Source organism: Electrophorus electricus, chromosome 19 (genome assembly GCF_041902795.1).
Source record: "Electrophorus electricus isolate QZ-2024a chromosome 19, ASM4190279v1, whole genome shotgun sequence".
NCBI lineage: Eukaryota > Metazoa > Chordata > Actinopteri > Gymnotiformes > Gymnotidae > Electrophorus > Electrophorus electricus.
Window position 1 is genome coordinate 7861631 of NC_137515.1, and position 139832 is coordinate 8001462.

Below are 139832 nucleotides of genomic sequence, written 5' to 3' on the forward strand. Positions count from 1 at the left end.
TTTAAAAGACAGAGACATGGGGATGTGGGATTTTCCACAGTGGGTCTATTTTAGAGAGGAAGGAGGGATGGACAGACAGAAGCAGCTGGAGGTAAAGGAGTGCAGTGATGGACAGAGCGGGGTGGCTCTGTGTGCTAGCAGGGAGAATGCCCCAGGCTTATGCAGTAACACACAGCCCAAACCCAAATCCCTCTGCTGGCTGACTAGAGATTTACATTCCCATTGTCAAATCTCCCTTAGATATTTGTACATTTTATTTTTCATTAATTCAACAGTTGATCCAAATATGGTATAGGGGCCCACTGGAGTGTAAGAAAGTACACAAAGACAGATAGCATAATCTTGTTAGAAGTCTGAAAAAGATCTTAAAAACCAAACAGTTCCTGATCTCTGCCCATTACAGCGTGTGAATCTCCAAGGAAAGATTTAAAATGCATGAACACTCCAGTGTGCTGTATGTAATCAGTTAGATCACCCACAAAAGGGCTCAGAGAGAGGAAAAAAGTATCGTAAATACAATAAATGTATCTTAGATACAGATTATAAACAGATTAATTTTTTTGTGAATTCAGAGCCAGATGATAAAGCAAAATGACTTAGCTCTGTATCTTGAAAGCATTCACCCAAAAAGAAAAAAATCTTGCCCAAACAAAACTGAACTTCATGTGGAATAGGGTTATTAAGTGTTTTTCAGAAAAAGATAAATGTGGAGTATTCATTTACTCTCAGAATTTTAATGGTCCTGCTTCAAACTTTATGGATACTTGGCACTAACCTTTATTTGTTAACATTTTTGTACTTCCATCCAATAAAGAATTTACTCGCATTAACTGGATTGCAACCCGCTGAGGCATGGTTGCTCAAATACCTGCTTTTAGCATGAACGTCGTGTAATATATAGGCTACACCACTGACCAACTGAATTTTCTATTTGGATAATTAAGCTTTATCAACCTATCTATCTATACACCACCCATGTTATTAGGAACACCTGCTGTGCACCTGTATTCACTTGCTACATTACTACTTTCGTTTACAGCTATTTGACTGTGTCAGACAGTAGTGCTTCTGAGTTTTTGAACATGTCACTGCTGTGTTTAGAGTGGCTTTCTGGCCAGAAATATCAATTTGACAGCTGTTCTGTAGTCAGCAACTGACCACAGACAGAGATGGAGGATGGCTAATACAATGTACATATGGCCAGAAACAGACCACTACCCACTACCCAATAATAAATTACTAATAAATTACCTAATAAATTACTGTTTTTGATAATGATGAGTGGTAAGTGTAAAAAAGGTACATGAAATAAGATTTGCTTGCACAATCTTTTGTAAGACTTTAGATATGTTGAAGGTTGCAATATACAGAGACCTTCATAATAACTAAATAAAAGGATTTAGATGTCTTAAATGCCATTGGCCTTAATCTTTTGTACTTAACTGTGGTTGTATTTTAGGCTGGTGATTTATCTCTTCCTCCCCTTGAGGACAAACAGGCTAAATGCATTTCCTAATAAGCACATGCCCACTGAAATCATTTGTTTATATGTATGCGAGCCTGGTCACCCTCCATGGAGAGGACAGAGCGTGCTTTGGCTCGGCAGTTCAAGTGATTAAAATGCCACTTTAACTACCAATTTTTCAGGGTCTTCTGGGTTTATGAGCTCTATTTTATAATTTTAGAATATAATTTATTTGGTCTAAAGAGTAAATACAACCAAAAGATTAGTTATGTTTTTCAACTTCAGTGTTTCGCTTTGATGAAGTTTGCTACTAGTGCTAATAACATAGCAAACGTTAAATTTAAATTAAGAAATGAGCACCACCTAGTGGATAATTTTCCTCACATTTGCCTGAAGTCTCTACTAAGGCTTTTCAGATTTTTTTGTTTGCAGTTTTCCAGCCTGAGGTAAGACTGAATTGAGAAGAATGACAAGATATGTAAAGTGTGACCAGAATCAACATAAAGCACTAAATAATTGACCATTTATTTTAAAACCTGAAATTTTACTATTGTCCATTCACACCACTTTGGCAAGGAATTCTTCAATACAAATATCTTTAGAATTTTATTTAGCAATGATTAGTCTTTGATTCCTGTTATGGAATATTCCATAAATATGTAATATACTGGTAAAAGATTTAAAAATGCAAATAACTGCTATATAATAACACTGTGGTGATAATGTAATGAAGTATGTTTACATTTATGACAGCAAATTTGTACTATCTGGCTATTATTTACATTGGAATCCTACGTTAAGGTTTTTAATGGCCCTGTGAGAAGAAAAGATACTATTTTTGATAAAGGTAGTAGATCTTTGGCTTTGATAGAGCTGTTTTATGATCATGCAGTTTTTTTTCTAAAAATAATATACGTAACATTTGGGTTTATAAACAATTTATTACAAATTAAATGACCACATTCAATAACCATACTGATTATTGGGCACAATAAAATAATAAATTCAATATAATATTAGGATTAAATGAAAGGGCTTATAAATGCTGTATAAGAAATGAATAAGAAATGTAACTGCTACATAGTAATGAGAATTTATTATGGTGTTTTTCTTAATGTTTGTGAGCCCAGGGCATGTATGAAAGATCATAAAGGATCTCGGAGCAGCATCTCCCAGCTGTGGTCTTTGTTGTGATTCTTAGAACTGATACTGCTAAGTTCATGTATTTTTGACTCACTCAGATCTTTTGTCAAAAAAGAAATCTGAATGGCTTTGTGTCTGATTGATCCTGTTCGGAACCATGAAGCTCAGGATAATCTCACTCTGCCCTGATTCTGAAACTACTTCCCTTTCCCTCTATCCGGCCTTTATGTCCTCGAGCAGAAGGAAGTGAGTCAGTTGTTTTTTTTAAAGCCTGTAAAACAGACTTTAACAATCATGACTGTACTTTATGTCCAAAAATAAAGTCAAAAGGAATGGATAATTACCATTGTTCATAATGAGAGCCTAAAGAAATGTTGCCGTGTTGCAGTATCTCTGCTTTACTGGCTCCAGCCGATCAGTAACAGCTGAAGCTGAGGAGAGTCACAGCTGCCCCGCGCCCTTGGCATGCTTTCTTAAAGGGGAATGTGGAAAGAGTCCTTAATCCACTGGTCACGGGAGTTCTGGGTTGGTTGTGGGCACACCAATGCGGTCCCCCCATTTACTTCTTCAGTAGGGTCATCTTCCTCCTCCTCCTCCTCCTCCTCATCTTCAGAGTAGCCGTTTTCAGTGGAGGAGATGTCCTGGAAGCCTCCTTTATACTCCTGTATAGACTCGTACAGAGACCACAACTGACACAGCAAGGACATGTCCAACTGTCTCAGCCCCACCTAGGAAAAACATTTTATGCAATAGTTATTGCCTAAACATTGACCCATTACACATGCGCGGGTTTAAAAACGTTTGTTCAGGCAGTGGCCTGCCCAAGTTACTAGAAACGTAATTACTCAAACTTTTTATGTCGCTGGCACTCAAGCAGTTATCGCATTAAATAAATGCCGCGGTAGATGCTGCAGTTAGACAAATGGCAACAACGACATGCATGTTTTCCTTCCATTCAGAGCGCTTCTCCGCCTTCCGGCGTGCTCACCATCTCTTTGCGCAGCATGGCTAGAGCCGCGTCCAGACTTGCAGGCTTGCTGCGGCCGAGAGAATCGCTCACTCTGGACTTGCTGATATCTGCCTGAATCCGCGTTCTTTTACTGTACACTTTTTCAATGTCTCTCCAAGATCCCCCACTGGAGTTGAGAATGCCACTAAGACCTTTCGGTAAAGGCGGCAGACCCTCAATGGAACAGACACTTCCAGCGGCACATTCAGCTGGACTCGACCGGAATCCGTTCATTCTTCTTTTCAGAATGGCTTCACGTGCAAATCCAACTTATTTTTCGATGTTGATAAGTTCTGATTTTTTAAATAATAGTGTTAGTTGACAAACCCCGATGGCTTTAAAAAAAAAATAAAAGAGTTAAGCCAGTACATAACAGCTTTCTCAGACTGTAGCAACTGACGTAAAATTAGTTAATTAGTTTCCGAAATTGACAAAATTAGTTGAATAGCCTACAACTGAATGAACGTACAATTTTTGGACAAAAACTGGATCAGCTACAGCTATCCGTAAAGCTCACTTGAATAACTAAAAATGCCGATCACCTTCGTTGGTCAGTTTTTGAATTTGTACCAATTTGATTTCTACACGTCGCCGCACGTTAAACCTCGCTTGTCTTCGAGCACAATTAGTTTGGGTTAGAACAGCTTTACAGATGCTGCCCCAGATTTGTTTTCGCTTAGCATTGTCCTTTTGTCTTGTAAACATAACCACGCCCACTGTACCTCCTCGTCAATTCCAGTACTGCGTTGGGAAGCTAGGAGGCACTGTCACTTCCAGCAGATTAAAAGGATTTTAACTCGTTATCTTTTTGTTATTGACTGACCATTTAAAATTGTCTGCAATTCCGAGCAGCTAATTATTTTTTTTCTATCTGAAAGATCAGTTGGTATTTGGCAAAACCACCCACTTTAAATTATTAGTGAGGCCTCTATAACCCTTATACAGCCACCTCCCCCAAAGAAAAGAAATGCAAACCATGCACACTGGCAGCAATATATTTCAGTAAAAACGTTAGACACACAGCATAGATGTACAAACATAACTGGTCACATTCAGTTTTGAGACTGCTACAGGACAATCTATAGGAGTATGGTCATACAGATTACTGAATGCTGTGCCAGGTGTGTGTGTGTGTGTGTGTGTGTACTGATGCAGCTGTGCCAGGTCTGTGTGTGTATACTGATGCAGCTGTGCCAGGTCTGTGTGTGTATGTACTGACGTAGCTGTATCAGGTGTGTGTGTGTGTGTACTGACGTAGCTGTATCAGGTGTGTGTGTGTGTACTGACGTAGCTGTATCAGGTGTGTGTGTGTGTGTGTGTGTGTACTGACGTAGCTGTATCAGGTGTGTGTGTGTGTACTGATGTAGCTGTATCAGGTGTGTGATGTAGCTGTGCCAGGTGTGTGTGTGTGTAGTGGTGCATCTGTGCCAGGTCTGTGTGTGTGTGTGTGTACTGCTGCATCTGTGTCAGGTCTGTGTGTGTGTGTGTGTGTGTGTATACTGATGCAGCTGTATCAGGTGTTTGTGTGCGTATACTGATGCAGCTGTATCAGGTGTTTGTGTGCGTACTGATGCAGCTGTATCAGGTGTTTGTGTGCGTACTGATGCAGCTGTATCAGGTGTTTGTGTGCGTACTGATGCAGCTGTATCGGGTGTGTGTGTGTGTACTGATGCAGCTGTGCCAGGTCTGTGTGTGTGTGTACTGATGCATCTGTGCCAGGTCTGTGTGTGTGTGTGTGTACTGATGCATCTGTGCCAGGTCTGTGTGTGTGTGTGTGTACTGATGCATCTGTGCCAGGTCTGTGTGTGTGTGTGTGTGTACTGATGCATCTGTGCCAGGTCTATGTGTGTGTGTGTACTGACGTAGCTGTATCAGGTGTGTGCGCGTATGTACTGATGTAGCTATATCAGGTGTGTGATGTAGCTGTGCCAGGTGTGTGTACTGATGTAGCTGTGCCAGGTCTGTGTGTGTACTGATGCATCTGTGCCAGGTCTGTGTGTGTGTGTGTGTGTGTGTGTACTGATGCAGCTGTATTAGGTGTTTGTATGTGTACTGATGCAGCTGTATCAGGTGTGTGTATGTACTGATGCAGCTGTGCCAGGTCTGTTTGTGTGTGTACTGATGCATCTGTGCCAGGTCTATGTGTGTGTGTGTACTGACGTAGCTGTATCAGGTGTGTGTGTGTGTGTACTGACGTAGCTGTATCAGGTGTGTGTGTGTGTGTGTGTGTACTGACGTAGCTGTATCAGGTGTGTGTGTGTGTGTACTGACGTAGCTGTATCAGGTGTGTGTGTGTGTGTACTGACGTAGCTGTATCAGGTGTGTGTGTGTGTGTACTGACGTAGCTGTATCAGGTGTGTGTGTGTGTGTACTGACGTAGCTGTATCAGGTGTGTGTGTGTGTGTACTGACGTAGCTGTATCAGGTGTGTGTGTGTGTGTACTGACGTAGCTGTATCAGATGTGTGTGTACTGACGTAGCTGTATCAGATGTGTGTGTGTGTACTGACGTAGCTGTATCAGGTGTGTGATGTAGCTGTGCCAGGCGTGTGTTTGTGTGTACTGATGTAGCTGTGCCAGGCGTGTGTGTGTGTGTACTGATGTAGCTGTGCCAGGCGTGTGTGTACTGATGTAGCTGTGCCAGGCGTGTGTGTACTGATGTAGCTGTGCCAGGCGTGTGTGTACTGATGTAGCTGTGCCAGGCGTGTGTGTACTGATGTAGCTGTGCCAGGCGTGTGTGTACTGATGTAGCTGTGCCAGGCGTGTGTGTACTGATGTAGCTGTGCCAGGCGTGTGTGTACTGATGTAGCTGTGCCAGGCGTGTGTGTACTGATGTAGCTGTGCCAGGCGTGTGTGTACTGATGTAGCTGTGCCAGGCGTGTGTGTACTGATGTAGCTGTGCCAGGCGTGTGTGTACTGATGTAGCTGTGCCAGGTGTGTGTGTACTGATGTAGCTGTGCCAGGTGTGTGTGTACTGATGTAGCTGTGCCAGGTGTGTGTGTACTGATGTAGCTGTGCCAGGTGTGTGTGTACTGATGTAGCTGTGCCAGGTGTGTGTGTGTACTGATGTAGCTGTGCCAGGTGTGTGTGTGTACTGATGTAGCTGTGCCAGGTGTGTGTGTGTACTGATGTAGCTGTGCCAGGTGTGTGTGTACTGATGTAGTTGTGAATTGGGTTCACGATAGCCGTAGCTCCTTTAGGCTGCGTAGAGAGTCAGCACAGCCGCGGATCAGACTGCACAGCTGAACACAGGCCTCCACAGAGGCAGCGTGCTGCAGCTCTTGTGTCGCCCATCTGAGTTTGTGCAGCACAGCCTCCTCCGCATGTGTCAGCGCCGGGTGCTGCTGGACACTGCCAGTAAGAGCGCTTGCTGGCTGGGCGGGCTGCAGGGTGCTGTTGGCTGGAGGGAGAAAGCAGGGGCTCCCAGACGGGACAGGGATGGGGGTAGGCTGTGATGAGGGCAGAGGGCCTCTCAGTCCTGATGCAGCCCCCTCACAGTGCTCAGGCCGGGGTAGGCCTGTGATGGAGAGAGGGCCGTCACTGGATGAGCCTCCGTTGGCCTCAGGAAGAGGCTGGATGGCGAGCTGCCGCTCACGGACTTGCGACAGGGCAGCCTGGGCATTTAGAGCTGGGAGATAAGATACACAAAAACACTGTTTGAAATAAATGAAAAACATACAATTCGCAGGTTACAATTTGAGGGCCCTGAAATTTATATTGGGTTTGTATTATTAGCCTGTTAGATTTCTATATTGATTATGCTTACTGTTCTATATTCCTGCTGTTGTAATGCTGCAGTTTCCAGTTTATAAGGAGGCAATTATTGAACTGAACTTCACAAATCATAATATTCAAAATTTTATCCTGCATCCATTCATAAGATGATATTATGATTCAACTTGAACTGTATCATGGGAGAGATGCAGGTGAACCCTTTGACATTTACTAAGATACCTGGGTTATCTTTGTCGATGTCTGAGTCCAGCTCCTGACATGCAACACAGTAATTCTTCTTCTGCTTATCCTGGAGCAGAATTGTCTGTACATTATAAAGAAAAGTGTTATGTTTTTTGAAAGTGTCAAACTTTTTTGACATTTCCAGGGTCAGTAAAAAGCCCTTAAGACACCACAGCATTAAGAAAGTTTCTTCACAAAAGCGACGTTACAGTGCAGTAGACCGTTTTGAAGATTACCTAATAAGTAAGGTTACAAATGTGTCCTGAATTACGTTAGTTTGAGAGTTAACAGCTCACCCCGCATAACTCGCAGCATTCTCCGAGCATTTTATAGCCTTTTAGCAGGTAGTCACCCATCAGCTTGCTAATCTTGTCCTGGCGCTCGCGGCGGGCCTGGATCACCTTCATCTCCGCCTCTGTAGGAGGCTCCCATTCGAAGTCTTCCTCTTCTAAAAATTTAGTTATAAGAGCGATCATCTGACTAGCGAAAGGAAGCATTTTCAGTTCAGGAGAAACATGCAGGGTTTAGACATGTGGTTTGTGTCACACAGAGTTTAGGCTATGACACACAAGCTGGCAACCTTTCATATAAATATATACAGCTATATACAACATATACAGCTACGTACAATTATGATCATGTTCACGTCAGCAAACCAGCTTACGTTAGATTATAAACAGATAAGATAGCTAGCTAGCTAAGTTCTGTCATCCCTAGCTGCGGACTTTTATTAGAGCCCATTAGCCGGCTATCCTAGCTAGCTAGCTCGCCAGTTATTCTCGTGGAGGACATCAACAGCAGAAAGCCCAGGCACGCAGCATCACGAAGTGAATTAATAAATGTGAACAAACTGGAACGCCATATAAAATGTCAAAGAGATGAAAATCATGCTAAGATGTACAGCCACCTGCGTTAAGGGCCATGGTTTCCCCGCCACCTGCCAAACTGTAGCACCAGACAGCAGATAGAACCGTTTCCTTGTTAAACCGGTAACTATTACCAAACCGAAGAACTGTGAAAAGACAACTGCCACCTGTAGGACTGGAGGAATCGGTACTTTCTTGCATAAAATAGAATAAGCTTCTGCCAACTGAGGGTACATTGCTCTCAGAAAAAAAACTTTACCTAGAGAGAAGAAAATACAAGAGGAGTTCCTAACAAATTATTACAAAACACCCTAGAACACCAAAATTTATTATGAAAACAATTTTACAATTACAACATTTTGTAATGAATACATTTTATAGCTTCCTAACAAATAAAAAAAAAACACTCATACCTTAATCACACACACACACACACACACACACACACACACACACACACACACACACACACACACACACACACATTTATGACATTTAGCAGACGCTCTTATCCTGATCGACTTACAATTGTGCTTTGTCATTTACTCATAGAATATATCCTAGTACAGTATAGTAGGTTAGAATTAAACATACCAATAACTAGAATACTGTAGAATACAGGGATGAATGCTGATACCTAGAAGTGCAAAATACATAAGGTCTATCTTAAACAATGATAAATGCTATAAACTATAAGTGCTAGAGTTTGTTAAAAAACATCATAATAAACAATACCCTACAATAAGTACTAATTTAGTCAGACCTGTCAGCATTTGTATTCTTAATGTATTGTTTAAAAAGTGACAAGAGTTGCGCTAATACAGCACTGTGTCCTTGCTATGTGAATCACGGCAGCGCTGCCACGACGGTTGGTTTAGGTTGGTCAGCCTCGATCTCCTCCCCCATCAGGCTCTCCTCATGTCCATGCCACAGCACTCGGAACCAGCCAGCTGTCCTCTCGTCCCAGTCTTCTGGTAGCAGCAGCATGAGATATCCAGCTGCAATGATGGCGCGTGCAACCATTCGCACTTGGCTCGTGTGTGGCGCTGAGCTCATAAATGAATCAACAGCTGCACAGGGAGAAGAGGAAACACTGACACAGCAGCACAGAGGAAAATGACCTGCTGTGTAGTTGGTTTTCTTTTTAACATGGGCTTAAATGTCATATATGAAACTCCACATAAATTCATCTTAAATGAATTGCTTACCTACACTGGCTGGGATAGTAAAGAGGATACCCAGTGAAATCAAGGTGGGGTATGTAAGCACTTCTCTCATATTCACCAGCACATTGAAAGCTTAAAATCAAAAAATCAAAATGAGAATCACCTCTAAACATGCAGAACAAAGTAATATTATGTGATATCTAGCATAGTTGTAATGTGATATCAGTCATGTTATGTGATATCTATCTTAGTTGTAATGTGATATCAGTCATGTTATGTGATATCTATCATAGTTGTAATGTGGTATCAGTCATGTTATGTGATATCTATCGTAGTTGTAATGTGATATCAGTCATGTTATGTGATATCTATCATAGTTGTAATGTGGTATCAGTCATGTTATGTGATATCTAGCATAGTTGTAATGTGATATCTATCGTAGTTGTAATGTGATATCAGTCATGTTATGTGATATCTATCATAGTTGTAATGTGGTATCAGTCATGTTATGTGATATCTATCATAGTTGTAATGTGATATCTATCATAGTTGTAATGTGATATCAGTCATGTTATGTGATATCTAGCATAGTTGTAATGTGATATCTATCGTAGTTGTAATGTGATATCAGTCATGTTATGTGATATCTATCATAGTTGTAATGTGGTATCAGTCATGTTATGTGATATCTAGCATAGTTGTAATGTGATATCTATCATAGTTGTAATGTGATATCAGTCATGTTATGTGATATCTAGCATAGTTGTAATGTGATATCAGTCATGTTATGTGATATCTATCAGTTGTAATGTGATATCAGTCATGTTATGTGATATCTATCATAGTTGTAATGTGATATCTATCATAGTTGTAATGTGATATCAGTCATGTTATGTGATATCTAGCATAGTTGTAATGTGATATCAGTCATGTTATGTGATATCTATCAGTTGTAATGTGATATCAGTCATGTTATGTGATATCTATCATAGTTGTAATGTGATATCAGTCATGTTATGTGATATCTGTCATAGTTGTAATGTGATATCAGTCATGTTATGTGATATCTGTCATAGTTGTAATGTGATATCAGTCATGTTATGTGATATCTGTCATAGCTGTTATGTGATATTAGTCATGTTAAGTTATATCTGACATAGCTGTAATTTGATATCAGTCATGTTGTGCGATATCTACTACGTTAATTGGATTAGTCTTAACATTTTGATTAGTTACATTGACCCAATGTCCCATAACAGCCCGTTTAAAATGGAAACTTTACCAAGCAGAAGTGATGCTGTGAGGCAGAGAGTGTCCCAGGGAATGTGCTGAGGGGTGGGCCAGGACTCCACATGTGAGAGGTAGAGCAGTGCACAGAACCAGGAGTGCAGCCCAACACTACACAAGCCCTCACAGGACATCAGCACACTGGCTGCACCTGGCTGCACCTGGCCCACACGCTTCCGAAACAGCACCTTAGATAGGAGACAAACCCACATGCACACATAAACCAACACACAACACCAAACTCTGGACGGGAGTTTTAATCTAGTGATGTACTGGGCTGTATCTGTGTGAATATGATCACATACACAGAAGAAGCATGTTAAACATGTGTATGTGGTTTTAATATGAAGATACATGACAGGGGCATTCTATAAACACGCATGTCGTTTTGCTATGCAGACACCTGGCAGAAAGCCATTAAACGTGTGTGTTATTTGAACCTTGTAGAACGCAGAAGTGGAAGCTGAGCCAACTCCCAACGCCACCCCTGTGATTGAGTCACTATGGAAACCATCAGCATAACTCATCATAACAATTCCAGTGATGGAGAGGATGGCAGCCACAATCTGTTTGAATATACAGCACTACACTAATAAAAAACACATTAAATATACAGTATTGCTTTGCTACTGATGATCTGCATTTACCAAACAATCAGGATGTGTGCTAGACAGTCAACAAATAATATATATAATATACATTTTATGAAAGTTTGACAGTGCCCATTAAATACAAACCATCTTAATTCCCTAGTGTCACTGCACATATGTCACAGGCTCTAGATCTAGTATCACTGCACATGTTTTCTCACACTTATTCTCTGGCTGTATATTTTGCCACTGAGCACATTTTAAGGACTGCCATTATTTTCCCAAGAAATTATAATTTTTTTTTTTTGCATTTCACAGTAAAACTAAAGAGAATTTAGAGATGATTTATCTGGGATTGCAGTCTGAGCGATCCTGACCCTCACACCCATGAAACGGTCCTTAAGCCCAATCCAGGACAGGAGGAAGATGAAGGCCTGGCTGCAGCAGAGCACTGTGCTGCTGTCGCTGATCGAGATGTGGTGGAGAGCCAGCAGGTGCAGGTACTCTGAGGCACTGTGCAGCAGGGAGAATGGAGCCGCTACCTTCAGCAGGACCTTGCTGCTCAATTCACCTCGGCCCACAAACCTGCTGCATACGCTGAGAAACAGGACGCTTTCTAAAGCATGGCTTACTATCCACTAGTCACGGAAGCACAGTCTATATACAGTACTTTATCATGCTACACTTATTTTAAACATATGTATGAATGTGCTTTTAATAATCTCTTCAGGGCAAAGCCTTAGCATGGGCTTTATTAGTGAAGACCCATGGGTTAGACTTCGCAGCACTCCATGAATGGCCTGGTGCTCTTTCAGTAATGAGGTATGCACGTTTGTTTAGCTTCACATTAAGCTGAGACTATTAGGAGTTGAAAGCAGCTTTATCCTAAAGTAGCTCTTGTGCTTTTCAGCAGTAAGCCTGGGTGCAAGATGTGCAAGACAATCGAAATCATGTTAACAAATCATGTCTGCAACTCGATGTTTATGTTTACTAAACAGATTCAATTATTAAAAGGCTAGACGACAGACTGCACCCTAAAACCAAAACAGCCATACAACCCTCCGTCCTCGTCTTCCTCTAACCGGAACTGTGTGCAGGGCTGCTGCCTCGGCTGTGAGCCCACGACATGGCCCAGGTAGTAGAGAGGGAAGGAGAACAGATTCCAGACGCTGCAGAACCACATAATAAAGAAAGGAGACTGCAGTTTAGTCAGAGTGTCTTTGGCGTAGTGAGCTGCCCACGCATAGGACCACGCCACACACGCAGCCAGCAGCAGACCGGTGGCACCCCGGCGGGCAGCTGTCAGTGGGCACTGGGAACAGCAACCCCTGAATCTCAGCCCAGACTGCCCCGCCTCCTGAAGCCCACTCTGTACTGAACCACACCTTGTGCCACATTCTGGGGGACGGAAAACAGAAACAAAATGTCATAGAAGTACAAAGATAATAGGCTGCTACCATTTGTTTAGCAGTGCGTCACAATTTGTCTGACTCTATGAAAATCAGCAGAACCATGGACGTGCTCATAATGCATTTGCTTTGCATTGTCATAACATGAAATTTCTAATCAGAATGGCAGTGAAGGAAGTTTCTATGAGCTATTATACATTCTTTCCATCATTCGTCACAGAAACAGACCATCTCACACCACCTGAACCCATTCTGTCCTGCACGATTATCTCAGCAAACATGCTGCCCTGATCTTATCTGTTCTGACCCTACAAAACGGACACAGATGGTGAGAGTCTTACCGAGCAGTGAGAGCTGACCAGTGGCTGGTGTGGGTGCGGAGCAGGGAGAAACTTTCGCTGACAGTTTGTTCATGTTCATGTTCAGGCAGGACTTTGGGCTGTGAGAGAATGAGCTGAATAAGCCTGGGCTCACAGGGTTTTAAGCTGAAAGTAGACAGCTGCTTGGTCATGTTAAACTGCATGAAGTCCATTAAATAAGCCCAGTGTTCTTTCATAATTTAGCTATCTAATTCTAATTTAGCTTGTTCATTATATTCTTATATACATTCTCATATACATTCTTATATATATTCTTATATACATTCATTCTTATAGAGAACACAAACACACACACACACACACACACACACACCCACAAACACGCCCACACACACACATATATATACATCTTATCCTGTGTATTAAAATATTATTATAAATGACATTTTTACATTTTAAAATGCATAGTTTCTAAAATATTAAGCAATATATTAAGAAATATATTCTAATCACAAGTTAAATCATGTTAATCCTGCAATCCTGCATTTGAAGATTCTCCACAGTGGGGAGCTATTGGCCCCAGGCATGTGTAATGGTTTTTGGGTTTTTTTATCCACCCAATAGAATTTGACAAAGGTGACAAGATATTAGGAAAACATTCTTATAGAAGACAATAATAAAATTCAGAATTACAGGGGTATATAGAAGGCTAAATAATTAGAGGAAAGGATGCATAAATATTGCAAAAATAAATGTTGCAGGTTTTATGGTGTTTACAGAATTTAGTTTCAAGATAATGGTTTAGATAAATAATGAAACAAATAAAATGTGGTTTTACTTCAGCAAATTTGCTGGTATGGATATAATATTTAGTGATGAATAAGAGAAGGTTGATTACAAACTTTTTTTTAATTATTTTTTTAAATAAAGAGGTCATTAGACTTTATTCCGAAAATGTTCAAAATATATTAAGGTCAGTGTTGAGTTTTTTCCATATTAGCTAATTCACTTTTTTTCCAAAAGGTATGGGACATTCCCAGAAGAAATGAATTAAGGTCTCATAGCTTGACTTACAGAAGCTACAGAGGTAGTTCATATTAATGAAAAAAAAATCAAAGTCTTTACTGGATAGCATCTGTGTAACAATCTGAATGAGACTTCTTTTACTTTGTTAGTTAGAAGGATTTTTGGAGTAACTGTGTAGCTTTCCACTGAACATTGTAAAATGTGTTATTCCAAATAGCAATAGCAGGGGGAGGCATATGTACTGTGCTATATAAAGCATTCTGATCATGTCATTAAAAGGAGACATGATGTCACTTTGTATGTCACTAAAAGCTTTTTTATAGCTACTTTAGAATTGATCCCATAGCAGACAGTTTGTTTTCTGAAGTGGCTGTATTTTTGTTTTATTCATACATTTGATATGAACTAACTACAATTTCTATAATGTTGAGGTGGTTACTACATTGTGTGTAGTCTCTGGTTGAGCAATACCACTTTGACTCAGGCCCAGGTTACACACCACACAAACATTTGTGCAAAAGAGTCAGCCGGGTTAAGAGCTGTGTTTACCTCATGTCATATAGTGTAATTGGGTTGACTCAGTTGGAACTAATAACCGGATGTTGCTTGGCTAGCATTGTTGGCTAATAGTCAACAAAGCAGGTCAATCAAAGGTTACAGACTATGTACTTACACAGACCTTTTTATAGTTGGTTTGCAAAATTGCAATTCTAAAAAGCGTGCTATTATAGCCACTGTCATTTAAAATCTAATTTGTATAAACATAAGATACATGAAGTCACAAGTTTTCAAAAAGGGGATAAATTTTTTTTTCTTAGGTGTAAACATTTCTCATATGGAATATGTTTAAACCCAGCACCAAAGCTTAGAAATGTATATCAAATGCAAAAATGTCATGAGCATTCCTTATTTTCACTGATACATGATAAAATATATAGATCATTGTTAAAGGTTATTTGTGACTAGAGAGTAGATAATGTAAGTATAGTATAGTATTTTATGTAATCTTTGAACAAGCACTAATATTATGTAGCTATTGTTTCTTGACACTCAAACTGTAATGACTGATATAAATATCCATCAACAAAAGTGGTTTAGAGTTTTATTTGTTTATTTGTGAAGTTTAAGTCAGGCAGTCCATGAGTGGTAAACAGTAAAATCAGGTGTCTATGACATCAGGGGGTAGGGGGCACTACGCAAGCCGAAATAAGAAAGCTAAGCACAAACATATTACATATTCCTAATTTTAGCAGAAATGAAAACACACGTTCTGTTAGGGTGGGATAAAAGAATAACTAGCCAGACATACGTGAGAAAACTGCCCTTTTCAGGCAGACAGATTGTTTTGGGTGACGTAAAATGATGACGTTTAGGAACCACTCTTACTTGAGTAGACAAACTAAACATATTATTGGTCTGTTATTAGTCTATTATAGGTCTGCTATACTTAATCTGGTTAATTGTGAGCCTAAATCCTGTAGAACTCTGGTTGTAAACTGGAAACTTGACTGTTGGGAAATCTACAGTACATTACATGGCTTGTGAGGTATTTCTGTAATCGGTTTGTCTGCTGGTCTTCAGAGATCCACGCTTGCGTTCTTTTATATGTCTTTTTATGGCTTTGCCAGTATGCGTTGTCTGCTGAGGGAGATGACACAAAAGATCTGCTCCATCTTGTGGCTGTCCATAGGGCTTCACTCTGTTGTGGGTGGAGGAGAGAGAAGATGTGGGCAGCAGTGAATGACAGTCACACTGTATTAAGACACATGTGGCAGAGCTAGTTATGTACAACTACAGCAACAACAACAACAATAATAATAATATGGAGTTGTCTGTTCATCTGCTGTACCTATTGGTCTGGGGTGCATCAGTGTCAGAGGCAACTCTACAGTCATATCACTGCAGGGAGAGTGAGACACAGACACACAGAGAGTGAGACACAGGGAGGGTGAGACAAAGAGATACAGAAAGCGTGAGACACAGTGAGAGTGAGACACAGAGACAAAGGGAGAGTGAGACACAGGGAGGGTGAGACAAAGAGATACAGAAAGCGTGAGACACAGTGAGAGTGAGACACAGAGACACAGGGAGAGTGAGACACAGGGAGGGTGAGATAAAGAGATACAGAAAGCGTGAGACACAGTGAGAGTGAGACACAGAGACACAGGGAGAGTGAGACACAGAGACAGGGAGAGAGAGAGACAAAGGTAGACAGAGAGAGTGGGAGACAAATTAAAAATGTCTGATGTAGTTTGAATTATTTCTGATTAAAGGAAGAATACATTTTATATTTATCCTTATATGCATCAGATTGCATTTTAAAGTCTGTTTGTGAGAAGAGCGTATTTTAAAGAGGGTAAATTTTCTGTAACTTTACCTGGGTACCAGACCTCCCAATAAGCTGAAAGATAAAAACATACATTTTTTTACAATATTTAAAATTTTATTATGTTTTAACCATGCTTTGATTGTCTATAAAAGTCAAAGAGATACACACATTTATATAGCAAAATATAGATGCACACGTAATAAGATGGATATGACTGAAATTGCTTTAAAATTTAGAATAGTTTAGAATAGTTTAAATAATAGTTTAATATGTTTATAATGTGACTTTAATGACATATTAGTTATAATGATGGAAATTCAAAAGATTCTCACCCTCCTCCAGACATCAGCAGGTTCACCTTGATTTTATAAGACACCAGAATTCCAAGCACCTCCTTGTCCATTCCTGGCTGCAAGCTGGAGTGGGAAGCCGAAGAATGCACAAGTAAAATAGCACACAATGAAAGAACATACAAACAAAGAACACACACAGATCATACAAATGAAAGAAAACACTAATAAAGGTTGTGTGTGTGTGTGAGTGTGTGAGTGTGTGTGTGTGTGTGAGTGTGTGCGTGTGTGTGTGTGTGAGTGTGTGTGTGTGTGTGTGTGTGAGTGTGTGTGTGTGTGTGTGTGTGTGTGTGAGTGTGTGTGTGTGTGTGTGTGTGTGTGTGTGTGTGTGTGAGTGTGTGTGTGTGTGTGTGTGTGTGTGTGTGCGTACATGGTGCTGGAGGCCAGGTTGGTGTCCCCCTCCTTCAGCTTCCCGTCCAGTGCTAACCCTCTCTTCTCTTTGTTGTTGGCCAGCAGTGGAGTGATGGCAAGTGTTTTTTCAAATGTTGCATTACCTTCTACTGTCTCCCTGCAAAGAACCGCTATCGTGAATATGAAGAGCCTGCGCCAGATTACTGTAGGCACTCTGCTCATAACCAGGGAGCTGCTTCAGGAATGATGGCAAACAGAAAACATTCTGGTGTGGTTGCAAGTCAAGATGAGCCAGTACTCAAGACATGGAGACTGAGGACACACTCACGAGAATTCTTCAGACAGCACAGTCTTGGTGTATTTGTCTGCAGAGTACAGAATGACATCTGTGGTCTGGTCAACTGTTAGAGAAACATGAAACAAACAACAAAAAAATGGCATTCGGTACCAAAGCTTTTTGGAAGCTTGTTTTAATGATGTCAACTTTAAAATGTACAATACAATGACTTGTGTTCTTATCATGATATCCGTAGTTTTGTAGATTTTCAGTGGTTCATAGCACTGTCTTTGACTCACTAGAAATTCTGATTTTTTTCACCACTTTGCTGGTCTCATTCTTCACCTTAACTTTAACAGGAATGGGTTCTCCATGGTAATAGATCTGTTGTAAGCAAAACAAAGGAATTCAGGTTCTGAGCCTGATATTCTAAATATGTGTGGTTAAAAATGACTTGGCATTCCTTACATCCTTATCAAGAAAGGCCTCCAGAAGAACGGGCTTGTCAGACATCATGAAGGTTTTACATATTTCTGCCTTCTGTCCAGATCCTGTGTTGTCAGGGGCAAACTGAACCTTCCGGATAATCAGGCGGCAGGTGTCTCTGTGAGTGTACAGGACAGAGGAAGTACAGGTACTCACCTGGTATCTGGATATAACGGCAAGATCTATTATTGTTAATCAACTGAAACCTCAAACTGACTTTGTAAATTCAGACATCAGGAAGTTCTTACTTTGCATTTTATTCAAAGCAATATGCATAAAAGATGAGATACTCACTTCTTGTCAATTTTCTCATCTGGGTCTTCAGCAGCTCTTGCTAAGTAGGCCTTGACTTCAAAGTCTACACCGCATGGCTGCCAGGGTAACAGGTGAGAGGTTAGAGGTGAGAGCTCAGGGCTGCTGCAGTCTGAAAGCTGTTTGTGCGTAACCTCACCTTCCCCTTGTCCTCTAGACCAGGCTGGAGGGTGACAGAGCAGGGCATGTTGGTTGGGATCTGGAAGGGAAACAAAGACAAGTAGTGATGGTGGAACATCTCGGCCAGCACCCAAGATGAGCTCACGGGACAACCTCACAGGACAACCTCACAGGACAACCTCACAGGACTCCTCAGCTTAAGTACAAATCAGAAATGCACCAGGCAACAGCTGGTGGCTAAACATCTTTAACAATAAATATCCCAAACCTTGAGCCATTAGAGCAACAGAATGCATGCTCATTGGCTAGAACATGCTGTGATGCCTCAGGTCAATACCAGCATGATAAGATCAAGTGACATGAGTGCTGTTTTTAAGTGTGGATCCTAAGCACAAAGAGTATCCCACATTCCCACAGCTTGCTCTGTAAGCACTGAAGAGCAGAGGCATACGTTGAAGGTGAAGACATAGCTCTGGTCCCCTGACTTCTTCAGCAGAGTTTCATGCATCTCAGTGAGGGCTGGCTTGTAGCCACAATCAGGATGCAGCTGGATGTGATGTGTCCAGATGTCCTTTCTGAATGTAAGGCCGATCACATCTAGGTCTTCACTGCCATAGCGGAATGCACAGCAGAGCTGGATCCAAACTATATTAAAAGAAAATCCCTGTACTCATTCCATTCTTTTATCATCTGGTTTCATTTTAGCATTCTAGAGTCAGAGCATTATTTTCATTTTATGCAGATAAAAATACACAAAGATTACAGTTTAGTACTGACAGCTGCAAATGTACATTGTTCGTTTTACAGTAAAAATGTAATTTCTGTAATATTTTACAGGATTATACTGTAAGTGACTGCACAATTAAAATGGTACATTTATTTACAGTAAGAAGTCCAATGTTTGAAGCAGGAGTGAGAAGGATAGCTACACTTTTTTTTGTTAGTCAATATGTGAAACTTTTCCATATTGTTTTCTGCCTTTATCTTTTAGATAGACACTCACTTTAAGGACTTAAATGTGCTAGCATAAACCTCAACAATACAAAACTCGAATGTGCCTTGACGGTGGCTGAGTGAGTACAATTATGTTCATACAGTGGATGCATTCATGCATCATGCATATATGACAAATTATTTCCTCTTTAGGAGTAAAGCCCATCTTTTATCGAATGTGGAGTTCATTCGTGGTGTTTATGTCATCTGTACATCTGTGATGTGTAGCTGTGTAACTAAGCGATATGCAGAGTTACATAAACTATCTCTATTTGACGTTAGCAAGAATGTTCAACATTCTAAGAACACCAAAAAAAATTATTTCAGTTTTCTACTGCTTGTGTTTTAATATAGTTGATTAACAGATACTTGCATCTGTAGGTTACTTTCACCATCCAAACACTAGTTATATCTCTAGTAACCATAAATCTACTGCTGTAAAGTACTATACAATTATATGTAAACTTTACAACTGTCACAGTTAGTCCCTCCTAGCATCCATGTTCCATGGTTTCCCTGTCATATGTATTATTTTGGTTCCATTCCTTAGTTTTCTTTTTCTCCACCCCTCGTTTGGTTTTCCACGCCCATCATTACTTTCACCTGTTTCTTGTTTCTAGCTTAAGTTCATGTATTTAAACCCTCTCTGAGTGCCTGTGTGTTTGCCTTCATGTTTTTTTGTTTATCATGTGTCCCCGTACTCTACGTATTGGCTCTATGACTCTGGACTCCTCTGACGACTCTGAATTCGGATTTGCCCCTAATAAATCTTGCTGTTCTTTCTTCCGCCCTCTTACCGCTCACTGTTACAACAGTATATTACTAGAAACACATTGATATACAGTAAAATCTACAGCAATGATCTATACATATGTCAATAATATGTTAGGTTACTGTATATATGCTTTATAGTTATTTACCATAGATTTTACTTTAGGTATGGTAATGCATTGTGGTAATATGTTAATATATTATGATAAGTATGGTAATGCAGTATTGGAAGAATAGTAATGCATTGTGCTTAGAAAGTGGTGAGAGAAAATACGATAAAGGAGGTAAATGCCTTTTCTGTCTCCAAGGTCTGTGGGCTCAATCTTCAGCACACCCTCTGTATCAAACACAACAGATACACAGGTCAGTTCAGGCTACAAACTGAATAAAGAAACATATTGTATGGGACAAGAACACTGTTTAGAAACCTCACCAACAGGATCCACATAGTCCACATGGTCCACATAGTCTCTCTTTCCCAGGAAAAGGGAGAGCTGAGGAGGAAGGAGCAGTTTCCACACATCAGACATGCATCTTATGCAAGAGCCCTGGGATTCCATCAGTCATCTTCATAGAAATAATGTAAGCTAAATCCCTAAATGTATTTGACATGATTAATCTTCTGGAAGTTTGACAGTGGAAGCACTGGTGTGCCTGATTCATTTTCTCCAAATTAAGTCTAAATGTCAGATTTTCTTAGATTTCTGCAAGGCAGTGATCATATTATGTTTCATAGCAAGCCCGTTTTCCTGATATACATAGATACAGTGACAAATGAATAAAATATCAGTGTTTCCATCTCTTTAGCAATAAAAAACACCTTACCTGCCCATTTCCACTGGTCTTTTTGAAAACCCTGGATACAAAATAAATAAATAATAGATTTTATCTAGTGAAAATAAATAAGCAAAATAGCTAATCTCTAAGATATGATCTACAGCAGTGCTGGCCAATCCTGAGTGCATGCCAGCTCATTTATAGCACCAGGCACTTAATGCTCTCCTCCAAACACAGTCAGTGATGTTATAAAATTTAAAAAATGAAGTTTAAAAAGAAGCAATTACTAGTGTTAGGAGCAGGTATGTGCTCACCCTCCCCCACCCAGACACATCAATGTATTATGATCCTGAGCATACAGACTGGGGGAAGTGGAGATGACTACCAGTGAAGAGATCATTGGAAAAAAAGTGATGATTGCCATGTCCAGAGCATACAAAACCTTGTGGTTTCTGCCTGCTAGAACGCTGTTCCCACTGCCAAGGCCTAAGAGGCCAGGGTCCCACCTGGCAGTCGTTTTCCTCACAGACCTCTCAACCTCAAATGGTAATACCACCATTCTATTCTAAATGGTGTGCTTGTCCTGCTCCCAGTTCTCCCCACAGCCACTGAGACAGCGCTCTAGCTCTTCCAGCATGAAGGACAGATGAAGGACATCATTTCAGACAGTGGGGTACAGTTTATATTGTGATTGTGGCAGGAGTTCCTTGATGTACATAATGATGAGCCTGAGGTCCAGGAATCCCCCTCAGGCCAACGGACAGGTCGAAAGGGAGAATCGGGAACTAGGAGCTTTGCTTCTCCTGCCAGGAACACCCAGACACCTAAATCCCAATTTGCCCGGTTTAAAATTACTAATTCAAATAGGGAATAAAGATGGAGACTAAAGAGTTAGTTAAAGAGAATAGAAGTTAAAGATAACATGCATTTGTGGCACCCTCCAAAGAAAGTCTGAGTTACACAAAGGTACAATGAGGTCATTTCACCTCCCTTTTTTACATTCCAGTCTTTGAAGTTACCACCATTACATAGAAAATATTCATTTTGTCAATTGAAATTTGATATCATTATATCCCAATGAAATGTCTTCCCTTTTTTGAAAAAAAAATCTTATTTTGCCCACCTACTATTGATAAGATCAATTCCTGTACCACCTGGCACATGATGCAAGAATAAACCAGAATAATCTGCTTTGCTCCTGCTTGGTGGCCTTAGAGCTCTCCGCACTGTGTCCTCAGATGCCCGCAGAGACATTATTAAAGATTTTAAATGGACAAATCTTTAGACCTTCAAACACTCTTTTGCATCACTCTCTACCTGGCACATCCACAGAGACTTTGAAAGGCCACTTCACTGAGGTCATTTTTTGAGAATACAGGATAATATGTAATTCAGTACTTTAACTCTCTTTTGCCTAAAAACATTTTATTATCTCAGGTACCTGCCCTGGGCATAGTATGCTGCCTCAAGCTTCCGCAAGTATTTTATTATTTTTCCATACTCATGTCTCATTCCTATTTCACTGCAAACTGGACGTCAAGCTTTACAACTGTTCATATTTCTCCAGTAACTTCAAATACAAAATTAAAAAGATAAAAATTCAAAGCAGTTTTCTGTGAGCATTGCAAGTTTGCATTTCTACAGTATCTAAAAGCATTGCTACACTATATAAAAGAGTTTCTACAGTAAAAGCATTTTTACAGTATAGAAGAAGAGTGACACTTACTTTGCCATGTTTCAGGTTCGCTTCTGAAGGAGAAAGCAATATATAAATGTCTAATAAGCTAAAATGGGAGGATGACCTTTTACTGTTAAGGGAAAGGTAATGGTGGGTGTGTGTGAGGTGGGGTGGGGGTAAATCTCATTTAATGAGATCACAGCATGATTCCTGTTTTACTTGATGAGAGAATCAGCCTGTATAGTACTGCTAATCCATCGGGGTAACCCTCTGTAATCACAAAGCCCCTGGCTAAACAGCCATGGACAAAGATATGGTGAGCCAAACTGTTTCATGTTTTGTTCTTACACCACCTGATAAACTTACACCTGAGGTACATCTGTGCTTGGAAAGACAAATACGTACTATAATTATACATAGTCATTTGTTTACTTTTATTATGTAACCAAACATGTCAAGCTAATGTTTCTTGTAAGTAGTTATCACCTAAAAGAAGGTCAAACACATACATTATATGGCAATGATTTCTGAAAATTCTAGAATCAGTATTTTAGAGTCTGTGAGTTCTTATCTGACACAGTAAGTTCTTTGTTGGTGAGGTTTGATACTTTCCACTTCCTGTGGCTTTAGACACAACCTACTGCAGAGTGAAATGCAATGAGTTACATATATTAATTCAAGCATTCTGCTTTCAGAAAGGGCTAATTCTGATAAAGCTCAAGGGAAGCTGAAAGAATAGTGGTTCCTTTTGTTCTACTCTTTGCTATGTGTAATATCTTTACAGACAGTGCTGTGTTTGCTTGCCAAAACAAGAATTATCTTGGATTCCTTTGCTTTAGAATTCTTTCTGAACTGGCATCTTAACACTAGATAGTGTATGCAATGTATGCAGTGTGTGCACAGTGTGTGCGCAGTGATCAGTATCTCTGACTTTGGTATAGTCAGGTGTCATGTCATAAACCCCTAATATCCCCAAGGTCTAAATGGTACTAAATTAAAATCTTTTACACTGATGTAAAAGTTAGAGCTTTAAAGTTCTCCCTTAAATGTGTCTTTAGGCATGACTATTGTACTCTTCAGGACATTACAGCCTCTGGACACTACACCATCAGCACAGTACACCATCAGGACACTCCAGCATCAGGACACTCCAGCACCAGGACTTCAGGACATTTCAGCACCAGGACACTACACCATCAGCACAGTACACCATCAAGACACTACAGGTTCAGGATACAACATCATCAGGAAACAACAGCACTTGGGCATTACAGCACCTTCTGTTCTGCTTGTCTTACCTGGTTTTAGAAGTAAAACAAACTTGTTCCTTGTAATCCGTAGGTCACTTCTTCAGAGAGCAGGTGCTCATGAGTAGCTCTTAAATTTATACTGGTATAGTGCTCCTGACAAAGCTTTATCTGCTTCACTTTATCTGCCTCACATCTGCTCACTAATCCACTCAGTCAATTAGTAGTCTACTACTGGTGTCCACAACCTGTTCAAAAATATAAATCGGATATTAGTCCAAGTACTTTGCAACATCAACTGTATCTGAAGATTTGAACACCCCACATTCTGGTTACACTTTTTACAGTCAGTGCTGAAAATGTTGGAGCATCTCGTCAGATCATTTACAGCACATAGTTGCCACACACTTCTGGATAAACACTTTTTAAAGTGTGATTGGTGGTGAGTGTTTTTGTTATATCTACGTATTACAGTTAATTATTAGATGTTTCACACTTTAACCATGTAGATGTGATTTAGCATTAGACCATTAGGCTATGTTAAACCATTCTGGAATAAATTCTTTGAAAACAGGCAATTCTGAAGATTGAGCTGGTCTAGAGACAGGCTAGGTTCAGGATTTCCCACAGATGTGTACACAAAATTCTAATCTTGTACACAAAAATCTAAGTACAATACTCCAAAAAGGGTCAGTATTGATGCCACTGAAGCTCTGGCAAGGCTGTGAGTGAGTAGGTATATCTGCAAAGGCTGAAAGTTAGCAGGTATGTTTGCACTTCTCAGAGCAGATGGTCCAAACGCCTGCAACCCTTTAGGTAGTGGTAGGTGTTTGTTTAAAACATTGTTTTTAGCAATGTTTATGTATTCATATATCTTTGGTCATCCTCAACCTCAGTGTGTGTATGTCAGTGTTGTATATCTATATGTAGTGTATTTCAGAAGCATGGAAAAACGAAAACATGAAAAACCTGCCCAGGTAAACACAAGCCATGCCACGTAAACAAGGAAAATCAACTGCTATAACTTCACGTACGATGTCCTTTTCTAGGATGTGAACTTCTTGGTTCAAAAAAGGATTAAAAAACAAGTGCTCTTAGTTAGCATTCTATGAGATGGCTTTGCCAGAAATCTATCCATTCCTTCTTTGCAAATAAATCTCCACGCAATTATGTAACAGACTCTTCCAGTCACTCCAGGCAACTAGCAAAGTATCCTTACAGACTTATACAATCTCAGCAAAGTATCCTTACAGACTTATACAATCTCAGCAAAGTATCCTTACAGACTTATACAACCTCAGCAAAGTATCCTTACAGACTTATGCAATCTCAGCAAAGTATCCTTACAGACTTATGCAACCACATGGTGCATCATACCAAAATACCATAGACTCTAATGACAGGAACCAGTGGTCAAAACACCAGAGAGATGCATGAGAATGGTCAGCTGGAGGAAGATTGCTGGAATTCTTTCATGAACACTTTGTTCTCTAAAAAGACCTTAGGTCTATTTGTAAGGAGCACATATGGCAGTGCAGTTCCATTTGGGTTGTTTTACTGATGTATGGAGTGTGACTCTAAGAGTATTTGGCTGCTAAGCGTAATCCCCTTATTATTAAGCATTGTCTGAAATAGTCATGCTAGAGCAAAACATTCAGTTCAGAAGACGTGTTGCTCATGGAAGACAGCACAGTACTGTCATGCGAGTAAATCAAGCACTGACCATGCAGTTCCATAAATCTCTTTAGCCTAAAACTGCTGTGAAGGGGTGCCATCTAGATATAGCTGGTTTAATCTGGATATAGTTGATTTAATCTGAATATAAATAGTTTAATCTGGATAATAGTTGTGTGCAAATAAAGATGACCATTAACATCTATGAGATTAAAATTTTCATAATTTCATAAAAATACATAAGATATTTTTGCATGGGATAAAATCTTTGTTAACCAGTGAAACTGGCATGTTCATGCTAAAATGGTTTCCTTAATAAATCTACTGCTCACATTATAAACAAAATTTTGTAGTTGACTGACACTGTACCAGTGATTAACTGCAGGTGTGCAAGATGTTTGTCTCTTCTCAGACCATCACTCCCAGCTACTGTGTCAGGTTGCTAATTAAACATAAAGCTACCACTCTTTTTTAAGAATTAGACTGACATTTTATCATTTTTACTAGCATTTTTACATCCTATAATTTAATTCAGTGATAAAAATGTTTTAATTTTACATGCTATCTTAATAACTTCTAAGACAATGGAACAGATTAAAATCTTCACTGGCACTAAGTGTAGAGGAGGTTAATGGCTCTAATTGAAAGTGGCTGGAGCAACAGAAGGAGACATGAGACTCTTCTGACTCCCTGACACAGTGCCAGATTAACAAATTGGCTGAGCAGACACTGGTCTATGGGTTCCACATCTTTTAGGGGCCCTGCAAAAACTGAAAAACAACTATTTGATCCTTTGCGTGGGGGGCCTCGAGATTTTAACTGAGCAACAACAACAACAATAACAGTCAGGTTAGCTGCTGTTTAGTCAGCTGTAATATGATAGCTGGTGTTCAGTCAGATGTAATATGCTAGCTGCTGTTGAGTCAGCTGTAATTGGCTAGCTGCTGATCAGTCAGTTGTGGATGACTGTTTTGTAGCTATGTACCTTCCTCAGTTTAAGTTTTAAGCTTGTTTTAATTTTACAATAGAAATGATTAACATCTATTAAATGTTTCATTCATGATAAAATGACCAAATGATCCATAAATTATAATGGACAAGTAGATATAAGTATTGATAGATGATACATATTTTTGTAGAATGAACAGGCCCATGTTCAAGAAGAAAAATCCTATTTCACAATATAATGTCTCATTGTTCAGAGGCTGTGCTGGCTGTGTAAACACAGCACATCTTGTACCATACCTCATCTTGTACCATACCTCATGCCTCAGATATTATTAAATGAATTAAATCAGATTTACAGACTCTGAAGAGATAGCATAAGGTAATATGACATTATTTTATGCCCTAAGTTCATGGTAGTGTGAACTGATAATGATTCAATGACAAAACAGTGCAAGGACATATTATAACGCCATTCGATTATTTATTTGATGCACAGTTAAAGCAGCTGAACCTATGGACAGGTATAGCTATATAAATAGTACTGTTCCAAGGACGACTCGTCTCAAACCACAGAACTCTGTCCAGAACTCTGGTTTTAATACCGAAGACTTTCGTCATCAAACAGATTTAAATAAAGGACCGTGTTACGTGCACGAGGAATGTTGCTATTGCACTGAAGGATATCAGATCGCGACAAATGGAGTCCTATAGTGTTTAATTAATACGAGATCTGATGAGTCTCAGCTGCCCACTCTTACTTATTACATGTCTACATTTTAAATGATTTTCTTTGTACACTTTTACTTACACGTTTGATTTCCCATTTGGTATCTAGACCTCCCCAAGGACAACAGCAGGGGTCATACATCAGCAGAGGTACAATAAATCATTGTCGACCTCTGTCCGTGGTCCTGATACTACCCTGCGTATTCTTCAACAAGGGCGCCCTCCTGTATTTTACAGATACTTTGACTTATAAGCATTGTCTATAAAACGTTACATTAATTTGCTTGAAAAACAAGTAAAGGATGGTGTAGATGCGAAGTGCGCCGCATGACAGTGCTGCAAGCACAAGTATCAAGGTGTTGCGGGCAGCGAGCTTTGCTTCTTGTGTCGTGGGCACTGCAGTAGCGCGCTCTGCGGCTGCTCACTGTCTCGTAGAGTCCCGCAGACAAAGTGATGGAGGGTGGTAAGTTGTGAGGCAGAGGACGGGGGTTTTGTCCCCTCACAAAGGCCACATCTGAAACAATGGCGGAGGACAATCCACTGAGGGGGCTTCCCCGGATCCGAAGGGCTACGGTAAGACACGTTTTTGGTCTGTTTAATACGATGGGACTAGAATCGCTTATATTAAGCTCATGCGGAGTGCTAATAGCATGCTCGTCCAGCATGTGCGCCCATCTAACGTTTCCGATGGGGCCGGGTGGGTGTCAGAAATAGCCCAGAAATAGTACACACACAGGTCCTCTCTCTCTTCAGATTTTAGACAACCAGCTATTACCTATGTTTTAAAATAGCTATTGTTGTCACCGATGGCATATAGAGTGCCTGGTGTCACTCGTAGGCTGCTCTAGCGGTTTAATGCGAGTTACCAGTCCAGCAGCGCAGGCAGGATTTTGTAACCAGTTAAATGCTGGGGGAGGGGGGAGGGGGGGCACACCTTTAAACCTTAGTGGACGTCTCCACCAACGAATCATACTTTATACATGCTTTAGATTTTAATCTGAACCCTCTGTAAAATAGCCATTTCTGATTAGAAAATCAGCCGAGCTTTCATAATCCTCTCAAACACCTGCAGTCTACGAAATCTAATCCATTTATCTGCACGTAGCCTGTCACGGGGAAGGGTGATTAGTGAGAAATAGGGCAGCAGGGAAACTGGATGGGTTTGAGGCTCTGCCGTGTTTCATTGATTAGCCATCTGTAAAGTTGAACATGATTTACCACTGCCGGATCACTTGTCCACCGACTTTGGAAGTAAACAAATCAAATGGCACCCTTACAGTCAGTAACTACTCCCACAGATTGTTTATATCCACAGCTTGATTCTACTCAGTTTGGCAAAATCTCCCAATCACGTGTGTAAGTGGGATTTAGAGTGATCCAGATTTCTCTATATGTGTAAACACAGCTGTGGGTGGCTGAGGTGCATCCAGAACTTCTTCTTAGCCATATGCAGTCCAATTATATAATCAATTAACTTGGCACCTATGCACATGGAAGAGCAGAGCTGAAACCTAGACCTAGCTTTTATGCAAGGAAGCTGTCGCATCAGAGAGGAGTTTTTAATCAATGTGTGTATAAGGGGAGACACTGAAATAAGGAGAATAACACAAACACAAACCACCCTCTGTAACTGCTGCTCTTTGTGCATGTTTTAGACCTCCTTTCCTGGAAATCTCCACCTGGTTTTTGTGCTGCGGCCCAGGAGTCAACCTCAGAGCACCGGCTCAGACCTGGGCTTCCGTTTCACACAAGATGACTTTATGCTCAAGATGCCGGTGAGGAGGACCGGACAGCTACACGAAACCACTAAAGGATATGGAAATCAGGAGCTTATCACTGAATTACAGACTGCATGCAAAAAAAAGCTTCACACTATATAGCCTCATCTCTGTATACAGGCATCACCTGATTACTTTTCCAGCACTTACCTGATCTAAAAAGACTTGGACAGAGCATCATATCAATTACTTCAGTCTTCAAATTGCATACGATGAAATCCATGTTCTCTGTCCATTTGTCTCTCTTGCAGGTGGTCATGCTGAGCTCAGTGACTGATCTGCTCCACTATATCAATGAGAATCAGTTAAGTTCTGAGTTTGGTGGAACTATGGAATGCTGCCCTAGTGACTGGATAGTTCTGAGAACGGTAAACATTCTACTGTAAACGGTAAACGGTAAACATTCTACTGTGAATGGTAAACGGTAAACATTCTACTGTAAATGGTAAATGGTAAACATTCTTAAGCAGCACCATGTCACTGATAGACACCTGCACTGTGCACACACGCGCTCCCTCTGTCTGCCAGCACTGGGCCTCGAGCTCCAGGCAGTCTCCTGTCATTTCCTGGACTGATTACAGTACACTTCAATACAATATTTACAGAACCCTTATATTTATGGTCCTTTGCCGTCAGAGATGAAAGGATCAATAGTCAGCCTATTCGTATTTGAAAAAAAAAGTAGGTGCTTTATTACTCTAAATACACATTACTTTTCCTTGTTCCATATCTTACAGATGACCAGGAGTAATTACAATAAAATAAAATAAAAAACATTCTTAGAATTACCGGTGACCTAATTTAATTTATTAACTAGTTTGAGCATTTTTTGAACCATGACAATATGCTTAGTAATATATGTTTTTGTCTCACATGCCCCCTGTAGGCCATAGAGAGCTTTGCAGTGACCGTAAAGGAGATAGCCCAGTTACTGCAGGCCTTCGGTACAGAACTGGCTGAGACAGAGTTGCCAGATGAAGCAAACACAATCGATTATCTCCTCAGATCTCACACGGACAAGTACAGACAGATGAAGGTACCATGTGGATTTATGTATCTGTCAAATCATCTGATTAATTGGGAGGTGTGCCATATAGGCAATATATGCAATATACAAACTACAGAACTGGGGGTATAAATGCATTTGTGCTGTAAGGGCTGGAACCAAAGCATCTAAAATGTTACTCTAGTTCTTTTGAAATGAGTAAGAAAAGTAACTGTAAGTCCAGTGTCCTTTGAAGATGGAATGCATGGCAGGAGATGAAAGTGCGCTGTTATAAGAGTGAGTGACTGACATTGCATGAACTGAGGCAGGATGACATTCGGGCAGTCATACGAGAGGGGAGGCAGATCCTGTCCAACCTGGAGGGCGTCAGGGCAGCAGAAGACGCTGCAGCAGAGGAAAGAAACATCAACCAGGACAGGGACACAGTACAGAGGTTCATACCACTGCCAGCAGGCATCCACACTAGTACTTCAAGCATTTGATTCGATTCATATTCATGTGGCATTCAAAAGTTGCCAGATTATCTTAATTCAAGTGTAGGTATTTATTTTACTGGGCAAATTAAATATAATCCGGTGGACCACTGAACTTGTTCTGTGTGTGTGTGTGTGTGCCTGCAGGCTCTTGGCCCAGCTGAGGGATATGGAAACGGCTTTTGATGGTTTTTTTGAGAAGCACCACCTTAAGCTACAACAGTATCTACAGCTGTTGAGATATGAACTGAGTTTCCATGAGGTAACACTAGGTGGCGATATTTTCAAAAAATTATGTTTGATGATCAACAGCTATTTTTTAAGCTCAGCCAAGGGCAAACATGCTCCAGAGGATGTGTAAGCAGAAACACGCTGCTGTCCCACACAGAAGGTTAATCAGGCATCAGCATGCCTCTCTGAGTTATTTACCATCAAAAACACTGCTAATTAACTTCAAATTGTGCAGTCACAGGCAGGGGTGTGGTCATCACGGTTACAGTTCACTGCACATTGGTTCTAAACTGCAATATAATAGGAAAACTTTAATCTTAAAAAAAATTGTGCAAAACATACTTAATTAAATGCCTAATATAAATTAGTGAGCATCACATCTGTCCTGAAAGTGCTGTGAACTGAATCTCTGTCTCTTTGTGTCTCTGTGTGTCTGCGCTGTGCTGCACAGATGGAGAGCACCCTGGAGAAGCTGAGTGTAAGGGAGAAGGCCATCCCTACTGTAGGGGCGACTGTGGCTCAGACTGATCAGCTCCTCCAAGATCTGGAGGCCTTGGACTCTACGGCTGAGGTCCCCTTCTGCTGCCCACCTATTTTTAAAAAAGAATCTGCTTAGCAAATCAATTTATTAAGTTCTTCGAGTATTGGTTTTCTGTTATTACTATACCTTATTCTTTTTACATTAAATCATAAACTAATGTAATGTGTGTGTGTGTATATGTGTGTGTGTGTGTGTGTGTGTGTGTGTGTGTGTGTGTGTGTGTATGTGTGTGTGTGTGTGTGTGTGTGTGTGTGTGTATGTATGTATCTGTGTGTGTGCTGGGCTGTCAGGAGGAGATGGGGCATGCTCAGATCATCATCCTGCATGGGCATCAGCTGGCCGCGAGTCACCACTATGCTCTGGCTCTAATAGTGCAGCGCTGTAATGAATTACGACATCACTGTGACACGCTGACCACTGCACTGCGCAACAAACACAACACACTCACACGCACACGGGAACTACTGCTGCGCCTTGAGGAGGTACACACACACACACACACACACACACACACACACACACACACACACTCACACACATACATTCACACAACCAATAGCACAAACCTAGCACCTGTGTTCACTAGTGTTTCTGTGTTTGCGTATGTGTGTGCGCACGTGTGTGTGCGCACGCGTGTGTGCGCACGCGCAAGTGCGTGTGTGGGTGCACCCCCGTGTGTGTGCATGCATACATGCATGTTTGTGTATATGTGCAGACAATGCGCTGGTGTGATGAGGGGGCCTATCTCTTGGCTAATCAGCTGATGGATAAGTTCCAGTCTAAGGAGGGGGCTCAGGCTGCTCTGCAGGACATAGAGAAGCTAATAGAGGCAGCTCCACTTCACCTACAGAGGCTGATGGAAGCAGCTCTGTCAGGCCTCCACCCTGATCTGCTTACATTGGACTTCCAGGCAGTTCTCACCCCACAGTTACAGGTACACAAACACTTAAGCAAACTGCCATTGCGGACAGCAGGCAGACAGAATCATCACCCCTTGGAAGACTCACTCTCCCACTTTGTTCCCCAGTCCCAGATAGAAGCAGTTGTACAGAAGCTGACTACCATGCAGGCAATGATCCACAGCAGGCAGGCCTGCCTGCGCAAGCTCGCTGACATCCAGGTCAGACCCATCCAGCATGTGTCTCCCAGGCCAGAGAGTCCCCCACGCTGCAAATCTCCCCTCTTCTCCCCAAAACACAGTATGCTCAGTACACACTGCACATACTAAACATGTTATACTCACACAACCCACTGTTTACATATACATTTACAGCATTTGACACCCTTGTCCAGAGCAACTTACAGAAGCGTTTTGTAGATTCTATCAAAAACATATCCTCTTAAGTTGGTGTTAAAAATACTACCCGGCTAAGGCTAAATCACTAAAATGAAAGACAGTAAAAGTAAAATGCATATTTAAGTTATTAGGGACTGAAGAGGTAAGTCTTCAAACTTCATGTGAAGACAGCCAGTGACTCAGCTGTATGGACATCCAAGGAAAATTCATTCCATCACCTTGGTGACAGGACAGAGAAGAGTGTTGAAGCATGTCTTCCATGTGTCTTGAGGGATGATGGTTCAAGTCAAGGAGTGATCAGTTCCCAGCTTGTGTCCAAGTAGCATGAATCACAGCTCACTCCTTTTGATCCACAGATATCTAGAGGCTTTTTCTGCTGCCTCCATTCCTGGCACTCGGTGGCCTTCCTCTTGTGTGATGATCTCGTGTGATGCCCAGGAGACTGTAGACCTTACACGGAGAATGAGCTGCAACTCTTCTGTAGCCAACCTCTGTTGGCACAAATTGAACGCTCCACACCTTTATACAACTCTCTGCCACCAAGTATTGGCTCGTGTCCTTTCAATTTCCTCTTCCATCCTCTCCTCTCAGGTCACAATGAGCTACAGCAGGACCACCTGCTCTGATTTTTCTTAAACTAGCACACTTTCTGGGCTCAGGTTGGTCTCTGGTGTTCTCTGGAAATCTGAGTTGCTTGCAAATGGCACTGCAGATAGTGTCACTGTAGATAGTGGCACTGCAGATAGTGTCAACCTTTGGCACTGCAGATAGTGTCATCATTAGTCTTCAGCACCTGGTCATGCAACCAGCTGTAGCAACCTTTACCTAGTGCTTTGGAGCAGGTGCTAAGAATGTTCCAGTGTTCCTTTCCTGAGGCACAATGTGGGACATGTGGGTGAGTTGACCTTTCCCCAGGTGAAGAGGTTGGATGGACTTGGATGGATGTCATAGACAGACTGCACTACAAACTCTATGTACAATGGCTCAGCCTGCCACAACTTGGACTAGGAGATCTCTCGATCCAGCACCTGTTCCCGTCCTGCCCATGTTCACTGCTAGCTCATACTTACCATCTAGCTTTCAGGCAGCTCCTCAACCCTGGTTCCTACCTCTGTCCTTGCCCTCAGCTTGGCCATGACAGATTGATGGAAAGATGCCAAGCCCTGCTCTTCCTGCTCTTCTACGGGAATTCACAGATCTGTAGTGGCCACAAAATCCTGGGAAGGATGCTGTACTGATCCAGGCCTTGAATTCCACTGGCCAGGCCACAGGTCCACTGCTGCCAACCATGCCTCCAACTCCTGGTTTGTGGTCTTGAAAGTGGCAGCATCCTTAAGAGTGCTCTCAGTGGCCTTCCCAGGGTTTTTGCCTGGCTTCTTCATGACTGATGGTATCTTAGTACCTCCCAGATAAAAACACTAGCAGTCAGTCACTTTCCCCTTCTTCATGGGAAGGTGTCAGATTGTCCATAAAGGCTCTGGTAATGAGCTGTTAGACTTTGTCAGGGGCCTTCTACCTCCATTGACTTTACCAGCAAGTTCATGGCCAAGGCAAACAGGATCACTGAAATAATGTAATAATCATTGTCCACTGATGACCCCTTTTTCCATCTGGTGCCATGCCGAAGTGATTGCCCCCAAGGTGACTCTCCGATTGAAGCTATAATAATAGTCTGACATGAGGTCCCTGACCTTACCTGAGACATGGTGCGATTCCAATGCTGTCTCCACCAGCTGGTGTGGTATTGATCCATATGCATTTGTGAGATCCACCCACTGCAGTGTCAAGTCACCTCTTCCTTCTCATGGTTCTCTAATCAGCTGTGTCATGCCTCCTGTATGTTGGAATATTATGGCACATTCATTATAGACTGTCTGAGATCCCACCCTTCTGGACAGAGTTGTCAGTGTTTGCTTCATTCAGTAGGTACTGAGTTAGGTGTTGGCCTTTACACTGAAAAATATTTTCTCTTCCACACTGAGCAATGAGATTGTCCTGACCAATGAGATTGAGCAGTGAGATAGACCTCATTTGGAATCCATACACCTTCTGAACATCTCCATTGTTGGGGCATCCAGATAACCCTCAGGATCTTGCACAGATGGAACAGTAGCCTGGGACACCTTTTACATACTTTGTAGGTCATGCCACTGGTCCTGGGGCTAAACTGGCCCTCCCACTAGCTTCACTCCACCAGGGATCATTGTTCAAATCAAATATGAGCTGAGAAATTGCTCAAGGGACCCCCCAGAGTACCTCCTCCCTTGCTCCATCACTGTTAATAATGGGTTTGAAATGAAAGATGCACATCTCCTGACTCACTCTCTTGCCCTTCAGCCCTGCAAAGAGATATGAGCTTCTACGTAAGAATACCATGGAGTTCTCCCAGAGCTTGCTTCGCTTTCTCACCAGATTCTTCAGTGCATGGAACTTGACTTATTTCACTGATTCTTTCTTTAGTGGGTCTTGTGCCCTTCCTTACACAGTGCCAAACCCTTCAGCTGCAAGCTTGTCAGCAGTCCCCTTCAAGGTCGCTTCCAGAGTAATGACTACAGCATCATCAAACTTGAGCCAGACAATATCTGAGCTTGCTGGTGGCCACTTAACTGTCTGATGTTCCACTATTCAGCTTGGGACTGGAGAACCTGACACTTAGAGGTTGCAGGTGCTGCGAGGTGGCAAGCACTACTCCATCACCATCAGTTTGAGTTGTCCACTGTCTCTCCAGCTGTTACCACTTAACACATGGCCATTCAAGCTGGTTACACTCACACAACATGATCCCCATACCAAACACAACAGGTAAAACCTGCAAACATGGCGTTAGTGTATGGTGTTAGTAACACCAAGGTCATGGGTTCAGTTTCCAGGGAGCACACGTGCTGTCATACTGAAGAATATGCAAATATATAAGTGTCTCTGGTTAAGAGTGTCTTGCAAATGCTGTAAGGGCAGGCTAGTTCACTGTGGTCTTTGATTTCAGGCTTTGATGTGAATTCCAGTTTGAAGTTCAACTTTGACCTCTCTCTACCTTGCAAACGAGTCTCACGGAAAAACAACAACACTAAGAAGGTCAGAGATGGTTGATTTTAAAAACCCAGAAAAAGCTCTGGGTGTGTGCAAATGTTTTAATTTATGTGAATTCTAAGGTCAAAAATGCCCTGTGTAGGTATAGGAAAACTAGAGAAAAAGTGTAGTAACTTTCCTTGTCTGAACGTCCAAAGTAGTCCTGACAAAGTAAACTGCTTTTTCTAAAATCTACATGTTGATTTTTTTTTTTTACTGAAGGAAAAATATATTGTTTAGTTTACCGATGACAATGATGATGAGATATATACTTTATCGTCCCGCAGGAAAATTTTTCATGGACTCGACACACAGAAAAAGTAACATACAGGAACAGAATGAGACATTTGCAAATAATTGACCAATGTTCGAGTTTTTTTAATTAAATAAGGGATAATCCAGAGTGGGAGTCATTAGCCAAGCAGAGGTCCAAATCCAGAGAGAGAGCAACCAGAACACAGGGGCCAGGAAAGGTGAAACCGAAGAGACAATCCGGGGTTTACATAGCCGAAGATCAGTTCTACAAAACAGACATGCCAAATAGGGATCAAACAGAGACGGAAGCCAGGCAGCAAAACAGATCGGTAACCGGAAAGACAAACTGTAATAACGCTCGGTATGCATGCAATGCTCGTGGCAATACCTTGCAAGGTGTACATGGGAACTGACAGGTTTAAATAGAGGGAAGCTAAATGGGAGACGGATAGAATGAGTCAGTAATCAGGAGCTGTAGGTCAAGCAAGCATGTGACTATCAGAGGATCTGGGTTGAGCGACGGGAGAGCTGTCATCGGGAGGATGCTGGGAAATGGAGTCCAGGCTAGGAGACATGACAGAACAACAATCACACGTTCACATACACACATCCTGTAGTGTCAACATTTGAGTTATCAAGGAAAATACTTCACAGCCTACTAGCCTCAAAAAAACAGCTCTTCAGTTATTTACAATTTGCAGTCAGCTCAACAACCACTGCACAGTCCCACAACCATCAACTACTACTGCACAATTCCACAACCATTGCAGTCCCAGTTATTGCTGTTGCTGCACAGTCCCACAACTCCTGCACAGCGCTGCCCTTTCTAAACCTCACAATTGTCGCAGTCTGCACAGTCTCCCAAACCAGCCTGCAGTTATTGCACAGTCCTTCTGATATTGCACAACCTCAGATGTGCTGTATTATTTGTTCAGATGTGTGTGGGTGTGTATATGGTGTTCAGGTGTTTGGATGTGTATATGGTGTTAAGACATTTGAGTGTGTTGGTGTGTTCAGATGTTTTGATGTGTATATGGTGTTCAGGTATTTGGGTGTGCTTTTGTATTCAGACATTTGGGTTTATGTATTGTGTACAGATTTATGGGTGTGTACGTGGTGGTCAGGCATTTGCATGTGTTTACGGTATTCAGATGTTTGGATGTATATATTGTGTTCACTGTTTAATGTGTTTTGAGCGGTGCAGATTGAGGTTCAGCATGACTATGAGGGAAAACGCAACAGCCTGGTGTATGAACCAGAGGGACTAGAGACCCAAGATCAGCATAGACGGTGTGAATCCCACCAGTCCCTACAGTTACAACTACACATCTCACCCTGCAATTCCTCACCTAGCTCTGCCTCTCTCTCCACATTCTCTGTGTTTCTCACTCGGTATCTGTCATTTTTTCAAATGTATGTCTTGCAGCCATGTTATGAAGGAGTTGATTGAGACAGAGAAGATCTATGTAGAGGAGCTGCTGTCAGTGTTATTGGTAAGGAACATAAGTCATCTTTTCTAAACCTGTTTACCCTCCTGGGTCTTTATCATGCTAAGGATGTGTATGTGTGTGTGTGTGTGTGTGTGTGTGTGTGTGTGTGTTCTCCCCTTGCTAATGTGGGTCAGGGTTACAGGGCTGAGATGGATAACTCTGCCCTCTCTCACATTCTGCCCTCCCAACTGCATAATAAGAAGGACGTTTTATTTGGAAACCTGCCAGAAATCTACAAATTCCACAGCAGGTATCAAAAACACACACACACACACACACACACACACACACACACACACACACACATACACACAAACACGCATGCACACACAGTTAGTGTAAACTTATATTTATATTGTATTTGCTCTGTAGGATATTTGTTCAGGACCTGGAGAGCTGCGTGGAGAGCCCAGAGAGAGTGGGAGCATGCTTCCTGGAAAGGGTGAGCATCCTGGAACTGCTGAGCACCAGTGCAGTAGTAAACAATCTGATCACTAATGCAGCAGTGAACAGTCTGGTCACCAGTGCAGTAGTAAACAGTCTGATCACTAATGCGGCAGTGAACAGTCTGGTCACCAGTGCAGTAGTAAACAGTCTGATCACTAATGCAGCAGTGAACAGTCTGCTCACCAGTGCAGTAGTAAACAGTCTGATCACTAATGCAGCAGTGAACAGTCTGGTCACCAGTGCAGTAGTAAACAGTCTGATCACTAATGCAGCAGTGAACAGTCTGGTCACCAGTGCAGTAGTAAACAGTCTGATCACTAATGCAGCAGTGAACAGTCTGGTCACCAGTGCATTAGTGGCAAACCAGTTGTGACAATGGAAAGGAAAAACTCCCTGAACAGATTAAGGAAGAAACCTTGAGGACCAAGTCCAGCCTCCTAATCAGTAGTGCAGTAGTCTAGGGGGCCTAATCACCAGTGCAGTAGTGAATAGTCTGATCACCAGTGCAGTAGTGAACAATTAAATTAGTACACTGATCTATTTCAACGGTAGAATTCATGTGTGCATTAAGGGGCTCATCTAAATCTGTTCCTTTACTGGTTCTGCAGAAAGAGAATTTCCAAGTATATGAACGTTACTGCCAGAACAAGCCTCGCTCTGAAGCCCTGTGGAGGCAGTGCTCGGAATCACGCTTTTTCCAGGTACAACAGGCACACTGCCTCTGCCTCTCCTGGCACTGCAGAACAGGCATAACGGTAAGTGTAGAGTGAATCTTTAGGTCTCTGATAGTGCTGCTCTCCTTGTCTCTCTGTGTAGGAGTGTAAACAAAAACTGGACCACAAACTGGGGCTGGATTCCTATTTGCTCAAACCCGTTCAGCGTCTAACCAAGTACCAGCTGCTACTGAAGGTACACTTGAATTCTCCACCAGCAATGTTCAGAACAGAAAAATCATTTTCATTGTGTGATTTCTTTATATACATAAAGTACTGACTATTTAGAATGTGTGTGTGTGTGTGTGTGTGTGTGTGTGTGTATGTATATATCCTGTCTGTACCTGTGTATGTGTCTGTATCTGTATGTCTGTTTATGTATTTGTGTGTTTGTGTGTTAATATTAATGTGTCTGTGTGTATGTGTGTCTATGTGCTGGTGAGTGTGAGTATGTCTATGTTATAACAATATATGTGTGTTTGTGCATGTTTTCAGGAGTTGCTGAAGCACAGTACAGAGTCGCAGTATGTTTCTGAAATGCAGGGGGCGCTCAATGCCATGCTGGACCTCCTTAAGTCTGTCAATGACTCTATGCACCAGATAGCCATCACAGGTTATGAGGTGAGGAAGGGTTGTGTGTGTGTCCCTCTATGTGTCTGTGTGGTGTGTGTGGGGGTATGGGTGTTGGTATATGTGTGTGAGTCTGCGCTGGGGTGTATGTGTTTGTGTGCTGGTGTGTGTGTGTTTGTAAAGGGAGCTGCGTGACCTAGGCAGGTTGCTGTGTGTGTGGTGTGGTTATGTGTGTCTATGTGTGTCTATGTGTGTGGTGTGTGTGGGTTTGTTCCCCTGTGTATGATGTTGTGTTTGTGTGTTTCTGTGAATCTGTGACCATATTCACATCTGGAATTAACATGTATCCTGGATGGTCCAATCACAAGGGACCATCTAAATACAGAGCTGTGTAAACCTGACATTTTGTCACTCTTCCACCGCAACTGCAACAGTGCTCTTATTGTCAAGCTTGCTTAACTACACGCAGAGCAATTTCCAAACAGTCATTGTGTTTTATGATGACTCCAAAACATCATAATTCCAAAACAACCATTATGTATTTCCAGCTAGGGTAATGTCATGGTTGATATGGGCAGTACTTGTTGCATCAGGATGCATTCACACTACAAATGTAATGTGGCCTGATGTGTCCCAGACCACTTCCAATGTGGTTTCAGTGATTGGATTAAACTTCATTTTACCCCATTCACACTTCGTGCTAGTCAATTATGATCTGATTGCCCATAATGAATGTTAATGCCATTTGTGAATAGGGGCTGTTTGTGTATGTGTGTGTGTGTGTGTGTGTGTGTGTGTGTGTGTGTGTGTGTGTGTGCAGAGGCAGCAAAGTGACTTGGGCCAGGTGCTGTGTGTGTGTCTGTGTGTGTCTCTCTGTCTGTGTGTGTCTGTGTGTGTGTATGCATGTGCTTGCATGTGCACTCGCACAGGTGGAGCAGAGTGACCTGGGCCAGATGCTATGTGTGTTTGTGTGTGTGTGTGTGTGTCTCTCTCTGTCTGTTTGTGTGTATGCATGTGCTTGCGTGTGCAGGGGGAGCAGAGTGACCTGGGCCAGATGCTGTGTGTGTTTGTGTGTGTGTGCGTGTGTGTGTGTCTCTGTCTGTTTGTGTGTATGCATGTGCTTGCGTGCGCAGGGGGAGCAGAGTGACCTGGGCCAGATGCTGTGTGTGTTTGTGTGTGTGTGTGTGTGTTCAGGGGGAGCTGAAAGACCTGGGAGGGTTGCTGATGCAGGGCTCCTTCAGTGTGTGGGTGAGCCACAGAAAAGGGGCCACGCGGGTGAAGGACATGGCTCGCTTTAAACCCATGCAGAGACATCTGTTCCTCCATGAGAGGGCACTGCTCTTCTGCAAGAAGAGAGAGGAAAACGGGGATGGGCCAGAGCGCACAGCCTCCTACAGCTTCAAGCACTGCCTCAGGGTCAGAGAGCACACACACTCACACACACACACACACACACACTCTCTCACACACACAAACACACAAACACACTCACACACACACAGACACACACAAACACACACACTCACTCTCTCACACACACACACACACTCACACACACACACACACTCTCTCACACACACACACACACACACACTCTCTCACACACACAAACACACAAACACACTCACACACACACAGACACACACAAACACACACACTCACTCTCTCACACACACACACACACACTCACACACACACACACAAACACACACACTCACTCTCTCACACACACAAACACACACACTCACTCTCTCACACACACACACACACACAAACAAACACACACACACACTCTCTCACACACAAACACACAAACAAACACACTCACACACACACACAGACACACACACAAACACACACACACACTCACACACACACACACACACACACACACACACATGCATATACGCAGAAAACGTGTGTATATGACTTGAAAGGCTGTTTATATTCATAGGAAATAATTTATTTATACATTTCTTGCAATAAACATTAGTTACTCTGAAAATATACTAGCTTTCAAAGACATGTTAATATACACAAATACACACACATACCCACACACACTCACACATACATATACATTGTATTGCTAGCTGTTGCTATGGCAGCAGTGAAAAATAACTCATCTACACTTATGGAACTTTGCAACTCCATGGAATGAATGTTATGATTTTAACATCATAAACATCATAACATAAACAACACTGCCTAAAACGTTGAGACCTCGAGACAAACACATCTAATCTCCATGTGACCTACAGCCAAACAGCCCAAGAAGCTTGTAAACATTGGAGCCGTGTTATGTCACTGGGTTTGGATCGAGCTTTGTTGGGTCAGACTGCCAGATTGAGTAAAGGCTGTATCCCATTGTTAACCTCTAAAGCAACAGTCAGTGGGGATTAGCAATAGATATCAGTTACTATAAAAATATACTAGCTTTCAAAGAATCAACAAACATGCATGAACCAAATTACATCAAACTATGATAGACATCCAGTAGTAACAGAGGGCAAGTGCTTTCCCTGCAACAAGTGTGGTTCTGAATGTGGTTCTGAGTGGTTTAGAGTTTGGTTCTGAATGTGGTTCTGATTGTGGTTCTGAGTGCGGTTTAGAGTTTGGTTCAGAATGTGGTTCTGAGTGGTTTAGAGTTTGGTTCAGATTGTGGTTCTGAATGTGGTTCTGAGTGCGGTTTAGAGTTTGGTTCAGAATGTGGTTCAGAGTGCGGTTCTGAGGATGGTTAAGAGTACGATTCAGAATGCGGTTCAAACTGTTTTTCCAAGCATGGTTCAGAATGTGGTTCAGAGTGTGGTTCAGTGTGGTTCAGAGTGTGATTTTGAATGTGGTACAGAGTGTGGTTTTGAATGTGGTTCAGAATGTGGTTCAGAGTGTGGTTTTGAATGTGGTTCAGAGTGTGGTTTAGAGTGTGGTTCAGAGTGTGGTTCAGAGTGTGGTTTAGAGTGTGGTTCAGAGTGTGGTTTAGAGTGTGGTTCAGAGTGTGGTTTAGAGTGTGGTTTAGAGTGTGGTTCAGAGTGTGGTTTTGAATGTGGTTCAGAGTGTGGTTCAGAGTGTGGTTCAGAGTGTGGTTCAGAGTATGGTTCAGTGTGTGGTTTTAAGTGTGGTTCAACGTCTGGTTTTGAGTGTGGTTTTGAGTGCAGTTTCCCCTGCAGATGAGCTCTGTGGGAATCACTGAGAACATTAAGGGGGATGTGAAGAAGTTTGAGATCTGCTACAGTGGCAGAGAAGAAGTGTACATAGTGCAGGTAAGCTGGTTAAGATTTAAAAATGCAAAAGCTAAAATGCATGAAACCCAGCAAAAGTCCCAGCACTCTACTGGTGCCAGAAGACATAAACATAACTAAAACACAAACATTAGCTCCTCAGAGCACATTAGTGACAATATCCTTTGCTGAAGTGCAGTTAAAGGCCCAATTCAAGAATCACTGAAACTGGCAGAACAGTTCTGTATACTTTAACAACAGAGGGTTCCACTGTCTGACTAATAAACTCATTTAAAACAACACCAAGGTCACTTAAGCCAGCTCTGGAAATGATCTGCAATTCATAGACAAATTTCTAAAATAAATCTTGAAGCATTAATCTAGGATGGAGTAGTTATATGTACAGCCACATGGAGGCGCTCTGCTATTTTCTCTACAGGCTCCCACAGTGGATGTAAAGATGGCATGGCTCGGTGAAATCAGAAAAATTCTCACAAGCCAGCAGAGGACTCCTCAAGGTTCCTGCTTTGATGATAGTTTGTGTGTTAATATATTTGTTGGGTGTGTTTTGGTACTTCTTAAGTTGCATTATGTTTGTTATATTCATCTGTCATATTTTTGGGTTTGCATGAAAGGCTGGATATGGTATGTTGTGTTTTGCACCTTTTTTACTGTCTCAATCACACTTTTCTTTTATCCACCTCTCTCCCCCCTTTCTTCTCGCCCTCTCTACTTTTCTCTTCTTCTCTTCCTCTCACTCCCTCTCTCCCCCTTTCCTCTCTTTCCTCTCTCCCTCTCTCTCACTCTGTGCTTTTTGTCCTCCCTCTTCTGGCCTTTCACTGCTTCCATCTCTCAGATGACGGTCAGGCCGCAGGGGAACAGCCACTGTCTCCTCCATTAGCTCACAGGTGAAGCTCAGTACAGCAGAACGTTTCTCCTCTCACTGCCCTTCCCAAACTCCTCGTCTAACGTCCCTGTCTTCCTCTCTCTGATTACTGATTAATCACTGTCTCCCCGTAAGTGCTCGTCCCGCTGCTCACAGCAAACCCATGCACACGTCTGCTCTCTTAGGGCTCTCTCAGCTGATTTTGGAGTCATGACATGCCATTTAAACTCAAGTTGCTACTCCTTCCCTTTTTTAAGTTGAGTAATTTCACAGACTATGTGAAAAGCACAGACTATTAGGGACGTGTGAATTGGTTTCCCATGGTGCAGTGGTGGCTCAGTGGTTAAGGTACTTGACTAGTGATCAAAAAGTTCAAGCCTCACTATTGCAAAGTTGCTTAAGTTGTATTCAGTAGTATTGTCAGTTGCTTTGGAAAAAAGCTAAATGGTTCTTCCTGCTCTTTCTAAATTTAAGATGCTGCATCTCACACATGTATGTATACATGCATGCTAGGCCTTAAAACAACCAAGTGTGTGGGTCAATTGGTTAAAATGGATCTGAACACTTTAGCATTTATTGAATAGAGAAAAAATGGCATTTGAAAGGTCTGGAGTGCATAGATGGGAGTTATGGAGTTGGTAGTGGGGTCTCAAATAGAATAACTCCTGCTTTCAGAAAATGGATTCGGAATATAAATGTCTGTAATCCAGATGGTTGGGGGGAATCCAAATCAGTTAAGACAATACAACATATTAAAGGAGAAATTTCATGTAAATGTTTGTAGTAAAGGATAATAGGACACTGGGCACAAATAAACCACACTTAAAAACTTGAATTTAGGTCAGTTTGTGGGTTTTATGACCCCTATCTTAAGAATGTATAATAATGATATAATAAATGTTTACCTAACATTTTTATGCTGATGTAGTAATGCTAGAATAGTGCCAAAATAATTTTAGAATTTCACTTCTACTTAAATCATGTTTTACTGATACAAGGGAAGTTTTAAAGTACTTGGAATTTTAAAATTTACACTTGTGCCCTTTAAACCTCAGTTAATTTATTGTGGGCAAATGCTAAACAAGTACTAAACGAGGCTTCCATGAATGAAATAAAAGTTACTGATGGAATGTCATTAAAGTGAAGAAAAATAAACAAAATAACAATACACTTATAAACAATACACTTATAAACAATACACTTATAACAATACACATATAAACAATACACTTATAAACAATACTTATAAACAATACACTTATAACAACACTTATAAACAATACTTATAAACAATAAACTTATAACAATACTTATAACGATACACTTATAAACAATATTTATAACAATACACTTATAAACAATACATTTATAACAATACACTTATAACAATACTTGCCTTTTAAGTCAAATTCAATGTCTTCACCACAATGTTGTGAATATATTGAGATTTTACTTTGACTCAGGAAATGAAATGCAAATCTTCAATGGGATCTTATTCATTGTACTGTGTGATTGGCTGGTTGAGAAGCGACCCATGCTGTAACGGAGTTCCTCCCTGTGACAGTGTTTGATATTGTGTTTCTGTCCCTGTGTGCTTGCGTGTCCGGCACTGCTCGGGCTGGCCAGTGGGGAGAGAGTGTCAGTGTGCATGCCCTGGAGCACCGCCCACATCACTGGCTGCTCAGGTTGTTTTGATGTCCCTCCTCACAGCAAGCTGCAGGAGGTGCCAATGAGCTCTGAGGAGGCTGAGTCGGGTCGCACTAGTCCAGTTCTGACCGATCCTGTGGTCTTCTCCCCCCGGCCACGGCACCACAACCGACGCAGTGAGTTTGTGCACAGGGGAGTGGTTTGTTTGGGTTGGTTTTGGTCTGGTTGGGTAGTTTTGGCTGTTTGGGGCCATTTTGGGGAGTTTGGAACAGTATTATTATGCAAGGAGAGTCATAATGTATGTGCAGTTATATGCAGAACATTCCCTCTAATTTCTGTAAGATTTAAACAGAAATCTGATTTTTATTGGTTTATAGTCCACCTTTTAATGATTGAAGTGAGTTTTGTCTACAACACAGTCCTGCCTTGGTCAGATATGGCTGTTGAGGGTGTGCTATCTCTCTGTGTGTGTGTGTGTGTGTGTGTGTGTGTGTGTGTGTGTGTGTGTGTGTGTGTGTGTGTGTGTGTGTGTGTCTGTCTGTCTGTCTGTCTGTGTGTTTAAGGTTGGCCAGGCACCTCTAACTCAGTGGACATTTGTGAGGGGCTGGAAGACTGGTCCACAGACTTGTCCTACATCTCAGACTCTGATGAGGAGGATGACGTTGCATTGGTGAGTGACAGTCTGCAGTTGCACCTCAGCCATTCTGACCCTTCATTAATTTATCTGCTGCATTTACATGCTGCATAAACGTTTACCAATCAAATAATCCTTCAATCACAGCATGTTCATTTGTTGTTCTGAAGTGTGAAATTATGGGTACTTTGTTCATCAAAAGGTTGGTGTTCTTCAGGTGCCGGGAAAATACCGTGCAATGGTGGACCATTTAAAGTGTGGCAAAGATGAAATCATCATAAAGAATGGTGATGTCATTCAATTACTGCATGAGAACACAGCAGGGCTTTGGTGAGTGCTTCGTTTATACATTATTATTTTAATAATGCAGATTCCTGTTCAGCTATAAATTGCAATTTACATTTGAGTTTGTGCTACTTAGCATGAATAATGCTAAATGTCTGCGCGGACAGTGTAGTGCGTAGTGTGTTTCAAAATGCAAAAGAATACAGCATTTTAATAAGAAAATAAAAAGAAAACAAACAAAAATGTGTTCCTAAGAAATATGTCAAGCAAGATCCACTGTTACATCAGGAATCTAGGAACAACAGAGACTGCTCTGGGTACAAAGAAGAATTGCTTTTATGTGGGTGAAAACTAATGCATTGTCATGTATTTCCTGGTTACCCCTTTAGGCAAGTTAAAAACCTGACTAGAGGAGGCGAAGGGCGACTGCCTATCGATACCTTGCAGAGAATACTGGGAAATGAAGGCAGAAGTTATATGACTAGATTGGGAGGTGACCTTATGGTAGGTGAGCCTTTTCAGTTAGTAGTGTTAGTAGATGCTAGAGAAATACTTTTTGCTTATTTCACAGTTATCACCATTAACAAGTGGACAAAGGTTAGATGTTAATGCTGAATGACCTGGGTCGAGTTTCCCAAAAGCATTTTAACACAAAATCATCGATAAATGATAGAACAATTATCATACTTGCTACGAGGCTTTAGAGACATGAAGCCCTATTCATCGTTATTATTATTATTATTATTTTTGTGTGTGTGTGATTTTTGCTGGACCACATAGCAGGCTGAAATAAGAATAGGAATAAGAAATAGGTTTGCTAAGATAGTGTTGTTTTATATCTCTGCTTGAAATATTAAAACCGTGTAACATAATGTTATAATGTAATGCATTTGTTCGCATGTAGCTTTCATCCGCGCCAGCTAGGTTAGCTAAAATGATGGCCTGCGCTTGAATGAAGCATATAAAGGGATGTGAGGATGTGCCGAGGCGTACATAGTGAGAAGATACATGCTGGCCATATTTATCTTGAACATTGTGTCGTTTACTTAGCTACGTGAATGAATGTTAGTTAGTAGATTTCAACTGAGTTAACGGTAGTTGGCAAGTAGTGACAAGTGTTGTATCTTTTGAGTTTGTTTGCCAACTACCTTGATATCCGCATCAATTTCAGACCGTTGCGGAGAGCAGGAGTAGCTTAGCTAGTTTTATCGTTTCATTTTTGTTTACATCCTTGCTTTAAATATCGATATAACATTATTCACATTTTCATGTAGCTAACGTTAGCTAGCATGCCGTGTTACAAGTTGCATAAATCCGTGCCATTTGCCTGTAGTTGAGAAAAGAAATAAGATAGCTAGCTAAAACTGCATATGAGCATGGATTCATTTTTTAGCTACACTGTCCATATCTTTTCAGTTAGTAGTGTCCAAATTGGCTAGACCTTTTGGTCTTGTTCTTAGAAACACCTATTTCAAATAAATGAGGATGCTGAGGCTACAAATGTATACTTTTTGGATTCGTTATGAACACGTACAAAATCTATTGACAGCGATCTGCGATCAGTACCTGAAAACTGGACTGAGAAACTCAGTCTGTTCAGTGGAGACGCAGATTCATTTGGGACGCGTGGCTAAGATAGCGACACAAACACAGACAACACAGGTTGAGGCGGCATGCAAATCCCCCCATGTTACTCACAAATATCAGTGAACTAAGGTTGCGAATCTAATTCCAGCGAGAGACAAGAGACTGCTGTATAATATGCCTCACAGAAACAAGGATATCCGATCAATCCATTGCGCTTGCAAGGTTCTTGCGTCACACGAACAGAATAAAAGGGAAAAGCATAGGGAGTGGTGCAATCAGAGGACCATACGCCCCATCAAGCCCTTCTGTTCCCCAGACCTAGAATACCTTATGTTGGGTAGGCCACTGTGACTACTGAAAGAGTTTTCAGGATTTATTGTCACCACAGTGTACTGACCTGGCACTCAGAAACTGCAAGGCAATTAACAGGCAGGAAACTGCTCACCCTGAAGCTGTCTTCAATGTTGTTGAGGGCTTTAACAGAGCAAACCTGAGTAAAATCTATCCCAAATATCGCATCAACTGCAATACATAAAAATACCAGAAACTAAACTACTGCTACATCCCCTTCCGGGAGGTATGCAAAGCCATCACCCGGCCTTAATTTGGTAAATCAAATCATTCCTCCATCTTGCTTCTGTCCACCTATAGGCAAAAGCTGAAGCAGAAGGCGACTGTCATCAGGAACGTTCAGTACCGATCAGACCAGATAGCCTCTAACAATAATATCGCAGAGTACACAGACTCGAGCACCGGATTTGTTAAAAAAATAAATAAAAAAATGCATAGATGATGATGAGCCCACAGAAGCAGTCTGTGTTTACCCTGGTCAGAAAAAATATGGCTGAACCGTGAATTGTGCACAACACTGAATGTGAGACATGGAGGAGTCTAAAAAATCAGCTATTTGCTCTACAGGACTGTAAAAGCAGCTAAACCTGTGACCAGGGCTAACATGGACGCACAGTTTAAAACCACCAATACAACGTGTAAGTGGCAGGAGCTGAAAAATATAAGAAGAAAATAGGGAAAGCATGTGACTAACATTACAGGTTCCTCAGATTCAAATCCTTGTGTCTTTTATTAGGCAACGTCACATGAAGCGATGAATGAAACATAACAGATGCCACAGTTTGTGGCTCTGTATTTCTTTCTAATATGATGTGGTTTCTTGCAGGCTCGGGAGATATGAAGAGCATGAAACTCAACAGCCTGTAACTGGATCATCCACAGGGACACAGAACCATCACAACAAAAGGACGACAATATCCTGTATTTGAACTGTTCACAAACTAACCCGAGCACAGGTGCACCCTGCCCCCTCCCACACACCTATCCACCCACAGACACACAGCAAAGTTCAGTAAAGAAAGCAAAGGAGTAAAGATCAATGTGAATTTCATCTCCCATTAACTGGTTTCTTCAACCATGTGGTACAGATTAGATCTTGGTCCAGAACAGCTGGAAAATGACACAACTTTGAGCACAACCTGTTACACTGATCTGCATTTCACATGGGAGACATTATCATCAGCAAAAACAGCTAGAAGTTGGGTTTTTTTCTATATATTCACAGTCCATAATGACTCATCCTATGTGCCATCCACTGGTTGGTTCAGAGCAGTCATACAGAACTTAAACGTATGGTATGTTACTGGTTCTTTTCCTTTTCAGACACAGAGCCAGTTAAGATTGCTGTTTGAAAACTGTTAATATAGGAACCATATGATGGGACAGGACCTCTGCTGTTCAAGAACTACTTTGTGTGCCAAAACTTGATATTCCATTACCATTTGTCACAGTTTTTCTAATCTTTTATTATACTTAAATAGTTTCATAGCCTCACATACATGTTTGATCCAGAGAACATGAGGATTACTTAGAAATCCTAAAATTTCTCATAGTGTCTGTTAAGTTTATCACTTTAGCTGTACAGACCCAATGAGCAGCCATGTTAGCTAAAGGCTTTTCCCCTCAGCCAAAAGCCACACCCTCAGCCAACAGCCACGCCCCTTAATTAAAGATGACTCCCCCCAGCCAATGACCACTCCACTTAAGTAAAGATGACTCCCCTTATCTAAAGATGACTCCCCTCAGCCAACAGCCACTCCCCTTAACTAAAGATGACTCCCCTCAGGTTACAACAGCCATTCCACTTAACTAAAGATGACTCCCCTCAGCCAAAAGCCACACCTTCAGCCAGCTAAAGGTTGCTTCCCTCATTCCTCTTGTGCTGTGAGGTATGTGGCAGACTTAGAAATATAACTTGCACATGAAGCAGTACTTCCAGTTCTAATTTATAGAGTGATGTAATCTATAGAGAAAGATATAAAGGGGTGTTTCACTAAAGAGATCTCCAACAAACTGATTGTTTTGCATGTGTGGCATGTTAATAAATGCACATGGAGAATTCATGTTCATAAACACACATGAACAGTGGGTTTCAGCTGACATGTTTCTTCCATATGTGTGTTTCATTACCTTCTAAACGTTTGAAAGCCATAAATGTGAAATTATATCTACAGTATGATTTATTATTATGAAATTGATCCCATGTCAATATAGTATAAAATCTATAAAAATACTTTAACTAGATATGTAAGCACAGAATGTATGATGAGAAGACCTATTTTTTTCTCAGTTGCAATGTGTCTATTAAATTATCACAGTAAATATGACCAACTGTACAGACAAAGATGTATTTGGTCTACAAAGTATGTTTATTTAATATTGTGGCAGTGATTAATGTGTTTAAATTTCATTTTCCCTGATGTTCAGAAAAGTAAGAAAAAGTATGACATCTAGCACTGAATGTTATTATTAATTTTTTACACATTAGCCTGCTGATATTTGTAATACTCAGTGCAGACCCAGCAGAAGGCCATGCTGCAAGGCTGTCTTCATCAGTGTTTCAGTACTGTTCAGTGCTTCAGTACTGTTCAGTACTTCATCAGTGTTTTAGTACTGCACCATGTTTTTGTTTCCATGAAATGCTTCAGGTCCAGAGCTAAATGCATTACAGTGCTGACTGAGTTCCAACATGCTAGCATAATTTGTATTATGATGGGGATAACCAAATATGGTTGTGTGTTCTGAAACTAAGAACATACTTAATATCACATCAGAGCATTTTTGTGTTGAATAAGCATCTGCAAAATGTCAAATAAAGTTTGGTTTCTCCATTAAAGCTAGAATAAGCAAGTCTGTCGAGCTGTATTACACATAAATCACCTTCTGAAAGAAGAAAGTCCCTTTTGTGATCTGCTCAGACCAAAGATATAAAAGACAAAAGACTCATTTCATTTTTGCTGAGGGTGTGGGTACTGGTCTACAGTTGGGAAAACTATTTATTTTGATCAAGAGGAACCTGCTCTGATTCCAGTGATGTTGGTAATCCAGGTCATGTATTTGGACACACGTGTATAGATGCCATACTTGCCTTCCTTGGCACATTCATCCCCCCAGCTGATGATGCCGGTAAGGAACCAGGTATCACGGTAGCTGGTAGCATGTGGGCCTCCACTGTCTCCTTGGCACGAGTCCTTACGGATGGTGCTGTATCCAGCACAGAACATGAAGCGGGAAATCTGAGCACTGCTTTTGCACTCAGTGCGGTCCACAAAGGGAACCTCAACCTTCTGCAGTGTGTCAGACTCCTTCCCTCCAAAGCGAATTCTGCCCCAACCACTCACTAGGGAATGAGGCACAATGCTCAGCAGTTTCTCAGTGAAGTGTATGGGACCCAGGCAGATCGGTAGGGCGTAGTAAGAGAATTTGACCGGTGTTTGGAGTTTCAGCAGGGCAATGTCATGGTTGTAGCTACGCTGGAAGTTGTAGTTGGAATGTACATGGTGTTCAGCTATTTCATGATCACTCTCTCTTCCCTCTGGTTCTTTGACATTATGTTCCCCTGCAGAGGGATGAAAGAAGATGAGCCTGGCTGTGCTTGTGGCTCTGGAACTGAGAAACTGTCACACAAACCATTTCTAGCTGATAATCACAGACAAGGAACTAAGACAGGGAACCCAAAATAACTGCTTATCCCTGCAGTTAATATGCTTTAAAGGAAAACCCTCAGCTAAAAGACTATGTTCTTAGCATTCATGAAACTTGGAATGACAGGCAAATATGATCGGAGCAAAAAATCATAATTGAACAATCTGGTTTATAATGTGAACGTAGCCTTGACAGTTGACATCTTGACAGTTTGCATTCATTGCAAGTGACCCATATCAATCTGTAATGTAAAACCATCTGTCCATGCATCATGCACACATTGATATTGTCACCTGTGTCAGATCACCCTTGCCACCAACAATAAAAATATCATTTGTGAGATGACATGGTATTAAAAACACAAAATGGATGTGCTAGTAGTTCGCATATACATCCCATTTTGCTCTGGAGGATGATAATCAGTTCATGGTTTCACAGCTCTCCCCCATCGTTGTTTTGTCAACAACAGTTCTAAGTGCACACGTATAGGCAGAAAGCCCTGTGCATTTATGATCTGACTGTTCTCATTCAAGTCACATGGTCATGAATCAGATGCAAATCCAGTCCAGGACCACATATGGACGTGACTCAAATCTGATATGAAAAGACAAAGGCAAAAAAAAAAGAAAAAAAAGAATTTGATTCACTTCAGGTTGGTAATTTGAACGTAGCCATAGAACCTTCTAGTGAGGGGCACTGGACAAGACGTTACAGGCATGCTCTTACCAACTCTGACATGAAACTGTCCAATCTTCACCTCATCGAGACAGTGGGCGGCTGTGATGACCCACACATCACTCAGGAGAGCCCCGCCACAGAATGTTATATTGCTTATCTTGACGATGAGCGCCACCTGGTGTGGTGAGACAGAATAGCTACCCATTGAAACTTACATGACCCCGTTTTTCTTTGTAAACATAGAACATCATCACTTCTGGATGGAATTAAATGCCAACTCAGTGCCTACAGGCAGTTCTGAACTGCTGGTCTAGTTCAGCATCTTACAATGGATGACATGCTACATTTCAATGCTACATAAATAAAACCATTGAAAAATAATGCTCTTTTTTTTTTCTTTTTTCTTTTTTTTAAATGAAAAAACTTGTAAACATGCACACACAGCCACACACACAGGCATGCTCAAATGCATGTATACTACCTGCCATGGAATCTCCCCAGGTAATGCTTCACTCCCCCCGACAATACGATGTTGGTTGTTGGTTTGGTTTTTGATTGTGGGCAGCGTGGGGAAGAAAGGCCAGGGCTGAGCCTTTGTTGGCTGAGAGGGGGCGCTACTAAGTGTTGCTTGGGTTGTGTTGATGGGTGCTGTGTGATTTCTCTCTGTCATGTTTGGATGGTTGACAGACTGAGTTTGTTGGACATTTTCTTCATTGATGGATCGAAATGAATCCAGAGCGGTAGCAATTTCCTTCCCCAAACGACCGCATGGGAAATTCACTACCAAACACGCATTCAGAAAAAACACATCACTGACGCTAAACTGCACCTAGTATATAATTTTCAACCTGTGATGTGTGTATTTGATGAAAATCCACTAATTTATAAGCCATATGCAGGAATAACAATATATAAATAAAATAAAAATAAAAATATAGAAAAATACTAATATATTAACAACTTTATTTTATATACAGATGTTTTCCAATGAGCTTTATTGCTGTTTTGTTATGATTCATAGCTGATGTTTCATACTGCCGTACAGTAAAGCATACCATAATGAAATGAGTGATGTATGTGAAGCAGTTACCTATAGGCTCACAGCTCCTGTTGTCCTCAGCCAGCCTGTAACCATCAGCACAGTCACAGATGGTGCCATACGTCTTATCCACCATACAGAACTGCATACAGCCCCCATTATCCACCTGACATAGTCTCGCCATCTCTGCACAACAACCAACACATACTGCTTAAAACAGACAGGGGCTCATAGCATCACAGGCAGATCCTGATTAATAAAGGCTGTTATAGGAAAATTTAAAAACAAATTATTAAATGAATTTGACAGTACAATACCAGCATAAAATATATGGGTGCATTGTAATAGGTGATTTTGTACAGGATTATTACAGGAACTCTCTCTCACACATACACACAATGCTGATCTTACCTAACTCACAGTTTTTCCCGTGAAAACCGGGTGGGCACCAACAGACATAAGCACTCATTCCATCCTCACATTTTCCATTATTCAGGCAGGGAGATGACAGACACTGGTTACCATCTGAAATGCACAATACACAGACACTGGTCACCATCTGAGAGACACAACAGACAGACATTGGTTACCATGTGAGAGACACAGCAGACAGTGAACCAGTCACCTGTACAGAGACACAGCAGACCACCGAAAACACTAGGCCCTCCTATTGGCCCAAGCATCTAACCTGATACTTCCATACAAAAGGAAGTAGGTAGAAGGCCACTTGCACCCCCGCACAAAATATAACCGGTGCTGATAGACTATAGGCATTTATTCATATTACCATGTTGCTACATAACAGGAAAGGTTATACTGATAAACACCTTAATCTCCATGCACTCCATGCATATAGAGTCATGGCCACAAGTTTTGAGACGAGCATAAATTTTGGTTTTCACAAAGTTTGCTGCTTCGGTTTTTATGGTGGCAATTTGCATTAACTCTATATTGTGAAGAGTGATCAGATGAATTGCAATTAATTACAAAGTCTTTCCTTGCCATGAAAATGAATTTAATCACAAACATTACTGCATTCCAGCCACTGCATTTCAGCTCTGCCACAAAATGGCCTGCTAACATAATTTCAGTGATCTCATTAGCTGAGGAGAAAGTGTTAACGAGGACAAGGCATCTGATATCACTCTGTCATGCTAATTAGAAGAACAGACTAGTTGCTTTAAAAGGGTTGAAGCTTGCTTGAAGTTTTCTTCTTTTAACCACAGTTACCTCCAAGGAAATGTGCAGTCATCATTGCATTGCATCAAAAGGGCTTCACAGGCAAGGACATTGCTGCTTGTAAGATAGCCCCTAAAATAACCATTTATTAAATCATCAAGATCTTCAAGGAGAGAAGTTTAATTGCAATGAAGAAGGCTTCAGGGCACCCAAGAAAGTCAAGAAAGCAACAGGATCATCTCCTAAAGAGGATGCAGCTACAGGATCGGGTCACCACCAGTGCAGAGCTTGCTCAGGAATAGCAGAAGGCAGGTGTGTGGACATCTGCACACACAGTGGGGCAAAGGTGTCAAAAAGGGCAGCAAAGAAGCCACTTCTCTCCAAGAAAAAAACGTCATACTGACATTCTGCAGGAAGTATAGGGATTGGACTGCAGAGGACTGGGGTAAAGATATGTTTGAGATATCTGGAAATATGATTGTCCGGAGAAGAAAAGGTGAGCGCTAACATGAGTCCTGTGTCATGCCAACAGTGAGGGATCCTGAGACCATTCATGTGTGGGGTTGCTTCTCATCCAAGGGAGTGGGTTTGCTCAAAATATTGCCTAAGAACACTGCCATGAATAAGGAATGATATCAAAACATCCTCCAAGAGTAACTTCTCCAAACTATCCAGGAGCAATTTGGTGATGAACATGCATGATGAAGCACCATGTCACAAGGCAAACGTGATAACAAAAGTGGCTCGGTGAACAAAACATTGAAATTATGGGTCCATGGCCAGGAAAATCCCCAGATTTCAATCCAATTGAGAACCTGTGGTCAATCCTCAGAAAGAGGGTAGACAAACTAAAACACAGAAACTGTGATCAATTCCAAGCACTGATTAGGCAAGAATGGCCATCAGTTAAAATTTTGCCCAGGAGCTGATATCCAGCATGCCAAGGCAAACTGCAGAAGTCTTAAAAAAGAAGGGTCAACACTGTAAATATTAAGTCTTTGCTTAAACTGGACGTATTTGTCAAAAGGTTAAGAAACTTATGAAATGCTTATAACTGTATTTCACTATACCACATCTGACAAAAGGATCTAAAAAAACAGGCAGTAAACTTTGTGAAAAACAATTTGTCAGTCTCATCTTTTGGCCACAACTGTATATTTATCAGTGGTATGCAGTCAAGCCCTTCTAACCCTTAAGACAAGGGGTAACAAAGTTGATGGGAAAATAGTCTAAACAAATGTCATAAATAAAGCGCAAAAACATTAACCTATTAATTTATTCTTAGTTATTACTGGAAGTATTTCTAGCCAAGTGTATTACTAATCAAAACTGATCATTAATACCGGACTCTACAGTGTATGTGTACATGCCCCTTTTGATATTTTGAAGGGTTCTGTAATGTAAACCTATTAATGAATTGACAGGAAATGTGACCAATTAAATTAATGATTTTACCTAGAGGGGCTAGTCTGTAGCAGCCAGGCCCTTCTCAATGTTAGGTAGAAGGGGCTACGACATTACTAGGAAAAGGTTTCTGTCTATGTACATACTAACTTACGGTACATTTACATTATAGCAAAGTGAAACTTGTTTAGCCTCCTGCTGGACACTTTTGGGACATGTTACTACAGGTACCAGCAAGTTTATCAGACCAGGAGCATCAAATATTTCAGACAAAAGGAGGTAAAATGAGTTCTGCTTTGCTGCAATGTAAATACACCATTACTATTTCACTCCGATCGTGACTCACTATGGTAATATGCTTGTATAGGGACACAATGAAAAACATTCCCACAGTGACAATGGGAATAAGGAGTTAACAACTCAGTAACAGTGACTGTATTATTGCTGCATGATTTAATCTAAAGCAGCCTCTGTCCTGAGTAGTTTTGTTATAGTTTTCCTTCAAAAAGCTAAAAGTTCAAATACAAACTAACAGTAAAAAATGAAGAAAATCTCTAGACCTTTAACTTAACTCTAGACCTAGTCTAGAGGTTTGTTTTATTGAGTAAAAATATAACCTAGGTTAGCTAATTTTGGTTTTGATTATGGGCCAAGATTGCATGATATATCAAAAATACTTAATTTTGTTACTGCGTCTGGTGTAAAATGGGCTGCAGGTTTGGCCAACATCTAGCCTGCAGCATGCACGACACTTTTGTTTCGTCGACTGTAGTTTCATTTTGAGGATGGCTGAGCTGTATTTTGGAATCCAAACAATAATTTAAGGTTATACATAATTGGGGGTGGGGGTAGTATGCCCACTTTATGACCCTGATATTCACACACAAATACACATCTGAGCTATAATAAGTGCTTACCAGTATAACCGACCCAGAACTCCCTCTGAAAAAAAAAAAAAGAACATATCAAGTTGCGCAGTAGGGCAAAGCAGGTAATGCAGTTGCTAGGTCCACCCTAGTCATACAGTGATGTTCATTCACCACATAGCCGATAGGACAACCATAGTCATATTCACTCACTACACAGTCACTAGGACAAATCTAGTCATGCAGTCATATTCACTCATTACAATCGTTATAACAACAGTATACAGTTATATTCAAATAGTTATACAGTCATACTCCCCACTGTCATGTCCCTCCACACTGTCATATCCCTAACACTATTATATCCCTCCACACTGTCACATCCCTAACACTATTATATCCCTCCACACTGTCACATCCCTAACACTATTATATCCCTCCACACTGTCACATCCCTAACACTATTATATCCCTCCACACTGTCACATCCCTAACACTATCATATCCCTCCACACTGTCACATGCCTAACACTATTATATCCCTCCACACTGTCACATCCCTAACACTATTATATCCTTCCACACTGTCACATCCCTAACACTATCATATCCCTCCACACTGTCACATGCCTAACACTATTATATCCCTCCACACTGTCACATCCCTAACACTATCATATCCCTCCACACTGTCACATGCCTAACACTATCATATCCCTCCACACTGTCACATGCCTAACACTATCATATCCCTCCACACTGTCACATGCCTAACACTATCATATCCCTCCACACTGGCACATCCCTAACACTATCATATCCCTCCACACTGGCACATGCCTAACACTATCATATCCCTAACACTATCATATCCCTCCACACTGTCACATCCCTAACACTATCATATCCCTCCACACTGGCATATCCCTAACACTATCATATCCCTCCACACTGGCACATGCCTAACACTATCATATCCCTCCACACTGTCACATCCCTAACACTATCATATCCCTCCACACTGTCACATCCCTAACACTATCATATCCCTCCACACTGGCACATGCCTAGCACTATCATATCCCTCCACACTGTCACATCCCTAACACTATCATATCCCTCCACACTGTCACATCCCTAACACTATCATACCCCTCCACACTGTCACATCCCTAACACTATCATATCTCTCCACACTGTCACATCCCTAACACTATCATATCCCTCCACACTGGCACATGCCTAGCACCATTATATCCCTCCATACTTTCATATGCCTCCACACTTCTCACTCTGTGGGTCATACACTGCTGCTTCCTTTGTAATACTCTGTGGCAGTGCCTGGAATAGTTATCACTCACCGTTTTCTCGTTGTCCTCATACACCTCACGCGCCTCCTCTAGGCTACATTTCTCCTCCAAGCACTCTCGCTCCAGATTGTCCTTCTTTAACTCCTCAAATGCTCCTGTGTTATAGCGCTTCTGTCTGGCCAGCACAGAACCTGCGGCCTCTCTGGACAGGAACACTGCAGCTACACAGAGTCAGACAAAGAAGTGCTGTTAAGAAGGCTTATATGCATTAGCCTTTACTCTATATCTGAATATTTCTTGCTAGCAGTGCTATAAGTGGTATGCATCTAACATTTAAAGGGTAATACTGCTAAAGACTCTAACAAAAACAACAATATATACAGATCCTAGATAATACATTTTACTATGAAACTGAAAAATACTTTTAATTAATGCAAAATATATTTGAACAAAATATGTTATATTTCATATTAACAGGATAGATTAAAGGAAATTGTATGTTTCATTTCATTGTCCCAAATCCCACTTGTTAAGCAACACAAATTAATAGCATGGTTGTAGAACAGAGTCCAGTGAGCAGATAACTGTCTCCATGGAGATGTAAAAGACAAAAGCAGAACCACAGCCTGAGGATGAGCACTGTAACATGGTCCACAGACAATCTGTGCAAGAAAGTCTTAAAAGCTTCATTTTACTTGAAAAGATTTGTAAATATAAAATAACAACATAGGTTTGGGTTCTTCATTAAATTCCTCGGAACTTTGGTTTGTGAAGTATAATTTAATAAGTACAGGTAAATAAGTAAATGCATTATAAGTGATTTATGACAGAGAATCAAGATAAAGTAATATTACCCATACCTTCAGAAGTGAACCATGTTTCATGTAGAACTCCGCATATTAAAATCAGTAGATACATCTTCTCCATTTTTCCTACAACTGAAAAATTATGTTCAGCCCAACACTGATGCACCAGTGAAGTCACACAGACTTCAGCTCTAAAGTCCAGTACAGCTGTGTTTGCACTGGCTGGATGAATCAATAATTGCTCATCACAGTGTCTACATTCCAAACATTTGGGAAATAACACAAACAATTCCACAAGTAAAATTCTCTGTATGTGTATATTTTTATACTCCTACATCTGGATATAATATATTTTTAATATGTAAAACAATTAGTTTTTTTCATGTAGTCATTTTGAATGAGTTTGGATTGCAATTATTTTAAAATCCTAGTCATTACATGACTGCCTGTTGAGCAGCTGCTACTTAATATTCTAATGTGGTGAACACAAGCTAATTTTTTTATTTTTATTTTTTAACAGATTGCGCATATGCACCATATTACGGACTCTATCCAGTAAAATATCCAACAAACTTTGGCAAAATATAAGGACTTTAGCAACGTCTTGGTGGTTTCTTTGGTGTAAATTAAAGACTTTAGCACGTGAAGCTACAGGACCTAATTCTCTTGGGTTTTAATAAACAGCAACAGTAAAATTTCTCACAAAATTAGTTACCGCTAAATGCGGCATAGAAGCGCAGTTAAATTTTAAGTGTAGACACTGAAGGACTGATGGAGTGATCAGAGCACACGCCTGTGAATGACTGTCCGTGGCTTTCCAGCATGGAGAGTAATTCCTTTTATTAGACTGTAAGCCTAGTACATTCCATACAAGTCACCACCATAGTTACAAGTCACCACTATAGTTACAAGTCACCACCACAGTTACAAGTCACCACTATAGTTACAAGTCACCACCACAGTTGATTTGTTCTACTGTTTCTCAAGACAGTCAGGTCTTACTCATCGAGAAAGAAAAATATTGTAGAATATCCCTTTCCCCTTCTTTCACAGTGCGTTTCGTACTCTCACATTTTTGGCACAGCGATTTTCTTTACTCCTGCTATTCATGCTGTGCAGTACATTTCCCAAAGACACGGCACAAAGTAATGCAACACCAAAGTCTGGGCAAAATAGAGAGTTCATGAAGTATAATGTTATAATGTTAATTCGACTGTTGCTGGGTACTGTCCTAAAGTGGAAAATAGCTTTTGTACAAATGTCACCAGGGTGTTCCTAAGCAGAAAGTGGAACCAAGACCTAATTTCTCACGAACTGAAGTGTTGGGAGTCAGCATGACCATAATAGTGCGTAGCCGGAACGTAGCCAAACCTCACCATGTGTTCCCCTGGATATGTCACAAGGCGCATGTCCTCAGCGGCGTACAGAGACGGTTAACCCTAAATTAGACGCTCACAAATCATCAGTGGAAGAGGTGCGGTGTTTTTGCACTGCAAACGTTTGGCATTTTTGTTAATTGCACGCGGTGACACGCCACGCTTGGTATACCGTCTTTGGTTCACTGTAACAAAGCGAACATGATGCATGTCAAAGATGATAGTAGTTATAGCGGCAAACCGTAGTAGAGTGTTTTCACATAGCCTATATAATAAAGCTTATTAGCTTAAAAATAATGTGCATGTAATTTTGTAAGTTCGATTATATTAGGTCTGCTTTAATTGTAAATTAAATATCCGTAGCAAGACACTTTCAATTCCAGAAATGTAGTTTACAGTGATGGCTCTTACTGTGCTTTCAACAGCGCTGGCAGGTGGAAGCTGGTGCCTTTAAGGAGAGGTTAGCCAGTGTTGAATTGAAGAGCCAGTTTTAAATGGTGGCCGATTTGGTGTAAGTCATTGTCCGGAATTGTATTTCCAAACTGGGATCTATGAGCGGGAAAGCGGCAAAGGCGAAAGAAGACAAGGAGGCAACCAAGGGTAAGCCATTAAAAACGCTCTTTGACACCAAATCCACTGACATGCGACTTTATATTCTATCGAAAATTTACTTTCATAAAGAAGAGCCACCTTTTCTTATGGGGAGGGTGTTTTATAATGATTTTGATAAATGGCGTTTGAATAAGAGGACGGTGTCTTAGGTTGTGGGAGATTTGATTTAGTGGACCGATATTAGACGTCGCTTGAGAAACCATAAAAAATATCGATTCATATTCTGTCAGTAAAAAACAGTCACATTTTGTATTTTGGTTAGATGATTAGGCTATGCATCACTCACATGAAGTTACATTTTTTTAAATAAATATATTTAATAGTCCGGAGACGTGACGCGGTCACTTTAAATCCCCTTTTTATAGTCGTGTGGGCTACTACGCTTCTAGTGACATTTGCCACCACTCATTTCGTTCGTTGATGTAGTGTGAAATCCTGTGGTTTGGTAAAGTTATACCAATGGCAAAGCTGCGATTCCGTCCACGATAAGGGCTGTCTACAATTAAACACAGATTTATTCCTTTTCTGGGAAATAAGCCTGGCTAGATTATGCAGTCTGCTCTCCATTCGCGATGTTGGCTCAGCACCATTGCCATGGAGACGAAGAGGTTGCGAGGCATGTTGAAAGCACCGGGAATGCTGTGTTTTTCCTTGTCCCTAGTAGCTTTATACTGCTGTTTTTAAATATGAATACCAAATGTGATTACTTATATAAATATGCAAATTTTCTATATATAATTTAATTATATTATATTCTAATAAAATTCTTTATATTATATATAAATAATTAAGCTATTGTTATAAATTTATTGCATAATTCAAGGCTATTTTGGATAATTCAAGACTATTTGTAATAGGCTAGACAAATTTATTTACATAGCAGCAATTCAAAGTTGTTTACACAGACTTATTACAGCCAGAGATCTATCTCCTCAGGAATATAATACACACACACACACATACACACACACACACACACACACACACACACACACACACACACACACACACACACACACATATATATATATATATATATATATATATATATATATATATATATATATATATATATATATATATATATATAAGATGGGGTGCTTGGCTTATACAGTAAACCATGTCTGCGTTCCCATGAGACTAGAGAGGACTATATATGGCTGTGAATGGGATTAAGTTTGATTAAAGTGTTACTTATGAAACTCATTAAAGTTTATTCCTCATGGAAAAGTAGAGTAGCCTATAAACTACAGAATAAAGTGGTGTCAGGACACTTTAATTGGGTGTGTAACTTTTAATTACTTTAGACAGACTGCCTGTGCAGTCTGACCCTGTAGAGTCAGACAGCCTGTGCAGTCGCTGTCCACATGACTCTGTAGAGTCAGACAGCCCATGTAGTCGCTGTCCAGATGACCCTGTAGAGTCAGACAGCCTGTGCAGTCGCTGTCCACATGACCCTGTAGAGTCAGACAGCCCATGTAGTCGCTGTCCACATGTCCCAGTAGAGTCAGACAGCCCATGTAGTCGCTGTCCAGATGTCCCAGTAGAGTCAGACAGTCTGTGCGGTCCCTGTCCATGTTACCCTGTAAAGCTCTTAGACCAAGTGGAAGCTGAAAACTCCTGCCTTCACCATCCAGACTGCTTAAGCCAACTGAATTTACCTACAAATGTTTCTTCAGAAGCTCACTGCAAATTATATCTATTAAATCCACTGAAGAAATTAGATGTATTGGTTTTACATACTGTTAATGCAAATTCTACTTAAAGTTAATTTTGATTCATGGGTAAAGGACACAGTGATACATCCTGTTTGACATGGCCACTGTCAGAGTCGGGGACTGGGTCTAATTCGCAGGTCTAGCACTGAGGACTTGCCCACAATTTTTTTTTTTTTTTTTTACAAAACGTCCATATATATCAACTATACAGCAGCCTTGTATCAGCAGAGTCCTTTTTGCTCCAGAAAGGTGCTCCTGATTTTTCTATCACTATGCCTCCAGCTTTTCAAGCCACATTCCACAACCAAACAAAGCCCAATACAGCACATCACAACACATGTCATCCATGACCATTCTTGCACTCATTGATCTGTGGACAGTATTGATCTGTAGACAGCTGTGACCAGGGTCACCTCTGTGTTAATTAGCCTAACCAGGCGTTTCCTTGTTAACATCGACTGCTGGAGCTAGTGCTTTCTTCTAAGTTTAAAGGAATGCATGACACGATGCAAAAATGTAATTTGAGGCAGCAGCCATCTTTTGCATAGCAGGAAAACTTGGGAAATAGGAAAAACACAAGCAGTTAGTTATAGATGAGCTGATTTGCGTCTTCAAAGTGATTAACCAGAGATACTTTAGACTACCAAGTGTAAATGTATGTGGTTAAACTCTTATCAGGATGCATTCTCATAAAATGACTAGGTGTAGTCTTGTCTAAGAGAATACCAGCAGCAGTGTGTGTCAGTGATATTAGTGCATATTTAGTACGCAGTAAGTTACAGCAAAAAACATTCAACATGCATCACTTTGCCACTAGATGTCAGTATAGACTGTACATTGTAATAGGGCTTGTCATTTATTAAAACACCAGGACAACATGCATTATTCTATAATCTTTGCAGACTGCATTCATTAATATGATTTTTTTTTTTTTTTTGGGGGGGGGGGGGTGGCAGGCAATATGAGAGGGCGGTTCAGGGGAAACCAAGAATCAAGAAAGCTGTTTGGTCTGGGACATATAACCTGTACATGCATTTGTGTGTGTGTGTGTGTGTGTGTGTGTGTGTGTGTGTGTGCTATTGTGTATTATTGTGTGTGTAGTAAACATATTGTTCATTTCCTAATATTTCATCTTCTTTTCATATCTGATGTTCTGTTGGATATTTTGAAGTGTACACAGTTGTGGATGGCAAGAAGTACATTCAGTTCCTCTGAGCATAGAGCAGACAGAGTGGACAGAGCAGTCTCCTTTACAAACCAAGTGCGATGAACTGTTTTGCTGCACATTCTGGAAAATCATCATTCTAAAAGAGAAGAGTCCAGAAAATTTGTCTGGGTTCCAGATCATACAGTGCCACTTACTGGATATGTTGCATAGCACTACATGCAATGTTTGATCAGCTCCAATTTGCATACCACCCCAACCACTCCACAGACAATGCCATAGCAACAGCACTTCACTGAGCCTGTCCCACCTAAAGACCAAGAACAGCTGTGTGTGGATGCGCTTCATCAACTTCAGCTCCTCCTTCAGCACAGTCATCCCCCAACACCTGATGAAGAAACTCAGCTCATTAGGCATCAGTATCCCACTACGCAACTGAATCTTGGACTTCCTCGCTGACAAACCCCGGGCAGTACGGATGGGAGCTAACACCTCAGGAACTATCAGCATAATCACAGGTGTCCCGCGGGTGTATCTTGAGCCGACGCACAACTGTGAAACCACGTTCAACACAAACTACATAATCAAGTTTGCAGAGGACACAATAGTGGTGGGCCTCATCAGCTATGATGATGATGACTCAGCCCTACAGACAGGAAGCAAGCCAGAATGTTGGTTGGTGTGAAAAGTACCACCTGACACTGAACGTAAATAAAACAGAAGAAATCGACTTCAGGAAGAGGCATGCAGAACATTCTCCACTTATAATCCATGGCAGCACAGTAGAATTTGTAAAGAGCATCAAGTTCCTGGGGTTTCACATCACAAACTACCTGTCTTGGAACACCCACATTATTTGTCAAGAAGGCACAACAATGGCTTCATTCTTGCACAGGATGATAAGGACAAACCTCCCATCTGCCATCCTTTCATCCTTCTACAGAGGCACCATAGAGAGCATCTTAACCAGCAGCATCTCAGGCTGGTATGGAAACTGCTCAGTTGCAGACCAGAAGTGCCTCCAGAGAGTGGTAGACAGCGGAGAAACTCCCCAGATCCTCACAAATGTCCCTGCAAGACTCTGACCTCACACGCTGTCACAACAGAGCCACCAAGATAGTCAGAGACTTTACCAACCCTGCTAACAGACTGTTTCCTACCTCTGGCAAACGCTACCGTAGCTTGAAGTGTAAGACCACCAGACTAAAGAAGAGTTTCTACCCATAAGCCATTAGAATTCTAAACTCTCTTAAATAAGGAACTCTCAACTCAATGAACAGCCATACGCTAAATAAACACATACACTCATGGGCTCTGTATTACTACTGGGAAAGTGCAATATGACCACCTCTGCGAATATGAAAATATGTGAAATATTGTGAATATTGTACAAAACACTACTGTGTATAAATACCGCAACAAAATCCTTCTGTTTGAGTGCAATATACATTTACAATAGAGCACATATATACTTATTTTAAACAATTGTGTAAAAATCCTTCTGATAGAATGCAATATATATTGCATAGAGTACATATTTATTTATATTTATACTCAACATTCAGTATCTATATTTATGTATAGTCCCATTGATGGCTATATTTTTTCTATTGTACTGATCCCAACATAACTTATTTTAGTTCATCATAATATAAATTATGTCATCTGTACTATTACTGGACTGTAAAGCTACATCGTCCATGTGCACATGTCTAGGTCCTTGTTTTATGTCTTGCATCTATGTCATGTCTTGCGCTATGTGAACACACACTGGAACTCAGGAAACACAATCTTGCTCAGCCGTGCTCTCCCTGTATGGTGTGAATAACAATAAAGTTGATCTGAATTTGAATTTGACTTTGACTTAGACTTTGACTTTGCTGGATCCCCAAATGTACTTCTCTATAGCAATGCCAGTGTAAATAAATAGCAGTGAATTAATTAAACATTCCGTGTACACTGGAACATTTTAAAGCAAGTTTACTAACTTCAGTCTGAGTTTCTCTAGCTCTAACTAAGGGACTGCCATAGCTTCTACAGTCAGTGTAAGTTGTAATTAATTCATTATTATATTCATTATTATAGTCTGAGTAAATAATTTCAGGTTTTACTGGACTGTTTCATGGATGGCTTGGGTTTAACCAACGGTGAGGAGTTTGTGTTCACTGGTTATTCAAACAGTTACTAACAAACACATGTCAGGCATACTGTGAATGGATGCTCAATTTGACACGCTCTGAGTAGTGAGTGTTTGAAGTTTGAAAGTGGATCCACTGTCAGTAGTGAATGGGTGTAGTGTTGAACATGACACCATGCCAGTAGTGAGTGATTGCAGTGTTGAATACGACACCCTGTCAGTGGTGAGTGAGTGTAGTGTTGAATACGACACCCTGTCAGTAATGACTGAGTGCAGTGTTGAATACGATGCCCTGTCAGTGGTGAGTGAGTGCAGTGTTGAATACAACACCCTGTCAGTGGTGAGTGAGTGCAGTGTTGAATACGACGCCCTGTTAGTGGTGAGTGAGTGCAGTGTTGAATACAACACCCTGTCAGTGGTGAGTGAGTGCAGTGTTGAATACGATGCCCTGTCAGTGGTGAGTGAGTGCAGTGTTGAATACAACACCCTGTCAGTGGTGAGTGAGTGCAGTGTTGAATACGACGCCCTGTCAGTGGTGAGTGAGTGCAGTGTTGAATACGACGCCCTGTTAGTGGTGAATGAGTGCAGTGTTGAATACAACACCCTGTCAGTGGTGAGTGAGTGCAGTGTTGAATACGACACCCTGTTAGTGGTGAGTGAGTGCAGTGTTGAATACGACGCCCTGTTAGTGGTGAGTGAGTGCAGTGTTGAATACAACACCCTGTCAGTGGTGAGTGAGCGCAGTGTTGAATATGACACCCTGTCAGTGGTGAGTGAGCGCAGTGTTGAATATGACACCCTGTCAGTGGTGAGTGAGTGCAGTGTTGAATACAACGCCCTGTTAGTGGTGAGTGAGTGCAGTGTTGAATACGATACTCTATCAGTAGTGAATGGTGGCTATATTAAGTGGCCCTATGTTGGTGAAATTTAGGAAATGTGAGTGAACCTTTAGTTTTTAGGAAAAGCAACATTTTTATTGCAATGTTGCTTTCCCTAAAAACTAAACCAGTTAGTTGTTCATTTTAATAGACCTGTCTTATATTCTCTTTTGAATATCTTCTATTGCCCTTTAGTAAAGCAAAAGTATTTCTTATCCAATTACTCGATTAGTCAATGGTTTAATTGGTAGAATACTTGATTGCTAAAATAATCTCTAGCTGCAGGCCTAAACTGGAGGTTTTACTGTTTCTTTGGTAGGGACATTTCTGCATGCTGCAGCTTGTTCCTTTTGTTATGTATTCAGATAATGCAGTTCAGATAAATTGCATGTAGGGGAATGAGAATGGCTGATTTTAATTACATACTGTGGTGTACAAACCAGTGGTAATTGAATTTTAATAAGGCTGATAACTGTGTTCCCCTGCAGTCTTTTTATAAGGGCCACGGTGGAAATGAAGCATTTAGCATCTGGCTGCCAGTATCAGGGCACGGGGCAACCAGGTGCAGTGTGCAGTGTGTTTGGGAGCTGGCTTGTTTCTAAACAGCTTGCTGTGACAGCCTCTGGAGTTGCTGACCTCTCTAAGAGGACAAAGTCAAAACTGTGTGCCTGGTATTAAAAATAAGCTGAAATGATTTCAGTGTGTATTAGTGCTTTAAAAGAAACGTAGTAAGTTTTTATCCCTAATTATTTAACATGCTTTAAGTCTTATACATTCGTGTTAAATACACATATACAAAGTATAACTACAATAACTAGAATTCAGTGTGAAAAGTAGCCAGTTAAATGTAAGGTTAAATGGCGGCTCTGACTGCTATGCCGGGGCGCTGGCTCTTTGGTCCAGTGGTCAGCAGTCATGTTTGCCTTCTGTCAGTCCTGCTTTGAGTCCTGGTTGAGTGGCTGCCCTCAGCCTTTGTTATATGTGGAGTCACAATTGGGATGTGGCCATTGTGATGTTCCCCAGGTAGATGAACCCCTGCCATAAGGGGATGGTGTAGCCCAGAGCAAGGACCCCTTATGAGGGCCATGGGTGTGGCCCTGGTGGAAAAAGCAGCTGTGTGTGGAGGGACATGCACAAAGGGGCCCTCCCCAGAGGTGACGGCATTGCGATGGAAACTGTCGCTCTCCAAAGGGGAGGATGGTGTAATGGAGACCATTACTTAGGAAGGTTAAATCGGTGCTCTGGCTGCTATCCCAGAGAGTTGGCTCTCTGTCTCTGTGGTCAGATATCAGGTTTGCCTCCTGTCGGCCATGGCCTGGAGTCCCGGGTAGGGTGGCTATTTTCAGCTTTTGTTACAATGACTTTTACGGTTACTAACATAAACATCTTTAGATGCCATAACCCAAATATTCTTCCTTTGGTTATTACTGTTATTAGCACCATCTAGTGGTTGAATGGAATATGTAAACGATGGGTGGGGTTGTTTTTCTTTCTGCTGGAAAGCACTGGAATGGAAAACAGCATGAAATTTAATTACGGTGAATTTAATTTGTTCCCTTGAAAACACTAAACACTAGAGAGGCATTCAGGCCTCTTTTGAGGTTTTTAGATTGTGTTTAAATTTTAGGAAAAGTTAATATTAAGAAAGTTACCAGTCACATTTCCCATTACATTGCGATTCAAATTGTACAAAACTGTACTGCCCTGTGCATTTGGCTATTTTGGGGGCCTGCGAATTTAAGCAGGTTTTCTATTTATGAATATCCATTCAGAGATTACCCCACCTTATCCTCTGGTAGAAAATACATAAGTTTTTTTGTTTGTTTGTTTAAGCTTTAAAACAGTATGTGAAAATAGCAGTAATGCTGGAGAAAGAATTAAAAGTTTATTTATAATATAAGAAGCCCTTGTTTCACGAAATAAAACAATGGGGCAGAACAATTTTCATTTAATGCTAAAGGACCCATAATTAAAGAACAGGATCTTAGATATATGCTACAGTGTAACCTCTTTTATGTAATGCTGTGTTACAGTGTAACCTCTTTTATTTTGGTGGAGGAGGATGGCTTTATATCTGCATTGTGGTCCAACAAACTGGGTTTCATTTATTTACAAATTACACTTTCATAACAGGAAGAAAAGCCAGACTAATTCAATTCTCCCTGTTTGAGTCAAGCTTGGTTCCTCATTACATCAATAAGCCATTAGGCTCTGAGTGAACAGAAGTCTCACAAAATGACGTCAGCTGTTTTTGCAAATCTGCCTTCAATTCCACCAGCTGCTGTAGAATGCGCGAAGCTTTAGGGGCTCAGAAAACATCCAGACGTGTGCAATGTTAGGATTGATGTACCACAGCGCTTACCGCCTTTGATGCTGTGACAGGGATAATGCCTTTGATTAATGTACCAGTCTTCTTAATGGTTAAGCACATTTTCATCTAGACAGAACCATTCAGATATGCAGCCTCATCTTGGATATGTTTAGTGCTGATTTCAAAATAACCCAAACACTCTGTAAATATACTGCCACTTGTAGCATCAAGGATCTTTTAAATATAAACCACTCTGAGACTCGTGCACCCGCATGCTGCAAGTGTATATTTATGAGTGTCGCTTTTCCTTTGCTCACCTTACTAAGACATGTTGGCAATATTACAGATGCCGTCCAATGAATCATTGATGAGCTTCTCTAAACTCATAATGGTCTGTCAGTAATATCCGATAATGATCTGTGCTCATTACTATGTTCGTCCGGTGTTATTGGACAGAATACACGGGAGGATAGTATCAAACTTTGGAGCGCCTGTTCTTCTTTTACTGTTCAAGCTGAAGGCGTACGAAAAGATTAGCGGGGGAAAGAGTTTCTCCCGGAGGCTTTTAAATTAGGGATGGCATTTCCTTTAAGAAGATCAGCTTCAGGTATACTTTGTGCTTTCTGTGTCTTCCGCAGCTGTAGTAGTGATCTTATTTGAATTTGCGTGTGTCGCTCAACGAATGAAGGTAAAACGTATAACTGCGCAATAGAAGGTTTTTTCGTTAATCGTTTGGAGATGTGACGTTTCCTACGCGACTAACATTCGTGGTTTTGAGATTCGTGGTGCGAGCGTTGCAGCTGTTAGGTCCTAGGAGGGACTATAATGCAAAGGCTTATAAAACATTTGTGTTACTGTTAGGATAGTTTGGTGGGCTTTGTGGCCTTGTTTTGAATATAGAATTTCCCATTTTGGGAGAGGACATCTCTGTCTAGATTTCCTTTATTTCCATAGGTGGCGCCGTCCAACTTTTCACATTTGCCCTAAAAAGTAAGTCAGTAGAAATGCGTTATGTGACATTGGGCGGCTTCAATTAACCTTATTGTGTTAGTGTGTTGCAGCGCAGGGTTTTTGTCTACGGTGTAACTTATTACAAAGATAGAGATCAATTCTAGACTTACATAGTAGGGTAGATTTGAACGGTGTACCTCATGGCAGTGTAGGGTATACACTTATATTAAGGCTTTAACTGTGTAGTAATACATGTAGTACAAGTTATTCGTTAGAAATCTTACATCTGTGCATGCGCTGTATTTAAAGGTACATAATAGGAAAGCGTTATATTGGACTCTGCACTACAATGTTCACAGACGACGCAGCTTCATGAGAACGGACTAATATTTTCACGCCGCCTTGTTGAAGACCACAGTCACGTTTCTGTGCTTGTCTGTCACCATGCAGCCCGCTGAAGAGGCGCTGCAGGAGAGACTCTGTGCAGAAGAGAGTGCTGCAGAGAGCCGCGCGCTGTTCAGTCTAGCGTCCAGCGATGAGGATCCTGCCGTAGCGTTGAAGAACACGTTGTTTGATTAATTTGCGAGGATCGTACCGCTAAAACCGACAGGGGCGTCTACCTCATATGTCTCCCTCTGGTTTTGATTAGAAAGGGGTATTGTTCCACTACCTCTAAATTTTGGGGCGGTCTTTGGGAATCGGGACGTGTCTGTGGAACCTTCTGCAGATATTGGCTGCTGAAAGCAAAACATTTGCCACGACAAGCAGGCGAGACCACCAGAGGAAACACATCGCATGCCAGAGCACAGACAACCTGACTGAACTTGCCCAAGAAAATAAAGCTTACAGTCTCTTGGGAAGCTGGAAGGCGAAGACAAACCTCTTCAAGCATCTCTCTTCAAAGGAAAAAAATGAGCGATTTCACGAGCCGTGGTGTGTTAACAGGTGCCAGTATTTTCCTGAATCGGTACGTTGCTTAAGTGGGCTCTTAGTCCTAACAACGCCAGTTTTGCTATTAGGGAACATGACAGTCCAAGGATGGCACGGATTTCCACGTGTTGTAAATCTTTCCCATACAAATGCGATAGCCGGGTGGTAAGGAAACCTTTTCTAGAGCAGGGCTTTTTTCCTGGAAAGACAAGGAACCATTTTTTAATTTGCTGCTGCTCGCGAAAGAGTCGTGTCATGTCGAGGAGCAAAAACAGAAGCTGAATCGGAGGTGGCAAAATCAACGCAATGTTCTTAAACTAAGACACATCTGAATATTCCGAATCTCTGGCTGAAAACAGAGCACTCGTGTTATAACCGTTACGCATTACGTCGCAGTCATGGATTACTGATTTTCTACAGAAGACATTATGTTTTGAACCAGTCTTAAACAGAACCTATTTTGTGTGTGGTGAAAAGCGCAGAATTTTAATCTGGGACGCGTCGCCACACCAGAACGCCAAACTGGCTACAGCCGCAGCGATCGCCAGCTCCCTCATTCGGCAGAAGAGGCAGGCGAGGGAGCGCGAGAAGGCGAATGCCGGCCGTTGCGCCAGCAGCCCCAATAAGAGTATTGGGACCTGCGAAAAACCGAGCAGGCTCAACTTGTTCTCACGCGTCAAACTCTTTGGCTCAAAGAAGCGAAAGCGAAGGCGGCCAGGTGTGGTGTTGCGCGCATTGTTTTGTTTTGGTTTTTTGGTTTTTTTTATATCACGCTGCTGAAAAACAGCAAAACATCTCCATCATCGTCGTCGTCATATTTTCACTATTTATCATCATCCTCTTCATCCTCATCTTCCTCCTTCACCTAATGGATGAAGTCACCTTCTGAATGTCCATGCCACTGGCTGTAGGAAAAATGCAGTAGCTGCAAGTTGCTGGTAGGCAGGAGTTATCTCACAGTAAGAGAGAACGTACCAAAGAGGATATTAGGTTTCTGTTGCTGTCCCTTAGTTGTTCATCAGTCAGAATAATATCCATTACAACCTTCCCTTTAGGTTAGTGAGGATTATGTATCACGTACCACACAAACCCTGTGCTATAGATGAGTCAGAGATAAGCTTAATGCAGCATCCAGGCTTTGGTGCTTTTGTTGTGACCACACAATCACACAGCATTTACCTAAATTGTAATTATCATCTTCATTTTGTAGCTAATTATCTTTATGTATGTGCATTTATGCATGAGCTCATGTTGCTATGGTATACTATTTATATTACTGTTTGTATTAAACTAATGGGTTGACCACAGCAATTAAATGTTAAAGACTGAAGAGTAGCTTGTCCACTTTGTACTATGGTGGCAGGTGATGTTTTCGCCCATGTTTCCAGAGAGTTGATTGGTACTAACCCCCTGAAAGATTTGTGTCACGAATAATGTATAACTGACACGAAATATAAATATTCTACCCTCAAAGTGGGAGAAATGAAGTCTAAATAATTTATTCACTGATATTCAATTTCAATTTTTTAATATTTGAAATGGGGAATTATTATTTATATTCAGAAAGGCATATGTCAGTTAGGGAATTAAATTACTCTACCATCACCTACTCAGCAGGTTATGGAAACCAAAGCTGTTTAGGACTCTCATTCTCCTGCTCCTTTTTCTGTCCTGTAATCATTGTTTCCCTTTTCTAAAAACTTCAACCCAAATCCCTACTAAAAACGCTACCCCACTTTATCCTAAAGATCTCATCCCAGTCTGTACTAAAAGCCCCATCCTAATTTTGACTAAAAATGTTCTGCTGTTTCTTTATTCTGTAAGAAAAAATGTTCGTTACAATTGCACTTTCGTTCTTTCGTTCTTCTTTATTCATTAATACTTATATCCTTTTCTCTGTGAATTACACAGAGCCTCAGCTCAAGGGCATAGTCACCAAGCTCTACAGCCGACAAGGCTTCCATCTGCAGCTCCAGGCCGACGGGACTATCGATGGCACTAAGGAGGAAGACAGTAGCTACGGTTTGTATCTGTATCAGCAAGAACGAGTATTGGAAAGAGTCGAGGCGCCCATCTTCTCAGGCCATACTCACTTAATGTGCTTTCCTCAACAGCTATTTTCAACCTCATCCCTGTGGGGCTGCGCGTTGTGGCCATCCAAGGTGTTCAGACCAAGCTTTACCTGGCCATGAACAACGAGGGCTATCTGTACACCTCCGTGAGTGCTGTCTGATCTCAGTACCTCCTGAGTACTGTGTGAGGCAAAGAGACTATGGGCTGATCACATATACAGACAAATACAGACCATAAAAACAGACCAAGCACACCGCAGAGATGATATAATACAGGCCATCCACACCATACAGGCCATACAATAGACACACCATTTACATCATACAGACCATACAAAAGACTTCAGGTTCAGTTCTATAAGATGTAATTTTAGTATTGCATATTAATTGGGGATTTGACAGTTTTTATAGACTATATGCTCACTAGTGCGTTTGTAGTCTTTCCCACATAATACCCCAAGTGTTCTCTTCTTTACAGCTGCATGCATATAAGTACGCTTAAGATGCATCATCATGTCTTCACAGGCTGTAAGGTTTTGCTGTGCCAATAAGTACACTGGAGTTATTAAAAGTCACCAACACAGACTAATGCATATTCTGTTTTGACAGCTACCACCCTAACTCCTATTCTTTGAGTTAATGTGTTATGACATAGAAAATAATTTAGGACTATGCCAATAAGTGTTCCTGTCATTTGGAAATCTCCATTTCGAAGCCATGTTACTGTTACTTTTGGAAGACACTCTGAGCTCTACAGTGTGGCTTAAAACTGTCCGCCTTGCCAATCTGTCACTGCTGAGTGTTTTCCAATATAAAGAGGTGTGGAGACTGTTAATATTGTGGAGGAAATACTGAAAGTAGTGTGTGCCTATGATTGTTTCCTTTGAAGCATGTATGTGTGTGCTTTGTTTGTATTGGTGCCTGGGTGTTGCCTTGTTGATAATGAGAGGTTATTTTCTTGAGGATAGATGTATTGATCGAGAGGAAACAGGACCCAGACAGGTTCTTGCCATAGCCGTTCAAAAGTAATCAACAGTGAGCCACAAAATGAGAAGAGATGATGTATGGGTCTGTTATTGTCCTTATCTGGCAATACCATCAGCAGAATTTACACCGATTTTTAGAGATCCAATGAAAATGCTGTTCAATTGCTAAGACAGCTAGTAGTCAATCTTAGGAAAAACAGTACTCACAACTTCCTCCACTCCATGTCTTCCCCCCCTTCTCTTTCTCCCTCTCTTTTCCTGTCTCTTTCCTATATCCTTCTTTCTTTCCATGTCCCTTTTCCCCCTCCATCTGTTTCCCCCAATTTGTCTCTTTCGCTGCCCCCCTCCTACTCTCTCCTTCTCTTTAATAGGAACACTTTACACCAGAGTGTAAGTTCAAGGAGTCTGTGTTCGAGAACTACTATGTGACCTACTCCTCCATGCTGTACCGGCAGCAGCAGTCTGGCCGTGGCTGGTATCTGGGGTTTAATAAAGAAGGCCACATCATGAAGGGCAACCATGTGAAAAAGACTAAACCAGCCGCTCACTTTATCCCCAAACCTCTGAAAGGTTTGTCCTCTACGAATCCTCTATTAATCCTCTATTAATATCTACAGAGGAGTTAGTGTTGTCTAATGTGTAAAGAGCTCATACCATCTAAACATTCATCCATTCATCCATCCATGCATCCATGCATCCATCCATCCATGCATCCATGCATCCATCCATCCATCCATACATCCATCCATACATCCACTGCTTGCGTTACATGTAATACCCCCCACCCACTCTTTTTGTGACATTTCTGACCCCCTCATTCTCGGTCTTTGTATTGCAGTTGCCATGTACAGAGAACCTTCTCTCCATGACCTGAGCGAGTTCTCCCGGTCAGGAAGTGGCACTCCTACCAAGAGCCGCAGCGCCTCAGCCATGCTCAACGGCGGCAAGACCCTCAGCCACAACGAGTCGACGTAACCGTGGGATCTGGCCACGGCCCACGGCTGAACAACCATTGACAATTCAGCACAACAGCGTTTACAGGGGGGTGGGTCAGGGGCAGGGAGGGGGTGGGGTGGAGTGGGGTGGAGTGGGGCACGGTGGGGGGGTGCATCATGCTTTCAGCAGTTTGTTTCCTGCTATCACTGTGATGAGAACACAAGTGCAAAATCCGACAAATCTACAATCTTCTGCTGCTCAACTTTGTGAGAAAGATCCAAGAGATCCAAGCCATTATACTGCTGTAGGGGGTCGTCTGCTCCTCATGGGCAGGTCTGTCTGCTCCTCACTGGGAGGTCTGTCTGCTCCTCATATGGAGGTCTGTCTGCTCCTCACTGGGAGGTCTGCCTGCTTCTCATGGGCAGGTCTGTCTGCTCTTCACAGGGAGATCTGTCTGCTCCTCATATGGAGGTCTGTCTGCTCCTCATATGGAGGTCTGCCTGCTTCTCATGGGCAGGTCTGTCTGCTCCTCATGGAGAGGACTGTCAGCTCCTCATGGGCAGATCAGGTACTGCCTGTAGCCTACCAAGCTGTGCTTCTCTTTCAAGACTCGGAGGGTATTATCTCTGCCAAGCTGGCATCACGCACGTCTTCTAAAACACCTGTTTTGTGTTTTGCTTCATCTCTCCTGGGAGACTCAAGCCAGACATCTTTGTGCTTTGACAGCTACAGTTGGACAGTGGCTGCTATGCTCCCTCGCCGACCACAGAGATAGAGATCCCAAGAGTTTTGGAGATACCATTCTTTCTACTGTCAGTAAATTCTGTAGCAGATGATCACTGTTACCTGCATTTTAAGGAGACATTTTTTGTCTTTCGTCTCAAAGCTTTTCTTTTACACGTTGCTAATTTGTGACTGAGATGGAAATGTGGTTTGGTCTGTCTGCACACCAAAGACATCCTTTGTCTCTTTGTTTGGAGGTGAGTGATTTGTAAAGCTTCGATTTCACAGAACGATGACTGGAATGAAAGAGGAGTGAATGTAATGTAACCAGTGTTCATGTGTTCAGGGGAAGAGTGTACTACTCTGTATTGATCTCTGCTTAGCGTGGTTTTGTTAGGTTGTCTTCCTTTTACTTCCTGCCTTTTTCATTTTTGAGTGAAATGTCCAAAGCTTGGGCCCTGTATTTTAGAAAACACTGAAAATAATACATCCCATGACCTAAGCAAGAGTGCCGATACATAAAACAGGCTAGTGAAATGTTTCAAACCAGGCAGCAAACCTCCATTGCTTCAATAGGGCTAAACTAAAATTTTATTTAAAACGTGCATAAGAAATATCATGTTTCTTTAGAAAGCTAATCTAGTGTTTCCTTGCAGTGACCCTTGCTATTAATTAGGTTCAGCTTGTCTCTTTGGTTTCAGTGTTTACTGAGCATACTCGCTGCATGGGAGACACTGTGGGGAATAGCTGCATGTTTTATAGCTGTGTGTATTAAACCATGGAACCATGTGCTCCAGCTGATACCAGAATAAACTAATGGCATAACCATTTTTATCCTGGTATCGTCTGAATTGTTACTTGTTGTACACATACACTGCACTTAATAAAATGTTTGTATAAATATATACTCTGTGGCATTTCATGTCATTTAAATGATACCGTCTGTCATTTTTAGTATGTTATGGCATAATTCATATTGTCAAATACCACTGTCCAAAAGTGGTGGCAGCCTGTATTAAACCAGCAAGCAATAATAAAATAGGAACTTCGTTCCATGAAGGAAGAAGAGTAGCACATGTTGCTTACATATGCTGTGAGGTGATGTATAGTATAAGGAGGGCAAATCTAATGCCACTGCATGACATCCCTACAAGTAATGTGAAGCAAATACATGTTTGGTTACTTGTACTGTTTGGTTTATGAAGTGTTTAACCTCCTTTAAGTGATCAAGCATTGAATATCCAAAATGTTTGCTTGTTTGTTGCACTACAAAATCTACAATTAATTCACTTTCAGATTAGACTGTGTGAATAAATGAGGTTATGGAATAATGCTGAGTTTCTTAATAGAGAATACAGTCTATTTTTTATTTATGATACATTCATGATACAATGAAGAAACCACTCATTAATGTAATGAAACACAATTGAGAATATTTTCTTTTGTTTAAAAGTCTCCTTCTACAAAATATGCAAATGTGTGGTTTAGGACTGAATGACCCTAGAAATAAGCAGTTGCCTTGCAAAAACACCCTCAATCCTAGATCTGAAAGTGCCATTCCGTCTCCCCCACGTCCAGCCTGTCTCGTAGATCGCACAGGCTGCAGAATCGTCCAGAATTCACAGGCTCCATGCTAGATTAGGCTGGTTACATCATCGCCGCAGCCTGAGCAAAAGTCATTATATCCTGTGTTAATATTTCAGAACCTATAATGAATTATGAATGAGACATGCCTTTGGTCTCAATGAATCCTACAAGGCTGGATTATCTGTTTCTTGCAGAGGAGCTAAACACCTTCTCTTAATTAGCGTTCGTCCCAGTGTGCCACGTCATGTAGGAGAGATTCTCAAATGTGCGTGCAAAGCAAACATGCTACCCTACAAAACAGAGCAAAGGGGATCAATTAACAGACATATGCATCAAGTGGTGTGACCCGCATACAAAACAGAAGCCACCATACTGTACCGTAAAGGGGGAGATGTGAAACGCAGAGCGGAAATCAGAGGGAGATGTGGAGTGATGATGGATGGCCTGCTGCTCTTTGGGTGTTTTTAAATCAGATTTCCAGAAGCAGTGCTCAGGAAACTGCCCTGTACACTGTTCAATAAAGGTGATGGGAGATGAAGATCAGTACGTACTGAACTGGGGACTGAACCGAGATGAGGGTTTCTCCTAGGAACCCCGCCTTTAATAACAGTAATGCAGTGTGGGACGGCAAATCTAAATCAACACTCACCCATATCACTAAAGGGTTATATATCATAAGTCAGAGAGAACCATTCAGGAGACAGAATGAAATAGAATGAGAGTTCCAAAGAATAACAAAGATTCTGGGCTCAAATAGCTATGTCCTCTTATCACAGCATCACTGTTGTAAATTAAAAAAAAAAAAAAAAAAAAGTGTTAAAGCTTTGCAAACACTGTGAGTGGGAACTGCTTTGCAGGCTATGAGAGTGAGGGGCCACCTTTCAGAATTTGAAAGTGTGATCTGCCTTGCATGCCATGAGAATACAACTGTCTTTTAAGCTTGGAGAGCGCGACTACCCTCCAGCTCTGACAGTGTGAATTGTGTTCTAGGCTCTGAGAATGCAAGCTGCCTTGTGAGCTCTGTGAGTGCAATTACCTTCCAGGTGCAGAACGTGAGCTGCCTTGCAGGTTTTGTGAGTATGAGGTGCTTTCTGGGCTCGATGAGTGTGAGCTATGAGAGTGGCAGCTAACCTCCTGGCTTTGAGAGTGTGACTGCCTTGTGGGCTCTAAGAGTGTGAGATGCCTCGTGGGCCTGATAGTGCCAACTGTCTTCCAGTCTCTGAGAATGCAAGGTGCCTTGTGACCTCTGAGAGTGAAAGCTGCCTTGCAGGCTCTGAGAGTAAGAGGTCTCATTGGCTCCAAGCGTGTGAACCCCTTTGCAGGCTTGTTGAGTCTGGGCTTTATGAGTGTGAGCTTCCTTATAGACTATAAGAGTCCCAGTTGCTTTCCAGGCTTTGAGGTCATGATGCCTTGCAAGTTCTGAGAGTGCAAGCTGCCTTATGGGCTCTGAGTGTAAAAGATGGCTTGTGTGCTTTAAGTGTGTGAGATGCCTTGTGGGCTCTGAGTGTGCCAACTGTCTTCCAGGCTCTGAGAGTGTGATTGTCTTGCAGACTCTTGAGTAGGAGCAGTCTTGTGGGCTCTGAGAGTGTGAAATACCTTGCAAGCTCTAATAATGCAAGCTGCCTTACATGCTCAGAGTCTGTCTTGCAGTTTCCGAGATCGCAGTTGCTTCCAGGCTCTGATAGAGTGAGCTCTGTTGCAGAATCTGTGAGTATGAGCTGATTTTTAGGCTCTGTAAGTGTGAGCAGCCTTCCTGGCTCTGAGAATTCAACTGTCTTGTGGGCTCTGAGAGTGCAAGCTGCCTTGTGAGCTCTGGGATTGTGAGCTGGCTTGCAGGCTTTAACTGGCTTGGGGGCCAGCTGCCTTCCAGGCCCTGAGAGTGAGATTGCCTTGCAGGTTCTGGGAGTATAAACTGCCTCATAGGCTCTGAGAACTGCCTTCTGTGTTGTCTCCTGGGCTCTGCGCGAGTTGCCTTGCAGGCTCTGTGAGTGTAAGCCTTCTCACTCCGATGTTGACGGACTGTAGGAAGTGGAACTGGCATGCTGCACCACTGCTGGTTGCCATGGCATCAAAGCACGAGTGATTTCACCAGGCTCCTGGGCTATGCGGGTGCGTTAGCGGAGCAATGAAGCAAACTCTGCTCTTGCTCACACACTCCCCCAGCTCAGATCATGTTCACACACTCCCCCAGACCAGCTCTACTCACACACTCCCCCAGACCAGCTCTGCTCACACTCGCTAGAGCCATTCTCCTGCATGCACTATGCAGAAGCCATTATGGCCTGTTCAGTAAGGATAGGGACAAAGATAAAGCTTTTATGAGGGCTGCACAGGAAGAACAGCGTAAAGCACAGGGCTTTAAACCCAGAAGATTTGGACACGCACAGCAAAATGTTGTTTCTGTTGTTTCTGGGTTTGGTTTTTGCATCTTTAAAAGGTTGGGAATGGGCCTGACCTCTAATGGTATGCACACACACACACACACTGGCACATGCACAGGCACAGACACATGCATGTGCGCACACACCTCTCAGCTGATCAGTCAGTCCAACATTCAGCCTTGGTTCAAGGATGATGTGAATCAATAATACATAAATGAGTTTGATAATTCCATAAAAGGAAACACAAGCACACACGCTCACGCACACACACACACACACACACACACACACACACACACACACACACACACACACACAGTAAATTAAATGGCATGTGACTGCAATTTACAGCTACTGACAGGCGAGTCTGTGGGTAATCTAGAACATAACTATATACCTAGTCAGTACGGATGTTTATTAAAGCATGAGAAGGTGGGCTAATATGGTGAGAGACCACAGAACACCCACTGACTGAGATTGTGGCTTTCTGTATGCGGTGGCAAGTGAAATATGCCAACATAGATTATGTGACTGACAGGCAGAATGATCTAACTAACGTTCTTGCTGACCCTATGCCCTTTACACCTATGTCCAGTTTGCATATATATGCTCCTACACATCTGACAACTTAATCATAAAATCACAGACTAAATAAAATTATGAAATACACAAATTACATCCACTATATCTATGTTTAATGATGATTATATATTGAATTAACACAATGATTCATTGAGAGTTAGCCATAACCAGTTAGCCATCAAACAGAATAATATGGTGCAGTGTTGGCCAAACTAATAAACCACATAGCATACAGCAGCTGTTCAACTAAGGGCACTGAAAGCAAGATGCTAAATGATGAAATTTAGCATCTAAGCTACATGCACTAAACAGCTGCTGTGGGACAGAGAGTCATGCAGCATCAGTCAGGGCTGAGGCAGCAGGCTGTCTGCCCCATTAGGATCTGTGATGTGCTGCTCAATCTCCGTCAGCTACATGCCTCTTCTGGAGCTCCCGCCGTTGGGTGATCCAGCCTCATCCAACCTCCAGTACTACGGGACTATAAGATTCTTCTCCTAACCTGTCTGCAGAAATAAGCACCTTTCTGCCCTGTCATAACAACAACACAGGAAAGACCTGAAGCTTATGGATGAAGGTGTTATACTGCTCGCATTCTGTTTGAATACACGAAATGATGCTGAAGTTGAGTGCCCTGTAGAGAAGACCTGGGCTTCACCAAAAAGAAAATGGAACTGTTCTGACTGAACATTCACTCAAATCACCGTGTCACCAATTTTGTGTCTAGCAGAGTGTTAAAGGAACAGCATCATTACAAATGCCTAGTTTTAAGAATCCGAAGCAGAGGGTGGTGAGCAAATATTAGCTCCCAGCCGTCGCTCTCCGAAATTTTGTTTTTCCAGAGCACTGATCCGCCACTCACCCGGTTTCCATTTCTTCATGATTCACTCAATGCTGCCATCTTGTGGCAAGAAATTAATGTAACCAAATCTCTGAAGATTTATATCCGCTTTATACCCGTGGTGTGGAGAGTGGAGCTGTAGAGAAGTGCAGGGTGGATAAAGGCTCTGCTGCACCTTACCAAAGCCAGAGAACACCTGTAGACATGGCAGGACCCAGACTGTAAACACAATCACTTGAGTTACTCATTTAATGTGCACAGAAATCTTGAAGCTGATGCAGCATCCACAGGGGAAGAGCTGGGATTAGATGTCTGTTAGCATCTTAATGTAAGTGCTGCTATTGATGTGCTACAGTGAAGAGACATGATGCACTGATGTGGTATAGGATTATGGTACTGAAGAACTAGGGTTAGGGTACTGAAGAACTAGGGTTAGAGTACTGATGAACTAGGGTTAGGGTACTGATGAACTAGGGTTAGAGTACTGATGAACCAGGGTTAGGGTACTGATGAACCAGGGTTAGGGTACTGATGAACTAGGGTTAGGGTACTGATGAACTAGAGTTAGGGTACTGATCAACGTTATCTGCTGCAAGAGAAAATCAACATGCCACCCCTTGTCCATACATAATTGTACCTCCTATGCATCTGAACCTTCCTCTCTTCAATATCATACAGGAATGACCACTTTACGTTTGTTTCTCTCTCTTTAGACTATATTAGACAATAATCTCCCATCCTTTCTACTCCTGCGAATTGTTCACCCCTCTGCAGTATCCAGTCTGAAATGTTTCATAAACCTCAAGCACCACTGCTGAAGATAACATGTTGATCACACACATCCCCTGGAATAACCCTGAAATGACCCCAGTCTTCTATTACTTTCCCACTGGGAATGCAGCCAGTTCCAATCCCACAGCTCAAATCACTTGTATCCAGGACCCACGTACACTTGTAGGACACTCCTTCGTGTACAGAGCACACCAAGCGCCATAACCAAACACCAAGTGTCATAACCAAACACCAAGCGCCATGACCAACACTGTCATCTCAGTCCTCTGGGATGTAATCTGTTTACCTTCAGCAGCCTGAGAACTGAGGAGGGACCCATAGCTTCAACAAAATGGAAACAATCTAGGCCAAGATTGTCAACCGTATTAGCACCAGGGGCTCTTGTGTCAATGTTGACTGAGAGACCCCACTGGGAGTACAGGTCCGTGGACCAGGAGGGGCCAGCTGCCATCATCTTGCACTGTTCACTTTCCTGCAAATACTCACCATACATCTATTACATTTTTGATTAACTTGGTTAATTAGTCATTCACATTCATGAACATCAGTGAGATCCATTCTGGAGCTTCATTTTTCTCAGGTAGCTGTCTTTACCACCACTTTTAGAACAGTGACTATTAATAATGATGAAGTTTGGTTCAATGAGAGACCTCTGCATCAGGTTGATTCATTCACACCTTCTACCTCTCTATCCCATTCTTTCATTATCTCTCTCTCTCTCTGCCCTCCTTTTGATCTTGCCTCTCCATCACTCTATGTATGAGGATTTTCCAAGAATAGAAGACTATAATGAGTGTGGGCAGATGGCCATGGTCAGTACATGGTGCTCCTAGGTGTCACTGAACTGAGCAGGTGACCCTACACCCCTCAGCAGCACAGCAGCTCCAGGCAAATGGCCAGCGATGGACAGCAAGGTTGACAACCTCTTCAGTGGACATGGACTCTTTCATGGACATGACTTCTTAGCTCAGAGGATGGATGGCAGATGCATGATGGATACAACTGCTGGAAAGCAGAAGAAACTGGACTGTTAAATATTTCTAGGTCAAATATTATTTCAGAGTTGTACAGAGGATGACAAAACCCATTTGTGAATCACACGAATACCACTCATTGTTGACAGACAACTTTTACATTTTACTATTGTGTTTTACTTATAGAATTTGAATGATTTCATTGTCATTGACTATACTTATTATAGAAATAAGAAGAATCCTAATTTCTAAGGTAAATGTGTTCATTCTGTAATGTTTTCACACTTCCTGTTGCTAAGATAGATATCACCATTCTTCAATGTCTTTTCTGCTTGCTTTGTAGCCAAGACATGTTACTGTGGCCTTGCAGTGACCTGGAAAAGTCTGGTTTTGCTATTTGTTTCCAACCCCATAAGAAAAAAATATTCACTGAATTCCACAAGGCACGATGTCTAATGAAATATTTTTGCGCTAAAAAGAGCTTGATCAGTTCCAACAGATAAATCTTTGCTTAGTAAAGAGCAAAGCATCATTGTTTTGTTTATTTTCTGTGCAGCAGGAGGCATCACTACAAATTGAGTGGCGTAACATCATAATGATGCTAACCCTGGTCTTAGCTTAGCTCAGTTACACTTGGCCATGGACTGCATTTGGCCAGAAAGCAGAGGGAATCCCATCTTGAGAGAATCCCATGGTTACGTTCTTTGTCTTAAGCCAGGTATAAGCCTACAAGGCTTCTGTTCAGGAGGAAATCCTTGGCTGGACCATCTTACAAGCACGTGTCAGAGTTCACAGTCCTGGGTCAATCTGCTCAAAGCCCACAGTGCAGGGTCAATCTGTTCAGTGTGCCAGTACTCCTCAACCAGGCATTGACCTTCACATGATTTACTGTCTAGGATTCTTGAACATCTGTTTTATATAGTGTTTACCTGACCCTCAGGATTTCAGTGAGCATGATTTTCAACATCAGCACAAAGAGACATGATTGTGTGAATGTTAGAGATTTATGTCTATGAAGGGGACAGCATATGCTTTGATAAAACTAAGGGAAACAAAACAAGGGGGTAATCAAATCATCAAACGTACAACTGGAGGAGCAAAGTTGAACTTTTGTGATATCTCAGTGCAAAAATAATCATCTACCATGAAAGAAACGGGAGTCCATAACCATAATTAACTCTGAAAAGAAAAAAATATCAGTGCCAATTCTAATTCTTGAAAACAGACCATTACTAGTTTTCATGCATTTTCTTACTCTACATTTATCCAAACATCTCACCCCACAGTTAGCCTTTTGTGTGGTGGGTGACAGAATCTGTCCCCATCTAAATCATGTGCCAGTCAACCAGCCCAAATTTCAGACATTTTAAACACTGCCACTAACGTTTTTTTAATTGTATCAAACTTGAACCACCTGCATTTGAACTGATCTTAGCCCCGCCTCCATCTGTACTGATTCTAGCCACACCTCCTTCAGGACTGCAGTTTAACTGTTACTTTGTTCACTTATCCCAAAATTCCTTTCTTCATATTACTGTCTCCATTTAAATACGCCAAAAAATATCTCAAAGGTTTTGAGATCTTTATCTCTTTGTACGTATTCCATTTACAGATATGTATCTTTTTAAAAAATCATATTTAAAGTCTGAACATCCAGTGGTCCTCGGTTCAAATCTGGCCTGAGGCATGTACTGTCTAGACCACATGCATATGTGCAGCTCCTGGGAACTCCTAACGGGCTTAGTCATGTAACACTACACAGCCAGTAATTTATAAAGATTTGTAGGCTTCCCACAAGAGCAGATGTGTTTGTCCTCATCTGATTAGTGGTGTAGTCACACAACAGAGACACTGACAGACTGACAGCACTGGGATTTGTCTGAGAATAAGATATGAGGAAAAAATCCCTGAAAGCTAGGTTAGAAAATAACAGAGGAAGAGTGAGGAATGTGTTTTACAGTGCACAGTCACAGTGGAGACCAAAACGCTTCTGCATTAATAATTTGCCCTCTGTAGGCATGTTTCTTCTCAGTCATCAAGATATTTCCCAGACTAAAACATGATTGGCTAAAATCGCTTGCACTAATCTACCCAGTAACCATCATGAAACAAGACAGGTGTTGTGACAAGCATGTGAATAAATGAGTGAGACCAAGTAGCAGTGCATGTGTGTGTGTAAGTGGGACGATGTATACAGTTTGTAGAGGTGTATGTGCCAGGGGGACAGTGCTATAGACTGTGCATATGCGGTGCTTGTTTGTTGTATATGTGGTTGCATCTGTACTGTGGGTCAGTACTGTTGTACCGGTTTTATTTGGCTTCAACAGTTACTAAAAGACTAAAAGAATTCAGGCAATATCAATTTAATATCAACCAGCATAAGATCAAAAATGAATAGTTCAGACATCACGAATCAGAATCCCTGAAAGTAAGTAATCGTTGGTTCCATAGAGACATTGGGCCCAATTTTTGTCAATAACGAAGCATAAACCCGAGGCTTGGGCACGTGCAGGCGTGGCAGGAATGTTTGCTATTTTCATGACCAGCGCCAGAGGCACTCATTCAGCGCACAGCGACACAAATTCCAAAAAGAGGTTGGGTTAGACTGAATGCATTATCAACAGGTGGTTAGGTGTGCCACTTCAATATTTAATTAGACTGACTCCTCTTATTCCCTTTTAAAGGTGGCATCACTGGGCAGTGACAATGCTGTCAAGGCAGCGAGCATGACAGGAACGTTAATGCCAAAAACGTTCCCAATTTAAAAACAGACAATATTCATCAGGGGAATACCGAGTCGCCATGCCAAGCAGACATCCCAGGTCTGATGACATTAAACTGTCTTTGGAAGAGGCTCAAATAATAAATGAACCCTCTGTCTAGTGGCATTTGTCATCTTTATATAATAATTTTTATAATACAATAATACTATGAATAATTCCAATAATTGATAACACATTATTGTTAGCTGTGATTAAATAAATAATAACATTAATATTTACCTAACTTTGATTAGATTATTTGATAAGACTATTTTAAATTGCATAATATTCCATGTGTAATGTCATGCCTACTATCTGATTCCCATTTAACAGTCACAATATAATTGCTTTTACTTACAAAAAAAAAAATCAAATTAGTTGTATTTTGTTAGTAATTGGGAGATCTGTTTTAGTGCGGTGATGTTCATGGTCATAATGTCTGAACAAGGAAAATATGCGAGGATGCGGTAGCGCAAGTGTGGCTTTAAGCCTAAATGGGTTCCAAAAATAGGTCAAATTTTAAATGTCACAGAAAAGTCACAAAAAATAAAGGGCACGGTAAAACAGCATTAATCTCACCCAGCGTCTTGATATGATTCCATTAGATGAAGACTAATGCAATTCGAAGAACAGCGGTAAGGAATATCTTATATCTCTCGATAGGCCTGGAGCTCATGAGCAAACTGACTTTTCCAACCTTGGTTCTTCCCCCAAAATAGGATAATTTCCTTACTATTCCATCTTATAGTTTATATACAAATAAAGATTCCACCTCTAAGAGGTTTAACCTCCAGTACCAAAAAAAAAAAAAGCAGGAAATAAAAGCATTCAAACAAGACATTAGGGCACTGCAATCACTCTTACAGGCCTACTATGAACATTCAAGTAGATGATTAAGGACATTGTAGCCTATAGATTATAGTTTATAGTCTAACGCCCTCTGATAACCTAACTGTAATGTAAATCTTTTAATTAAAGGTAAACTACAGAACCCTAGATGTGGTGGCAGGGGATCCCAAGTTTTTCTTCGTTGTGTGACTTCCTCCATTATTGATGTCAAACCTGAATTCAGACATTTGCCCCAGTCTCTCACACAAAAGGCAGTCGTAGCTTTTAGAACTTTGTTGACTCATTCTGTGAGATTTGTTTGAGGAAGGTAGCTTGTCATTAGTCTTTGGACAGCTCTCCACATGTTGCAATCAGTTAGTTGTCTGAGGAACCAAGGTGTTCCCACAGTGGTTTATCATGGAAGCATTCAAAGAACAGAATCTTTCGTGCTACTTTGTTCTTTCATCTCTTTAATTTGCATCTAAGATCTGCCTGACTAGTGGGTAGTGTTGCATGCCAGGTTAGTGCCTTCTTGCCTACATAAGCAGCCAAAGTCACATGGTCCTGTGACTCCATGGATCTTGATAAGGAATCATGCACCTCCTTCATGCCCCCTTTTAGGTACTTGACCCGAAAATAGAAACACTGCAGCCTCTAGTTCCACCTAGTCAGCTGGGATCTGACTTTCAGGAAATTGAAAGCACACTTTAGAGCACTCGGTTCCTTACCAGATAATGATGCCATTTTTCACAGCCAGACTACAGAGAAGCATTCCTTTTGGGGAGTGGAAGAGTTATCAGCACCTCTCAGAATTCCAGAAGAAGTGTTGGCAATGCTTTTTTCTTCCCTGTTGACCCTTTGTGTTAGTATTACCTTGAGTCCTACTTTCTTGCCATCTGTATGAAGTTGAAAAGGTCAAAGCAGATTTGGTTTCACTGGTATTTAATGGAGAGTTGTGCTCAGCTTATCAATGCTTTGTTGAAACGCATTGGTGCATACCTGTGCAGCACCTCTGCATTTGATATGGTTCACAATGAGGGATGAATTTATGATTTCATCCACCTAAGCTAAGAAACCGCTGTAAGGATTGTAGATCTGGGTAGCTGCAGCAGCAGGAGTTTTTCTGGTTTCACTGTCAATCGTTTGCTAGATACAGTGTGTCCCAAACATTTTAGCAGTTTTAAGAAAGTGACACTTCTGTAAACTCAAGGTTGGCTACTTTGAGGCTCTCAAAAACTGTTTACAAGTTTTTCAAATGTTGCTGTTTGGTTGAAAACTAGATAATGACATCATCTATGGTGCAAAGCAGAGAAAACATTCTCCTGGCTTTCTCCCCATCAGCTTTTGAAAGGTGCCTCCAGCATCATTAAAACTGAAGGGTTAAAAATGAAAAAGGCCAAAATGAGCGATGAGTGTTTTTTTCAACAGCACTCACCCATTTCTGCCTGATAACATGATTCCTAGTCAACACTTCTGGCATGATTGGCTCCATGCGGAGATTCTGAAATGTTATGCACAGTTGGCACTTGACAGGTCTCGTGGGGAGTACCGGCATGCAGCTGATGATAATAAAAACAAAATCTACATTCTGACCTCTTTCTTCATGGGAGACCAGAAGTGGCTCTTTAGGTCAGAAGGGTGTTTTTCCCTTTTTTTTTTTTATTATTATTTTTTTCCCTGTACTTTTTACGTTGCTTCACCTTAGTCCAGCAGCCCTTCATGCAATCCAAGTCCTTTTCAACAGCTCCACTGTACTTACCCCTGACCCTCTTAGGTTTCTATACCCCCTGTTTTTGAGTCAGTCTCAGTGATGGTCACAGTAGTGATCATCTGTAGTGCTGCATTCACATCTTCCAGCAGCCTTTAAGGTTCTTCACTGGGTCTGCAATCTTCGTTCTCAGGTCAGCCTGCTAAATTTTATCTCAGGTCAGCACGTCTAGTGTTGTGCTTGGGTTTGGGTGTCTGTGTTGTAGTGGAAAACGGGGTAAGACGAGCCATGAGCCAGTGGGTAATTTGACCTCTATATGGGCATCCATACCCAATTTTTCTCATATGGCCCTAAATGTAGTTTGCATTCTCTATTTACATCTTTCTGTGGAAGTAAGAGCAATGCAGATGAAGTGGTAGACATTTTTTCACAAAACAATGGTTTTTTTGCATGTCACAGTATTTTTTGCATATCTCACATCAAATGCAATTTCCATGTTTTATCAGTATATATTGACGAACTGACAAAACATGTGACTGAATTAGCAGAAGTGTAGCTGTGGGCAGCAAGGCTAAACACTTTTCCCAAAATGGTGGCTGTGGGGTAAACTGAGCCTTGGGGGCAAGTTGAACCAGTGCTCCATCTGACTCCCTCAAGTTTATGTGAAGATAAGTAAGATATGTGGTGTTTAAATTGATGTTGCATCCTAACAATGAATTACATTATATTTCAGGAATTACCTCTGAACAGCTGAGATGCCACAGAGGCTCCGCATTCCTGGGGAACAATACTTCCTATTTCCTTGCAACCTACACACGTGGAATGTTGAATAATTTTTATAATTTTTTATAATTGACTTACCCTGACATGGGGCAAGTTGAGCAACAAGACCACTTTTTGGGGGGATCCCATATTTTATCTATTTGAGTTAGGTATACTGGTACGGTTTCAATCGATGGTACACATCTTGAAGTTGTTTTGTATGAAGTAGCTTTATTCCTGCCTCATATTCCCTTGGTTATAGGTCGACCTAAGTGAAAAACAGCTCATCTTATCACACGCTGCCCTATACATGGGGGGTGGGGGGCACTATTGTGTTGTATATGTGGGTGTATATGTATGGTGGTGTTTGTGTGTTCTGTTTGTGGGTGTGATGTGATGTGTGTGCTCTGCCCCCCTTTCTCTTCCTGATGGAGATCCTGCAGGGTTGGGCAGCTCTTCTTATGAAAACACAATTTCAAAGTCAAAATATACGTGACATGAGTTAAAGATGTATGCCACCAACTTCTGCTCTCAGAGTACTATATATATAAGCTGCCTTGTTGACTGGGTTTTCTATTTAGTGTCTAAACAAGCCGCAGCTAGTCCAGGATACAGCCACAGGACTGATTAAAACCCAAACATCTCATCATATTGGTCACAGTCAGTGCACTGGCTGTTAAAGTTCATAAAGACTACAAAATACTACTTTGTATTTTAGCTATTCCAACCTATTATCCAGTATGATTCACCATGGGTGCTACTGTCAGTTTCTTAGTAGTACCTACTGCTGCTGTCCCTCGCTGTCCCTCATTTCAAGGTCAGTGCATGAACTGCAGATTTGTTGCACCAGGGTTTCTACTAGTAGTTTTATATCTGTATAATATCAAACAGGCACTAGAAGGCCCTATATACATGCTTCAACCGCAAGCTACAATCTTATTGAATTACATTGAAGTGAAAAATAGTGAATTATATTTTTGTTAATTTTTTTAATAGCAGAATAGCTATAACCAAAACCAAATCATCTACAAATAAAGTTAAATCTGTATGCAGATGTCCATTGTATAAACAGTTATCTTAAAGCAGACTATGTAACATGAATAAAAGATTATATGTTGTTTTTTTTTATCAAATGCAGAGTGGCGCTGGACCACTGCAGGATGCTTCTCTCAGCACATAGTGGTTGAGCTCTGCTCTGGTGCTTTAACTTTCAAACATCATCTCCCATGCTTGCACTATGCGGCAGCCAGCCTGTATCTGTGACTGTGATTCATTTCACTCTGTGACCCCGAGATCAATGTGAGCTGAGCAGAAGGCAGTTTTCCCTGGTTTAAGACACTCTGTTTCCAAGGTGTCATTAACATTGTCATTTTGGACGGTAGTTTCTCCTTGGACGGTGTGGATAAAGCTGCATTCTTTCTGAAGGGCACACAGGAACATGATGACCTCAATACCAGTATAAATCCTTACTTTTGTCTGGCATTTGCATTCCTGGAAAACAAAATAAGATTTAACTCGGTGTAAGAATAGGAACGGCAAACTAAAGTTTAACGGAGCTGCAATAAAAAAACATCTCCAGTGTGCAGTCTAGTTGTTCCCGCTCATGTTTTTACCTGCAGTCGCATATATCCCCTCTTTATATCTCAGCTACATGTCCAAAAACCAGATGGGATGTTGAATAATAAATGAATGAATCCTAGCTAATTCTAGTAATTCTATCTGATAGAATAAAAGCCTTTCTGTGTCTTCAGTGTAAGATCCCCTGAGCCAGGACCATTAATGCAAAATTGAAAACTCACCCAAATCTCTGTAAGCGCTCCCAGCACCCCACTCAGGCTCCATGTCAGGCTTAGAGGTGTGGGTGACCATGGCACCCCCTGTTGGCCGATCCGTGTGTAGGAGATGGAGGAATGAAGATGGACTGCTCTGTGGTACGCTAGGCTGTCGGTACAGTAATGGGGGCACCTCATAGCTGGACCCCTGTCTAGTGGGGTAGGTCCAGGAGCCAGTGGGTATTGTGGCTGGACCTATGATCACTCCCTGAGTTTGAACTGTTTCCTCACTGGAGGAAGCTTGGCTCATGCTGGAGGTGCTTGCAGATGCCAGGCTCTTAGACCATGACGGAGACCACGAGGTTGGAGTGGACACATCTGGAAAGGGAATCAGATATTACATATGAATGATATTACATAACTACCAGTGGCATCATGATCCAAAGCCAGAATTCCTTCAACTACCATGGTCAGACAGTAATGAGGAAGGTTTGCCGTTTCAATAAATTAATAACACCTTTCAGCCAGCAGAGGGCGATAGTTCGGCCAGTGAGCCCTGGTGAAAATGTAACTTGTGGTCTTTTTGAGGGAATAATAAATAGAGGCTTTCTAGTGATGTCGGATTATGTCCGAGGATCCATTTTATGGGGGCCCCATATTACTTTCCCCTTCTTTCCTAAACAGAAATTCATCATGCAGCATTAACACACCAGATTTGGAAGACCTCTGGATCTCCCTGGACTTGGTGCTGAGGTCTTTTGGCATGCTGGTCTTGTTCAGAGCACGAAAGAAATGTTCGTCCACCACTGTGTTGATGTCCCCATGGTAATAGGTGAGAATGATGCTCTGTGAAGGCCCCCGGGTCTGGTCGCGAGGCACACCTGCGCCCCCCTCTTCCATCTTCCCCCTACACAGTCTCCTAAGGTTAAAACTGCCATCAGAGTACTCAAAATACAGCAAAACATACACCCCAGAGCGGTTTATATCTTTGTTTATGAGAGGACATTACAAAAATAACATTTTAATGCAATTTTTTATTCATATCGTTTTAAATGTGAAATTTAATGGGGGGAAAGTTTTTTTTTGTTATCATTACTCACAAATACACACAATGTGGTCATTCATGACAATAAAAGAACAGCTGCAGCTAAGAACTGATCGTCCTTGAAAAACGTGCGCAGACCTACTCACGGTGGTGCTTCGCGACGCCACTGGACTTGCTCAGATCCACAGAACGCTTTTAGTTACCACCATGACGCGCTGGAAGATTTGATATGAAACGCGTCTGCAGTCTACAGCTCCCGCAGCTCTCTACAAAAATCAACGCGACCTCACGTTTAGTCTTCGCCTGATCCCCGCCTAGTCATAACCGATACCGCAGCTACGCATCACACCGCGTGCATTTCAGATAAAATGCGGCCGGGCTAGTTCGACCAGAGATTCATAAATGAAGTTGTTTTGACAGCGAAATGAAAATGTAAAAATAGCTCTCACACAAGCCTCTCATTACAAGGTAGAATAACTAACTGCTCGAGGCACGACAATTGATATGTCAGAAACAAGATCACAAGCTTATGATGAAGCAGGTTTAGATTGGATGTATTCAGTGATATTGATTTACTGACTACAGTATGCAAAACTACCTTACAGAACACGTGGATATGTTTTCATTTTACAGATCTGTACCTGCAGAGAATATTAGATTATTATACCACAAACATAACTTAAGGACCAAAGTTCTACAGTGGCAACCACCAAAGTCCTTAACATAAATACAAAAACCCTAAACGCCACGCTAACCACACATAAAGGGGATATAAAATTCTATAGACACTTACACAAATTATCTTTTATTATAAAATAGTTAACAAGTATGAGCCAGGTATAATTTTCACTCAGAAAATAATAAACATCAGCTTTTGCTTCCTAACACTTCTCCAGTTTTTTTGAGATGGCAGAACACAGACAGGCAGACACACAAAGATGGCAGATCTTACGCCCCTCAGGCAGACAGACATAGGTAGTGGATGGCAGTACTCCCCTCAGTGCTATTTAGGTTTGAATGTTTATGAAACTTGTGTTTCTGTCCTCTTTCAGACCTATGCCTCCTCATCACTGCCTGCCAGGCTGCTGTCTGTGGATTCCATGCCTGCTCCTTCCTGCTCTTCTTTCGGCTGCCCTGTGGCCTCTCCCATAATGCCCCCTGCAGGTGGGACCTGTTCTGCCCCTGCCCCAGGCTTCACTGCCTGCTGGGAGGTGGACAGTTCCTTTGTTTCCTCAGAGTCCTTAGGCGGAGTTGCATCCGAAGCCGTCCTTGGGGCTCTCTCATCATCCAGGAAAGCAGACCAGCCCTTCAGCCGTTCCTCCCGCTCACGCGTCGTCTCCTCCACCTGAGAGACCAAACCAGCAGTAGAGGAACAGAGAGCAAGTTGTCAAAGAGGAGAGAAAGCTAGGATTACGACACCAGATCACGGGGGGGGTGAACTGTTCATGTCTTCAGCAGACAGTGTGAAGGTAGCAGTGGGGTTTGCAGTGTGTGTAGCAGGAGGGTTAGTGTATTGCTTCTGAGTAACATCGCAGCAATTTCAAACAGTGTACAACAAAAGCATGTAAATCTCTTGCCTGGTAATCGGTGACTCCATCCCACAGGTTTGCGGCGAGCTTCCTCCCCCCAAACCAGCGTCCATCCAGTGCCACCTGGCAGGCATCTGCTTCTTCTGGCTCTTTAAAGGCCACAGACGCCACACCGTCAGGGTGCCTCTGTCACACACAAACACAAAGCACAACTCAGTCGACTCCCCAGGAGGACACTGCAATTGTAACGGCATCGCACCTGTTAATATGGGCCATAATTTGCTGTTTGGGTTTTCATTCTGCTTGTCATGGTTCTGCTACGACATAAAAATCACAGTCAAAAGGGGACTCAGCCTTGGAGCTGCACAGAAAGAAGGAAATCCGAAACTCACATCAAAGAGGATAACCTTCTTCACCTCCCCGAACTTCTCGCACTCAATCCGCAAGTCGTCCCGATACTCGTTCAACACCAGTGGATCATCCTAAATAAAACATAATGCACGGTTACTAAACCTCCCAAACTCACTGTTATTTATAGGAACCTAGATAGTGATGTCAACTCTTGGCCTGTAGCTACTAAGATTCTCCTTGTCTTGTTGGTTTTCCTGCTACAGTGAGGGTGAGAGGGTTCCGCAGGAAGGTGTGTCTGCATCAGGAATGCAGTTAGACCTGGAGTGCTCCGATAGTCATCTCACTTATCCAACCCTAAGATTAACTGAAAACTCAAATATAATCTTTCACAGACACCCCAGCAGTGCTATGCTAAGAATGAGAAAATTAGCATTACCACTCAGAACAAAAATAAATAAATAAATAAATAAAATCGCAGGAAATTAGGTCATTAGCAAGAGTGACATGCAAGTTTCACTAAAACTCTATTTTTCAGGGCATGTTTAGTTGCGTACAACAAAAGATTGACACACTACGGTCATTTGCACGCGCTGCTCATAAATCCACCTCCGCCAATACCACCAACAGCCCCCATCTAACCCTGACTGCTGAAAGGAGTGTCACCTCAAAGTCTTTGGGGTGAAACATGTTGCGGATGATGACCACACGCTCATGCCTCTTCCGCACCTCTCCCTTCTTCTCTGGCCTCCAGTCCAACTGCCTGACATCACAACCAGGAAACAGCAGATTAATCCTCTACAGCAGGCAATGATTGCATGATTGCAGCCACCAACTGTGACCAGTCAAAGCACTAGAACGCCATCTGTTGGACAAGGCTACAAAGACGCTGTGTGCCTTCATAAGGTGGTGTTTCTGGCACTCCATTAAACAAAAGGTAAGGGGTTAAGGCATGGCGTTCCTTTCAAATTCACAAGCGGAGTTCAACAGGTACTAACGATATAAAGGTTTGGAGCTTCAATTGCCTTCTTTACACTATCCCAGTTTAGACTGATTGTGATAAACATATTAGGGGCTAAAACAATTTTCTCTCTCAGCATATGCAAAGAACCACCTGTTATGGTAACAGGGACTACACATGGTGTGGGAGAGCACCCAGAGGGCATGGGAGGCTTGCATGACCTGTTTCTGCTACTGGAATAACTGAGCTCTGTAAGGCGTGGCTCTGCAGAGTACCTACTTCTGCTGTTGCTGCAGTTTCTTGCGGTATTCTTTGTTTTTCTTCTTCTTCTTGCTGGCATCATATTGGCCCTTGAGCTCAAAACGAGCAGCTTCCACATGCAGCCGGTAGCCTCGCACCTCAGAGTCATCCAAGAGACGTTCCGCAAGGCTGACAGACTCCCTCTGAACATAAAAACATGTATCCAGTTGTTTGATTATATGTGGGAATGTGTGTGTGTGTGTGTGTGTGTGTGAAACCAACCTTAAGGTAGCAGCAGAGACCATCTCCTTTCTGATTCCCTTCACTGTCTTTATATAGTTTAATCTTGTACTCCTCTGTCATTGGATCCCTCATTATTATCCCACATTTAGACATAATATCCACAAATTCATCAGGAGTAATATCAGGTGGAAGACCTATAATACACAAACATTAAAATAAACCTTTTCTCTCTCTTTTTTTTTTTTTTTTTTTTTTAAGTTGTGCAGAAACTAAATGTTAGTGGATAACGTTTGCCATAGGAAGCTGAGTCCGTTGTTATTTAATCAAAGTCCACATGAACATTGAGTAAAACAGAATAGAGCCCTCTGTGCCAGTGCAGATTAGAGGACTCTGCTTACCTGACACATATACGTTTGTGTTTTTGTCCTTCTCAATATCAAACCAGCCTGTAAGCAGCAACAGGAATTTTGAGTCACTTAAATTTCTCAAAAACAAGACAACAAAAATCCAAAGTTTATTCAGATAGCAAATGACCCCCTCCCCTACACCTGATACACCAATACCTCCTCCTTGCCTTGCAAACTCACAAATGACTCACCCCAATACACGCGCACCCTGCGGGCACACTCCCGAACATACGCGCACGCACACACACCTGGTTCTGCTTTCCTCTTCTCCGCCTTCGCTTTGACTTCTGTAGGGTTGGCCACCTCAGGCTTTTCTTCAGGCTGTTTTGTTTCCACTGCTTTGTCTGGCAGAGTTTCAGTAGGTAGAGCTGCTGCAGCTGTGTCAGGAGCTTCTCCCTCACCGAAGCCGTAGTTTGCTTGATACGCAGCAATAAAGTCTTCTGTTATCTGCACAAAAAACACATTTGTTAGATAGTCTAAGGATGGTGATCTAGCAGGCATCATAACCTTGGGCTGATGACAAAGACACTTCACTGAGGATCAGCACACAGACAGGATATATACATACGCATCTGTCCATTGGCAGATTTATTCTTATTATCACGCTGGTGTAAAGTTACAATACCTTTGGAAACCATGCTTTCCTGTCATGGTCCCAGTCGTACACTGTGCCATCCTCAGGGTCCACGTAGGTGTATGGATCGTTTCCATCTCCCTTCCTCTGGCCATACAGCTCTTGCATCCGGAGCTGGTCGTGAAACTCCTTATTTCCGTCCGAGTCTCCACTCATCTGCAGTGCAATAAGACAAGAGCGCTGTTTAACCGCCTACCAGTCACGCACGCAACAATTCACGCCAGACAGGGCTGTCCATTTAAGATAGGATTTCACTGTGTGCACATTTTCACCTTTGCGGGAATTTTTTTTATTTTTTTTTGCGGGAGACCATCTCGCAACTTTGTGATTGTATTTAGCCAACGTTAGCTAGATAGCAAGACAGCTCAAGTTGGCCATTTAGGAGCGAATACGTAGCAAATGAAAGCGAAGTCAGTGAGTTCCATTTAGTATTTTGAGAATCAATTTAGCCAAAACATGAAGAACCTAAAATCTAAACTTCGCTAGCTAGGTAGCAAGATAACCAACTACTTATAATGCACATCGATGTACAACCGCTAACGCTAGCTAATTAGCATAGCCAGCGCGCCCGCTCAGTACACTGAGCGGACTGCACAACTTCTAAATATATTGGCTACCGCTAACTATCTAGCTGAATAACTAACGAACACACTGTGTCCATCTATCTTAGTTTATCGCGACAATGCGACGGAATTCACAATTATGCTGAACAGACAGCGATCAGGTTGATATAAAAGAAAACATACTTACCTCTGTGCGCTGAAATACTCCGTTTTATGTACTTCCGGCAAGTCCATCCCTTTTCTTATTCCTGAATACAACTGTTTAAAAATCTATGGTTCCGATAAAGTCCTGGCTAACCTTGATCATGTTCTATGTAGTTTTTCAGAGGCTATAGTAAGCATTATAACCTACATTCTAATGATGCAGTAGTTCATTATTTTGAGAACCCCCTTGTAATAAAAAGTTCATAATAATAGCAGAGACTGCTTAAGTGACACGGTATCGGGAGACTTCTAGGCTCAGTGTCGCCTAGTTCGTGTAAACATAGATGACGAAGCGCAGACATCCAAAGGAGAGCTATTATCCCTTATGATATGCACTGTTTAAATAGTAAACCTTTTTATTTTTATTTTTATTTATTTATTTTTTAAAAAAAAGGAGTCTATTAAAGTGTTTCGTGTTGTACACTATTTAATATTTACAGTTCATTAGAACATTGGGTAATGATGGTTCACATTTTTGTGCAGTATTTGTTAGGCTAATCAGACTGCAATTATATTTAGGAGTAAGTTGGGGTGCAACAGATATATTATTCAAATCACATGATCGAAAAGCTGAAGTTACTACAGACACAACAGCATTACACACAACTGATTAAAATCACACACAGTTTCACTTGAAGTAAACGTCATTGCTGGCACCTGGGAGCCAGGAATGTATCTCAGTTCCACCAGCACGAGGGAAGTGTGTGGCCTGTGGGGAAGGGGAGGGTCCCAGCTGGGCCCGTGGTAAAACTAGACCCCGCTGATACATCACGCCTACGGAGAAATAACAGTCATGCAGAACTTTCATACATAACTTTGATGTTTCTAGATAGATGACTGTAATGATCGCATGACAAAACTGGTGCACAAAATACACAAATACGGTGTGAAACTGGTGAAATACTTGGTAAAATATGACTACAGTAAAAGTAGAAGTACTTTATATATAGCTCTACAAGATGATACAACCACAGTTCCTCACCTAGGTTGGGTCTCTTGGTGGAGACTTGCCTCTGGCTGCAGTCTGAGGAAGCTGATGAGCTCTCGGTGGAGTTGGATTTATTGGATCTCACTGATGCCACCATGGGAAACGTGGGAAATTGGTTGGCTTTGGGTTTGGCGACAGCTGGTGAGGTGTGGCTCCAGTCTGAAATAAAGTGAGGAGGTGTTTTCACTGATTTAGGTTTGTATTCATTCATTTTAATTCATGCTTCAGTTCTGGTCTGATTTGGTTCCTGGTGATTTGGTTGTTGTGTGTCACCTGAGTACTCTTGCAGTTTAAAGTGTCCTAAGCACAGATGGATTCTCCACTGTTTACGTACGTTGTCCTTCATTAGACAGTGAAAGACAAAAATAAAGAATCCTGGAACATATTAACAGATCATTCAGATAGATCACGCTCTCCTCCAGACCATAGCCTATCCCAGCGCACTCTAACTATCATCTGGAAATAAAGCCAATGTGCTGCCTCACCTTGCAGACTGTTGAGAATGGAGAACAGGTAGAGCAGAGGCACTTTGGCGGGTCCCCAGGTGAAGAAGGCCACGGCCCAGGTGAGGCCGAGCAGCAGAGTGAGGCTCGCCATGCCACGGAGCTCCTTCTGGATGCCACTCTGCATGCCGGCCGGCTGGTTTGTGTGCATCTTCCTGATCTGGACCAGAACCACCAGGAATACAGATGTATTGCACAGCAGAACGAGACTCACATAGCCAACCACTGACACGTAGAAGACAACGTCATCCTGTATCCAGCAACTAAGAGGAGAGAGACGCAACAAGTGAACTGAATTGTGTGCATTTTTACAACTTTTTGAGAAAGTTGCTCCTTTAAATCGGAAACAGCAAAACATCCATAAATTACTCACAACATCTCAGAGTTAGCCAAAGAATCACCAGTAGAAGCTACATCATAAGCATCCTTTTTCACCACCAACACTAGACAGCATATTACAAGAGGCATTCCTAGAGCAAGAACCATCATCAAAAACAATGAGATAATGAGATAAATCTGTTATGTCTAGTTTTACTGTCTCAAATAAAACAAAACCACTGCACTCCTACCCCAGCCGAAGATGCAGAATTTCAAGATGTATGAGGGAATATAGACATTGAAAACTTTGACGAGGGCAAAGTACATATTCACTGCCTCCAGAAACATCCACGTGAAGGACGTCAACAAGAAGTAGTGTTGAGCTGTTGCTATGGCAACACAAAGGCCATAGATTCCAAAGGAAGAGAGCCAGGAATTGATCAGAAAGATGAGATTGAGGCCAAGCAGAGCGATGGACAGATTTAACAGGATCTGGGATGGATGGTCTCTTCTCAGCTTCCTGTCACAGTTCAAACACAAAATAATGGGAAGTGGAAGGATATGTAAGAGGAGATAATGTATTGTAGAAATCTCAAACATAAATTAAACACTCGTGTAGCTGGTCATGAGTCTACTGAACAACAGTAAATTGATTGTAGATGTTTGTTAAGTGTGTGGCTTATGGTGGAGATATGTGGTTCTCACTCGAGTAGAGAGTAAGTCAGCACTGTGATACCCAGGAAGAAGGATGAGATGCCACAGCCGGTGTATGTGATGACTGTGAGGATTTTCTCATTTTCCTTATCAATAGCAGTCCTGGATACATCCTGAAAAACACAGCATTCCCCATAAGTGTGGGGAGTGTGGGTGTGTATTAACCCTGAGTATTCCCCATGACCATGCATTAACACTGAGTATTCCCCATGACCACAGACTAACACTGAGTATTCCCAATGAGAGAGTATAAACACAGAGTATTCCCCACAAGTGTGTGTTAACACTGAGTATTCCACATGAGTGTATATTAACACTGATCATTCCCCATGAGTGTGTATTAAGCCTGAGTATTCCTCATAAGTGTGTTTTAATGTTCTTTTAATGTGTGTTTTAATCTTCATGTCCTGCTTAGTCAGAAGAGAAGTAAATTACAGAGTACCAGAAGCACTCCGAAGTGGGTCAGGTGGTCACACATGCAGGTGGTATAGTTGGTGGTGACGTTATATTCCCAGCAGCCCATGCGACTCCACCCCCCTCGACCCCCTAAAGCACAGCCCCAATGCACAAATATTCTGAATGTACACTATATGGAGTGTAGACTCCATGGACACAAACTCCATCAGAGATCCACACACAAATTAAACTGAAAGTATGCAGAATTAAAGTGAAGACATTGTAAGAGACTGTAGTAACTAACCATTTTTATTGAAATCCCAGTAGGCACACTGAACACTTTTACCAAGCTGACAAAAAGGGGAATAAGACAAAAGGATTATGTTGTTGTTGGCACCTTAATTATTAGATTTTTAAGGAGGCAGACTGCACTCACTATATCTGTGTCTAGATGGTGCAGAGTTACTATCACAGGCTCCTTCAGGCCTTTGATTGGCTTTGTGGCATTAATTACACTTGCAGACACCACGTATGTGTTCAGGGTTTTTCCTTTCTGATTGTCCTAGATGAAAATAGAAATAGTTTTTTTAAGTGAGTACATATTTTTAGCCAAATGACTTGTCATTCATATCTCCTGTTACCTTATGCTTATAATTCTACCCAGAAAAAAACAGCAAAACAGTTATAGACAGATATACAGAAAAATATACTCAATTAACATTAAAGAGTGCAGGAGCGCCAAAAAACTGGAACTGAACGCGAGGACTGGTGTGGTTGTTCTGTGGGAGGCTGCAGCGCAGAGCAGCAGGCAGGGTGATGAGAGCCACTGTGCTTTCGTAGGCTTGCTGGTTGATGTAAATCTTCACCCAAAACACAATATAAGCAAAGGTGATGCCCTGCAAGCTGCTCAACGATTCTTAAGCATTCATTATAATCATATGGCATGGCGTGGTTTTAAACTGACTCCAGGCATTTTGGCAGTCTACATACCTCTGGGTGGGGACCGTTGTTCATCGAGGTAACTCCAAATGTAAGATTGTAGAAGTTCGTTGTGTCAATTTTGACCATGGACAATGCTAGAGTTTGAGTCACTAAACTCAAAGAACTTCCATTAAAGTTGGACATTCTGTCTCCAACCATGGCTAAGATGTTTAGAATGCTGCACACAGGAGAACAAGCTGATAAGCCTAACAAATGCTTATTTTAGAAATTATACATATACACTTTTGTATATACATACATACATATATACATACTACAAAACTCCTTTTAAACAACTTATTCCATTTTGGAACAATCTGGAAATTTTGTAATGATACGGAAATGTATTCTAACACAGTTGTTTGTAATATAATAGAATTTGCTTGCTAATTGTACATCTTGAAGCATCACGCTCACCTATTAGTGAAGGGGTGCAAGTTGCTCTGTGAGTCCAAGATGTTTGAAGTGATGTTGAGGACGACCTTGCCGAGTGCAGGGGTGATTACGCTGACTTTGAGCACAGCCTCCAGGGTGGTGAGCATAATGAGCAAGTCGTGTGGATCCATAGTGGCCTGCTCTCTCTGCATGTCCATTAACATCAGCACAACATCCTCAGCAGTGTCTGCGAGAGGAGACAATGGGGAGTGCAATCAAATCCTCCCTCAATTACTAACCGATGATGGTTGGTTGCCCTTGGTGCAATTCTATCTCCATTGTAATTAGGCCCGGTGTGTCACAGGTACAAGGCATTGCATACAGGAAGTCTACTCAAATCTAGTCAGCCATATAGTTCTGCAAATATTTTGGTAGTAGGGTTTTTCACTATTAACTAATGTAGATGGAAAGCAAAAAAAATCCATTAGAATAATATAAAAGCTCAAAAGAATTCACCATTTGTAACTTCAATCTGTCCGAGGTCTGATATAGTGTGCACCACAGTGGGACACTCGTGCAGGTCTTGAGCTATCCAGACAGCTTGGTTGGTTGCTGCTCCCAGTGAACTGCACACATGTAGTGAATGTAGGATTAGACTTGCAGGGTTGCACTTCAAATGGCTCAAATTTAACTGGTACCTTGATTTGACAATAATTTATCCTTGATATGTAATCAATAGATATATTCGCTTGCTAATGCAATACTGAGTTCAGACTCTGCAAGGTTCACTCTCTCTTTATATCAGTCTGAGACAAAAAGCACTCTTCCCAGCTTCCGCTATAAAACTAAACAGCAAATGAATTAGGCAGGCATCCTGCTGCTATCTTTAGTCTGTGTTTGACAAATTAGTTTATGACAGATGACAGAGCTTCAGATAGAAAGCACATTTGAGTTGGATCAGCAGTCCGAAGACTGTAACTGAGGATGTGGAGGGCTGAAAAGCCTGATTTCATTATTAATGAGTCATTAAACTTCACATGACAAACACTAAAACATCTGTAATAAAATCTGTAATGCTTGTAATCTACCAATTTACCGATGAGTGCACCTATTAAAAATCAGTTTGGCTATCTTGAAATGACCACAGTATTTAAAACCACGTGAAGCAGTGATAATAGGAAATGTCACAACTTTATTATACTTTATCTGTATTGCATAAAATATAAAATTAGAATATTTGTATAAGAATTGTGGCATAGTAATATATATAAACCAACACAGATATAAACATGAAACATATAAAGAATGTATTTTCATTGGAAACGATATTAAAGCTTTGTGTGTAGTGTTTTGAGTAGTGATTTCCTACCATTTGCGGGATGCTATGTGACCTGGGTCTGCCTTACAGGGCTGCTCTTGGACATACTCTGCTAGAGTCCTGGGCCAAATGTAGAGGCCTTTCCGTGTCTGCTGGACGTGCTGTGGACAAAGCCCAGGATCTTTCCAGAAAACACACAACCCCCCCACACACCCCACGCATCCAACTATGATTGAAGCCACCATGCCACCAGAAAGTATTATATTGATCATTATGGATCATGAATTTTCAGCCAAAAAAGGTTTGCATTATTTTAAAAAGTTTCCTTTAAGTTTGTTTGTTTTTATTTTATGTAAGGAAAGCAACAATATTTAACCAAAAAGACCAGAGAGACAAGATGACACAGCAAGCCAGTGACACAAATACACAGCAACGCAAAGACATAGCAACACAGAGAGACAGTCACATAGAGGCAAATAAACACAGAAGCCGAGCAACACAGGCACAGAAACACAGGAGCACACACAATGACAGATATACAAAGGTACAGAAGCAGAGAGACAAAGAAGAGCAGTGACTCAGACGTACAGAGACACAGAGGCACATTCACAAAGACAGAGACACAGAGAGACAGACACAGAGGCACATTCACAAAGACAGAGACACAGAGAGACAGACACAGAGGCACATTCACAAAGACAGAGACAAAGAGACACAGAGAGACAGACACAGAGGCACATTCACAAAGACAGAGACACAGAGAGACAGACACAGAGGCACATTCACAAAGACAGAGACAAAGAGACACAGAGAGACAGACACAGAGGCACATTCACAAAGACAGAGACACAGAGAGACAGACACAGAGGCACATTCACAAAGACAGAGACACAGAGAGACAGACACAGAGGCACATTCACAAAGACAGAGACACAGAGAGACAGACACAGAGGCACATTCACAAAGACAGAGACACAGAGAGACAGACACAGAGAAATAGAAGTGGAGAGACATAAAGGTGAGAGATGCAGGAGCAGATTTATGGCACAGAGATACAGAAGCAGGATTATGGCATAGAGGTATAGGGACACATGGCACTTTATGGCATATGGGCACAAAGACACAGAGGTAGGTTTTATGGCATAGGAACACAGCAGTAGATTTATGGTACAGAAGCCTGTTTGACTGTATAGAGTACATACAGCCCAAAAACCCCTGCCTGTGTGAAAGAAGACATATTTATACAAATCTACTACCAATACGGCAAGATAGTTAATCATTCCAAGCAAACTGAACCTCTAATGTAATGTATTTACGTATGTATGCTATGTGAATGCTGTCTAGCTCAGCTGCCAGACTGAAACTGCCGTTGCTGTATGGCTCCCATAGCAGGTTGTGGATCTGCCTCCGTGCCTCTTCAATATCAGCGCACTTGGGCACAAGCATCTGAAATGTACAGCTGTGGTTGGGAGCAGGAAATGGGCTCAGTCAGACTATTCAGTTCAACCACTGTGTACAATCCTATTAAAATAACACCATCACTGCTTCCATCAGTTTGTCTCATTTTGCTATGAATTTCGTCTATTTACATAATGTTACATTGTGAGGTTCCTCACCTTTCTTCTAAGGTTAAAGAACGCTGCAAGGAAAAGCAAAATCTACTGGTTAGTGTGACTTACGAGAAGAATTACAAAGTGAGAACAACACAGATCCATAAAATACACCTCATTAGCACTGAACTGGGCTCATACCACTGATTGGCTCCCTGTTTCGTCACTGCACTCCTCCAAACTGCAAGACAGAACACAGTCACACGAGCATGCCTGTATCTGGAGCGGAACCAATGGAACAGCTTCATGTGGCTGCCGATTAAGGAACGGTACTGACCATGCTACTCTTGTTTTTGGGGATGTCATTTGGAAGTTCAACACGGATATCCCTTTGCTGGACAGAGTTCCATAAAGCTGCAGAGAGAGGAATGCCCACAAACATGGATGTCAAGGTAAGGCCCTATTTTTTAGATTTATTTGATATATACAGGTGTTGCATGTGGGGGCTCAGTTACTTGTTTGCTCATGCTTACCCAAGTCTGCACAATGTTCTCAGGGTCCCTGTCTGATCCTTTAATGGTTAGTGTCATACTCACCTTGAAAAATCTGTCTGCATTGAAAGAAACACTGCAATGTGAATTTCACAACACACAACAAACACTACACAGTAAACACTGCACTGTAAAAATAATAAGAACACTGCCCTGTAAACATTGCACTGTAAAACTAACAAGAACAATATTCTGTAAAATAAAACCATCATGCAGATTTTGAGAATAATATTATCAGGTGTGTATGTGTAGTATTGGTGTAGGACACAGGTGTAATGGTACTGGTGTTCTTAAGTACAGTATTTGAGTAGTTTACTATAGATATTTGTACCCAGAACTGTTTTATAATATTTTAAATGGCATCATTAAACTGCTAACCTATTGCCTCAGGAGTCATAATAGTTGATCTTGTGGTTGTGTCAGTTGGTATGAGGGTTATGCTGGTGGTTGATGAAGTTGTGTCAGTTGGTATGAGGATTGTACTGGTAGTTGATGACGTTGTGTCAGTTGGTATGAGGATTGTACTGGTAGTTGATGACGTTGTGTCAGTTGGTATGAGGATTGTACTGGTACTTGATGACGTTGTGTCAGTTGGTATGAGGATTGTGCTAGTGGTTTGTGGAGTTGACTGAGGAATAATTTCAGGCCACTCTAAGGACAAAAAGACACAGAGAATCACAGGTGCTAACACAGATGTAATATATCACAATAAATATTTCACTGTTCTGTTCTGTCAGTCTACTAGTGTGGTACTAGTGTAGTACCGATGTAGGGTTACTGTTTTAGAGTGGTGCTGTTGTAGTGTGGTGCTGTTCTAGGGGTGCTGTTTTAAAGTGGTACTGCTGTAGTGGTGGTGTAGTGGTGCTTGTATAATGCTACCAGTATAGTTGTATACTGGTGTAGTATACTGGTGTAGTTGTACAGATGTTCTTTGCACATAATGTGGTTTGTATATAGGTAAGTAGGTTTAGTTTTTTATACCTAAAACAGTTTGTTTAAATCATGAAACTGCAAACCTGTGGCCTCGAGAGTTGAAAAAGTTGATCTTGTAGTCGTACCAGTTGGTTTGAGAGTTGTGGTGTTTGTTTTTGATGTTGACTGAGGAACAACTTCAGTCCATTCTGAGGAATAACAGAAAGTTACACGTAAAAGCATAAGTGCTGGTGTGATGGTACTGGTGTTGTAGTGCAGTGCTGGTGTGGGGATATACTAGTGTAGTGTACTGTATAGTAGTACTAATGTAGTAGTACTGGTGTAGTGGTACTGGAGTAGTGATAATGGTGTAGTGGAGATACTAGAATAGTGGTACTAGTATAGTGGTGTTGATGTAAACTAGTAGTGTTGTAGTGGCATACTGGAATATGCTGGTGCTGTGGTATACTGGAATATTGGTACTGTTGTAGCGGTAGAGTAATAGTGGTATTGGTGTATTTCTACTTGTGTAGTGGTACTGAAATAGTCATACTGGTATAATGATAATGGTTTAGTGGTGTAGGGGTACTGCTGTAGTTCTTTGCACCTAAAGAATTTTATTAGCATTATTAAACTGCTAACCTGTGGCCCTGGGAGTTGAACCTGTTGGCTTGAGAGTTGTAATAGATGTTTGCTGTGTTGACAGAGGAACAAATTTGTTCCAATCTGAAGGGGAAAAAGAACGTCAGAGAGTGTCACAGGTGATAACACAGATGTAAACTATCACAGTGCAATGCATTTCGCTCTGTTGTCAAGTAAGAAGGGAGAGAGAAGGGTGCGTGGAGCGGGTTAAGTGGGTGAAGAGCGTGGTGAGTATAGAAAGGCTGAAGTTGGTGGATACTGATAATGGTGCCCTACCAATAGGATAAACATGTAAAATGTCCTCATATACATGCAGAATGTAATTGTGTGAGTGATAGCCCTTCTTAAGGATGCGAAAAATCTTGTCCTGGACATATCCAGCATCTCCTTTGGGGGTCACCTTGAGCTGAGCCAAACCCTTAAACCTACACAGATCATCAACACATGAAGATCACATAGTGTGTCCTGTATTTTATTCATCTATCTGATTTTGCTTCTTGTTTATGTTATCTTGTTTGTATGCTGCTAACTAAAAGTTTTCAGAGTTTCTCTATCACTGATATATACTTTATATACACATATACACACTCACATGTCATTATGTATAGTATAGACAAGCAATACCCAGGAAAGTGGATTCACTCTGTGTTGGCAGACTACTGATGGATACTGAAGAGGGTTGCCCCTTAAGCTAAATATAAGCAAAATCCATACACGATACAGTGTAGAAGAATGGTTGTACACATTTTAAGTGTAATAATAGCATTATTTATATATAAGTGAAATTATTATAATAATTAATGTAAAATGTACACTCTTAAAAACCATATGTGATAGAAAAATTCTAAAACCATTTGAATTTAGCATAAAATGCACTATAAGATCTATTTTATTTTTGGAAGCAAAAAAATAAGTTTAATTGCCCAGTGTAATCTGTGTGGACTAAGCGGACAAAAAGATGAAGATGAAGAAGTTTGCAAACTGTCATTCAGGTGATCTTGCAATTTTGAAAAAAGTGCGTGAGCTCACCATCTGAATTTGGAGTGGTACATCAGAGTTCCTTTGCCCTGATACAATAAGAGAACTGTTGTTTCAGTTTGTTCAGAAAAGGGTTTTACACTCAGCATCACTAAAGCTGCAGAATGAAAGCTGTTGAGAGCACTCACATTTCCTTTGTCTGTACAGGATTCAGCAGAGCTGCACAACAAAGGCCATGAAAAGGAAGACAGATGTAGTGAAGCAGGCAGAGTTCACTGGAATACACGCTCTCCTTTCTTTGCTCTAAATTTCTTACCTTACTAATGAGGACACAGTTACTGTATTCAGGCGAATGTTTAAGGGAAGCTTTTTTCTTAACTAAGAAATGGGAAACAAAATGCAAAAATATATCAACTTGATCAACATTTCACTCCAATAATGGCTATACTAAAACCATCTTGGCATCTTACCCAGTGACGTGTGATTTCTTCTGCGTCGTATCTGTTTCCACTGAACCAACAGATGAGAAACTCCATCTTAACCTCATACAGTGACCAGTCTGCCACAGCAAGAGGGAGGGTTGAAAATGAATTAACTGTTCAATGAATATCAGTTTTGACTGAAAGCATATTCAATTATGTAAGGCCTCGGGGGGGTAGGCTGAATGCTGAAACTCAAGCCTGGGTCACTGCAACATCGACTGCAGTATTTATTCCCATATGTAGGGAAAAAATAATATACAAACATGGTTCTGCTTTAAAAGATTTGCTGTAAAGTCCATGTCTGAATATGCCTGTGTGTGTGTGTGTGTGTGTGTGTGTGTGTGTGTGTGTGTGTGTGTGTGTAAGGGAGCCTTACCACATTTTAATGTCTCATCTCTTACAAGCTGGCATTTGTTATTTTTATCCCAGACTCGACTGTGCCATTGGAGCACATCCCCGTCCGAGCAGGTGTGGGTGGAGATCTGTGCTCTGCCCCACACCCGGAACAGACTTATGCTGCCCTGCAGGTTAGTGCCACTCTCTGTCTGCATCGTTCCGCCCACAAAGTAGTGGGCAGCACCCAAGGTGAGGGAACCTGCAGAAGCCAGGCTGCAGACACCAGGGGGCCAGATCGGGTCTCCCGCCTGGGCCTGGATGACAACCCTGCCATCGATGGCAAGGTGAGCCTGCTTCAGGGAACACGAGCAGCTGATGCAGATAGAATGCCAGTGGCCCACGGTCAGAATGTCTGCTGGGGACCAGTTTGTCCCAAACAGCCAGACGTGCAGGAACCCTCCTTGTCCCCCAAGCCCCAGCTCCACCCGGGTTCTGTTTGGGTGGCGGTACATAAATGCCGTCCAGGCAGAGTTATTAATGCTCCTCTGGACATTCACGCACACGCTGAACTCCTGCAGAGCAGGCAGTGGGTGCTCAGGCCTGAGACTCCAGTACTGGCAGCTTGCATGTTGCAGGACCACCTTCCTCCCCCACAGGCCTGCAGAAGCTGGAGGGCAAGATACCACACACACACAGACACACCACACACATACCACACAAACACACACAAATACCACAGACACACCACACAAACACAGACACACACCACACAAACGCACACAAATACCACAGACACACCACACAAACACACACACACATACACCATACAGACACACCACACACATTAATTCTAGCCAATAAAGCCATGACACCAAACAGGGGAGTTTCAACCTGATTAACTTGATCATTATGGAATCTTTAATGTGGGCAGACAGACAAGTTTTCATAGCAGAGAACACTACCATTATCAAACCACAAGTTAAGAAAATACTTTAAAATCGATATTTGTGCAATTTTAAGTCTTGAAAATATAGTGCACTCTCAGTACCTGCACCCTTTACAAATGTGAGTTGCAAATCCAGGAGGATGACATACAGCTGGACATATCTCATGGCGTTTTCCATCTCAAAAGGAAATGAACCATCTATTAAACCTGTGCATAAGTTTCACACATCAGAAATCTTGTCATGATGTAAGTCACTCTGATAAGTGATACTGATGGTCCTATAAACACCAACAAACCCAGGTGTGAGATGCTTAGCTGCAGTTAGCTGGCAAGTGCTGAATCTATGAAGCATGGAAACGATTCTTCATCAGGAGAAAAGATGGGAGCTCAGCGACAGGAGCCCAGATCAGACTGATTTATGATCGCTGGAGAAGTTAAAGCCTCGTAAAGTAGAAGAGCAAATATAATAACACCCAGTGACTAGTCAGAACTTCCCATATTGTGAGGAACTTTTACTCTTTTATGATCACTATGGCGTATGTCATTTAATTAAACTGTACTTACTTTGAACATTGGGTGCCAGAGAAAAACATGCTTATTTGTAGACAGTCACTTTCACAGCACAGTGCAAATATGAACTATGTTACTGAACGCTCTGAAAAGGCAGTGACATATATCTGAAGATGACAACAGGCAGATGTAAAGGTAGTAAAAACTGCAGTGTAGTCAAATGCCCAGAGAAACAGTTTACTACTGTTAAATTAATTAACAGTAATTAAAAGAAATTATAATTTTTACTGGATACCGTATACACTACACAACAATTTTTACTATACTGTATGTCCAATTTAATTTCATGTTCATTAAAAGGCACTTTGCCACAAATCTAAGTGCTTTACTCTGCATACATAATGGCACATCATATGTTCCAATAAACCACTTTAAACTAACTTTTAAAAAACTTACTTCCCCGTAGCTTTATAACAGACACTTCTTATTCAAATATTTGTGTAAATAGATTACAGATGTTGTCTGGATCTTTGTTCCAGAATATAAATTCAGACAAGTAACTGAAAGAAAGTGACTCACCACTCCCTACATCAATTCCCCTGGACTGTGTTCGCACAGCGAGAGCTCACTGCCTCGCCAGGATATGTTCTGCCTCTGAGCTCACCCTCATCCAGCTGTGTGCTACAGACAGCAGCGTGTCCTGTCCACACCCTCCTACTGCCCTCTCTGTTACACATTAAACTCGGCCAAGTTTAAATGGCCACCGTCAATCATAACTGGCCATATCTATATGAGTGGTACTGCAGATGAAAAACTGTAATGCCATTTGAATTCTCTCTAAATTAAGTTTACTCAATGCTAGTCCAGTATTACAATATGTTAAACCGGGGTTACAATACATTAAACCAGTTAGTGCATTATGACATTATGTTAAACAGATGTTAGTCCAGTGTTAGTAAATGTTATACCAGTGACAGACAAACCTGGTCCGGCTGAGTAATAGTGCTGCCGTAATTTAGCAGTTAGTGATTTAGTGCTCTGAAATAAATTGTCAGTGTTTCTCAGATTACACAACTCTAAATGGTGCAGGTGGACAAGCTGACTTGCCTTAAGGATTTCACAAAGTTCCATTTAACACACACACACAGAAAGAGAGAGAGCATGAAATCAGCAGTGTTTTTTTTCTCTGAAGCTAATATATGACTTGGTTATATTTCCTGTTTCTTAAATATTGCAGAACAGCATCAGGACTTGAACACCAGTTTTTTACAAACTGTCCATGACTGGAAAAAAAGTAGATGAACCCTTTCAGCACTCGAACACTAGATGGCACTCTTGTCTCAAAGTAATGCTGTAATGTCCAATAAACACACAGAGAGGAAGAAAACACAGTAGTTCTCTGCGTCACACTGTTATAATTTATTTGCATGCTCTTACACACGTCAACAAACGAATTATGAAAGCAGAAACTAGCAATACATATTAAACAAGATTTTTGTTTGTTTGTTTTGTAGCAATAAGGACATTTTGAAATGTTTACACATTTACATTAAGAGACATCCACAAAACATTTTGAAATTGCCAAACTCACAATTGCATGAAATAGTGAACCCCTTGCAATTACCTGAATGTCTGCATGAATGGGACCTCCTTACTGGCAGTTACACTGTAGTTTCTAACTTCAAGTCCCTCCAGCATCTGAAGGTCAGTGCTCGCCAGTGGTTAATCAGGCACATTCCTTATACTAAACTACTGCAGTTTATGTGTAATGTTTAAACACTTTGCTTCAGCGCATACCACAGCATTACAAAGCAAACCGAGGTCAGGACTCTGACCTTTAAATATATTCTCAGTTATAGAATTTCTTTGGCTTCAGCCATTTTGATGTTGGATTATGGGCATGATGCATGACCCAACCTCATTTTAGTTTTTTATTATAGACAGTTGCCCTGACATTAGAAGTAGAATATACTCATAAATGCAGTTGGAATTCATGGTTCCCTTATTGAGAATGTAATTCATCTTATCTAACTACACAAAATTGATCCAATTGCAATATGGAGACACGGAACATTTATTAATTTTAATAAAGGTGTGGCAGTGTAAAATGTATTGACTTTTTGATGATTTTATTTCAATTATTATTATGACTTAGATGATCAGATCCCATTTTAGGAACTGCTCATGCAAACATAAGTAATTCACAAGTGTTATAGTTTTCTTCATATATATATATATATATATATATATATATATATATATATATATATATATATAAAGTATATATGTGTGTGTGTGTGTGTGTGTGTAGACAGAGAGAGAGAGAGAGAGAGAGAGAGAGAGAGAGAGAGAGAGAGAGAGAAAAGAGAGTGTTGTGAACTACGCAATGGTTTTCAGAGAAATGGACATTTTGGACAGAGGTCCTTCATCAGGTGTGCAAGCACATGCACACGCGCACACACACACACACACACACACACACACAGTTTATGTAAAACACCATCCTAAGGAAAGCCCAAAATACCCCTCAATTTCCTCATTTATCACTTCATTCATTCATCTGTTTGCCCGTTGCACATCTGCAATTTTAGCATCACTAGAAAAATCCGACACTGAGTCTGAGAGGTTCCACTTGTGAAGGAATAAACAGTATCCCTCGTGAGTGGATGCCAGGAAACCTAAGAACATTACTTGCAAAAAGCAGATTTAGTCTAAGTCTTTATTATGCAGCAAGAGAAGTATGTGTGTCTGCACTTGTGAAAATTAATGTTAGTACTTTCATTTTTCATGCTGTTTAACTTTAGCTGATATTTCCTGTTTGGCCCCCCTGGTCAGACCTACAGTTTCTTTGAGCAATTGGTGCAGTATATGTCTCCGTTTTTGGAAATGAAGTGCTTGTCTGCGAGGTTTAACGAGCACCTCTTGCAGTTGAAGCAGTAGTCATGCCAGGTTCCTCCTTCATAGTTCACCACATTAGTGGCTTTCCTAAAGCCTACGGTAGAAAAGACCCCAAAGCATAATCATATGAGAACAGGGTCAGTAATCCCCAGCTAATCTTCATTTGGATTTGTTGCTGTTTACATGTTGTTATACCTGACTAGTTTGTGTGTTTCTGTCTATACTTGTAAGTGTGTGCGTGTTTTTGTCTGTACTGGCAAGACAGTGTGTGTGTGTGTGTGTGTGTGTGCGCATGCGTGCATGTGTGTGTGCGCGTGCGCATGTGTGTGTGTGCACATGTGTGTTTATATGTGTGTGTGTGCGCTTGTAAGTACTGTCGAGTGTGCTTGTGCATATGTGTGTGTGTGTGTGTTTGTCTGTACTGGCCAGGGCGTTTGTGCTGACCGGTGATGGGGTTTTGGCAGCCATTGCATTTCTTTGCCACGTTGCTTTTGTAGCAGTCCACGCAGTAGATCATCTCCTGGTGGGACGTGAAACGCGTTCCTGCCAGCGGCTTCTCACACACACAGCACACAAAGCAGTCCGAGTGCCACGGCTGGTCCTGGTAGTTCACCCCTCCGGATGTGATGGCCTTTTTTACACACACACACACACACACACTCATATGTTTAATATATGAGTTTCTCTAGTTTTTGTTCTGAATACAGTGTGTATATGACGATTCCTCAGGCAGCAGGGAGGGCCTTTCTCTCATACCTTCTTGCAGCCAGCGCACTGCTTGGCAAACTTCTTCTCATGGCACGGGCTGCAGTAGATGTTGTTGTTTTTGGTCAGGAAGCTTTTGGTGCAAATGGGCTGTTTACACTGGTAACAGGTGAAGCAGTCGTCATGGAACGTGGAGCCTTTGTACTCCACGCTCTCAGTACCTTCAACAAAATCACACGGCAGGAGACATGTTGAAAAGTTCCTAACCAGGACATATCAGAGAACCCAAACACATACCCACAAGCCCAAAGTAAAGTTGTGCTTCAGCTGTTTGAGACCATGAAAAAGTGATGGAGAGGTATTCCTTTGTTTATTTGCCTGAAACCTTTGTATGGGAATGCTGAATGCAAAATACATCAGTGCTGATTACTTATACACAGGACGGTTCATAATTGCCTGCCATATATCAGTTTAAACAGGTGTGTGTTTGTCCTGCAAGGTCCACTGAGGCCAGCTTAAAAATTAACCCATGACTAATAACCTACCACAATGTAATATGCACGTATGCAGTAAAGATGGAGTACGGAATGGTGTCAATTTAACTTCACTATTTTAGAATGTACTTACACGCTTACACCAAGTGCACTTACACGCTTACACCAAGTACCAAATGCAAACTTGTAATAAAACAACCATGCAAACAAAATAAAAGTATGAAAAATCTGCTTTGACTTAAAACTGAAGAGTAGCGCAGCCACATAAAAGGAAATACAGCCACATCATTTTGGAGATATGGGTGTAATATAGGGTTGGGCTGGAGTGTGGCTGTGAGGATATGGGGTGGGGCTGGGTGTAATGGGTGTAATATAGGGTTGGGCTGGGGTGTGGCTGTGAGGATATGGGGTGGGGCTGGGTGTAATGGGTGTAATATAGGGTTGGGCTGGAGTGTGGCTGTGAGGATATGGGGTGGGGCTGGGTGTAATGGGTGTAATATAGGGTTGGGCTGGGGTGTGGCTCTGAGGATATGGGGTGGGGCTGGGTGTAATGGGTGTAATATAGGGTTGGGCTGGGGTGTGGCTGTGAGGATATGGGGTGGGGCTGGAGGTGTGGCTACAGTGAGGAGTGAGGATGGAAGTGTGACTGTAACAGGGTGTAATGGGGTGTATGTCCATGATACTTTGGAGTGTTTAAGATGGTGTTTAGAGGACAAATTCATGTTTCCTGGCTCAAAGTACACAAATGATTAAAAAAAAAAAAACAAAAAAAACCTATAAAACATGATTGGTCACCATAAAGCCAATTTTGGTACAATTTAGAATACAGAGCAAGATGTGTCCAAAGTGGTTGCGTGATCAGTGCACTATTGCATTAGAAAAGGAAAGGAAGCTATACTGCCTTCATGATTAGAAATCAGTGTAGATCTATAACAATGCTTTTACAGTTCAACAAGGCCAAAGGTCAGCTATGGCATCAACTTCTGTGTTTAAAAACATTTTTCATTGAACTGCTTAGTGTGGTTTTTCTCCGTGTCACGAATGGCCACCCTCCTGGCGTCCCTGTTGTCATGGTTTCCCTGTCATCTGTTTTCCTGCACTCCCTGGCTCCATGCCTTAGTTTAGTTTTCTCCGCCCCTCGTTTGATTTTCCACACCTGTCCCTCATTAAGTTCATGTATTTAAACCCTGTCTTGATCCCTGTGTTAGGGCTGTTCATTTGAATGGCTGTGTTGGTTTGTACTCCGTGTTTCCTAGCCCTGAGTTTTCCTAGTGTCTTGTTTTATCCTGCTTCCCCTTTTTGCCTTCATTTATCCTAGCCCTAGTCTTGTAATTATGTGTACACTCCGTGTTGGCTGTTTGATCCTGGACTACCTTAACGACTCTGATTCTGGATTTGCCCTGAAGAACTCTCGCTCTTCTCCGCACACGTGTGCGCCTCCTCACCACTCACTGTTACAGTGAGTGAAACAAAACTTTCCCATTTCCTCAGTGGTTCTGAGGGCAATGTCGGTAGAACAGCACTTAGAATATTTAATCTGTGCACACTATTAGATCTTCCCACGGGGCTAAAGATTAAATTCCTCCATGGTGGAGGTAAAAATAAGTAAAATGATCTGTTTCATAATCCACTGCCCTCTCAACCCCATCCTGAAACATAAGACGTTTCCCTGTGTTACAGTAGCTTTTAGTGCCAAGTAGAATCATTGGTTCCCTACAAAACCCCACAAAATGGCTCAAGTTAATGAACAGGCACAAGCAATGCAAGACCACAATGTTTGTACATGCAAAAAACAATCCCTGACAGCTATGCGGCTTCCTTCAAGCATGGTGGGAACACTATGCACTGTGCTCTCTACTGTACCTGCTGCTCTGTGCACTGTGCTCTGTACCGTACCTGCCAGAACAGGCTTGTAACAGGCATGGCAACGGGGCGCATCCTCACGGGAGCCGCACGTCCCACACAGAATCCTGTTGTCCTTCATGCTAAACGACTCTTTGGCCAGATTCTTATAACATTTTGAACAGCGGAAACAATCGTCATGCCAGTAGCGTCCCTTATGGTGGAGCTCCTACAGAAAGAGAGTGCTATACAGGTGAAGCAGGTGTACAGGTGAAGATATTAGGTTTCATGCATCAAAACAAGATCTTCAGTTCAAAAAGTGCTTACTTTCTGAACCTGAACTGTATGCGTCTGATCAAAACCACGCTGACAGAAGTATATTTATTGTTCTAATTTTTTTTTCTTAAAAACAGAATATATAACACAATATATAATGAGTATAAAGAACCACTAGATTGGCTAAACCTGCTGAACCATTAGTCTTTAATTAAAACAGAACATAGTCAAGCTCAACATGTTGATTTTTTTTTTTTTTTTTTCTTTTTGGTCATCCATGCGGATATTTTCTGTGTTTAGTTTCAGATGATCACTAACAGAAGTTCGGAGAAAAATACCCAGTAGTACCTTAGAGTCTGTGCCAATCGGCCGGCGGCATTCAGTGCAGGTGTTGGCACAGAACTTTTCGAAACAGCGCACGCAGACTGGTCTGTCATTCTTCTTAATGTACTTCTTGCCGCCAAGATCGTCACGGCAGTAGAAACAGTCAAAGCGGTCCGTCATGGCCTGAGATAGAGAGAAACTACAGAGCTGAGCTACAAAGGTGGTGCTCACCTCATCTGGGCAATAAAAATGTGTCAAGAAAGCCTGTTGATTTATTGCTCTATTAAACTGTGACTCATTTTCATGGCTGATTGTTCAAAGCATCTCTCTCCCTCTCCATCTTTCTCTCCCTCTCTCTCTGTTCCCATCTGTACTGCAATCACAAGTGCGCCCTGGGTAGCTGTAACATTTTCTTAACCGATAAGAGAATGTTTGTTCAAGTTTTATTTTTGATGCGCACGTGAGCAAGAACGTTTGCTAACGACTGACTTTATGTGTAACCCCGGGCAACAGAAGGTGCACAGTGCATGTTGCCCTTCTCACCAGAAAATATTCACCAGGAAATCCTGAGGGGACAGCAAGAATAAGAAATCAGTTGTTCATTGTATTAAACAATGGAGGCAGTAATGCTTAGTAACAGCTGATGCCCGCAGAGTGCTTTAATTCAATCAGTCTGTGCATCTAATCGAATAACACAGTGCATGAGCTCAGAAAACAAACCCGACAGGATGCTCAGGAACTGCAACTGTTTAATATATATCCAAAAAAGTAGATTATATACAAGCATCTGGGATAGATAATCTGAACCGTCTGCCCATTCACCCGCAGGAATGTGAGACCAGTGGAAGAGAGTTGGGGTTTTCTGCTTAAACTCCAGGTGATAAAGAAAAGCCATGTGGCCTAGTTTTATTCCTGCAGATGAAACTAATTCGACCCATCTGAATCTTACAACTATCATTAAAAATATTGCTTCACACAAACTTTTAATTTTACCTATTTGGATGCTTGTTGTACTGTATAAATCTAAAGAATCTTGGATTCCAGTTTCAGTACCATGCTAATCTCCTACAATGTTCCCTGCTAAATGCTTTTAAAGGTGACACCCTTTCAGCAAATTCTACGTGTATCTATTGCTATCTGCCGCACCATTTATTGCTGTGCAAATCACAGCAACCGTCGGTCAAGCCGTAATAGTTACTCGTTTTATTCCCCCTCTCTTAGCCTCAGCAGCTGTGTTTATGAGCAGCATGTGAATAACACTGGACCTTCGCATTACAATGTGAGTAAACACAGGAGCTGTAGGAAAGCCCCACCAGCCTCCTGCCCCTCCGTTCCTTCGCTGCCAAAGCTGTAGCCAGCTCCACCCCTCCAGCTCCACCCTCCGCTCCATTTTCCATATCCTGGAACCTTCATATCTGCTATGCTCTTCCTGTGTGCTGGCGTATCAGTCTTCAACACCCCGCTCTGCTTCTCCTAACGTGTTTCTCATCTTCCTGTGGGTTTTCCGGTCCTGAGTAGACTTCATTAAATACATGCTAATGGATTTTTTCATTCTTAGGAACGGAGACAGAGCGAAGGGCTGGGGGTTAGCGGTTGTTACACGAACTAAAAGTTACACCCATACCATGGAGTTCCAACATCCAGACAATGGCCTTTTCAACTCATTACACCTGAAGTCTTTCACAACCAGCTGAGACACTGGTTTGTCTTAACACTTGACAGCCTGTGGTTCCTTAACTAGTTGGTATTAATGATAAACTAGACCCTTAAGTGAGCATGAGTGAGCAGTGTTGAAGTGGCTAGAGTGGTTTCTCTTATTTACATTTAGTAGGACAGCTGGCATTCACACACTCTTACACCAGCACACTTTCTTTCTGTGGGAACATAAAACCAGCCTTTCTTACCATAATGGTTGGACAAAAACGAGCACTGACCTCATCACTCTGTGTAGCTCATGTCCCTCTACACAGACTCTGTCCAGTGTAACAGAACATATTTCTCAAGCACTATAAATATTAAAAGCTATTAAAAAGAAGCAGAGAGAATCTTTAATCAGTGTGAAAAGTTAGATTTGGTTTCATCATACCCAGACAGTAACCCCTTCCCTTCCTACTGTGAGCTCTGGGGAAGTGACGAAACTGCTGAGACTGGAATCTGCATTCAGGGATGACCTCATCGAACAGACCACAGCGGGGTCAGAAGGAAGGCAAAAAGCAGCGGAGCGGAGCAGGGCAGGGCAGGGCAGGGCAGAGCAGGACAGGACAGGAAGGAGCAGTATAAGCCCAATCAAGGAAACCCACATCTCAGCTATCACAGAATCCCCAGGCTAATGGCTCAGTCTTCAATACGAATACATCTGAGAGGTTACAAGCATCTAGCAGAAGTAAAAACATTGTGATGTTGAACATGCATGTCCAAGTGGGTTGTTCCATTCTCTCTCTTTCTTTTCTCCAAAGACCCATTAAAGGGTGTGGTAGCATTCCATTCTGTAATTTATGAAGAAAGCAGGAAAATTAGAAATCAGGCAATGACATCATCGTGAGGTTGACTCAAAAACATCGCCTTCACTAAAACCTCAGTTTGCTCTGGGAAACATACATATCCCTATACATACAGTTAATTACATATATAGAGAGAGATCTTAAGATAGTCAGGGATTGTTAAATAGCTTCACCATAAACAAATACCGTTAAAAATACTCTGACTTCCAAAATACGTAACCTAACACTGCAGCATGCGCAAATGTGGCTGCAGTAACAGCCTGTCTTCTGCCAGACAGCTGGGAAAACACAGGGCCTGTGTGCGCCGTATTGGCTGGCATGATCTCCTCCCTGAAGAATGTGTGGAAACAGGAAACAGTGGAAGAGTGGAGATTAGGGGCAAGAGAGTGGGCCAGAGTGGAGCCCAGACCCTGCTTCTGCACTCTGCCCACAGAGCTGTGTTTCATGCCTTAAACAGTGCATCTGTCCAGACTTACGAGCTAGCATAATCAACACATGAATTCCTCAGGAAGGCCATCCATTTGATAAACATTCATTTTTCCGTTGCCAAACGTTCCAATGCGTGGCTCCAACAATAGCTCCCGTGCCGATGCCAAGTCCCACCTGCTCCTGGAGTGTCTGCTGAAAGGGCGGCACCCTGGAGAGCTGCCACAGGAGCTTATCAATAGTCCCATCAGTTCCAATCTCTTGCACAAACATGACTACGCATGTGTCTTATTTACAGTGCTCTTCACATCTGAACTAACAAACAAAGGGAAACAAAGCAGTAAAGGGCAAACTTCTGTTCTGCTGGGTTAAACACCTTATAAACACTGGCTTTCAATGTGGAGAGCTGCTCCACATTTGATACAGTGTTTTAGGCTACAGTCTGCCAGTCTGGAAATTGCCCTCAGTTACCATGACAACTTTGTGTAATTGCAACATTTTTCTTCATAACAGATACATTTTGCTTCATAACAGAACTTTAAAGTACACGGAATGATTTGACCAGTAATGCACTCGTGAACTGGAACCGAAGGAAAACAGGGAATGTTGGTCTGGAGAATCAATTCCCAGCATTCACCTTAATGGCTTCCACATATGTCCTTAAAGAGGCGCCAGCAGACAGAGAGCAGGGAGCAGAGCCAGGCCTGCTCTGAGGAGGTGGAGGCAGCGTGTGGTTCCCTCTGGAACGATGCATCACACAGCCTCCAGCAACACAGTCGCTGCGCAAAGGACAGAACTGGAGACGTGCGAGCTGACAGCTGACAGCGGGCAGCGCAGCTAACGCGAGTCCTCGTGGCTACACCGGTCAGCAGCAGGTGAGGGACACGACCGAGCAAAGTGTGGAGAGCTGTGGACATCCGAGGTCCAGGAAGTAGAGAAAGATGTCAAACGGAAATTCACTATGAACCACTACTGAGATGCACAAGGGCTGTCCTGAACGCCATTACCGCAGGACAGAAAAGAGTCTGTGTATGGACATAATTCTGTTCTTTCGCTGAACACAAATTCTTCATGTACATGCAGACATTTTTTGTATGGTGCTGTGAATGTGTGGCAGTAACTGAGACTTGAGATGGTGTGTCACCATTACTGCTGCACTCTGCGGTAAAGCACTGACATCCACTTGATGTGAAATAAATGTAGACAAATGTGTTTCAAATTATTCAGACCTCAGCTCTGTGGGGCCAGCTTATATTTAACCAACACACTTACATTGCTGAATTTCTAGGCTGTTTTCAGTCAAATGACAAAAACTGGTTGAACGGACAGGCAGGGCCCTACGTGCGAATTTGTGAGATAAAAACAATGGCATTAGTTGATCAGTAAGTTGATTTTGTCAAACTTTCATCTCACTCTTATATGAAATTTACAATTTTCACCTAAACACTAACGGAACTGTAGAATGAATGTTTCTCTTCCTTAGGCTCGGAGCTACTGGCTGGAGTTAATAGTCTTAACAAGAAACAGATTTGTTACAGACACTTTTAATCGCCGGCATGCAGAAAATTCCTGTAACCAACGCCCCATCTAGAACTTACAAATGAACGTATATTGCCTTACTTTTTTCGCTCCTAGTATTTGATAGACTGAATTTATTTATTTTAAATATTTTCAGTTCTATTAGCATCCATTATATTTACATACATACGATTTATTATTTACAATTATTTTTATGGTCCGAACATGATGAGCGGTAGCTCATGTCATGATTGAAACAGCGTGGTTTGCAAATTTGCGCTCTAAAACTTTCTACATGTAATCAAATGTAATGACAATAGCAAATCTCGTGTTTGCCTTTATTTGAGTTAACTACACAACCTGAACCTGAAACAACAGGTGTGCGTGCTAAGTACGAATTCGTGAGCGTTTTTTAAAAAAAAAAAAAAAAAAAAAAAAAAAAAAGGTGCGCAATTAGTTCCTCGGAACTAATGATGCGTTCAAATTTCACAAGAACGCGAACGGTGGCTTCGTACGCGCATCCGACAATAGCTCTGCTCTTTCAAACGTGCTTGATTAAAAATTCTAGGGAGGAATAAAAAACTAAACTCACCCGACCTGCTGGAGGTTTCCGTCTTCCTAGTCCACCACTGTCGCAGATGTAGGTCACTTCAGTCCTCTCCTCGTCTCTGACTGCGCAGCTCTGGCATTAAGGGCTGCAGTGGGATGGACAAACTGAAGGCTGACCGTATAACCTGCACGTATTATAGTCGCGGATTTTCTTCCTAATAAAAAAAAAAGATAAACCGCAGTCTATGTGCTCAATCAAGTGTCTGTGTTTAGGTATTTTCAATTAAACTACGCACTTAGCAACTTTCTATCTTAATACTGAAGAACTGTCAACAGTACAAACAAAACAAAGCAAGCTACGATAAATATATCGGTTTAATTAAGGGTCTTTTTTTGTAACAAAAACACAAAAACAGGTTTAAGGTTTTAACAGGTTTTAATATGTAGTTAAACATTAGGCACTCATTTTCCCTTCTGCTTTCTCCATGACTTCATGAGGTTATTACCCATGACGTAGATTACATAAGAACACAATCTTGCACAACTCGTTTTACTACACAACTCCCGCGGAAACAGTTTGGCGTGTTGCTTTGGAGGAGGTGACCATATCACTTCTACCACAACTGCGTACAAGGCCAGCAGTTAAATTCTGTAAATCCTACACTAAAATATTATAAATTAACGCATTAGGAGAAAAACAAAACCCAGAACAGTGTAATACTAAAGTCAACATACTGGAACAGAATAGTTTGCCTGGATACCAGGCTGTTAGCTTCACTGCAGACATTACTAACTCCGGGGAACTGTCTGAAGCTGAGATGCGGCAGTGTCATCAGGATGAGCCTGAGAGAGCGCACCCCACCCCCAGGGGGACCTAGCCCGGCCCCAAGGGTAAGGGAGCCCCGCCACACATATTTGTTCACAGTCTTAGACGGAGGGGTTCCGAGAGGGGCGAGGAATGGGGCGGCAGAGGGACAGGGCCTGGGACTATCGGGGACTCCTCAGTGGACAAAACAGAATGAGTTGGCCCCTGCAGCAGAGGCTGATCCTGGACAGAGGAGGAGGGGTCAAAGACTGCGTCAGCACTGACTGATAGGTCACTGTACAGCATGCTGGGACTGTGGTTCAGGATGAGCTCTGAGTCAGAGTCTTGCTGCTGGGAGAGAGAACACACAGAACACGACAGCACCACACAATATAACACAGCATTCAGCCCAACACAGTACAGCATAACACATCACAGCACATCACAATACACCACACCACAGCATAACAGAGCATCCAGCACAACACAGCACAGCATTTAGCCCAAAACAGCACAACACAATACATCACAGCACACCACACCACACCACACCACACCACACAACACATTACACAGCATCCAGCACAACATAGCACAGCACAACACAACACACAGGATTCCATACACAACCATATCAGTACAATCCATATAATTGTTATTAATCTGAGTATACGGCATTGTGGGTGGAATTGTGTCTGTGTGTGTGTGTGTGTGTGTGTGTGTGTGTGTGTGTGTATGTTTGTGTCTGTATGTGTATGTGCTTTCACCTCATAGGTCTGAGAGCTGGTGAGGCAGTGTGCTACAGGTGCGCAGCAGGCAGGCAGAGTGGTGATGAGGGGTGGACCACTGTGGGTGAGCAGGGGCTTCACATATCTGGACATCACAGAGTCAAGCAGAACTCTAGGATTTGGGTATAGAAGCCTGGGCCAGATTGCTATTGGACTACTGTAAATCGCCTCTGAAAAACTACTGTGGCTGTACAAGAGCACCCTCTGCTGTCTAAACGTGCAGTGTCAGACCCAAACCTTAACAGACTCCAATCCTGTGACAGTGACAGACTCCAATCCTACTATTTCCTGGCCATTTTCCCTTCTTTAATGTATCAACCTAAGTCTTAGTCCTCACACTATCTCCCTGAGAGTGAACATTCCCTGGTGTGTGTAAAGTCTCATACTGAGTTGGAACATGCTCCAGTGAATGCTGAGTAACTGATCAGTTAGTGAGTAGCCATGCATATTGTTGAGTACTGTTGACTGTATCTGTATACTGAATCCATAAGGGTTGGCACCAGGCCGAGGCCCCCTCCAACCACCAGAGGGAGGCCTAGAGTCAACAATACCACTAATCAGGTTTAACACCCAACAGCTGGGCTAGACCTTATATAAGCCCAGTGACCCAGTCATTCAGTGCTGGGTTTTTGATAAAGTTTTGAGCCAAGCTCCTAGCCGGTAACTCTGGGTATTGAGGTCTGTGAGCCCTTGTGCTATGCCTCTTTTCTGTTCTGCGAGGGTGTCAGTGTTTTTACACGTCCCCTCCCTTCTCCAGTTTTCCCCTCTCGAGTCTGTCTCTCTCCTGAGGCTTCCCTTAGCCATTCAAGTTCCTCCCCGTTTTCTGGTTTTGTTTGGGAACTTTTAGTTCGAGTTTTCCCCAGTGCACCGGGTTGCCATTTCTTTCCGTGGCGTTCTTTGTTCTCCCCTTTTCCACGCTCACCGAGGTGTTTCGTTTTTTCCTCTTGTTTTACTTGATCCAAGCTCTAACTGTTCTGCACACGAGTCCACCATTGTTAGAGCGTGGCTGCTCACCTGGTAGGCTGTTGGTGGTCAAGCCCACCTTACAGAATCATTGAAGGATACTTGTGGTCAAATGTGTACCACAGTCTGAAGAGCCAGGCGGTGTCACGTCTACCAACTGTTCCTACTGTTTCTTCTGACCCTGGCACCTGACACAGAGAGACAGTTTATAACATTTAATGTATATATTTATATAATAACATTGGCGTTTGTCATTTGGGCTATAATCGGTTGTAAAGTATATGGATGAATCAAGCTTTACAGTCAACACAGTGAATGTTTGTAGGATGAATAGTGTTGTGGAAACAGGCTGGTTCACACCGACAGCAGCTCGAACACTTACAGAACTTTCTTGCTCTTCCTCAACCCCCACTCTGAAAAGACAGAAAAGCAGAGTCATGCATCACACAGTTCCCAGTATATGATGGAGACAGACAGTAGAGACGTTACTGTATCCACCTCATCGCACACACACACCCTCAGACTTTCACCTAGACTCATCATCATCAAGTGAATGAGTGTGTGTGTGTGTGTGTGTTTGTGTGTGTGAAGTGTGTAAGAACGGTTAGCTTCCTGTATATAAAGGTGCAGAGCCTTTGTATTTTTTGGTTATCTGAGGTGATCTGGTGTTGATGCTGTTGCTACTTCATACATTCACTCATGTGACGATGATTTTGGTGAAATATCTCGGAGACCCTCAGGGCTGTGGTCACCCTCAAGTGCTCCCTTTTAGTTATGCTGCTACAGACCTTCCTGCAAGAGCTGCATTCTGATTACTGGCCCATCTATTCTATATAGACTGTTCATTCGTTCATCTTTACAGATCTAACTATATCTTTCTACTTTATTTGTGTGCTACTGCAGAGATGATTCCAACACTGGTTTAGACATGCTAGTCAGTGACAAAGCATCTAAAATGGCACCAGAAAATATCCCAGTCCTCCCAAAAGATGAACTGATGCTGCTCATCCACCCTAGACCCACCAGTGCAGATGAACGTGCAAGAATGTGTGAGTGTGTGTGTGTGTGTGTGTGTGTGTGTGCGTAAGAGTGTAAGTGTGTAGAAGTGTGTTTGTATATAAAAGTGTGTGAGTGTCTGTGAGTGTGTATAAGAGTGTGTGTAAGTGTGTGTGAATGTGTGTGACTGGCCAGGTTTTCGGATCATGATACACGGCTCATGATCTGTTCCCTCAGATCCTGTGGCACTGCACTTTTAAGCACTACAGTGCATTTTTATTTATTTTAATTCTCAAATTATTCTTAATTTACTCATATGTTTAATTTGATTTTATAAAATGTATATTCTTTATTTTTTTTCATTATATATATATCTTTTATATATATATATATATATATATATATATATATATATATATATCTTTTATATATATATATATATATATAATATATAAAATATTATATATATATATATATATATATATATAATATATAAAATATTATATTATATATATTATATATAAATATTACATATATACACATTATATATATCTTATATATATCTTTTTTTCATTCAGATTTCATCACTTTAATCTTTGATTTCTTTAAATTAACTTTTATTTTAATAAGTAGCGTTTGTAGTGTTTTTGTATTGCAGAGACCTTCCCAAGGTGATAGCACTCTAGATGTACTACACTTCATTATTCTTCTATATCTGATGTAAAGTACTTTGAATTGCCACTGTGTATGAAACGTGTTACACAAATAAACTTGCCATGCCTTGTGTGTGTGTGTGTGTGTAAGAGTGTATATGTGTGTGTGTGTGTGTATACCTGATCTTCAGGAAGGATAGCATGGGGGTTGTGCCCCCACCAAACACCCACACTGTGAAGAAGACAATGAGGAGAGTGCTGGAAAACATCATCTGCCTCGCATATGTTGCTGTGTCCCTGATCGACAGGGCAAAGGTCATGGCTCCTCGTAACCCTGGCAGGTCAGAATGACACAATTTCATCAGAGGGGTGGGAATAGACTCACTTGGTGGTTTTTAAACAGATGGTTGTGGCAATCTATTCTCTGATGAAATGATGATTCATCGTGTGTAGAACTATGCAAAGAAAGAAAGAAAAGTACTGTGAGACGACTAGTTGCTGTGTGATTTGGGTTTTACCTGCAAACATCATCACATGCTGGAAGTTGAGGCTGATGGCATTGGTGCGTCCCAGATTGAGTAGGAACGACAGGGGGTAGATATTAGCTGCTCTGCCAAGGAATATCGCCAGCTATGCAGTGGAAACAGCTGTCAAGGATGTTCTGAAAAACTATGTTCAAAGTATATTTATATACACACATTAAAAGTTTCAGAAGAAACAGATGTGAGAGCTAAGTTTCTTATTCAGGATACAAAGGCTCCAGTAATGAAAACAGGGTTAAACACGTGCTTCTGGAATGAGAAGAGTGTCAACCCCATGTAGGAGAAGATAAAGTTTTCAGCCAGGAAGTTCAGCAGCTCAAACAACTGTTAGAGAAAATGCAGATATGAATGACCAAACAGTTATAATTACATATGAATATGCACACTCTATGGCTTCTTCCATGGCTGTGGTGGACATTTAGCTTGCTTAGGTATGTCTGAGGAGAGTAGAGTGTGTTTTGTGTCATGGCATTGCTTGATCTGAACTCATACACTGCTCAAAAAAATTAAGGGAACACCTGATCATCACAGTATAATGGCAAGTCAGTTAAATAGGGGATAACAGTCCATGCAATTAGGAAGCAAAAGCTGTTGTGAATCATTTTCACCTGCTTTGGTGCAAAACAAAGTGAAAACAAGTGCAACAGCAAGACAACCCACATAAAATAAATGGGTTTGCAGGTGGGAGCCACAGTCAATTACTCTTCTACCGTCCTTCCTGACTGGTTCTTCTCTACTGTACTGTACTTTTGCGTTGTAGCGTGAGACATTGCCTGCAGCACATACAGGTAGTCCAGCTCCTCCAGGATGGCACATCATATATGCCACTGCAAGTAGGTTTGCTGTGTCTCCCAGTACATTCTCAAGAGCATGGACGAGACACAAGGGCATGGGCCATTACGTAAGGAGAGCTGGACAGGGTTGTAGAAGGACATCATCCCAGTAGCAGGACCGGTATCAGAACCTTTGTACAAGGGGGAACACTAGGAGCTGTAGGACCCTCTGGGACGTTACGTATCAGTGCAGCCTATGCCGGCAAGTAGCACCACAGACCGTCCAGGAGTTTGCTGATGCTGAACCAGGTCTGGGAGGAGAACCTCCAGGACACTATCTGCCATCTCATCAGGAGCAGGCTCAGACACTGTCGGCACGTGGGAACCAGAGACACATCAGAGTCACATGAGTTGCCGTGATGAAAGTCACATAAGCTGGATCAGCCTGTAATTTCAATTTTTTTTACTTTCATTTTGGTTTGAGAGATCTTGAGATTTCAAAATCTGATATGTGATTTGAGTGTTCCCTTATTTTTTGGGCAGTGTATGTAGGATGCTCTAGTGTGTCTGGGTTAAATGTTTGCAGGAAATTTAGTGTAATGTCTACTACAGCCAGGGAAAGAACCTAAAGTATAACCCAGGCAGATCCCAGATGAGCCCCCAAGGTATGTTACCACTTGGCTAATATGTAATGAAAACATACAGTGAAGGGTCAAAACAGCCACAGTGCCGTTAAAATAGAGCTCCCCACCCTGGCTGTATGGTGGAATAAACACAGACCAGATTTAATTAGACAAGGCAAATGCAAGTTTCCTGACTCAATAGTCAAAAATTGTTAGATATGCTTGGCCTAACAATGTAGAGTGAGTGAAGTGAAAAAGGCAGAACCAAAAAAGGACTAAACAATATATAACTCCTTAACCCTTAAACAGTTAAGTATTTGATTATTCAATCTAATAACTTAGAGAGGGAGAGGGAGGGAGAGAAAAAAAGGTGTGTGTGTGTGTGTGTGTGTGTGTGTGCGTGTGTGCGTGTGTGCGTGTGTGCGTGTGTGTATGTGTGTGCTTGCGTGCAGTTTGACCTCTTTGGTTCGGCTCTTGGACTCTGCAGAAAGGTTGTTGTAAGTGTAGTGAGCCTGTGTGATTCCACAGAAGAGTACAGCCACTACACCTACACACACACAAACGTAAACTGCTCTTATGAGAAAATGGTTGTTATTCAACTATAAATTAATCATGGCAACTACGATAAATTACACTCTGCTTATGCATTAGAAAAGAGATTTATTCTTCAATTAGATTTTAATTAATTTAATTATGGTTGCGATGTTTCATGGTTGCTCATAGTTACCAGTGATGCTGCATGCCTCAGCCAATAAGAACGTGCTCCAGGACATCAGGAAGAAGAGGGCAGTCTCCAGCAGGGGAAAGTCCCTCAGCCTGGTAAACTTTGTTACCTGAACACCAGCATACAGTGATGAACACACAGCCAGTCAGCATACAGCGATGGATGCACACAGCTAATCAGCATACAGTGATGAACACAGACAGCCAACCAGCACACAGCAAAAACAACTCTGTCCATTACGGAAATGGTCACCAAAGGAAGATGTTGCTGATGGACTTTACCAGAGCAGTCAGAACTCCAGCAGCAGAGCCCAGTACGAAAGAGCCACTGAGGACCGCCAGAAACACCCCCAGGGACGTCAACATGGCACGCCCATCCAACGCCTGGCTACTTTCTCCTGATGGCTGGTATGCCACAACAGATCTGACAGGTGCAAGTGCACACACACACACACACACACACACACACACACACACACACACACACTGCTGCTTGCTCAGATGGCACATGGCAAAGACAGAGACACTCTTCTGCCTACTGGTAATAAAGGGTGTAATTACAGATACCTAAATATTTAGCCAATATTTACTGTTAGCATTAACCTAAACATTGACAGAAATGTACAGTTAGAGTTAACCTACATGCATGGCATATATTCACTCTCTATATACATGACATACACACACAAGTAGCCTGTCATTAGTGTGCAGCTTCTGTCTCAGGGAGGAGTTCCCCTCTGAGGAGCAGGGTCAGAGCAGGACCTGGGCCCTTAAGCAAGCTGACCTCTGACTGGAATACAGGGTGTGTGTGAGATTGTGTTGCAAGGTGTGACTCACGATGACAGCACGATGGCCACAGCATCGTTGAGCACACTCTCCCCAAACATCAGTGCATATAGGTCAACGTCCACCTTCAGCTCACTGAAGATGGCCAGAACAGTCACTGAAATAATCCTCAGTTAATACACACACAGCGAGGGAAATGTTGAGAACAACCATGACACTGGTTAACTAGCAATCAAAGCATCAGTTTGTCAAACTTAATTTTAACTCAGTATTATTGTGGTAAATAATGGTGTGCTATGTTTTTAAATGATGACCTGGCCTTTCTAAAGCAGAATGCATGATGAGACCATCTGCAAGACACTACCTGGACCTGAAGAACACTACTTGGACCTGCAAGACACTACCTGGACCTGAAGAACACTATTTGGACCTGCAATACACTACCTGGACCTGCAGGACACTATGTGAACCTACAAGACACTACCTGGAAGTGCAAGACACTACCTGGACATGCAAGACACTGCCTGGATATGCAAGACACTACCTGGACCTGCAGAACACTACATGGATCTGCAATACACTACCTGGACCTCCTACAGTGCACTACCTGTTCCTGTGGGGCATGACCTAGATCTGCAAGACACTACCTGGATCTGTAGCAGAGATGATGGCCCCAAAGAATAGGCAATCTGTGAAGAAAAAGTCTCCATCCAGTTGTCCAATTGCATTCATTAACGCCACACAGCCGTACATGACCAGCCTGCAAAAACAGCAGTGGAACTGTAGTGCTTTAAAAGTGGCACAACATTCTATTTAAGGTGGCATTTACAATTAACCTAGAGGTGGAGGTATCTTCATTTAATGTCAGCTCTGTGAGGAAATTTTGTAGAATTAAAGAACTCACCCAATAACAAATGAAGAAATCACAGTGCCTACAAAAGCATAGGTAAGGATGGCGCCCAAATTTCTAAAAAAGTGCCTCTGAAAAAAATACAGACAATCACATTACAAACTGTTCTTCCTAAAGATCATTATAACTATGGCTTAAACTCACCTAAACTTGTTTAAAACGTGTTAAACTAAATGTGTTAAACTGATAGCACAGTTACCCTTTTGAGGCTATAGCCAGCATGGAAGATGATAGGTGGCAATAAGATGTTGAAAAACACCTCCGGATCAAAAGTGGCCTAAAAGTGAAGTAGATCTCAGGGTTAACACAGCAGATGAACTGAGCTTTAGGGCTAGCAAAGGAGCATAGCACCAGAAACCAAAATTAGGGCCTCCTCCTGTAAAATCAAGAAAGATCTGAATTGCTGTATTTTCACTTCAGCAAACGTCCCATGAAGACTAACAGGAACAGCGGTGCACTTAGCAGTACGCCAGTACCACTTAGTAGTACCTTCCTGAGCATGTCTACACTGGGGAGGTTGTCGCTGCTCCTGCTGTCCACCTCCCCTCTCAGCTCGTACTCGTACAGGTGCCCACTGACGTTGAGTAGGAGGGAGCTGGGTCTGGACTTCCCCACACAGGTCAGTGTGCTGTTGCTCACATCCGGCTGGACGTGGACCCCAAAACGGAGGATCACACCCACTAAGAGGCCTGGAACCAACATGAGACAGATACCTACTCTGCACACTTTTACACTTTTTATTCATAATAATAATAATTATTATTATTATTATCATTGTTATTATTATTATTATTATTGTTATAAAAACACCCTGGACAGTTACTTTGAGTGAAGCCCAATGAAGTGGCAGAGGGCTCTGCTATGACTGACAAGCTAAAGTATTAAAATTCAAAGACAGGTACATTCAAGTCAGTCAATGCAGCCTTAAGGCATCAGTGTAGAAATGTAAGTTACCATATTTTCATATTTTCTCCACTAAGTGAAAAATGTAATGGAAAATATTCCCTTGGTTCCTTGTCAGGACATTGTTTTGATCTGACCCATTCAGTGCAGGTCAAAACATATGAGGAAATAAATCATGTTTACAATGGCAACAATTACAGATAGCACTGAGTCAACGCATATGTCAAACATGCCAAACAGTTTTTTGAAGAAACAGAATCAGTAAGACGTTTTCTCATGTAGTATCAAAGATAGATGCAGCCACAGAGACATAAATGCATTGCAAGCTCATATTCCAGCATCACCTAGCTGGCGCTTCCATTTTAATTATGAACTACACTCTGTCTTTGCTTTGGTCTTAAAGATTTCCTGAACAAGAATGACTCCGCCCAGCACCCCCTTCCCACAGACTCCGCCCAGCGTCGCTTCTCTCAGACTCCGCCCAGCACCCCCTTCCTACAGACTCCGCCTAGCGTCGCTTCCCACAGACTCCGCCCAGCACCCCCTTCCTACAGACTCCGCCTAGCGTCGCTTCCCACAGACTCCGCCCAGCACCCCCTTCCCACAGACTCCGCCCAGCACCCCCTTCCCACAGACTCCGCCCAGCACCCCCTTCCCACAGACTCCGCCCACCACCCCCTTCTCTCAGACTCCGCCCATCACCCCCTTCTCTCAGACTCAGGCTTCCCCAACATCCTTGTCAACCCATTAATTAATGTCTTGCATGCCTATAGTAATCATAGCCATGTTTATCCACATATATATGAAACAGTAAATATATAATATATAGCATTAGACACATGCATTCTACAAGACTGCACACGTACACAACAAACATATAACTGTGTGTAACAATGGGTTGTGCGGCATGTACAAAGACTGCCTGAAGGAAACGTTTAGCGTTTCTTCCAAATTATATAAGTTCCTGAATCTCATTTCTGACTTCCTAGACATCGTCTCTGGTGACCAACTATCGTTCCTACTGTTTGTATGTATGAGGGATATATGGCTTTTGGAGGGATACAGGATCCGATGTTTGATTAAGCGGACTGAACATGGGGCTGTTACTACGGCGTGGGGATTGGGGTCAAGAGCGGGAGAGCAGGAAAGAGAACAAAAGTTTCAGTCCGCACACAACATAGCTTAGGTTTGCTATCTGGCTACTATCAGAGTTAACGAGCACGACGAACAACTTATCTATCCAACATCTTTAGATTTTATTTTTTTAATTTTAAAGTTTAGATTTTTTTTCTTACCATAGATCATGGCTAGTCCGGTTTCGTGCAAAAACCTGAAGCGTCGATGTTTGAAGAGCCATATAGTTAAGATAGTAAGTGTTAGCAGAAGTGTAAAAACGAGCACTTTTGTGCTGTCTTGTCTGTGACTTTCCTCCGCTTGTCTCTCAGTGACTGCATCAACAAGACCAGTAGTCTCAATTCTAGAAAACAACGTTAGACACAAAAAACAACATATAATACAGTTTCGTGAGCCAGTGGCCCATACTTTTTGGAATCCCATTGTGGAACTTGTTAACAGAGTAAACTGTCGTCTCCGCTCAGCTACAGTAAAACTACACCGAAACTAAACGGTCACGCTATTTTCTTGTTGCAAGTACACTTCCGGTTTTTGATAGCCTGGGTCAAAAACCCACAAAAAAAAGTAAAAATATGTTAGAGTGCTCTTCTAATATATGGTAGAGTGTAACATTAAAATAGAATTAAAATACAATTCACAATCGAACCAATTAAATAATATTGGCCAACAAAATAGGTCGAGCTTATAGTAAGTTGTAAGCTGAATTCAAATCAGTTTTTAGATTCGAGGCTAAAAATACACTTAAAATGTGTAATAAGATAGTTCTGAAATGTATCATGTATGGGTGTTGCCTAAATTTGACATCTGTTACGAACCCCAGAAACAACCCTCAGCCCCGCACAGCCACGCCCACTCGCACACACACCCGGTCTGACTCACCGGAATTCTAGCACACACCTGATTCCTATTCCCCTCATTACCAACCCCTTTAATAAGCTTCTCCTCATCGCATACTAGTCGCGAAGTATTGCTTTCCTATACGGCGTACGAGCGTTTCCTCATCCTGTGTGGTTTCCCCGTTATTGACTCCTGCCTGCTTTCTAGACCTCGTCTCCTGCCTGACCCTCCGTCACCTCCTGAACGCCACCCCGTGTACGACCCCGGACCGACCCGACCACGCTTACCTGTCTTACTACACGTATTAGTACGGTTGCTAAAATAAAACCTCTGCAACCGGATCTTCTTCTACGTGTGTGCATTCATTACAGCATCAGGAACATTCCTATTCAGTATCCAGCTAAAACGAATCCACTTTCCTTGGTACTGCTTTTCCATAGTACACATAGTGAAAACTATGCGTGAGAAATTCTGAAAACATATTTGGATTCAGCGGATTCATTTTTTTGTAGGAAGCAAAATCACTATTGATCAGTCTAATTAAGTAAATAAATAAGTAAATGTTAAAAACTTTAACTGCCTTGGTTAACATGTAGCAGAGAAAATATGGACGCTAACTTTATATAACGTACTCTTATTTAATCACTTAATCCTCTCTAATCCTGAAATTCATGGAATTTCATGAAATAAATGGATTTCAGAACCTGGGACAGCGCCTTTCCTTACCGGTGTTACGTAAGATTCCCGTTATCTTTCACAAATCGAGTCCTCGGGCACGCACGTTCATCCGACGAAGATCGCCGCCGCTAGCAGGGTTAGTAAAAATCGATCAAAGGGTCTATTACGCCTCAATTTACTGTCCAGTCAAGCGACAATTTAGACGTTTCAAGTTTATAGCTATGCTAGGTACAGCTGTGGTTTATTATTTGCTTTCTTACTGATATTCGAATTCTCCGTTCAAAAATGAAAATTATGCTAAAGTTATTCATTTGAAATGAATTTTTTTTTTAATTACGCGACAATATTTACTTCGGCATTGCTACATAATTAGGATAATTAATAATTAGCCTATATTTATTTCTTTTAGAGACGACGTATGTGATCCACATAATTAATGTTTACAATAGACTTTCTCGGAGTTATTTTTGTAAAGCTGAACATATTTGAGCTCCGTTAGAAAGATATAATATTTCTAGACATTTTTGAAGTTCAAACAAATTTGCATAAACTAATCTCGCTAAAGGCAATTTTCGCTTGAGGATAATGAATTAATAAAACAGCAAAATCTTAATACGGCCAACAGAATACCGTATTATGAAAATGAACAAACTTAAACTGCACACGTGTCTTCGTGTCTTTCTGGTAGTTTTCTTCCGTCTAAAGTGAAAGCTACTACGAGGAGCCCCGAACTGTGGTAGATTTGGTAGATTAAGAAATGGGGGCGTGTCATAGCGGAAAGCGAGATTGTCGTTGCAGAATCGCCTGAAACATTTACCCTGTTCTAGCATTTCCAGGCAAATTCTGGACAATTGTTGAGGATCATATAAGGGTATGTACAAGGGTGTAATAATCTGATACCGAAAATATTTAACACGACCATATGTAAAATCAAGTAGACAGTGATACAGAACCAGTTAAGCCTCTGGACTTGTTATTCATTATTCCATGTCTTTAAATGGTAACAATCATTAATTCGTTTGGCAGAATATCCAAATCTAATTCACACTGCATAGTGTATTTGGAAATGCATGATAACAATGACCTACACTAACACTGATTGGTTGATTGATTAATGCTATAAGGTGAAAAGGGTGAATCAAATTTAGTTCTGAGAGTTTACGTAAATTCATGCAGTATTCCCACTGTGACAACATGACCCACTTTTAAAGACACAGATATCATGCCTACATGTAGGCCTATTGGACATTCCCATATGTACTGGATAACTCTTTTCGGTAGTTGTTGATCCAACAGTTGACCAAATATAAACTAAACTCGAGTTTATGTCTCATGGAAGACAAGCATCGAGACCATTTTCGGTCCTGGCTCAAAGATGGTGGAATTAACTTCCACTTGCTGTCTGGACAGCAGAGTCCCTTGCAGTCTTCAAATGCAGACTGAAGACCTATCTATTCGTGGAATATTTAAATGACAACTGATCGTGCTCCTATATTGAATAACTAAATCAATACTTATTATAGGGTGTTTTTTATACACTGATGTTGTCTTAGAAACTCTGGTACTTATTGTTTATTGCACTTATCATTGTTTAAGATGGACCTTATGTATTTGTACTTCTAGGCATCAGCAGTGATCCCTGTATTTCTACAGTATTCTAGTTCATTGGTATACTGGACTCTGACCTACTGCACTGGCCAGGATGTATTCTATGAGTAAATGACAAAGCACTTTTGTAAGTCGCTCTAGATAAGAGCATCTGCTAAATTCCATAAGTGTAAATGTAAATGAGTTTAATTTGACAGACCCCACGCTTAATAACATAAATGTAGTATATAAATGTAACCTATTGCTGACCGGCGTGGATGATTCTTGGCTATCAGTTTGACTTTTCTGTATCAGTATTAGCTAAAGGTCTGAAACCTAGAATACAGGAAGTGTAAAATCACTGCAGATATGCAATATAATTCACAGTTTATTATAAGTATATTATACATGGTTGGGACTATGATAGACAATGCCATTATCCATCATCTATGGCTCACAGACATTACAATTTTGACAACATGTTTTGTGTAATTAGTCATTTCAGTTGAAATTACTTAGTCATACTATGCACCTGTTAGTCATAGCATTTTTTAAAATTCTGTGTGAATACCTATAAGCATTTAAAAATAATACTTTCAATAATGCTGTATATTATTGTTATAATGTATAATGTATCTCTCCAGTACCACAATCACTTCATGGCAGTGGGGATACATGTTTCTTCAGTGTGAGCATACATTTAAATGTAAAATTATTGCCTAAAAATGGAAGAAATGCTTTACTGAATACTTTTTAACAATAGACTACATAAAATAATGTTATACCAGGTTTAAATGAGCAATTCTTACCAGCAAAAGTAGCAAAAATATTTATGAAAGTGGTTATTTATTCTTTTACTTTTGTTCGTTTTTTCTGAACATTGTGCAGCTCACATGAGATTAAGAATGAAATTTCTTTGTAATGATCAAATGAGCCAGTCTATAATCCAGTGTTGGTCTCCCACATATAGGCGGCCATGTTTAAAATAGATTTAGTAAACATCTGAAACAGCCAGGCCATTATAACATAATGGCTGTTTCATAACATGAAGACAAATAATTGGAAAATGATTTTAAGGGATGTTTAAAATGCTCTTTTAAGGGATGTTAAAAATATATATAGCACGTTTTTTTTCGTTGCAAAGGCTCAATTAATTAATCGTTAATTAACGCTTTCAATTAATTTGTTGAAGAACTCTTGAGATAAATGTAAAAGAAAGTGTATAAAAATGTATGATGCCCGTCACGATTAGTCCCTCCCAGCTCCCGTGTTTCGTGTTTTCCCTGTCTTATATATTTACGTTACATTCCGTAGTTTCGTTTTCTCCGCCCCTCGTTTGATTTTCCACGCCTGTCCCTCGTTTCTGGTCTTGTTAATTCCATGTATTTAAAACCTGTTGTGTTCCCTCTGTCGTGGCTGTTTTGAATCCGTGCGTTGGTGTTCCTTGTAGTTGTTAGAAAATTTGAATGTCTTAATACCTGAAAGCCCGTAGCTGCCTGTTTGTAAGTTTTGTACTCCGTGCCTATATGTTTCTTCTAGCCTTCGTGTTTGCTAGCCTTAGTTCTGCCTAGCGTCTTTGTTATAACCTGCTTCCACAGTTTGCCTTTATCCTAGCCCTTGTTTTGTGTATATTGTATCCTCGTACTCTCCGTGTCGGCTCTATGACCCTGGACTACTCCAACGACTCTGATTTTGGATTTGCTCCTAATAAATCTCGCTATTCTCCGCACATGCATCCGCCTCCTTACTACTCACCGTTACAGTGCCATTGTAAGACCATGCTCCCCACCCCTATGATGCAAAGCAGCCCTGCTAGCTATCAAGTTTGACTATAAGTAAATAGTAAATAGTGTAATTAGAGCAAGACTAAGATCCCCCTTATTTGATCAAATGATTTTTGAATTTACTTTGTTCAGGAAATAGAATAATGATAACCCACTTCTCTAGGTGATGTGCAATATAATACACACTAATTTATTTGTAATTTAACAATGTATTATTTATTAATTATTTATATTTATGTAAATAATCTACTGCTGACATAGCAACATGACCAGCTCAACATGTCTAATAGTTTGTGCTGTGTTTGCTATGCTGTTGAATGTATCATGGCGTGTCCTTACATAGACTAAACCTGGGATAGTTTTCAGTATTCTCCCTTTTGTTTAGAAGAGTAATTTATCTGTGTTCAGGAAACATGCCATAAACCCCTTAGTTAGAATATTGCAAAAAAAAAAAAGAAAAAAGAATTCATTTCTGTCTATATCATATTATTGCCTTGCACTTGCATATGATTTCCACAAGGTGGCACATGTGGACACGTGTGAAAATGGGCGTCATTAGCTGTGTTGAGTTTCAGCATGAGCACTTCCGGGAAGACCAGTCTCATCTGCTGAGTCACACAGACCTTTCACAGTAGTTAGCCTTTACCACCACACAGCGGAAAAGAGGCATCTCAGTTAAAACACTGAAACTTTACAAAGAGTTAAAAAAAACTTCTTGTGATCATTTAAGCATTTCGATTCACTGAAGATACTTTTTTTCTCGTTTATCCTACAAATCGGCATGGCCTTTATGTACATAAAAGATGTCCACACAAATATGTAGCTATAACCTATAAAAAGTATATCTAATCTGCCGTATATCAACATGTGTCTATTTTAACTCGTGTAGGTTTCAGTGAGCCTCAGAGCTGATGAGGGGGGTGGATTTCTCAGGCACATGTTGAGATCAGTCACATCAGAGGCTGGTATGGGTCCTTTGTTTTTATGCTCATGGCTTTTAGCCATGAACACGAAAAGCCAGAACACGAAAGTTCACCCACGTAAATACAGTAAAAGGTCACCATGCCCCTTGTAATACAGCCTTCCTTTCCCACCAGGTAGGGTAAATGCCCGTAGATGCCTGTCTGCATGTGTCTAAGTATGACTACTAACAATGGCAAAATGATATTTTCAGCTTTTCTTTTATATTACACAAGATCTCAAGTGTTATTCTTCAGTAATAAACACAATATTTTCTGTAGTTACAAAGCTCAAAGTACACTTCAGACTGAGTAATTATCTCCAAAAGAAACCAGTTTTCTTCTGAAATTTTTTCCTGCTGCCTGAAACAGCTTGTTGGAATTTGAACCATATTCTTTGTTACATGGTGAAGCAATCATGTAACGCATTGCACATTGCTAACCTACTGGCAAGCTTAGCGCACCTTCAAAACACATAGAAAGTAATGGAGGTTTTTCAGTTTTGTGGCTAGCCATGTCATTGTTCCAATTATTTTTCTGTGTGCCTGGCACGTCATGGAGGACTGCTTCAAGTGAAAGGGGTGACCAATCAGAGCAGAGTGAGCTAGGTGGCCAATCAGACCAGAGTAAACGAGCTGACCAGCGCAGAGTGAGTGAGGTGACCAATCAGAGCAGAGTGAACGAGGTGACCAATCAGAGCAGACTGGGCTCACTGGGGAGGCAATATTAAAAACACATATCAGACAGAGTGAAAAAGTACAGAAGCTCTGAAAGGAAATGTAAAAAAAATAAAATAAAAATGGAAGGGTGTTCTGTCTTCTTCATGAAATATAAACTATACATTTTCTAGCTGTATAGCTGCTTTGAAGGGTAACGTAAATAAATCTTGGCTAACAAATAGCAAGATAACTAGCAAGATAACCACAAGATAACTGAATCACCTTCCTTTTCAAAGCTGGTATAACATGCTATCTGTTAGCCATCCCTACCAGGACGATATGAGGAAAACCTTCACAAAGGAGCTAATGGATAACAGTTAGCATGCTATACTAGCTTCAAAAGGGCGGTGATTCAGTTCAATGGTTTCAGTGAATGTGGGCAATGAAAAATTAAAGCTGGCCATCGTTTAAAGTTAAAAGAGTCAAATGGTTTTGTCTAATATTTTGTTAGAATTGATTATAACTAATAATACTATTGATGAAGTACTTAGCTTAAGTTTAGATAGAAAAAAAACTTTGTTGACTCAAACAAAGTCAAACAAATCTTACATGATTGTAAGATATCATGTATAATAGCTAACCAAAGCAATCTATTTGGTTAGCTAGGCTCAGTAGTTCAAATGCAACCACAGGTCATAAGCACTAGTGAGGTTTCTGCCTAATTCCATATTAACAACTTGCAAAGCAACAACACAGTAGTGAAGCAACTCACTTATTCTCCAGTTTATTCAGATTTGTTAGTTGAACATGGCTTGAAAGATGGCTCATCCAGTCTTGTACTAGACAATGTACTAGATAAGAGTTCAAAGAGAGATTCAGCTTAAAGGTTACCGTTTTAGTTCAGAATTAACTGTGATGCATCATAAAATGACATTGTTATAGGCTGCTAATAACTATAGTGATGCTGAATTGGAGCAGACAGAAAAATTAGATAGAATCATTCTGATTAAGCAATTAAAACCTGTACCTAAAGTAAAAAGCCTATCGGAGGTTAATAAAGAGCTAAAGATAAAAATGAAGTCCACAGCTGCAGTAAGGACACATTGGTATGAGCTAGTATGCTGTGCCAGGGCAGGTGTAGAATATCTATGAATGAGCAAAGCAGGGTTTTCCGATCCTGCTCTTGGGGACCCTCAACACTACACATTTTAGGTGTCTTTGATTGGACACACACACAGTTTATGTAAGGAAGTACTCTGCTAACAAATTTTAATTAGGTTTGTGAGGTAAGGAAGTCCCAGGAACAGCCAGAGGTAATTGATTGTCCTCAATTACCTGGAGGTAGTGTAAGGGTGTAGTAAATCTACTATATATGAGGGAGCTAGCTTCATTTTTAAGAGCTTTAAAAACAAAAGAACCTTAATCTAAAGCCTGTACTGGACTGGGAGCGGGGGAAGGGAATTGATGTAGGTCTTAAAATGTAAAAATGTGCTTCTATTTTCTGGTGCCTGTTAGCAATCTCATAGCCTCATTCTCTACTAACTGCAAACAAGCAGTTAGTGAAGTTTTATTTAGCCAAATAGAGCTAGTTGCAGTAATCCAGATGTGACAAGATAAATGTATGAATAACGTTTTCCATTAACATTTTCTACCTAATGCATTAACTATATCTGTTATTGTGTTTATTATACATGCCATTTTTGTGTCTCAGAACATAGGGCAAAGTCATTAGTTTCCTCTGTGGCACCACAGGGTTACTCCTCAAATTAAGCTGGTGGCGGCAGGGAAGTAATGCAGCAAGGCAGACACTTCCTGTCTACAGCTGGCTTGGCAAAAACAGCTCTCCAAAAAACAAATAAACAAACAAACAAACAAACAAACAAACTAGGCAGTACAACTTATACAAACAAGCTGTCATTTGACATATGTTAGCTGTTATGATTTTCCATGCTGGTATTCCCATATGCTGTCTATGTGGACTGAAGTATTTGTAAATCCTTTGATGCAGTGCTATAAGAAAGTGGACCAGTTTAGCAGCTACAGTAACATATTGTTTTATGGTAA

The 139832-nt window shown here is 41.5% G+C and overlaps 12 protein-coding genes across 30 annotated transcripts; 2 read left to right on the plus strand and 10 right to left on the minus strand.

Annotated features, from left to right (window-relative positions):
* Window positions 1-2542: 2542 nt before the first annotated feature.
* fam89b (family with sequence similarity 89 member B) lies at window positions 2543-4463 on the minus strand. Its single transcript, XM_027007032.3, has 2 exons — window positions 3597-4463; window positions 2543-3336 (listed from the first exon to the last, which is right to left on the minus strand). The coding sequence occupies exons 1-2, from the start codon at window positions 3849-3851 to the stop codon at window positions 3082-3084; spliced, it is 510 nt and encodes a 169-aa protein (XP_026862833.2). The 5' UTR covers window positions 3852-4463; the 3' UTR covers window positions 2543-3081.
* Window positions 4464-4596: 133 nt separating this feature from the next.
* On the minus strand, window positions 4597-8560 carry znrd2 (zinc ribbon domain containing 2). The gene is made up of 4 exons (XM_027008272.3): window positions 8480-8560; window positions 7869-8020; window positions 7570-7654; window positions 4597-7243 (listed from the first exon to the last, which is right to left on the minus strand). The coding sequence occupies exons 1-4, from the start codon at window positions 8493-8495 to the stop codon at window positions 6792-6794; spliced, it is 705 nt and encodes a 234-aa protein (XP_026864073.2). The 5' UTR covers window positions 8496-8560; the 3' UTR covers window positions 4597-6791.
* A 219-nt stretch (window positions 8561-8779) lies between these two features.
* LOC113575999 (solute carrier family 35 member F4) lies at window positions 8780-13321 on the minus strand. Its single transcript, XM_081702519.1, has 7 exons — window positions 13232-13321; window positions 12540-12879; window positions 11859-12078; window positions 11332-11457; window positions 10887-11079; window positions 9647-9736; window positions 8780-9508 (listed from the first exon to the last, which is right to left on the minus strand). Exons 1-7 carry the CDS (start codon window positions 13308-13310, stop codon window positions 9285-9287), a joined length of 1272 nt encoding a protein of 423 aa, XP_081558645.1. The 5' UTR covers window positions 13311-13321; the 3' UTR covers window positions 8780-9284.
* A 2003-nt stretch (window positions 13322-15324) lies between these two features.
* Window positions 15325-24070, minus strand: arr3a (arrestin 3a, retinal (X-arrestin)). Of its 2 annotated transcripts, XM_081701954.1 has the most exons (16): window positions 23979-24070; window positions 22729-22751; window positions 21051-21081; window positions 20659-20719; window positions 20518-20562; window positions 18913-19106; window positions 18481-18540; window positions 18324-18400; window positions 18012-18147; window positions 17843-17927; window positions 17595-17667; window positions 17286-17423; window positions 16898-16981; window positions 16614-16637; window positions 16086-16135; window positions 15325-15935 (listed from the first exon to the last, which is right to left on the minus strand). In XM_081701954.1, exons 2-16 carry the CDS (start codon window positions 22734-22736, stop codon window positions 15931-15933), a joined length of 1071 nt encoding a protein of 356 aa, XP_081558080.1. In that variant the 5' UTR covers window positions 22737-22751; window positions 23979-24070; the 3' UTR covers window positions 15325-15930. The 2 variants fall into 2 exon arrangements, with proteins under 2 accessions (XP_081558080.1, XP_026863573.1); XM_027007772.3 differs by lacking the exon at window positions 23979-24070 and having other exon boundaries at window positions 22729-23948.
* A 2944-nt stretch (window positions 24071-27014) lies between these two features.
* mcf2b (MCF.2 cell line derived transforming sequence b) lies at window positions 27015-50586 on the plus strand. 8 transcript variants are annotated; one of them, XM_081701949.1, is made up of 27 exons: window positions 27016-27848; window positions 28931-29050; window positions 29305-29421; window positions 29940-30089; window positions 30368-30492; window positions 30680-30794; window positions 31215-31334; window positions 31595-31786; window positions 32020-32238; window positions 32332-32503; window positions 35585-35673; window positions 37127-37212; window positions 37349-37415; window positions 37547-37662; window positions 37785-37854; window positions 38468-38560; window positions 38676-38768; window positions 39068-39193; window positions 40337-40558; window positions 42310-42402; window positions 42800-42878; window positions 43217-43268; window positions 44957-45069; window positions 45457-45563; window positions 45730-45857; window positions 46202-46320; window positions 48577-50586. In XM_081701949.1, exons 1-27 carry the CDS (start codon window positions 27798-27800, stop codon window positions 48615-48617), a joined length of 3075 nt encoding a protein of 1024 aa, XP_081558075.1. In that variant the 5' UTR covers window positions 27016-27797; the 3' UTR covers window positions 48618-50586. The 8 variants fall into 8 exon arrangements, with proteins under 8 accessions (XP_081558078.1, XP_081558075.1, XP_081558076.1 ...); XM_081701946.1 differs by having other exon boundaries at window positions 27017-27848; window positions 44873-45069; XM_081701951.1 differs by having other exon boundaries at window positions 27018-27848; window positions 45745-45857.
* f9b (coagulation factor IXb) lies at window positions 48646-58845 on the minus strand. Its single transcript, XM_027008261.3, has 8 exons — window positions 58732-58845; window positions 57923-58092; window positions 56613-56637; window positions 53524-53637; window positions 53164-53298; window positions 52555-52853; window positions 52122-52248; window positions 48646-51309 (listed from the first exon to the last, which is right to left on the minus strand). Exons 1-8 carry the CDS (start codon window positions 58796-58798, stop codon window positions 50756-50758), a joined length of 1491 nt encoding a protein of 496 aa, XP_026864062.2. The 5' UTR covers window positions 58799-58845; the 3' UTR covers window positions 48646-50755.
* Window positions 58846-60262: 1417 nt separating this feature from the next.
* On the plus strand, window positions 60263-74871 carry fgf13b (fibroblast growth factor 13b). 2 transcript variants are annotated; one of them, XM_027008432.3, is made up of 5 exons: window positions 60263-60653; window positions 72667-72777; window positions 72870-72973; window positions 74185-74383; window positions 74652-74871. In XM_027008432.3, the coding sequence occupies exons 1-5, from the start codon at window positions 60605-60607 to the stop codon at window positions 74786-74788; spliced, it is 600 nt and encodes a 199-aa protein (XP_026864233.1). In that variant the 5' UTR covers window positions 60263-60604; the 3' UTR covers window positions 74789-74871. The 2 variants fall into 2 exon arrangements, with proteins under 2 accessions (XP_026864233.1, XP_026864243.1); XM_027008442.3 differs by lacking the exon at window positions 60263-60653 and adding an exon at window positions 68910-69481.
* A 14784-nt stretch (window positions 74872-89655) lies between these two features.
* Window positions 89656-92152, minus strand: si:ch73-52f15.5 (uncharacterized). 3 transcript variants are annotated; one of them, XM_081702838.1, is made up of 4 exons: window positions 91650-92152; window positions 91169-91377; window positions 90486-90836; window positions 89656-90177 (listed from the first exon to the last, which is right to left on the minus strand). In XM_081702838.1, exons 2-4 carry the CDS (start codon window positions 91356-91358, stop codon window positions 90134-90136), a joined length of 585 nt encoding a protein of 194 aa, XP_081558964.1. In that variant the 5' UTR covers window positions 91359-91377; window positions 91650-92152; the 3' UTR covers window positions 89656-90133. The 3 variants fall into 3 exon arrangements, with proteins under 3 accessions (XP_081558964.1, XP_081558965.1, XP_026864412.2); XM_081702839.1 differs by having other exon boundaries at window positions 91646-92152; XM_027008611.3 differs by having other exon boundaries at window positions 91642-92152.
* Window positions 92153-92292: 140 nt separating this feature from the next.
* On the minus strand, window positions 92293-96753 carry htatsf1 (HIV-1 Tat specific factor 1). The gene is made up of 10 exons (XM_027008597.3): window positions 96616-96753; window positions 95857-96021; window positions 95480-95678; window positions 95223-95270; window positions 94864-95018; window positions 94621-94784; window positions 94047-94143; window positions 93425-93514; window positions 93081-93218; window positions 92293-92848 (listed from the first exon to the last, which is right to left on the minus strand). The coding sequence occupies exons 2-10, from the start codon at window positions 96019-96021 to the stop codon at window positions 92558-92560; spliced, it is 1347 nt and encodes a 448-aa protein (XP_026864398.2). The 5' UTR covers window positions 96616-96753; the 3' UTR covers window positions 92293-92557.
* A 331-nt stretch (window positions 96754-97084) lies between these two features.
* On the minus strand, window positions 97085-109885 carry adgrg4b (adhesion G protein-coupled receptor G4b). 2 transcript variants are annotated; one of them, XM_081702917.1, is made up of 33 exons: window positions 109712-109885; window positions 109187-109277; window positions 108919-109063; window positions 108725-108829; window positions 107717-108343; window positions 107329-107417; window positions 107175-107236; window positions 107047-107077; window positions 106910-106947; window positions 106157-106305; window positions 105881-105964; window positions 105343-105447; window positions 104705-104977; window positions 104309-104385; window positions 104113-104189; window positions 103977-104016; window positions 103842-103864; window positions 103542-103684; window positions 102277-102406; window positions 101424-101533; window positions 100950-101154; window positions 100542-100710; window positions 100271-100411; window positions 99988-100113; window positions 99856-99901; window positions 99598-99701; window positions 99147-99268; window positions 98693-98961; window positions 98497-98593; window positions 98106-98386; window positions 97894-97995; window positions 97615-97779; window positions 97085-97406 (listed from the first exon to the last, which is right to left on the minus strand). In XM_081702917.1, exons 4-33 carry the CDS (start codon window positions 108798-108800, stop codon window positions 97261-97263), a joined length of 4107 nt encoding a protein of 1368 aa, XP_081559043.1. In that variant the 5' UTR covers window positions 108801-108829; window positions 108919-109063; window positions 109187-109277; window positions 109712-109885; the 3' UTR covers window positions 97085-97260. The 2 variants fall into 2 exon arrangements, with proteins under 2 accessions (XP_081559043.1, XP_081559044.1); XM_081702918.1 differs by lacking the exon at window positions 109712-109885 and having other exon boundaries at window positions 109187-109699.
* Window positions 109886-110536: 651 nt separating this feature from the next.
* Window positions 110537-120858, minus strand: fhl1b (four and a half LIM domains 1b). Of its 4 annotated transcripts, none has more exons than XM_027007214.3 (6): window positions 120709-120858; window positions 115696-115854; window positions 115126-115300; window positions 112787-112956; window positions 112475-112661; window positions 110537-112124 (listed from the first exon to the last, which is right to left on the minus strand). In XM_027007214.3, the coding sequence occupies exons 2-6, from the start codon at window positions 115849-115851 to the stop codon at window positions 111970-111972; spliced, it is 843 nt and encodes a 280-aa protein (XP_026863015.2). In that variant the 5' UTR covers window positions 115852-115854; window positions 120709-120858; the 3' UTR covers window positions 110537-111969. The 4 variants fall into 4 exon arrangements, with proteins under 4 accessions (XP_026863015.2, XP_081558181.1, XP_081558182.1 ...); XM_081702055.1 differs by having other exon boundaries at window positions 115093-115300; XM_081702056.1 differs by having other exon boundaries at window positions 115093-115300; window positions 120714-120828.
* Window positions 120859-121082: 224 nt separating this feature from the next.
* slc9a6b (solute carrier family 9 member 6b) lies at window positions 121083-131988 on the minus strand. 4 transcript variants are annotated; one of them, XM_081702054.1, is made up of 16 exons: window positions 131426-131988; window positions 129717-129916; window positions 129427-129504; window positions 129222-129298; window positions 128965-129077; window positions 128369-128474; window positions 127814-127955; window positions 127536-127641; window positions 127267-127376; window positions 125623-125736; window positions 125389-125500; window positions 125051-125204; window positions 123604-123634; window positions 123324-123409; window positions 122238-122343; window positions 121083-121713 (listed from the first exon to the last, which is right to left on the minus strand). In XM_081702054.1, exons 1-16 carry the CDS (start codon window positions 131685-131687, stop codon window positions 121585-121587), a joined length of 1926 nt encoding a protein of 641 aa, XP_081558180.1. In that variant the 5' UTR covers window positions 131688-131988; the 3' UTR covers window positions 121083-121584. The 4 variants fall into 4 exon arrangements, with proteins under 4 accessions (XP_081558180.1, XP_081558179.1, XP_081558178.1 ...); XM_081702053.1 differs by having other exon boundaries at window positions 121083-121818; XM_081702052.1 differs by having other exon boundaries at window positions 121083-121821.
* Window positions 131989-139832: the final 7844 nt, after the last annotated feature.

Excerpts from the sequence above, each read along its gene's own strand:
- fam89b (XM_027007032.3), bottom strand. The coding sequence starts at position 3,851 with ATGAACGGATTCCGGTCGAGTCCAGCTGAATGTGCCGCTGGAAGTGTC. Across the intron at positions 3,337-3,596 it reads CCATGCTGCGCAAAGAGATG|GTGGGGCTGAGACAGTTGGA; the intron begins GTGAGCACGCCG and ends TGTTTTTCCTAG.
- znrd2 (XM_027008272.3), bottom strand. Across the intron at positions 7,655-7,868 it reads AATGCTGCGAGTTATGCGGG|ACAATTCTGCTCCAGGATAA; the intron begins GTGAGCTGTTAA and ends TATAATGTACAG. Across the intron at positions 7,244-7,569 it reads CATCGACAAAGATAACCCAG|CTCTAAATGCCCAGGCTGCC; the intron begins GTATCTTAGTAA and ends CTTATCTCCCAG.
- LOC113575999 (XM_081702519.1), bottom strand. The coding sequence starts at position 13,310 with ATGAACATGAACAAACTGTCAGCGAAAGTTTCTCCCTGCTCCGCACCC. Across the intron at positions 9,737-10,886 it reads CACAGCATCACTTCTGCTTG|CTTTCAATGTGCTGGTGAAT; the intron begins GTAAAGTTTCCA and ends TTTGATTTTAAG. Across the intron at positions 9,509-9,646 it reads TACTATCCCAGCCAGTGTAG|CTGTTGATTCATTTATGAGC; the intron begins GTAAGCAATTCA and ends CTCCCTGTGCAG.
- arr3a (XM_081701954.1), bottom strand. Across the intron at positions 19,107-20,517 it reads AGACCTTGGAGACAGAAAAG|TTTGGATCCAGCTCTGCTGT; the intron begins GCATTTACCTCC and ends CTTTTAATATAG. Across the intron at positions 17,668-17,842 it reads GAAAAAAATCAGAATTTCTA|TTGACCAGACCACAGATGTC; the intron begins GTGAGTCAAAGA and ends TTTCTCTAACAG.
- mcf2b (XM_081701946.1), top strand. The coding sequence starts at position 27,798 with ATGGCGGAGGACAATCCACTGAGGGGGCTTCCCCGGATCCGAAGGGCT. Across the intron at positions 30,090-30,367 it reads ACAAGTACAGACAGATGAAG|GATGACATTCGGGCAGTCAT; the intron begins GTACCATGTGGA and ends GAACTGAGGCAG. Across the intron at positions 37,416-37,546 it reads AGCTGCTGTCAGTGTTATTG|GGTTACAGGGCTGAGATGGA; the intron begins GTAAGGAACATA and ends AATGTGGGTCAG.
- f9b (XM_027008261.3), bottom strand. The coding sequence starts at position 58,798 with ATGGAGAAGATGTATCTACTGATTTTAATATGCGGAGTTCTACATGAA. Across the intron at positions 56,638-57,922 it reads ATGAGGACAACGAGAAAACG|AGGGAGTTCTGGGTCGGTTA; the intron begins GTGAGTGATAAC and ends TTTTTTTTTCAG. Across the intron at positions 51,310-52,121 it reads ACAGTTTCATGTCAGAGTTG|GGGAACATAATGTCAAAGAA; the intron begins GTAAGAGCATGC and ends ATCCCTCTGCAG.
- fgf13b (XM_027008432.3), top strand. The coding sequence starts at position 60,605 with ATGAGCGGGAAAGCGGCAAAGGCGAAAGAAGACAAGGAGGCAACCAAG. Across the intron at positions 60,654-72,666 it reads AGACAAGGAGGCAACCAAGG|AGCCTCAGCTCAAGGGCATA; the intron begins GTAAGCCATTAA and ends TGAATTACACAG. Across the intron at positions 74,384-74,651 it reads TATCCCCAAACCTCTGAAAG|TTGCCATGTACAGAGAACCT; the intron begins GTTTGTCCTCTA and ends TTTGTATTGCAG.
- si:ch73-52f15.5 (XM_081702838.1), bottom strand. The coding sequence starts at position 91,358 with ATGGAAGAGGGGGGCGCAGGTGTGCCTCGCGACCAGACCCGGGGGCCT. Across the intron at positions 90,837-91,168 it reads CCAGAGGTCTTCCAAATCTG|ATGTGTCCACTCCAACCTCG; the intron begins GTGTGTTAATGC and ends TTCCCTTTCCAG. Across the intron at positions 90,178-90,485 it reads GAGCGCTTACAGAGATTTGG|GAATGCAAATGCCAGACAAA; the intron begins GTGAGTTTTCAA and ends TTTGTTTTCCAG.
- htatsf1 (XM_027008597.3), bottom strand. The coding sequence starts at position 96,021 with ATGAGTGGAGACTCGGACGGAAATAAGGAGTTTCACGACCAGCTCCGG. Across the intron at positions 95,679-95,856 it reads GGAAAGCATGGTTTCCAAAG|ATAACAGAAGACTTTATTGC; the intron begins GTATTGTAACTT and ends TTTTTTGTGCAG. Across the intron at positions 93,219-93,424 it reads AGAAGGTTATCCTCTTTGAT|AGGCACCCTGACGGTGTGGC; the intron begins GTGAGTTTCGGA and ends TGTGTGTGACAG.
- adgrg4b (XM_081702917.1), bottom strand. The coding sequence starts at position 108,800 with ATGGAAAACGCCATGAGATATGTCCAGCTGTATGTCATCCTCCTGGAT. Across the intron at positions 107,078-107,174 it reads ACTGTGTCCTCATTAGTAAG|CTCTGCTGAATCCTGTACAG; the intron begins GTAAGAAATTTA and ends TTTGTTGTGCAG. Across the intron at positions 98,962-99,146 it reads CTGACTTACTCTCTACTCGA|GAAGCTGAGAAGAGACCATC; the intron begins GTGAGAACCACA and ends GAACTGTGACAG.
- fhl1b (XM_081702055.1), bottom strand. The coding sequence starts at position 115,851 with ATGACGGACCGCTTTGACTGTTTCTACTGCCGTGACGATCTTGGCGGC. Across the intron at positions 115,301-115,695 it reads CGATTGGCACAGACTCTAAG|GAGCTCCACCATAAGGGACG; the intron begins GTACTACTGGGT and ends CTCTTTCTGTAG. Across the intron at positions 112,662-112,786 it reads AGTGCGCTGGCTGCAAGAAG|GCCATCACATCCGGAGGGGT; the intron begins GTATGAGAGAAA and ends TGTGTAAAAAAG.
- slc9a6b (XM_081702052.1), bottom strand. The coding sequence starts at position 131,687 with ATGGGATTCCAAAAAGTATGGGCCACTGGCTCACGAAACTGTATTATA. Across the intron at positions 125,737-127,266 it reads CCAAGAGCCGAACCAAAGAG|TTGTTTGAGCTGCTGAACTT; the intron begins GTCAAACTGCAC and ends TTTCTCTAACAG. Across the intron at positions 125,205-125,388 it reads GCATGTGATGATGTTTGCAG|GGTTACGAGGAGCCATGACC; the intron begins GTAAAACCCAAA and ends CTGACCTGCCAG.